Source organism: Ornithorhynchus anatinus, chromosome 7 (genome assembly GCF_004115215.2).
Source record: "Ornithorhynchus anatinus isolate Pmale09 chromosome 7, mOrnAna1.pri.v4, whole genome shotgun sequence".
NCBI classification, from domain to species: Eukaryota; Metazoa; Chordata; class Mammalia; order Monotremata; family Ornithorhynchidae; genus Ornithorhynchus; species Ornithorhynchus anatinus.
Genome location: NC_041734.1, coordinates 80,427,292 through 80,568,286, shown reverse-complemented (window position 1 = coordinate 80,568,286; position 140,995 = coordinate 80,427,292). Strand labels below are relative to the sequence as shown.

Here is a 140,995-nt window from a genome sequence, read left to right as displayed (position 1 = left end):
TGAGCGCTTACTATGTGCAGAGCACTGGACTAAGCGCTTGGAACGGACAGTTCGGCAACAGATAGAGACCATCCCTGCCCAATGAGAGGCTCACAGTCTAACGGGGGGAGATTAGACCAGCGCCAGGCACCGTACTAAGCGCTGGAGTGGAGACAAGGAAATCGGCTTGGGCCCAGTCCCTGTCCCACGTGGGGCTCCCAGGCTCCGGAAGCAGCGCGGCTCAGTGGCAAGAGCCCGGGCTTGGGAGTCGGAGGTCGTGGGTTCGAATCCCGGCTCTGCCATTTCTCAACCGTGTGACTGTGGGCAAGTCACTTCACTTCTCTGTGCCTCAGTTACCTCGTCTGTAAAATGGGGATTAACTGTGAGCCTCACGTGGGACGACCTGATGACCCCGGATCTCCCCCAGCGCTCGGAACAGTGGTCGGCACGTAGTAAGCGCTTAACAAATACCAACATTATTATTCTCTGTGCCTCAGTGACCTCATCTGTAAAAATGGGGATTAAAAAAATGTCAGCCCCACATGGGACGACCTGATGACCCTGCGTCTACCCCAGCGCTTAGAAGAGTGCTTAGCATATAGTAAGCGCTTAACAAATACCCAAATACCATGATTATTATTCCATGGTCCTCCCCCCAGTGCTCTGCACACAGTAAGCGCTCAATAAATAGGACGGGATGAGTGGATTCCTTCTGAGGCCCAGGTTGCCGGGACCAAAACAACAAGCCTTGCGACTCCAGGGCCCCACCCTGCCCTTTAAGACATTTAACGAGGCACCTCGCTCACCGTGGGAGACAATTAAACCTTCAACAACAATTTAGCGCGCAGAACGTCCATCCCCGACGCCCCAGATTTGCCACTTCCGCTCACGGATCCTTGCACCGAGGAACAGCAATAACAATAATAGAGCACTGTTCTAAGCGCTGGGGTAGATGCAGGGCCATGAGGTGGTCCCACGTGAGGCTCCCGGTCTTCATCCCCATTTTCCAGATGAGATAACTGAAGCCCAGAGAAGCAAAGTGACCGGCCCAAGGTCACGCAGCAGCCCGGTGGAGGAGCCGGGATTCGAACCCCCCGTCTCGGGGCTCCCAGGACCGGCCACCATATCACGTCGTTTCTGTAGGAACGTTCAATCCCTGCTCCTCAAGCCCACACACCTTCGCCTCAGACAGAAGCCGGTCGCCGGCGGCCTTAAAGCCGTCCGTCCCCCGGCCCCTTCCGACCTCACCTCGCCGGCCGTCTACTCCAGCCCGGCCCGTACGCTCCGTTCCTCTAATGCCAACCTGCTCCCCGTCCCTCCATCTCCCCTCTCTCGCCCCCGACCTCTCGCCCACGTCCCGCCTCCGGCCAGGAACGCCCTCCCTCTTCATGCCCAGCAAACGATGACTCTCCCCCCCACTTCAAAGTCTTCTCGGAAGGTACGCCTCTTCCAAGAGGCCTTCCCTGACTAAACTCCCATTTCCTCTTCTCCCACTCCTTCTGAGTCACCTCCGCGCCGGGATTTGCTCCCTTTATCCTCCCCTCCCTCGGCCCCACGACACTTCTGGCCTTAGCCACCATTTATTTATAAAAATGATAATGATGTTGGTATTTGTTAAGCGCTTACGATGTGCCGAGCACTGTTCTAAGTGCCGGGGTAGACACAGGGTGATAATAATAATTTTGGTATTTGTTAAGCGCTTACGATGTGCAGAGCACCGTTCTAAGCGCCGGGGGAGATACGGGGTCATCGGGTCGTCCCACGGGAGGCTCACAGTTAATCCCCATTTGACAGATGAGGTCACTGAGGCCCAGAGAAGTGACGTGACTCGCCCACGGTCACCCAGCTGACAAGTGGCAGAACCGGTCTCCGAACCCATGACCTCCGACTCCCAAGCCCGGGCTCTTTCCACTGAGCCGCGCTGCTTCAATCAAGTTGTCCCACGTGAGGCTCTCAGTTAATCCCCATTTTCCAGATGAGGATTGAAGTGACTTGCCCCCAGTCACCCAGCTGCCCAGGGGCAGAGCTGGGATTCGAACCCACGACCTCAGACTCCCGAGCCCGGCCTCTTTCCACCGAGCCGCGCTGCTTCCCCGGTTATAGTTCTGTCTGTAACCCCTTTCTAGATTGTAAATTCGCTGCGGGCAGAGAATGTGTCTCTGTTATACTGTCCTACTCCCAAGCGTTTAATACAGTGCTCTGCATACAGTAAGTGCTCTTCCATAAGCCCAACTGACTTTACCGATGAGGAAACGGAGACACGGGGAAGTGAAGTGACTCGTCCAAGGTCACCCAGCGGACAAGCGGCAAAGCTGGGGTTAGAACCCGGGTCCTTCTGATTCCCGGCTCTTCCCACTAGGCCTCGCACCTAGAACCCCGTAAATCCCACGGAAAGAAGTTTATGAGAAGGAGCAGAGCCCGGGCCTGGGAGTCAGAAGGTCATGGGTTCCAATCCCGGCTCCGCCACGCGTCTGCTGTGTGACCTTGGGCGAGTCACTTCGCTTCTCTGGGCCTCAGTTCCCTCATCTGGAAAATGGGGATTGAGACCGTGACCCCCCGACGGGGGACGGGGACCGTGTCCAACCTGATTTGCTTGTATCCACCCCAGTGCTTAGTACAGTGCCGGGCACATAGTAAGCGCTTAACAGTACCATCATTATTATTATTATTATTTAACTCCTTCCCTGGTTTCCAAGGAGGCCCGATCAAACATTTTCAACCATCCTCTGGCTCTTCTTCACCCTGAAGCACCCCCAGGAATGTCCGTCTCCCCCTCGAGAACGTAAACTCGTTGTGGGCAGGGAATGTGTCTGTTAACTGCTCTACTGTCCTCTCCCAAGCGCTTAGTACAGTGCTCTGCGCCCAGTAAGCGCTCAAGAAATACAATTAGCCGACTGACTGACGATGTAGAAGCATCTCAATCCCCCATGGGGGAAGGAGAGCAGCCCAGCGGGGCTCAGTGGAAAGAGCCCGGGCTTGGGAGTCAGAGGTCATGGGTTCGAATCCCGGTTTCCGCCACTTGTCAGCTGTGTGACCTCGGGCAAGTCGCTTCACTTCTCTGTGCCCCATTTCCCTCATCTGTAAAATGGGGATGAAGACTGTGAATCCTACGTGGGACAACCTGATGACCCTGTATCTACCCCGGTGCTTAGAACAGTGCTTGGCACATAGTAAGCGCTTAACAAATACCAACATTTATCCATCCCCCGGCCTCCTCCTGCCTCACCTCACTGCTCCCCTGCTCCAACCCGGCCCACGCGCTTTGCTCCTCTAATGCCAACCTCCTCCCTGGGCCTCCATCTCGTCTACCTCACCCCCGACCTCTCGCCCACATCCCGCCTCTGTCCTGGACGCCCTCCCTCCTCAAATCCCCCAGACGATGACTCTCCCCTCCTTCGAAGCCTTATCCAAGGCCCATCTCCTCCACGAGGCCTTCCCTGACTGCGCCCTCCTTTCCTCTTCTCCCGTTCCCTTAATCATCATAATAATAACAATGTTGGTATCTGTTAAGCGCTTACTCTGTGCAGAGCACCGTTCTAAGCGCTGGGGGAGATACGGGGTCATCGGGTTGTCCTACGTGAGGCTCCCGGTCTTAATCACAATTAATCAAGGTGATTAATCTTAACCCCAGAGAAGCAGCGCGGCCCAGTGGAAAGAGCCCGGGCTTGGGAGTCAGAAGTCATGGGTTCGAATCCCGGCTCTGCCACTCGTCAGCTGGGTGACTGGGGGGGAGTCACTTCACTTCTCTGGGCCTCAGTCACCTCATCTGTCAAATGGGGATTAACTTGTGAGCCTCACGTGGGACCACCCGATGACCCTGGATCTCCCCCGGCGCTTAGAACGGCGCCCTGCACATAGTAAGCGCTTAACAAATACCAACATTATTATTATCCCCATTTTCCAGATGAGCTCACTGAGGCCCAGAGAAGTAAAGTGACTTGCCCACAGTCACACAGCTGCCAAGTGGCAGAGCCGGGAATCATCGCCCACCCACTTGGATTTCCACCCTATAAGCACTCGGTCTTCACCTCACCCTCTCCCCTCCGCATCACTTATGTCCCTATCTGTCGATTATTTTATTTTTATTCACGTCTATCCCCCCCCCCCCCGACTCTGAGCTCACCGAGGATGGGAAACGCGGCTGTTTTATTGTTAAATTGTATTGCATTATTATATTAAACTCTATCAAGCCCCTCTCAGGGCGGCACCCGGAGAGTTTCCAGTCGTCTGCCCGTCTCGGCTGCGGGAGGGAGAGCCGAGGAAAGGCCCGTCCGTTCCGTTCCGAGGTTGCCCGGTGGCCAGCGAGCGGCGGGCCAGCGGCCACGGGCCGAAACTCCCCCGTGCCGTGTGGCAGCGGAGAGAGTCGAGGGTGGAGACTCCAGTTTACCAGTCACTGGTCAACCACTGCCGGATTTTTCCCAAGAAAACCCTCTGGATCCACTCCCGGAGCGATCGCAGATGGAGGTGGGCTATTCTGGGACAGCCCGCGTCCACCGCCACGGGTCGGGCACGACGGCACGAGACGACGACAGCTCCATCAAGCGCTCAGTACAGTGCTCGGCGCACAGTGAGCGCTCGGTAAGCGCGACTGACCGACTGACGTCTCCGCTGGACTCCCCAGAGTCCGTCCAGATTCTCCCCTCCGGCTCCGTAAGCCCCCCCGATCGACCCTTCCTTCGCCATCGAGAACCCCCCCCTCTTCGGTCCCATTTCAGCCACGTCTACTCACCTCAGAACCCGGATGGAGTCCGGGCGGCCACGGGCCTCAAAATGGAGTCCACCGGGGGCTCCGGCCTCTCCTTAAATACCCGCATAAACGTGTCAAGGCTGGCAATGGCGCGTCTGAAACCCCGTCAGTCGGTCCGACGACGTTAGAACGGCTCCGCCTTGCCGAGGACAGTCCCGGGGGGATTGGATCGGCCGCAATTCACCCGTCGACACGTCTGAACCCTGAGTCGGGCCTTCAAGATGGCACCGAGGAGTAGTGAGAGGATTAGTGTCCTTGTGGGGACCGATCCTGAGTTGCCTCACAGATCAACTCGGCGAGAGAAGCAGCGTGGCTCAGGGGAAAGAGGCCGGGCTTGGGAGTCAGAGGATGTGGGTTCTAATCCCGCCACTTGTCTGCCGGGTGATCTTGGGCAAGTCGCTTCACTTCTCCGGGCCTCGGTTCCCTCGTCTGGGGGACGAAGACGGTGAGCCCCACGTGGGCCAACCCGATGACCTTGTATCTCCCCCAGCGCTTAGAACGGTGTTTGGCACGTAGTAAGCGCTTAACAAATACCGTCCTCATCCGTCACCATCAAAAGAAGCAGCACGGCATCGTGGATCGAGCCCGGGCCTGGGAGTCGGAAGGATCCGGGTTCCATTCTCGGCTCCGCCACTTGTCTGCTGGGTGACCCTGAGCCAGTCACTTCACTTCATGAGAAGTAGCGTGGCTCAGTGTGGAGAAAGCCCAGGCTGGGGACTCCGAGGTTACGGGTTCTAATCCCCGCTCTGCCGCTTGTGTGACTTTGGGCAAGTCATTTCACTTCTCGGTGCCTCGGTTTCCTCATCTGTAGTATGGGGATGAAGTCTGTGAGCCTCATGTGGGACAACCTGACTACCTCGTGTCCCCCCCCATCGCTTAGAACAGTGTTCGTCACATAGTAAGCACTTGAGTGCTCGTCACATAGTAAGCACTTAACAGATGCCGTTATTATTATCATTATTGTTATTATTATTCTCTGGGCCTCAGTTCCCTCCTCTGGAAAATGGGGATGGAGACCGTGAGCCCCACGTGGGACAGGGACTGGGTCCAACCCGATTTGTTTGTATCCATCCCGGCGCTTAGTACGGGGCCTGGCACAGAGCAAGAACTTAACAAATACCACATTATTATTATTATTATTATTATTACTACTATTAAAAGAGGTAATAGCAGTAAGAGTATGGCATAGTCGAGAAGCAACATGGCCGAGTGGAGCCCGGGCCTGGGAGTCAGAAGATCATGGATTCTAATCCCTGCTCTGCCACTTGTCTGCTACGTGGCCTTAGGCAAGTCATTTGCCTTCTCTGGGCCTCAGCGACCTCATCTCTAAATGAGGACTTTGAGCCCCACACGGTACAGGGATCGTGTTTAACCTGATTTGCTTATATCCACCTCAGCGCCTAGAACAATACCTGGCACATAATAATAATAATAATAATAATAAGGATGGTGTTTGCTGAGCGTTTACTATGTGCCAGGAACTGTGCTAAGCGCTGGGGCGGGTACAAGCAAATCGAGTCGGACACAGTCCCTGTCCCACACGGGCTCCCGATCTCAATCCCCACTTTACAGATGAGGGAACAGAGGCCCAGAGAAGTGAAGCGACTTGCCTAAGGTCACACAGCAGCCATGGCGGCGGAGCCGGGATTAGAACCCAGGACCTTCTGACTTCCGGGCCCGGGCTCTACCCACTACTCCAAGCTGTTTCTCAAGGCCTTTTCCTCTTCTCCTCCTCCCCTCCCCGTCACCCCGACTCCCTCCCTCCGCTCTACGCCCTAACCCTCTCCACAACACTTGTGTCTATTTGTCTATATTATTTATTACTCTATTTTATTAACGATGTGTCTATATCTATGATTCTATCGATCTATCTTGATGGTGTCGATGCCCGTCTGTTTGGCTTTGCTGTCTGTCTCCCCCCTTTTAGACCGTGAGCCCGTCACTGGGCAGAGATTGTCTCTACCTGTTGCCCAATTATCCATTCCCAGCGCTTAGTCCAGTGCTCTGCACGCAGTAAGCGCTCAATAAATATGGTTGAATGAATGGATGAGTGAATGCACATAGTAAGAACTTAATACCATAATAATAATCATTATTATGTGTCTGTTTATTATGGTAGTGTGCTCTCCTTGGCACTTAGCACAGTGCTCTTGCACACAGTGAGCACTCAGTAAATACAGTTGACTGACTGACTAGTGGTAATACCAGCGGTAATAACGTTAGTATTTGTTAAGCGCTTACTATGTGCCGAGCACTGTTCTAAGGGCTGGGGGGAGAAAGAGGGTAATCAGGCTGTAATAATAATAGTGGTATTTGTTAAGTGCTTACTATGTGCAAAGCACTGTTCTAAGCACTGGGGGGGATACAAGGTGGTCAAGTTGTCCCATATTTCAAGCACTTAGTAAGGTGCTCTGCACATAGTAAGCGCTCAATAAATACTATTGAATGAATGAATCGGGCTCCCAGTCTTCATCCCCATTTTTCAGATGAGGGAACTGAGGCACAGAGAAGTGACTTGCTCAACGTCACACAGCTGGGATCAGAACCCATGACCTCTGACTCCCAAGCCCGGCCTCTTTACGTGCCTAACACTGTTCTAAGCTCTGGGGCAGAGAGAAGATATTCAGGCCGGACACAGTCCCTGTCCCATAGCGAAATACCTAGTCTGGGGCTGGCCGTCTAAGCAGAGGGAGCAGGATCGAATCCCCATTTGACAGATGAGGAAACTGAGGCCCAGGGCAGTGAAGTGACCCGGCCAAGGTCACACGGCAGACCAGCGGCAGAGCCGGGATTAGAACCCATGACCTTCCGACCCCTAGGCCCCTTTCCTCTGGGCCGTGGAATCTCCAACCTCCCCACCAGAGAATCCCGGCTCGACCTCAGGCGTCTCCCCCGCCTCCCCACAACAATTTCCTCCGTGACGCCGTGAGGGCCCGGGCGGACTGGACGGACGGACGGACGGACGGACGGACGGAAGGCAGCGGCAGCTGCTGGAAACCGCGCCGTGGAAATGACGGGGACCGCGGTCATCGTTACCACGGAAACACGGGATCTTCACAAAGCCTTTGAGAGTCATTCGCCAGTCATCCTTCCCCGCCAGTCAGCGGGGTTTATTGAGCGTCTACTGGGGGGCAGAGCGCTGTATTAGATGCTGGGGAGCGGCCAATAAAAGCAGAAGACACTGCGGGTGTCCTTAAGGAGAGGTCCAGCGAATGGAAGAACTGAAAATCATCAGCTGAGCCGTCCAGAAGCCTCCACTTTTCATCTGGAACAAGCGGGTGGTGGCCTGAGGAAGACACCCTCTGCTCTATAAAACGCCTGTTAGTCTTATAATAATAATAATGAAGGTACTTATTAAGCGCTTACTACATGCCAAGCACTGCTCGAAGCGCCGGAGCAGATGCGAGTTAATCGGGTCGGACACAGTCCCCGTGTGCCAAGCACTGTTCGAAGCGTCGGGGTAGATCCAGAGAAGCAGCGTAGCTCAGTGGCAAGAGCCCGGGCTTGAGAGTCAGAGGTCATGGGTTCGAATCCAGGCCCTGCCACTTGGCAGCTAGGTGACTGTGGGCGAGTCCCTTCACTTCACTGGGCCTCAGTTCCCTCATCTGGAAAATGGGGATGAAGACCGGGAGCCTCACGTGGGACAACCTGATGATCCTGGATCTCCCCCGGCGCTTAGAACGGTGCTCTGCACATAGGAAGCGCTTAATAATAATAATAATAATAATAATAATGTTGGTATCTGTTAAGCGCTTACTATGTGCCGAGCACTGTTCTAAGCGCTGGGGTAGACACAGGGGAATCAGGTTGTCCCACGTGGGGCTCACAGTCTTAATCCCCATTTTACAGATGAGGGAACTGAGGCACCGAGAAGTTAAGTGACTTGCCCAAAGTCACACAGCTGGTAAGTGGCAGAGCTGGGGTTCGAACCCATGACCTCTGACTCCAAAGCCCGGGCTCTTTCCGGTGAGCCACGCTGCTTCCGCTTAACAAATACCAACATTATTATTATTATTAGAGCCGAGGTCATCAGGTTGCCCCCCGTGGGCTGCCAGTCTTCATCCCCATTTGACAGATGAGGTCACTGAGGCCCGGAGAAGTGAAGTGGCTCGCCCAAGGTCACCCGGCAGACGAGCGGCGGAGCCGGGATTAGAACCCACGACTCCTGACTCCCAAGCTGCGCTGCTTCTCTACTTTCTCTAGAAGTAGAGAAAGAGGGGAAGGAAAGAGGCGAGAGAAGAAGGGAAAGAGAGAAGAAGAGAGAGCTTAAGGGTCAGAATAACGACGATAGTGATGGAATTTATTTATTCATTACATGCCGAACACTGTGCTGAGCACCGGGGCCTGATAATAATAATAATGACGGTATTTGTTAAACGCTTACTACGTGCCAAGGAGATAGAGGATCATAATAATAATAATAATAATGGTGGTATTTGTTAAGTGCTTACTATGTGCAAAGCACCGTTCTAAGCGCTGGGGGATACAGGTTGTCCCACATGGGGCTCACAGATTTTAATCCCCATTTTCCAGATGAGGTCACTGAGGCCCAGAGAAGTGAAGCGACTTGCCCAAAGTCACACAGCTGGCAAGCGGCGGAGCCGGGATGCGAACCCATGACCTCGGACTGCCGAGCCCGGCCTCTTTCCACTGAGCCGCGCTGCTTCTCCGATCATCATCGTCAGATGGGACACTGCCCCCGGGCCACGTGGGGCCCGGGAAAGACGGCGGCAGGGATCTCATCGCCGTTTCACTGGGGAGGAAACAGAGGCCCAGAGGGGTTAAGTGACTTGCCCAAGGTCACCCAGGAGGCAAGGAGAACCATTTCACCATCTCTGAGCCAAACGGCAGAGGGATCATGAGTTCGATAAGCTGCAAATAGCACAGATGACCACGGAACTGAAATATCCCGGTGATTCATGCTGAAGGAAATCAATCGACGGTATTTATGGAACGTTTACTGTGTACTAAGCGCTTGGGCAGAGTAAATTATAGCAGAATGAGTGGACACGTTCCCTGCCCACAACGAGCCTCCCCGCCTAGATTCCCCGATACCTCGGTTAGCGATAAACCTAAGAAATCTATTCTCCAAACTAGGGATAAGCGAGGCTCGGGCCGGCCGTGTCTTCTGTTGGTACGTTTTTGTTCATTTTGTTTTTCCAATGTCCGATCCAAGATGCCACGTGGCAAGGGAGACTGGTGATAATAATAATACTATCTGATAAGTGCTTACTATGTGCCAGGCACTGTAGAAGCAGCGTGGCGCAGTGGAAAGAGCACGGGCTTTGGAGTCAGGGCTCGTGAGTTCGAATCCCGGCTCTGCCACTTGTCAGCTGTGTGACTGTGGGCAAGTCACTTAACTTCTCTGTGCCTCGGTTCCCTCATCTGTAAAATGGGGATTAAGACTGTGAGCCCCACGTGGGACGACCTGATTCCCCTGTGTTTACCCCAGCGCTTAGAACGGTGCTCTGCACATAGTAAGCGCTTAACAGATACCAACATTATTATTATTATTATTATTACTGTACTAAGCACTGGAGTGGATACATGCAAATCGAGACGGACAGGGCCACCGTCCCCCGTGGGGCTCACAGCCTCAATCCCCATTTTCCAGATGAGGTCGCTGAGGCCCAGAGAAGCAAAGTGACTTGTCCGAGGTCACACACGACAGACACACGCGGCGGAGCCGGGATCAGAACCCACGACCTTCTGACTCCCAGGCCCCGGCTCTACCCGCTACGCCAGGCTGAGCCACTGAGGCTGCCCGCTTGAAAGAGAGAAGCCCATCTTTGTTTCTAGGAAAAGACTGGAAGCTTCCCTGAGGGCAAGGGTCGTGTCTACTCTATTGTCCTCTCCCAAATGCTCAGTACAGTGCTCTGCCCACAGAAAACTATACACTCTTTAATGGCAGGATTCACATCTACTCACTGCAACGTATTCTCCCACGCGCTCAGTACAGTCCATTCAGTAGATTGTCGGGAAGAGGAGGAGAAGGAAGAGGAGGAGAAAAAAGAGAAGGAAAAGGAGGAGGAAGAGGAGGAAGCATTTATGTACATAGTAATTTATTTGTATTGACGTCTGTCTCGCCCGCCTTAGAGTGAAAGCTCGTTGTGAGCGAGGAATGGGTCTGTTTATTGTTGTATTGTCCTCTCCCAAGAGCTTAGTACAGTGCCCTGCACACGGGAAGCCCTCAATAAATATGATTGGATGAACGAATGAATGAAAAGGAGGAGGAAGAGGAGGAGGAGGAGAAGGAGGAAGGGAGAAGGAAGAGGAGGAGGGAGAAGGGGAGGAGGAGGAAGGGAGGAGGAAGAGGAGAAGGAGGGGGGAGAGGAGGAAGAGGAGGAGAGAGAGAAGAAGAAGAGGAGGAAGAGGAGAAAGAGGAGGAGGAAGAAGAGGAGGAAGAGGAGGAAGAAGAGGAGGAGGAAAAGGGAGGAGGAAGAAGAGGAGAAGGAGGGGAGAGGAGGAAGAAGAGGAGGAGGTGGGGGAGAAGAGGAGGAGGTGAGGGAGAGGAGGAGGAGGAGGGGGAGAGGAGGAAAAGGAGGAAGAGGAGGAGAAAGAGGAGAAGAAGAGGAGGAAGAGGAGGAGGAGGAAGAATAGAAGGAGGAAAAAGGAGGAGGAAGAAGAGGAGAAGGAGAGGGAGAGGAGGAAAAAGAGGAGGAAGAGGAGGAGAAGAGGAAGAAGAGGAGGAAGGGGAGCAAGGGGAGGAAGAAGAGGCGAGCAGACAGAAGGTAGAAGGCAGGCCTAGTTGATGGCAGGGTGAGTCTTGGTGAAGTGAAGGCTCAGAAATCCAAACCCCGGCCCCTGCCAGGCAGGCGCGTGCGCACGCACACTCAAACACACACACACACACACACAGGCTCCTCATGGCTCCGGGTGCGGGTCGACCTTTGACCCAGGAAAGAGAAGGCCGGCGGAGGTCGGCGGGGCCCGGCCTCGACTTTGTACCCGGAACCTCGGCCGGCGGGAGACGGCGGCCCCGGGGGCCCGCCTCCCCATCGCCGCCACGGGACCCGGTCCGGGGAAAAGCCCGCGCCCGCCCTGACCCCCGGGACCCACCCCGGCGTCCGGCTGGAGGGAGCCCCGACCTTCGAACCCACCTCCACAGACGCACGCAAGGGCTGCACCGACACAACGGGCACGCCCCAAAAACACAAACACGGCGTGACACACGCGTGATGATCTCCTTGGCCTACTACAGGGCCCGGGACCTAGTAAACGCCGAACGGACAACGTTAAGAGGCCGACCCGAAGCAGATACAATCCCCCGAAGTCCTCTAGACCGTCAGCTCGCTGCCGGCAGTGAACGCGACGGCTGATTCCGTCGGACTGTTCTCACCCCGGTGCTCAGTACAGAGCGAACGCTCCGTTAAATACATCGACCGACTGATGAACGGGTGCTGCGAGCCCGTCAATGGGCAGGGACGGTCTCTATCTGTTGCCGAATTGTCCATTCCACGCGCTTAGTACAGTGCTCTGCACATAGTAAGCGCTCAATAAATACTATTGAACGAATGATTGCGCGGCGGCAGGGCTCGGTCGACCGGGAGTCGGAAGGAGCTGGGTTCTAATCCCCCTCCGGGCGATGTGTGCCGAGTGACCTTGGGCAAGTCACTTCACTTCTCTGAGCCTCAGCGACCTCATCTGTTAAATGGGGGTGAAGCGTTGAGGCCCCGCGGGGACAGGGACGGTGTCCGACCTGATCGACTTGCATCAACCCAGGGCTTAGAAGAAGGTTCGGCTCATAATAAGGACTTACCAAGTACCGTAATCATTATTTTTATTATTATTGATGCACAAGCAGATACACAAACACACACTCACACTCCCCTCTCTCTCTTCAGACACAGGCCCGAATGACGCATGCAGCCACGACCTTTTTTATGATATTTATTAAGCGCTTACTAAGTGCCAGGGACTATTCTGAGCACTGGGGTTAAAGACTGTGAGCCCGTCGTCGGGCGGGGACGGTCTCTATCTGTTGCCGAATTGTCCGTTCCAAGCGCTTAGTCCAGTGCTCTGTACACAGTAAGCGCTCAATAAATACGAGTGACTGAAGGAAGGAAGGAAGGAAGGAATAAAAGCTAATCAGGTTGGACACCGTCCCTGTCCCACATGGGGCTCACTGTCTTCATCCCCATTTTACAGAGGAGAGAACCGAGGCCCAGTGAAGCGACTCGCCCAAGGTCGCCCGACAGACAAGTGGCGGAGCCGGGATTAGAACCCAGGTCCTTCTGACTCCCGGGCGCGCGCTCTACCCACTAGGTCACACTGCTTCCTAAAGACTTTCCGCAAAGATCTTCGCTACTTTCCCCTGATAATAATGACGATGATGGTATTTGTTAAGCGCTTACTGTGTGCCAAGCACTGTTCTGAACGCCGGGGGAGGTACAAAGTCATCAGGTTGTCCCCCGTGGGGCTCACGGTCTTCATCCCCATTTGACAGATGAGGTCACTGAGGCCCAGAGAAGTGACTTGCCCGAAGTCACACAGCCGATAAGCGGCGGAGGCGGGATTAGAACCCACGACCTCTGACTCCCAAGCCCGGCCTCTTGCCGCTGAACCACGCCGCTTTTTGATCCTCCTGCTCTTCCTCCCCTACTGCAGCCGTCACCACCCCGGCTCCCCCTGCAATCCCGTCAGCCGCAGCGAGGTGCTTCATCCGTTCGATCGTATTTATTGAGCGCTTCCCTTGCGCCGAGCACTGGACTGAGCACTTGGGAACGAGCTTCCAGTCTAGGTTTCGCTGCCTGCAGGGGCAGGAAGCGGCGGGGTGGGGGAAAAGGAAGAGGAAAGAGGAAGGGGAAGAGAGGAAGCGGGAAAGCCACATTTATTTCTGTTTCACCCCTCCCCATCTAACGGGGGTCTCGGACGCATCTCCCCCCGACGCTCAAAAACGGCCAAGACATCCCTGAGGGGCAAACCGTAATAATCACACAATCGATCTTATTTACAGAGCACATTCGGCGTGCAGAGCACTGTACTGAAAGCTCGGGAGACCACAAAAGAACAGAGCCGGTAATAGTGACACTTGCGATATTTGTTAAGCGCTTACCATGTGCCAAGCACTGGACTAAGGTCTGGGGTGGCTGCAAGCAAACGGGGTCGGACACAGTCCCTGTGGGGCTCACGGTCTCTCTCCCCAATTTGCAGACGAGGGAACTGAGGCCCGGAGAAGTGAAGCGACTTGCCCCAGGTCACGCAGCAGGCAAGCGGCGGAGCCGGGATTAGAACCCACGACCTTCTGACTGCCAGGCCCCGGCTGCAGCCGCTAGGCCAAGGCATTTGTTTAGCGCTTTCGTGCCACTTACTGAACCATTTTCTCTGTCAGGCACCGGGCCAAGCACCAGAGACGTTCACCAGGCCTCCTCCTCCAGACTGTCAGCTCGTTGTGGGCAGGGAATGTTTCTGTTTATTGTTGTATCGTCCTCTCCCAAGCGCTTAGAACAGTGCTCTGCACACAGGAAGCGCTCAATAAATACGACGGAAGGAAGGAATGAATCATCAGACCCAACCCGAACCCCATCCCAGCCGGGGCTCGCGGCCTAAGCGGCGGGGAAAGGCCAGCGGTCTCCCCTCCATTTTGCAGAGGAGAAAAATGAGGAACAGAAAGGTTGGGTGACTTCCCCAAGGTCACACAGCAGAGGGGAGGGGTATTAAGCTCAGGCCTCCTGTCTCTCGGAGCCACGGTCTTCCCAGGCCACCCATCCCGGGGACCCGTCGGACGCCGGTGGCCGAATCTTATCCCACGGGATTGCGCTCAGATAAGAGAAGCAGCGTGGAAAGAGGCCGGGCTGGGGAGTCAGAGGTCATGGGTTCGAATCCCAACCCTGCCATTTGTCAGCAGTGTGACTGGGGGCAAGTCACTTCACTGTGCCTCAGTTCCCTCATCTGTCAAATGGGGATGAAGACTATGAGCCTCACGTGGGACAACCTGATGACCCTGCATCTCCCCCAGCTCTTAAAACAGTGCTCTGCACAGAGTAAGCGCTTAACATATACCAACATTATCATTATTATTATGATTATTATTGTCCCCCAGAGAGTGTGACCGCACCTGTTTGGAGAGGAATAGAAAAGGCAGCGTCCCGGAGAAGGCTTTTTGATTTTTTTAAAGATTTATTTTGGATGAAGTGACTTGGTGGCGCAACGTGGTTTTAAAGGAAAATAGAGATCAGTATGAAAATAAAACAGTCGTACACAGTAAAATCGCTCTCCCTCAAAGCATCCTGGGGATGGTAAAAATGACACCTCAAACCCCAGGCCTTCCGGTGGAGGTAATTAAACAGATTTCCAAGAAACCCAACGGTAAACATTCGAGCGTCAGACTCCACCGAACCCCGTCAGCCAACCGCTTCCAAGTCGGTTTTACGTAGGCGGCGTCGGCTTTGAAGAACGAGGCGGCGCGTTAGAGGAAATGAGAGATTGGGCGATTCTCTATGTCTGGGGCAAAGATCGCCTGTTGTTTTCCCTCGACGTAAGTTCCGCGGCCTGGGCGGACAGGGCTGGAAAAACACAACTCACCCAAAGGTAGAGAAACGTGGACGGTGCCTGGATTTTATACAGAATCGCCAGCCCCAGAAATAGAGGCATAAAAATACACCCCTCTGGGCCCTACCTACATCTTAGAAATTTTTTTTTCTCAAGTGCCTTATCTCTTTAAAAAATAGAGAAAGAAGCCTTATAAAGTGACACGGAGGAAGACTTTCTGAAAGACGGGAGTCGGGTGAAAGTTTCGTGGGAATATCGGATGCCCGCGTCCCTATCATAGCCTCGGGGATTCTCCCAGGCCTCTGACGGCCGTAGTTGGATCGGGGAGCGTCGACGAGGGAAAGGAATGATCCAAGGAATCCCCGATTCCTAAAAGCTGTTTTCTTTCCTGGGCTCCTCCTGCTTCCTCTTTCAGAATCTCTCGGTCTCCTCTGTTACTTCCTGCTCCTTCTGGTTCCCCGTGGCCAAAACTTCATGGGGGTGGCCCGCTAAACTTCATTCATTCGATCGATCCTATTTATCGAGTGCTGACGGTGTGCAAAGCGCCGTGCGAAGCGCTTGGGAGGGGACGGGATGACAAAGTTGGCAGACGTGTCCCCTGCCGACGAGGAGAGAAGAGTCTGGAGGGGGAGAAGGACATGGATATAAATAAAAAAAGTCACGATTATGGACCTAAGCGGTGTGGGGCTGGGGAGGGGGATGAATAAAGGGAGCGAGTCAGGGTCATAGAGAAGGGAGTGGGAGAGGAGGAAAGGAGGGGTTAGGCAGGGAAGGCTTCTTGGAGGAGGTGGGCCTCCAATAAGGATTTGAAGGAGGGGAGAGCGGTTGTCCGACGAATACGAGGAAGTGGGGGGCTTATATTTTTGGGATCTTTGTCTCTGAACAAGAAGAACCGGACGCCCTCCCTCCTCAAATCCGACAGACAATAATAATAATAATAATAATGTTGGTATTTGTTAAGCGCTTACTATGTGCAGAGCACCGTTCTAAGCGCTGGGGGAGATCCAGGGTCATCGGGTGGTCCCACGTAGGCTCACCGTTAATCCCCATTTGACAGATGAGGGAACTGAGGCACCGAGAAGCTAAGTGACTTGCCCACAGTCACACAGCTGACAAGTGACAATGACTCTCCCCGGCTTCACAGCCTTCCTGAAGGCCCACCTCCTCCCAGAGGCCTTCCCTGACTGCACCCTCCTTTCCTCTCCCTCTCCCTTCTGCCTCACCCTGACTCGCTCCCTTTCTTCCTCCCCTCTCCCAGCCCCACAGCACTTACAAATAAAATAAATAAATTGTAGTATTTCTTAAGCGCTTACTATGTGCAAAGCACTGTTCTAAGCACTGGGGGATACAAGGTGATCGGGTTGTCCCACGTGGGGCTCACAGTTTTAATCCCTCTTTGAGAGATGAGGTAACTGAGGCACAGAGAAGTGAAGTGACTTGCCCAAGGCCACACAGCTGACTAGCGGAAGAGCCGGAATTAGAACCCGTCACCTCTGACTCCCAAGCCCGCCGCTCTTTCCACTGAGCCACGTTGCCTCTCTAGGTCCACATCCCTCATTTATTTCTTTCCATTAATATCTCTCTCCCCCACTAGGCTGTCAGCTTATTATAATAATAATAATAATGTTGGTATTTGTTAAGCGCCTACCATGTGCCGAGCACTGTTCTGAGCGCTGGGGGAGATACAGGGTCATCAGGTGGTCCCACGTGGGGCTCCAGTCTTCATCCCCATTTTCCAGATGAGGGAACTGAGGCACCGAGAAGCAAAGTGACTTGCCCAAAGTCACCCAGCTGACAGGTGGCGGAGCCGGGATTCGAACCCACGACCCCTGACTCCTAAGCCCGGCCCCTTTCCACTGAGCCACGCTCGTGGGCGGGGAATGTGTCTGTTTATCGTTGTACCGTCCTCTCCCAAGCGGTTAGTACAGTGCTCTGCACACAGTAAGCGCTCAATGAACACGACGGAAAGAATGAATGAATCTGGAGAAGATGGCACAGGCAGGAAAGATGGGACTGGTTTAGAAAAAGACCTCTAGAACATCTAAAACTATCAGCGGAAAATGTCCGTTCAAACATCATTGCCACGATCAGGAAATCCCGGCGGACAATTTTGGACGGGCGGGATTCGGGTCTCGGCCCACGAGCCCGAGGGGGAGATCAAGAAGGGAGATTTGGAATATAAAATGAGGCGGTGGGCGACCCCGTGGACTGGAGAATCGAGAAAACCGGATTCATGTCTCCGCTCCGCCACTGGGCTGCTGGGTGACCCTGGCATAATAATAATAATCGGGGTATTTCAGTGTTGACTATGTGCCAGGCACTGTACTAAACCCTGGGACGGATACAAGCAAACTGGGTTGGACGCGGTCGCAGGGGGAAGGAGAGGAGGGATCTTACCCCCATTTAACCCATGAGGAAACTGAGGCCCACAGAGATTAAAACAGCGTGGCAGTCAAAAGGTCCTGGGTTCTCACCCCGGCTCCGCCACTGGTCCGCTGGGTGACCTTGGGCAAGGCGCTTCGCTTCTCTGGGCCTCAGTGACCTCACCTGGAAAATGGGGATGGAGACCGGGAGCCCCACGGGGGACGGGGACTGGCTCCGGCCCGATGATCTTCCCCCTCCCCCATCTCTCACCCCTAATGATCTGGCCACCTATTTCCTCACGAAAATCAACACGATCAGGTCTGAGCTCCCCAAAGTCACCCCTCCGCCTCTCCCCTCCCCCCCAACAACCCCCTCCCCTACTTTCCCTTCCTTCCCTGCAGTATCCTCAGAGGAGATCTCCTCCCTCCTCGCGAGTGCCACCCCCTCCACCTGCGCCTCGGACCCCATTCCCTCTCACCTTCTTAAAACCGTCGCCCCTGCCCTCCTCCCTTCCTTAACTTCTATCTTTAACCACTCGATCTCCAAGGGCTCCTTCCCCTCTGCCTTCAAACACGCCCACGTCTCCCCCATCCTAAAAAAACCCGCTCTTGACCCCACTTCCCCCTCCAGTTATCGTCCTATCTCCCTACTACCCTTCCTTTCCAAAATCTTAGAACGAGTCGTCTACGATCGATGCCTAGAATTCCTTAACTCCCATTCTCTCCTAGACCCCCTCCAATCTGGCTTCCGTCCCCTCCGCTCTACCGAGACTGCTCTCTCTAAGGTCACCCGTGACCTCCTTCTTGCCAGATCCAATGGCTCCTACTCCATTCTGATCCTCCTCGACCTCTCTGCCGCCTTTGACACCGTCGACCATCCCCTCCTCCTCCATACCTCATCTCACCTCGGCTTCACGGACTCTGTCCTCTCCCGGTTCTCCTCTCACCTCTCTGGCCGATCATTCTCGGTCTCCTACGCCGGAGCCTCCTCCCCCTCCCATCCTTTAACTGTCGGAGTTCCTCGAGGGTCAGTTCTTGGCCCTCTTCTGTTCTCCATCTACACTCACTCCCTCAGTGAACTCATCCGCTCTCACGGCTTCGACTACCATCTCTACGCAGATGACACGCAGATCTACATCTCCGCCCCTGTCCTCTCCCCCTCCCTTCAGGCTCGCATCTCCTCCTGCCTCCGGGACGTCTCCACCTGGATGTCGGCCCGCCACCTAAAACTCAACATGAGCGAGACTGAGCTCCTCATCTTCCCTCCCAAGCCCGGTCCGCTCCCAGACTTCTCCATCACCGTGGATGGCACGACCATCCTTCCCGTCCCGCAGGCCCGCAATCTCGGCGTCATCCTTGACTCGTCCCTCTCGTTCACCCCACGCATCCTATCCGTTACCAAGACCCGCCGGTTTCACCTCTACGATATTGCCAAGATCCGCCCTTTCCTCTCCACCCAAACGGCTACCTTATTGTTACGGGCTCTCGTTATATCCCGGCTAGACTACCGTGTCAGCCTTCTCTCTGACCTCCCTTCCTCCTCTCTCGCCCCGCTCCGGTCTATTCTTCACTCCGCTGCCCGGCTCATCTTCCCGCAGAAACGATCTGGGCCTGTCACTCCCCTTCTTAAACGACTCCAGTGGTTGCCTATCGACCTCCGCTCCAAACAAAAACTCCTCACTCTAGGCTTCAAGGCTCTCCATCACCTCGCCCCTTCCTACCTCTCCTCCCTTCTCTCTTTCTACCGCCCGCCCCGCACGCTCCGCTCCTCCGCCGCCCGCCTCCTCGCCGTCCCTCGGTCTCGCCCATCCCGCCGTCGACCCCCGGGTCGCGTCCTCCCGCGGTCCCGGAACGCCCTCCCTCCTCACCTCCGCCAAACTGATTCTCTTTCCCTCTTCAAAACCCTACTTAAAACTCACCTCCTCCAAGAGGCCTTCCCAGACTGAGCTCCTCTTCTCCCTCTACTCCCTCTGCCATCCCCCCTTCACCTCTCCGCAGCTAAACCCTCTTTTTCCCCCTTTCCCTCTGCTCCTCCACCTCTCCCTTCCCATCCCCACAGCACCGTACTCGTCCGCTCAACTGTATATATTTTCGTTACCCTGTTTATTTTGTTAATGAATTGTACATCGCCTCGATTCTATTTAGTTGCCATCGGTTTTTACGAGATGTTCTTCCCCTCGACGCTGTTTAGTGCCATCGTTCTCGTCTGTCCGTCTCCCCCGATCAGACCGTAAGCCCGTCAAACGGCAGGGACTGTCTCTATCTGTTGCCGACTTGTTCATCCCAAGCGCTTAGTACAGTGCTCTGCACATAGTAAGCGCTCAATAAATACTATTGAATGAATGAATGATGATCTTGCATCTAGCTCAGTGCTGAGAACACATAGTATCCTGACGCCCGTGGGGCTCACGGGCTCCATCCCCGTTTTCCAGATGAGGTCACTGAGGCCCCGAGAAGTGAAATGACTGGCCCAAGGTCACACAGCTGACATGATTAGATTAGAAGCCACGACCTCTGACTTTCGGGGGCCTTTCTTAGCCGACTTCCAGAAGCTGCCAGCACGGTCTTCTTGACCAAAGCCAAAGCCACCGGTTTAGTATTGATTCATTCCATCGTATTTATTGAGCGCCTACTGTGCGCAGAGCACCGTACTAAGGGCTTGGGAGGGCACGATAGAACAATAAACAGACACATTCCCTGCCCCCAGTAAACGCACAATCCATTCCCTTCCCACGACGAGCTTACGATCCATCAAATACCGCGGACGACTTCCACGTATCCGAACGGGAAAAAACATGGCACAGTGGACAGAGCACAGACCGGGGAGTCAGAAGGTCCTGGGTTCTAATCCCGGCTCCGTCACTTGTCTGCTGTGTGACCTTGGGCAAGTCACTTCTCTGTGCCCCCGTTCCCTCGTCGGCAAAATGGGGGTTCAAACCGACTCTTCCTCCCCGTTGGCCTGAGAACCCCTCACGGGATGGGGACCGTATCCAACCTGATTATCTCGTTTCTCCCCCGGCGCTTAGTACAGTACTCGGCACATAGTAAGTGCCTAACGATATCATTAAAAAAAAAAATTCAACCAGTGAATGGCATTTACGGAGGGCTTGCTGTGTGCAGGACGCTGTACTAAGCGCTTGTGGCGGAAGCCCGAAGGAGAGCCAGAGATCATCAAACTTCATTTTGTCCTCTCTTCCTGCATCTTCGGAAGAATTGAAGAAAGAATTCCTTACACTGGAAGCCCCTACTGGGACCCTGAGCTTCACGATGATGATGATGGCATTTGTTAAGCGCTTACTATGTGCCAAGCGCTGTTCTAAGCGCTGGGGGAGATCCAAGGTAATGAGCGTGTCCCCCGTGGGGCTCACGGTCTTCATCCCCATTTTCCAGATGAGGTCACTGAGGCCCAGAGAAGTGACCACGAGAGGCAGGGACCGTGTCCAACCTACTTGTATCTTCCCGTCCAGTGCTTGGCGCAGAGTGTAGCGCTTAACAAATACCACGATCATTAAACGATGGTTTCCCATTCTCTCCAATCCTCAGCTTGCCAATACGAAATCTAGGGGAAACTCGGGATTTTTTTTATAGTATCCATTAAGCCCTTATTACTTCCTAAGCGCTGGGGTGGGTACAGGCTAACCAGGTTGGACACCGTCCCTGTCCCACGCGGGGCTCACAGTCTTCATCCCCATTTTACAGAAGAGGGAACTGAGGCCCAGAGAAGCGAGGTGACTTGCCCAAGGTCACACAGCAAAGAAGTCAGAATTAGAACCCAGATCCTTTGACTCCCAGGCCCGGGCTCCTTCCCACCAGGCCGTTCCCTCCAACTCTTGGGAAATTGTGACTCCTCCCGCCTTGGCCATCTCTTCCGCTGAACGAATTCTACGATAAATTGGAATAAAACATCTGCAAAATGGGGATTGAGACTGTGAGCCCTGCACGGGACGGGGACTGTATCCGATCCGATTCGTTTATATCCACCCCAGCGCTTAGTACAGTGCCTGGCATATAGTAAGTGCTTAAAAAATACACTGATTATTATTATTATTATTATTATTAATAAAGCATCTCCTGCTTGCATCCCTTCCATGAGTGAGTCTGCACCGACCTATTGAGAAGTGATTTTTTACTTTTGACAGAAACCTCCTCCCGGCCAGGGAACATATTTACCGACTCTGCCGAATCGGACCGCTTAGTACAGTGCTCTGCGTAGTCAGTGCTCTTTAATGCCTTTGATCGAATGATGAGCTAGATAATAATAATGAATGTATTTATTATGCTCTTACTATGTGCCAAGAACTGTTCAAAGCGCTGGGGGAGATCCAGGGTCACCAGGTCGTCCCCCGTGGGGCTCCCAGTCTTCATCCCCATTTGGCAGATGAGGTCACTGAGGCACAGAGAAGTGGAGTGACTTGCCAGGGCAGAGAAGCGGCGGAGCCAGGATTAGAACTCACGACCTCTGACTCCCAAGCCCGGGTTCTTTCCAAGCTGCTAGATGCCCAGTCCTCTTTTGAAGTGGGGGTTATTTTTCTCCCCGTGTTAAGGAAAATTTAGGTTACGGTACTTTAAGGTTCCCGCGTCTCACGCAGACGCTCAATCATATCTTTAGAAGCAGCTTGACCTGGTGATTAGAGCCCGGGCCTGGAATAATAATAATAATAATAATAATAATAATAATAATAATAATGTTGGTATTTGTTAAGCACTTACTATGTGCTGAGCACTGTTCTAAGCGCTGGGGGAGATACAGGGTCATCAGATTGTCCCAGTTTTTTAATCCCCATTTTTCCAGATGAGGTCACTGAGGCCCAGAGAAGTGAAGTGACTTGCCCAAGATCACACAGCAGACGAGTGGCAGAGCCGGGATTAGAACCCACAACCTCTGACCCCCAAGCCCGGGCTCTTTCAGAGAGCCTGGGTTCTAATCCCACCTCTGGAACTTGCTGTGCATCATCCTGGGCAAGTCACTTCCCTTCTCGGGACCTCAGTTCCCTCATCTGTAAAATGGAGCTCCAATCCCTGTTAATAATAATAATAATAATGTTGGTATCTGTTAAGCGCTTACTACGTGCCGAGCACCGTTCTAAGCGCTGGGGTAGACACAGGGGAATCCGGTTGTCCCACGTGGGGCTCACGGTCTGAATCCCCATTTTACAGATGAGGTAACTTGAGGCACCGAGAAGTGAAGTGACTTGCCCAAAGTCACACGGCTGACAAGTGGCTGAGCTGGGATTCGAACCCATGACCTCTGACTCCAAAGCCCGTGCTCTTTCCACTGAGCCACGCTGCTTCTCAGCCACGCTGCTGTTCTCCCGCCTCCTTAGACTGGGAGCCCCGGGTGGGACCTGACGACCTTGTACGTACCCCAGTGCTTAGTACAGTGCATGACACATATTAAGCGCTTAACACCACAGATTTTTATCATTATCATCACTACTCCAACAGCCCACCATGTTGTATAATAATAATAATATTAATAATAACGATGATGGTATTTGTTAAATGCTTACTATGGGCCAAGCGCTGTTCTAAGCGCTGGCAGACACAGGGCAATCAGGTTGTCCCACGTGGGGCTCACAGTTTTCATCCCCATTTTCCAGACGAGGGAACTGAGGACCAGAGAAGCAAAGTGACTTGCCTGAGGTCACACAGCAGACAAGTGGCGGAGGCAGGATTAGAACCCAGGACCCTCTGCCTCCCAGCCCGGGCTCTTTCCACTAAGCTACGCCGGCACGTCCGTTTGGACAGGCAGGTCCTGGAGATAATCCCGGTCGGTCTCTTTCTCTGGCTCTAATTCAGTGTGGCCTGGTGGAGAGAGCCCGGGCCTGGGAATCAGAAGGACCTGGGTTCTAATGCTGGCTGTGCCCCGTGACCTCGGGCAAGTCACTTCGCTTCTCTGGGCCTCAGTCCCCTCCTCTGTAAAATGGGGATGAAGATCACCAGTCCCACGGGGGACAGGGACTGTGCCCAACCCGATCTTTTGTACCTACCCCAGCGCATAGGAAAGTGCCTGGCAGTGTGGCTCAGTGGAAAGAGCCTGGGTTTGGGCGTCAGAGGTCATGGATTCGAATCCCGGCTCTGCCACTCGTCAGCTGTGTGACTGTGGGCGAGTCACTTCACTTCTCTGGGCCTCAGTTCCCTCATCTGTAAAATGGGGATTAACTGTGAGCCTCACGTGGGACCACCCGATGAGCCCGTATCTCCCCCGGCGCTTAGAACGGTGCTCGGCACAGAGTCAGCGCGCTTAACAAATTCCAACATTATTATCCTGGAATAAAAACGAAATCTGCCTTCGCCCTCGTATCTGTGGCACTGGAGAAGCAGCGGGGCCCAATGGAGAGAGGCCGGGCTCGGGAGTCAGAGGTCGTGGGTGCTAATCCCGCCCCAACCCCTTGTCAGCTGTGTGACTGTGGGCGAGTCCCTTCACTTCTCTGGGCCTCAGTTCCCTCATCTGGAAAATGGGGATGAAGACTGGGAGCCTCACGTGGGGCAACCTGATGACCCTGTATCTCCCCCAGCGCTTAGAACGGTGCTCTGCACAGAGTAAGCGCTTAACAAATACCGACATTATCATTATTATTATTAAGAAATACCATTTTAAAAAAATCAGTCTAAGGAGTGGCTCAGCAGACTCTCTCTCTCTTTCTCCTTCTGAATTCCCCCTAACAGCCCAGCGTTCTGACCAGACGGATGCGTGTTGTCGGAAGAACATTTATTAGAGCAGCTGCCGTGCTCTAACCCGAAGGTGCTGTGAAAACCTGCCTTCTGGCAAGACCCAGAGTAAAATCCAGGTTCCAAATATCTGGATGGCGGAGATGTCCATCCAGACGGTTCAAACGTCCCGCCGAAACCATCTCCCCCTTGTCCCTACGAAGATCCTGGAATCAAAACGATATCTGCCTTCGCCCTCGCATCTCTGGCATCGGAGAAGCAGCGGGGCTCAGTGGAGAGAGGCCGGGCTCGGGAGTCAGAGGTCGTGGGTTCTAATCCCGCCCCAACCCCTTGTCAGCTGTGTGACTTTGGCCGAGTCCCTTCACTTCTCTGGGCCTCAGTTCCCTCATCTTCAAATGGGGATGAAGACCGGGAGCCCCACGGGGGCCGACCCGATGACCTCGTATCCCCCTCCCACCGCCCCAGAGCTTAGAATGGTGCTTGGCACTTAGTAAGCACTTAACAAATACCACCATCATCGTTTTCCAAGCCGTGATTTGCCCCGCGGGGATCGTGGAATTGAGAGTTTCCAAATGGGAATTTCTCTCTCTCATCGCTTTGTTTTCCCCCCCCGATCTGGGAGACCACAAGCAGCTCCTCCCTCTCGACTCCTTCCCCACCGACGGCTCTGGACCCCCCACCCCCTGGAACTCCCCTCCCGCTCCCCCGAGCCCCACTTTCCAATCCCCCGGAATATCCCGCTCTCAGAGCGGCCCCTCGGCCCACTCCCCAAGCCCGGAAGGCGCTACCCCGGGCCCTCGGTTCCACGGGGGTCACCCAGCTGCCCCCAATTCAACCTGGGGTCTCTTGGAAATTCCGCGGAGGGTCTCGGCGACCGCCAAAACCCAAAACGAAACGGCGCCTCGGCCCACGCGGGAGGGGGCAACCGGAGGATGGGAGCTACGTCCGGCGGGGATCGTCGGCCCGCGGGGTACGACGACGGAAGGGCATCCCCTCGGACGGGGACGTCGGGGAAAATGCCGGCGGAGAACCACGGGGTGGACGGTGTCCGTCTCCGTTCGGAGACGAGACGGAGGCGGAGGAGACGGTGAGACCTCGCCACGCGTCGTCTTCCGGGCAAGCTCTGCGTTGAGATGGGCCGTGGAGCGGAGCGGGATCTAAAAAGCCACCCCGGAAAGGATCCCCGCCCCCCCCCCAAGATGACCTCTCAGGTGCCCGACCTCGGGAGGGGTGAGAGTGGCAGGGGGAGGCCGAACGGGCACCATCGGCCCGGTCCTGGCCGTCCCCCCCGACCGAGTCCCGGCTACTTTGGTACATTCGGCGCAAAATATCTAGCGGCGGGGGATTCCTTATCCTTAGAAAAATAAGACGCTTTCCCCCCTCCCTCCCACCCCCTCGAAGGTGCCTGGAAGGAGAAACGCGAGCTCGGCGCGGGGAACGCGATAAAGGAACGGATGAGAGAGTTTGCGTGACTCTTATTTACAGTTTAAGGAACACGAACAGAGCGAACTTAGAAAAATAAACGGCACCCACTGTGTATTTTTTTTCCTCCTGATATGCTGTGATAAATTACTAGTGATCTTTAAAACAGTTCTCATGCATAATAAAGCATAAAATCTATCATTAGTAGTGGATCGTACAACGGCTTCGAGTTTCCCGAACCCGCACGCCGACGCGCACGTCTTCCCAGACCCCCGTATTCCCCGCCTTCCGACTCCCGGATCCTCTTCCCGGTGACGTCCGCCGCCGCTCCCCGGACGGCGTCCGGGGCGACGGTCCACCTCGGGGCCGGGCCGACGCCCCGGGCCCGCCGGCCGGGCTTCCGGGGCGCGGGGTTCTTCCCGACTGGGCCGTCGGACCTCCCCTCCGGCGTGGTCCCCGGCGCGGACGGACCCGGTGGGCGCAACTCGGTTTCCCCAAATCTCACTGGTTCCTCGGGGCGCCCCCGTGTTCCCGGGAAGCCGGGAAGAGGTGGGCCCGGTCGGGAGACCGCCGTGAGGTGACGGGGAGGGGCGGGGAGGGGGGTTTCACCCCGCCGGGCACCGGGCCTTCCGCCTCACTCCAGCCCGAAGGTGCTGGTCTCTTCCACGGCCGTCAGCAGCTTCTCGTAGAGCATGGCGTAGGACGGGTACGGGGGGAGGTCGAGGCGGTTGAAGCAGGTGTGCGCCCTGGAAGAGAAGGAGCGGCCGGGTGAGTCCTGCCCGGCCCGCCCCGCCCGCTCCCGCAGGCCTCCCGCGCGGGCATGGAAGCTGGCACGTTTCCAGGCCCGATTTCCAGGCCCGGCCCCGGTGAAGTACTGCGCGCCCGTCAATGGGCAGGGATCGTCTCTATCTGTTGCCCAATTGTCCATTCCACGCGCTCAGTACACTGCTCTGCCCATAGGAAGCGCTCAATAAATACTACTGAATGAATGAAGGACCAGTTCCCTTTCCCTCCACCAGTTATGAAGACTGGGAGCCCCGCGTGGGACTGGGGACAGAGAAGCAGCGTGGCTCAGTGCAAAGAGCACGGGCTTGGGAGTCAGAGGTGATGGGTTCAAATCCCACCTCTGCCACTCGTCAGCTGTGTGACTGCGGGCGAGTCACTTCACTTCTCTGGGCCTCAGTGACCTCATCTGGAAAATGGGGCTGAAGACTCTGAGCCCCATGTGGGACAACCTGCTTACCCTGCGTCTACCCCAGGGCTTAGAACAGTGTTCTGCACACAGTAAGCGCTTAACAAATACCAACATTATTATTATCACCCCGCCCCACTTGCTCACGTGATAATATTTCGGTATTTAAGCGCTTAATGGTAATAATAATCACGGTATTTGTTAAGCGCTTACTATGTGCCAAGCACCGTTCTAAGCGCCGGGGTGGATACGAGGTCATCAGATTGCTCCCCGCGGGGCTCACAGTCCCGCCCACAACGAGCTTACAGTCTAGAGGGCACCGAAAAGCCCCAACGGAACAAGGGCCTCGCAAACAAACCCAAGATGGCTCAGGCCCCACTGGATCTTTCAGCTTCGAACACAAATGCAAGAACGGCCCCGTGGCCGCCCGAGATCGCCTCGGGGAGGCCGAGTTGCAAAACGCCTTCAAAACGAGAAGACATTCGCGATGAGGAAACTGAGGAAGTGAGTGGTTCGCCCAAGTATGTGCCAACCACTTCTTCTGGGTATTAGGGAAAAGGGGGGGGTGGGGACAGAAAAACAAATACCCACCCTCTCAATGGCTTTCCACGGCCACTTCCCTGCCTGAGGAAAACTCTCCCAGAGCTCCGAGGATGCTGGAATTCTTACACTGCCTTCGGCAAGAGGGAGGTGGCCAACGGGCTATGGGACGGCTTGGGCTCGTCGACTTAATAATAATAATGTTGGTATTTGTTAAGCGCTTACTACGTGCAGCACACTGTTCTAAGCGCTGGGGGAGATACAGGGTCATCAGGTTGCCCCACATGAGGCTCCCGGTCTTCATCCCCATTTTACAGATGAGGTCACTGAGGCCCAGAGAAGTGAAGTGACTCGCCCACAGTCGCACAGCTGACGAGTGGCCGAGGCGGAATTCGAACCCATGACTTCTGACTCTGAAGCCCAGGTTCTTTCCCCTGAACCACGCTGCTTAATAATGATGGCATCTGTGAATTATGATTATTGTTATTATTATTGGCACTTGTTACGCGCTTCCTATGCGGCAGGCGCCGTTCTACTATTGTTGGTATCTGTTAAGCGCTCACTAGGTGCCGAGCACCGTTCTAAGCGCTGGGGTAGACACAGGGGAATCGGGTCGTCCCACGCGGGGCTCACGGTCTTCATCCCCATTTTCCAGATGAGGGAACTGAGGCACCGAGAAGTGAAGCGACTCGCCCACGGTCACACAGCCGACGAGCGGCAGAGCCGGGATTCGAACTCATGAGCCCTGACTCCAAAGCCCGTGCTCTTTCCACTGAGCCACGCTGCTTCGCCGAGGGCGATACAGAGTCATCGGGTTGTCCCCCGTGGGGCTCGCCGTCTCCATCCCCATTTCACAGATGAGGCCCAGAGAAGTGAAGGAGCTTGGGAATCGCGGGTCGTGGGTTCTAATCCCGCCTCCGCCGCCTGTCAGCTGGGTGACTGTGGCCAAGTCACTTCACTTCTCCGGGCTTCAGTCCCCTCATCTATAAACTGGAGACGAAGACTGTGAGCCCCATGTGGGACAACCTGATCACCTTGTGAGAAGCAGCGCGGCTCAGGGGCGAGAGGCCGGGCTTGGGAGCCAGGGGTCGTGGGTTCTGATTCCGCCTCCGCTACGTGTCTGCTGTGTGACCCCGGGCCAGCCACTTCACTTCTCTGGGCCTCAGTTCCCTCATCTGTCAAATGGGGATGACGACCGTGGGCCCCAGGTGGGACAACCCGATGACCTCGTATCCACCCCAGCGCTTAGTACAGTGCTCGGCACATAGCGCTTAACCAATACCGCCATCATCATCCGGGGGGGGGGGGGGGTTGGACGTCCTCTCCCACGGGATCTCCACCCCAGGGCCTTCAGCCAAACCCTAAAAAGCGGAACTGGGCGCCGACCGCACGGCTGAGGAAGTACGGGCAGTTCCTTCGGAACAAGAGTCCGGGGTCGGGGGCAGTCAGACAGTAATAGAAAGAAAGAATTGAGGGACGGGGCATGTAAGCGGAGAGGGGCTGGGAAGGGGGGGTGGACGAAGGAAGGGAGCGAGTCGGGGCGACGCGGGAGCGGGAGGAGAGGGGGGCGCAGTCGGGGAAGGCCTCCGGGAGGAGGTGGGCCTGAAGTACGGCTTCTGGGGACAGTCGTCGTCTAAAGTGAGGAGGGAGGGCGTGCCGGGCCAGAGGCGGGATGTGGGCGAGAGGTCGGCGGCCAGAGAGGCGAGACGCACCTCTCCGCCCGTGCCGTCCTCTCCCCGGCGTTCAGCACAGTGTTCTGCTGGCGGCAGGCGCTCCCTAAATAGCCCCGATCGACCCAGAGGCCGCAAATGACACAGCCGACCCACGGGAAAACCAATTCCTTCCTGTGGGTTCTCAACCCATCCATCCCCCTCAACCGGATGGATGAGATCTCTCTTCCCGTCGGTCCCCCCTCCCCGCTCCAGGGCGGCAGGGATCACTTGGACCAATTCCGCTGGAGCGTTCGCTCCCCAGAGCTCAGCTCGCTCCGCTCTGCACAGCGTTTAGCACAGGGCGAGCGCTCGGTAGATACGGCCGGAGGGCTGAATGAATGCTCCGCAACGCGGCAGGTGCTCAATGAATGCCACTGGCTGGTAGGAGACTCCGCAGCTCTCCTAGGCGCCCGGTACAGTTGAGAAGCCGCGTGGCTTAGCGGAAAGAGCCCGGGCTTGGGGGTCCGGGGTCGTGGGTTCTAATCCCGGCTCCGCCCCCTATCGGCTGTGTGATTTGGGGCAAGTCACTTCACTTCTCTGAGCTTCAGTTCCCTCATCTAGAAAAGGGGCATGAAGACCGTGTGAGCCCCACGTGGGACAACCCGATGACCTTGTATCTCCCCCCAGTGCTTAGGACAGTGCTTGGCACGTAGGAGGCGCTTCACAAATACCATCGTTATTATTACAATTATTCAGAAGTCAGGAGTAGAGCAAGGCCTAGGCCCAAAGGGGGCTGCTTCATCCTCCCTCTCCCCTGACCGCAGGAAAACCTTGGGGTTTCCTGTCCCTCAGACGGGAAGAGGGGAGACCCTCAAAGAACTGGACAAGGAGTGTCGCCTCGTGGATAATAATTAATACCAACGACGGTATTTGTTAAGCGCTTACTCTGTGCCAGACGCTGTACTGAGCGCTGGGGTGGAGACAAGCCAATCGGGTTGGACACAGTCCCCGTCCCACGTGGGGTTCACCGTCTCCACCCCGTTTCCAGATGAGGGAACTGAGGCCCAGGGAAGTGAAGTGATTGGCCCAAGATCCCACAGCAGACGAGTGGCAGAGCCGGGATTAGAACCCGTGACCTTCTGACTCTAACCACTGGGCCACGCTGCTTCTCGGACCCCGGACCTGGGAGTCGGAAGGAGCTGGGTTCTAATCCCGGCTCCCGCCCCTCGTCCGCTGGGTGACCTCGGGCGAGTCGCCTCACTTCTCCGGGCCTCGGTTTCCTCCTCTGTAAAATGGGGATGAAGACTGGGAGCCCCCCGTGGGACAGGGACTGTGTCTAATCTGATTGGCTTGTATCTACCCCAGAGCTTAGTACAGTGCCCAGCACAGAGTAAGCGCTTCACAAATACCAGAAAAAAACTAAACAAAAAACTGTGATTAATCTGATTATCCTGTATCTACCCCAGAGCTTAGTAGAGTGCCTAGCACAGAGTAAGCGCTTCACAAATACCAGAAAAAAACAAAACAAAAAACTGTGACTAATCTGATTACCCTGTATCTACCCCAGAGCTTGGTACAGTGGGAAGCAGCTTGGCTCAGTGGAAAGAGCACGGGCTTCGGAGTCAGGGCTCATGAGTTCGAATCCCGGCTCTGCCGCTCGTCGGCTGTGTGACTGTGGACGAGTCACTTCACTTCTCTGTGCCTCAGTTCCCTCATCTGTAAAATGGGGATTGAGACCGTGAGCCCCGCGTGGGACGACCCGATTCCCCTGTGTCTACCCCAGCGCTTAGAACGGTGCTCTGCACATAGTAAGCGCTTAACAAATACCAACATTATTATTATTATTATTATTACAGTGCCTAGCACAGAGTAAGCACTCAACAAATACCAGAAAAAAACAAAACAAAAAACTGTGACTAATCTGATTACCCTGTATCTACCCCAGAGCTTAGTACAGTGCCCAGCACAGAGTAAGCGCTTCACAAATACCAGAAATAAACAAAACAAAAAACTGTGACTTAACCTGATTACTCTGTATCTACCCCAGAGCTTAGTACAGTGCCCAGCACAGAGTAAGCGCCTCACAAATACCAGAAAAAAACAAAACAAAAAACTGTGATTAATCTGATTATCCTGTATCTACCCCAGAGCTTAGTAGAGTGCCCAGCACAGAGTAAGCGCTTCACAAATACCAGAAAAAAACAAAACAAAAAACTGTGACTAATCTGATTACCCTGAATCTACCCCAGAGCTTAGTACAGTGCCTAGCACAGAGTAAGCGCTTAACAAACACCAGAAAAAAACAATAGAAACAAAAAACAACTTCCCTCCACCAACCAGCGTCGCTTCTGTCTTCGCCACAATACACACCCTATTTCTCAACCACAGGTTGTGTACATACACACTTCTCCTTCTCTTAACAACGATGGTATTTGTTAAGAGCTTACTATGTGCCGAGCACTGTTGTAAGCGCTGGGGGAGATAGAAGATAATAATAATAACAATAATGTCGGTATTGGTTAAGGGCTTCCTATGTGCCAAGGACTGTCCTAAGCGCTGGGGGAGATCCAGGGTCATCGGGTCGTCCCCCGTGAGGCTCCCGGTTTTCATCCCCATTTTACAGACGAGGGAACTGAAGCCCAGAGAAGTGAAGTGACTCGCCCACAGCCACACAGCTGGCAAGGGGCGGAGGCGGCATTCAAACCCGTGACTCTGACTCCCAAGCCCGGGCTCGCTCCACTGAGCCACGCTGCTTCTCAGATAATCAGGTGGTTCCCCCGTGGAGCTCCCAGTCTTCACCCCCATCTTCCAGATGAGGGAACTGAGGCCCAGGGAAGCGACTTGCCCAAAGCCACCCAGCTGGCAAGGGGGCGGAGGCAGGATTCGAACCCACGACCTCTGACTCCCAAGCCCAGGCTCTCTCCGCTAAGCCACGCTCTTCTCCTTCTAAGTCGGCTCACTGTCCATCTCCCCCACTAGACTGGACGCTCTCTGAAGGCAGGACTTGTCTCTATTTTTACTTCCACTCCCCAGTGCTCAACCCACGTTAGACCGGAAACTGCTTGAGGGCAGCAACCCGGTCTACTAACTCTGCTGGACTCTCATTCGTTCATTCGGTCGTTACTTATTGAGCGCTTACTGCGTGCAGAGCCCTGGACTAAGCGCTTAAAAAGTAACGGTATTTGTCCAGCGCTTACTACGTGCCGAGCCCTCTTCTAAGCGCCGGTAGATACAAGGTGATCAGATGGTCCCACGTGGGGCTCACAGTCTTCAGCCCCATTTGACAGATGAGGCGACTGAGGCACAGAGAATAATAATAATGATGGTATTTGCTAAGCGCTTACTATGTGCCGAGCACCGATCTAAGCGCTGGGGGAGATACGAGGTCATCAGGTTGTCCCCCGTGGGGCTCCCGGACTTCGTCCCCATTTGATAGATGAGGTCACTGAGGCCCAGAGAAGTGAAGCGACTCGCCCAAAGTCACACAGCCGACGGGCGGCGGAGGCGGGATACGAACCCACGACCTCCGACTCCCAAGCCCGGCCTCTTCCCGCTGAGCCTCGCTGCTTCTCTAGAGAGGAAGCTCCTTGAGAGCCAGGACGGTACCCGCTGACTCTCCCAAGGGCTCGGCCCGGCGCCCCGCGTGCGGGAAGCGTTCAATAGACAGGCCAGGCCGATGGGCCGACGGGCCGCGCTGCCCGGCGCGCTTCCCGTTCCCCTCCGACCCCTCGCCGCGAAGGCCCGGCGGGATCTCCCTCTCTCTCCCGCCATCTGCTCCCCACCCAGGTGAGCCGGTCGAGGGGCGGCCGAGGAGGCCGGGCCGGGCCGGGCCGGACGAGGAAGGGGTTGAGGTCCCTTGCGCCATTCCCGGGCCTGGACGGGAAGTGAGGCCCCGAAGCGGCGACGCAGGCGAGGACGCCGGCGGTACCGGTCGTCCCCGGGTGGCCCGACGAGACTTTTCAATTCCCCTTTCTTCTTTCCGTAAACGTTTACGCCCTCCCGGGAAGCTCGGTGGGGCGTGGGTCCGGGGTGTGTGGGGAGGGGGCCCGCTGAGAAGAATAACGACAATAACAATTATAATAACGTCGGTATCTGTTAAGCGCTCACTGTGTGCAGAGCACCGTTCTAAGCGCCGGGGGAGATCCGGGGTCATCGGGTCGTCCCACGGGAGGCTCCCGGTCTTCATCCCCATTTGACAGATGAGGGAACTGAGGCCCGGAGAAGTGAAGTGGCTTGCCCACAGTCACCCAGCTGACAAGAGGCGGAGCCGGGATTCGAACCCACGACCTCTGACTCGCAAGCCCGGGCTCTTTCCACTGAGCCACGCTGCCGCTCAACGATAGCAATAATAATAATTCTGGTACTCGCTAAGCACTTACTACGTGCCAAGCACCGTTCCAAGCGTGGGGGTGGATACAAGGTGATCAGGTCGTCCCCCGTGGGGCTCGCAGTCTAAATCCCCATTTTACAGATGAGGCGACTGAGGCACCGAGAAGTGAAGTGACTTGCCCGAAGTCACACGGCTGACGAGCGGCGGAGCCGGGATTAATAATAATAATGATAATTACGGTATCCGCTAAGCGCTTACTCTGTGCCGAGCACCGTTCTGAGCGCTGGGTTAGATACGGGGTCATCAGATTGGCCCACGTGGGGCTCACATTTTTTAAGCCCCATTTTTACAGATGGGGGAACTGAGGCCCAGAGAAGCGAAGCGACTTGCCCAAAGTCACACAGCCGACAAGCGGCGGAGCCGGGATTAGAACCCACGACCTGCAAGCCCGGGCTCTTGCCGCTAAACCATCTCCAGCAGCTCCCCTCGGGAAAATCGTAACAATAATAATGCTGCTCTTTGTTAAACGCTTACTGTGTGCCAGGCACCGACCCGATGGCCCCCGTATCTCCCCCAGCGCTTAGAACGGCGCTCTGCACATAGTAAGCGCTTAACAGGTACCAACATTATTATTATTATTATCGTTATTCATCCGTACTGCTGTCTGTCTTCCCGCCTTTAGTGGGTGTGCGGGGAATGGGCCCGTTTATTCATTCGTTCCTACGATCGTATTCATTCATTCACTCCCTGGTGTTGAGCGAGCCCTCACCGTGTGCGGAGCACTGGGCTAAACGCTTGGAAAGTACAATCTGGCCACAGCTGGAGACCATCCCCGCTCAGCAATGGGCGCGGCGGGGCGCGGCAGAAAGAGCCCGGGCTCGGGAGTCGGAGGTCGTGGGTTCGAATCCCCGCTCCCCCGCCTGTCGGCTGGGTGACTCGGGGCAGGTCGCTTCGCTTCTCTGTGCCTCAGTTCCCTCTTCTGTCAAATGGGGATGAAGACCGGGAGCCCCACAGGGGGACAACCCGATGACCTTGTATCTCCCCCAGTGCTCAGAACAGTGCTTGGCACACAGTAAGCGCTTAACAGATACCATCATTATTATTAGAAGGGGGAGACTTATTGAACGCTCTTTCCCTCTCCTCCTCCCCCTCTTCCTTCCCACCCCCTCAGCACCGTACTCGTCCGCACAACTGTGTATATCTTCATCACCCTATTGATTTTATTTTATTTTAATGAGATGTACATCATCTCATTGAAGCAGCGCGGCTCAGTGGAAAGAGCCCGGGCTTGGGAGTCAGAGGTCGTGGGTTCGAATCCCGGCTCGGCCACTTGTCAGCTGTGGGACTTCGGGCGGGTCGCTTCACTTCTCGGTGCCTCAGTGACCTCATCAGTAAAATGGGGATGAAGACCGTGAGACCCACGCGGGACAACCCGATTCTCCTGTGTCTACCCCAGCGCTTAGAACAGTGCTCGGCACATAGTAAGCGCTTAACAGATACCAACATTATTACATTATTATTACATCACCCTGATTCTATTCAGTTGCCACTGTTTTTATGAGACGTTCTTCTCCTTGACTCTATTTACTGCCATGGTCCTCGTCCGCCCGTCTCCCCCGATCAGACCGTAAGCCCGTCGGACGGCGGGGACCGTCTCTATCTGTTGCCGACTTGTTCGTTCCAAGCGCTTAGTCCAGTGCTCTGCACAGAGTAAGCGCTCGATAAATACTATTGAATGAATGAATGAACTGTACTAAGCGCTTGGAAAGTACAATTGGGCACCAAAGAGAGACGATCCCCGCCCGACAACGGGCTCCCAGTCTAGAAGGGGGGAATTGTTGCCATCTTCCTCCCGCTCTCCGCACAGCCCCGCTCAGGGCTGGGCTGGCCCGGAGGGTCTCCCCCATCCCCCCGGCCCCCCGGCCCCCAGGTCCCGCGAGTGTGATAGCCCCCTCCCCGCCCCCCGGCTGACCTGGGCAGGGCGGCGATCTTCCCCCAGCGCTCCACGCAGAACCTGCGTGGGCCGGTGCTCCCCCGGAGGGCCGCGAAGCCTTCGTAGGGGACGCTGGACGTGCCGGTCACAAACTGCCGAGGGAAAAATCGCACACACAACCCCGGGGCCGTCAGCACCGCGCCCTCCCCCGGCCCCCCGAGACGACCGGCCCCGGCCCCCACACCGAGCCGGGCCCGGCGGGACCCCCGCCGACCCCGGGATCGGAGAACGATGACAGTGATATAACCGTGGTATCTGTTAAGCGCTCACTTCACTTCTCTGGGCCTCAGTCACCTCATCTGTCAAATGGGGATAATAATGTTGGTATTTGTTAAGCGCTTACTATGTGCCGAGCACCGTTCTAAGCGCTGGGGTAGACATAGGGGAATCAGGTCGTCCCACGTGGGGCTCACAGTCTTAATCCCCATTTTACAGATGAGGGAACTGAGGCCCAGAGAAGTTAAGTGACTCGCCCACAGTCACCCAGCCGACAAGTGGCAGAGCTGGGATTCGAACTCATGAGCGCTGACTCCAAAGCCCATGCTCTTTTCACTGAGCCACGCTGGATGAAGACCGGGAGCCTCACGGGGGACAGCGCTTAGAACAGTGCTTGGCACACAGTAAGCGCTTAACAAATGCCATCATTATTATCACGACCTTCTCTCTCCCCCAGCACTCTGAACAGTGCTCGGCACATAGTAAGCGCTTAACAATCATTATCATTATGCATCGAGCACTGTTCTAAGCGCTGGGGGAGATACAGGGTGATCAGGTTGTCCCCCGGGGGGCTCCCAGGCTTTATCCCCATTTGACAGATGAGGGAACTGAGGCAGAGAGAAGTCAAGTGACTTGCCCAAGGTCGCACAGCAGAGAAGGGGTGGAGCTGGAATTAGAACCCACGACCTCTGACTCCCAGGCCCGTGTTCTTGCCACTAGGCCATGCTGCTTCTCACAACGATGGCATTTGTTAAGCGCTTACTGTGTGCCGACTCCTCTTCTAAACATGAGGCTTAGTGGGTAGAGGCCGGGCTTGGGAGTCAGAGGTCACGGGTTCGAATCCCGGCTCTGCCACTTGTCAGCTGGGGGACTGTGGGCGAGTCGCTTCACTTCTCTGTGCCTCAGTTCCCTCGTCTGTCAAATGGGGAATAAAACTGTGAGCCCCACGTGGGACGACCTGATCGCCCTGTATCTCCCCCAGCGCTTAGAACAGTGCTTTGCACCTAGTAAGCGCTTAACAAATACCAACATTATTATCCCGCCTCCGCCACTTGTCAGCTGGGGGACTTTGGGGCAAGTCATTTCGCTTCTCTGGGCCTCAAGTTCCCTCATCCGGAACACGGGGATGAAGTGTGTGAGCCCCCCCGGGTGGGCCAACCTGATGACCTTGTATCTCCCCCAGCGCTTAGAACGGCGCTTGGCACATAGTAAGCGCTTAACAAATACCATCATCATCATCATCATCATCATTATTATTATTATTATTATTATTATTAAATGGACTGGCCCGGGCCCTCCCGGCGACCGGCCGACGTCCCACCCCCCGGCCTCCGCACCTGAAGGAGCCTCAGCCGCTGCTCGTTGTTGAAGCGTTCGACGGCGGCCCAGAACCACCGGATGACGATGTGATTGTCGTGGTAACCTGTCCACAGAAAACCCCCGTGAGACGGTCGGCGGTGCCCCGTCGACGCCCCATCGACGCCACCCAAAAATTCATCCGCTCCTTCGTTCAATCGACCAAAACGTTCCGGAGGGTTGGTCGGGGTCACCCGTCACCCCGAATTCCCCTTCTCCTCAGTTTCCCCTCCCCTCCGCGTTGTCCCGACGCCCTCCCTTTGCTCTACCTCCGTCTCCCCGCCTCCTAGCACTTCTGTATAGAATAATAATAGTGACGATGGCATTTGTTAAGCGCTCACGATGTGCCAAGCACTGTTGTAAGCGCGGGGGTGGATACAGGGTAATCAGGTTGTCCCACGTGGAGCTCACGGTCTCCATCCCCGTTTTACAGATGAGGTCACCGAGGCCCAGAGAAGTGAAGCGACTTGCCCAAGGTCACACAGCTGATAAGTGGGGGAGCCGGGATCAGAACCCACGACCTCTGACTCCCAAGCCCGGCCTCTTTCCACCGAGCCCCGCTGCTTCTATATTTGCAGATCCTTTAATATATGTACATATCTATAATTCTATTTATTTACACTGATGCCCGATTACTTGTTTGGATGCGTCTCTATCTGTAATTCTATTTATTCATTCACTCTTTCAGTCGTATTTATTGAGCGCTTTCCGTGTGCAGGGCCCTGTACTGAGCGCTTGGAACGGATAATTCGGCGACAGATAGAGACAATCCCTGCCCCGCAACGGACTCACAGTCTAAAAGGGGGGAATACGAAATATGAATATGAATTGATTTCTATTGCTGCCTGATTACCTGTTTCGATGCATCTCTATCTATATTCTTATTTAGTCGTTCAATCGTATTTATTGAGCGCTTACCGTGTGCAGAGCCCTGTACTGAGCACTTGGAACGGATAATTCGGCGACAGATAGAGACAACCCCTGCCCCGCAACGGACTCACAGTCTAAAAGGGGGGAATATGAAATATGAATATGAATTTATTTTTCTTGATGCTATTGCTGCCCGATTACCTGTTTTGATGCATCTCTACATTCTTCTTTATTCGTTCGATCGTATTTATTGAGCACTTACCGTGTGCAGAGCCCTGTACTAAGCGCTTGGAATGGATAATTCGGCAACAGATTGAGACAATCCCTGCCCCACAGTGGACTCACAGTCTAAAAGGGGGGGAATGTGAAATATGAATATGAATTTATTTCTATCGATGCTATTGATGCCTGTTTCCTTGTTTTGCTGTCTGTCCTCCCCCCTTCTAGACCGTGAGCCCGTCGTTGGGCAGGGATGGTCTCTATCTGTTGCCCAATTGTACTGTCCAAGCGTTTAGTACAGTGCCCGGCGCATAGTCGGCGCTCAATAAATACGACTGAAGGAATGAACTGAATGAACGCCTGAATTACGGAGGGAGGGCGCGGCGGCTTCTCGGCAACCATCACGGGGCGTGGTCAGAGGTGGTGATTAATCCGATTAGCTACTGCGTACACTCCCCCTGTAAACGGTCGTTCACGCTGAGAAACAGCGGAGCTCAGCGGCGAGAGGCCGGGCTGGGGGATCAGAGGTCGTGGGTTCTAATCCCGCCTCCGCCACCTGCCAGCTGCGTGATTTTAGGCCGGTCGCTTCACTTCTCTGGGCCTCAGTTCATTCATTCAATAGTATTTATCGAGCGCTTACTATGTGCAGAGCACTGTACTAAGCACTTGGAATGGACAATTCGGCAACAGATAGAGACCGTCCCTGCCCATCGACGGGTTTACGGTCTAATCGGGGGAGACGGACGGACGGGGATTCATTCTTTCACTCAGTCGTCTTTATTGAGCGCTCACTGTGTGCAGAACACTGTACTAAGCGCTTGGAAAGCCCAACTGGGCAACAGATAGAGAGGATCCCCGGCCACAACGGGCCCGCGGTCCAGAACCGGGGGAGACACGCAGCAAAACAAAGCAAGTAGACGGGCGGCAGTGGCATCGATATAAATCAATAGAATTATAGATCTATATACGTATCAGCGGAGCTCAGTGGAAAGAGCCCAGGCTTGGGGGTCAGAGGTCATGGGTCCGAATCCCGGCTCTGCCACTTGGCAGCTGTGGGACCGTGGGCGAGTCACTTCACTTCTCTGGGCCTCGGTTCCCTCATCTGGAAAATGGGGATGAAGACTGTGCGCCCCACATGGGACAACCCGATCACCTGGTATCCCCCGGCGCTTAGAACAGTGCTCCGCACATAGTAAGCGCTTAACAAATACCAGCATCATCATTAATCCCGGCTCCGCCACTTGTCCGCTGTGTGACCGCGGACAAGTCACTGCACTTCTCTGGGCCTCGGTGACCTCATCTGGAAAATGGGGATGAAGACCGGGAGCCCCACGCGGGACAACCTGAGTTCCTTGGGTCCCCTCCAGCGCTTAGAACAGTGCTTGGCACACAGTAAGCGCTCAACAAATGCCATTATCATCATCACACAGACGAAGACGGTGAGCCCCACGGGGGACAACCCGATGACCCTGCATCTACCTCGGCGCTTAGTACAGGGCTTGGCACGGAGTAAGCGCTAAACGAATAGCCTCGTTCGTTATCATTCTTCCTGTCCGCCGTGTGACCTCGGGCCAGTCACTTCACCTCTCCGGGTCTCGATTCCCTCCTCTGTAAAATGGGGATGGGGACGGCGTCCGACCCGATTAGCTCGGATCTTCCCCAGCGCTCAGTACAGCGCTCGGCACCTAGTGAGCGCCGATCGTATACCAGCATTACGATATGATAGAGAAGAAGCGTGGCTCAGTGGAAAGAGCCCGGGCTGGGGAGTCAGAGGTCGTGGGTTCGAATCCCAGCTCGTCAGCTATGTGACTGTGGGCAAGTCACTTCACTTCTCTGGGCCTCAGTTCCCTCATCTGTCAAATGGGGACGAAGCACGTGAGCCTCACGTGGGACAACCTGTATCTCCCCCAGCGCTCGGCACAAAGTGAGCGCTTAACCAATACCAACATTACTATTATTATATGATGGGAAGCAGCTTGGAGCAGTGGGCAGAGCCCGGGCCCGGGGGTCAGAAGGTCACGCGTTCCCATCTCGGCTCCGCCACCCGTCCGCCGGGTGACCCTGGGCAAGTCACGTCACATCTCGGGGCCTCGGACGCCTCGTCTGTGAAACGGGGCCGGAGGCGGCGAGCCCCGCGGGGGACGGGGACTGCGTCCGGCCCGATTTGCCCGGCATCCCCCCCCCAGCGCTTGGCGCGGTGCCTGGCGCAGGGTGAGCGCTGAACGCCATTAGGAGGCCGTCGCCGCGAGGGAGAATCCCGTCACCTCCTCTGTATTCCGTGTTGCTTCTCCAGTCGCTCAGGTCGATCTCGGCCGTCCCCGCGATGACCAGCTCCAGTTCCCTGGCGTCGAAGACGGACACCAGCCTCGCGTCCACCACCTGCGGGACGGGGCCGCAGGCGGTGAGCGACCACGGAGGCGGCGCTCGGGCGGGGGACCGGCCCACGGAATCGGCGGACCCGCCCCCCGCCCGGAACCAAGCCTCCGGGCTCGCCTATCTTCGATTCGGCCCGTCGGACGTCCTGAGCGCTCACTCTGTGCGGAGCGCCGGGAAAATACAGGTCAGCCACAAAGGGAGACAAGCCCCGCCCACTTGCGAGCGGGGAACGTGTCTAAGTGTCCTCCCCCCCAGCGCTTAGTACAGAGGAAGCGCTCCACACATACGACGGGCTGGCTCTGGAAAAGGGAAATCCTATTAATCGGATTAATCCTATTAATTTGGGCTCTAATCCTATTAATTTCTACTGACGCTATGGATGCCCATTTACTTGTTTTGATGTGTCTAGATCTCTAATTCTATTTATTTCTGTTGTTGCTATGGATGCCCGTTTCCTTGTTCTGATGCGTCTAGATCTCTAATTCTATTTATTTCTCTTGATGCCCGGTCCGTCCGTGGTGTGTCCCGAGCGCTTACTGGGTGCAGAGCACTGGACTAAACGCTTGGGAGAGGACGCTACGACAATAAACGGACACATCCCCTGCCCGTGACGACCCTAAGAGTCTAGAATCTCCCTCCAAGGTTCGCCTGCCCACGCTGCGTTCCTCAAAATAACATCAGTAATAATAAGAATAATAATAGCATTGGTTAAGCGCTTACTATGTGCTGTACTCTGTACTAAGCGCCGGGGTGGAGCCAAGCAAATCAGCTTGGACACGGTCCCTATCCCCATTTTCCAGATGAAGGAACTGAGGCCCAGAAAAGTAAAGTGACTTGTCCGCTGGGTGACCTTGGACAAGAGGCGGAGCCGGGATTAGAACCCATGGCCTTCTGACTGGCTCTGCCCACTCTGCCGAGCGATAATAAAACTGATAATAATATATAATGATAATATGATAATGACAGCAATGATATTCTTATATTTTGCTTAGCGGAAAGAGCCCGGGCTTGGGGGTCAGAGGTTGTGAGTTCTAATCCCGGCTCCGCCACTCGTCAGCTGGGTGACTTCGGGCCAGTCGTTTCACACTTTGGGCAAGTCACTTCACTTCTCTGTGCCTCAGCTCCCTCATCTGGAAAATGGGGATGAGGACCGCGAGCCCCACAGACACCATCATTATTATTACACCAGTGCTCAGAACAGAGCTGGGCACATAGTAAGCGCTTAACGAATACCCTTATTATCATCACTATTCCAGGACAATATTATAATATAACATTTAAGCACTCGCGATGCACTTATGTGTAGATGTATCTATCTATGGTTTCATTTATTCCTACCGATGCCCGTTTCCTCGTTTTGCTGTGTCTAGATCTCTGATTCTACTTATTTCTACTGATGCTGTGGATGCCCGTTTACTCGTTTTGATGTGGCTTATTTCTATTCATTTCTATCGATGCCCGTTTCCTTGTTTTGCTGTGTCCGGATCTCTAATTCTATGAATTTCTGTTGATGCCTGTTGATTTGCTGTGATGTGTCTCTATCTCTAATTTATTATTAATTTCTACTGATGCTATTGATGCCCGTCTCCTCGTTTTGCTGCGTCTAGATCTCTAATCCTATTAATTTCTATTGATGCCGCGGATGCCCGTTTCCTCGTTTTGCTGTGTCTAGATCTCCAATTCTATTTATTTCTACTGACGCTATGGATGCCCGTTTACTTGTTTCAATGTGTCCAGATCTCTAATTCTATTTATTTCTACTGATGCCTGTTTCCTTATGTGTCTAGATCTCTAATTCTATTTATTTCTATTGATGTCTGCTTCCTTGTTTTGATGCGTCTAGATCTCTAATTCTAATTTATTTCTATTGATACCTGTTTCCTCGTTTTGATGTGTCTAGATCTCTAATCCTATTAATTTCTGTTGACGCCTGTTTATCTGTGATGAGTCTCTATCTCTAATTCTATTATTAATTTCTATTGACGCTAGGGATGCCCATTTCCTGGTTTTGCTGGGTCTAGATCTCTAATCCTATTAATTTCTATTGATGCTGCTGCTGTCTGTTTGTTTGGACGTGTCTAGATCTCTATTATTAATTTCTACCGATGTCCATTTCCTTGTTTTGATGAGCCTAGATCTCTAATTCTATTAATGTCTACCGACGCTACGGATGCCGTTGCCTTGTTTCGATGAGTCTAGATCTCTAATTCTATTTCTATTGATGCCTGTTTCCTCGTTTTGATGTGTCTAGATCTCTAGCCCTATTAATTTCTGTTGATGCCTGTTTATCTGTGATGAGTCTCTATCTCTAATTCTATTATTAATTTCTACTGATGCTGTGGATGCCCGTCTCCTTGTTTTGCTGGGCCTAGATCGCTAATCCTATTAATTTCTATTGATGCCTGTTGATTTGTTGTGATGTGTCTATATCTCTAACTCTATTATTAATTTCTATTGACGCCACTGATGCCCGTTTCCTTGTTTTGCTGGGTCTAGATCTCTAATCCTATTAATTTCTATCGACGCTTCACCCTATTTATTTTGTTTAATGAGATGTACATCACCCTGATTCTCTTTATCTATCTATTCCACGAGAAGCAGCGTGGCTCAGTGGAAAGAGCCCGGGCTTGGGAGTCAGAGGTCATGAGTTCGAATCCCGGCTCTGCCACTTGTCGGCTGTGGGACTGTGGGCGAGTCACTTCACTTCTCTGTGCCTCAGTTACCGCATCTGTCAAATGGGGATTAACTGTGAGCCCCGCGTGGGACGACCCGATGACCCTGGATCTCCCCCAGCGCTTAGAACGGTGCTCTGCACATAGTAAGCGCTTAACAAATACCGATATTATTATTATTTATTTGCCATTGTTTCGATGAGGTGTTCTTCCCCTCGACTCTATTTATCGCCATCGTTCTCGTCCGTCCGTCTCCCCCGCTTAGACCGTAACCCCGTCAGTGGGCGGGGACCGCCTCTGTCTGTTGCCGATCTGTCCATTCCAAGCGCTTAGTACGGTGCTCTGCACAGAGTAAGCGCTCAATAAATACTGTTGAATGAATGAATGCCTGTTTGTTTTGCTGTGTCTAGCTCTCTAATTCTATTATTAATTTCCACTGATGCTACGGATGCCCGTTTCCTTGTTTCGCTGAGTCTAGACTCTCTAATCCTATTTATTGCTACTGACGCTACGGATGCCCGTTCACTTGTTTTGCCGCGTCTAGATCTCTAATTCTATGACCGTCTCCCGATGCCCGTCTCCCCGTTTCGATGAGCCCAGATCTCTAATTCTATCTATTTGGGTTGTCTACCGATGCCCGTTTAACTTGTCCGGACGTCCGTCTCTCCCCCGTTCTAGACCGTCGGCCCGTCGTGGGCTCGGACTGTCTCCCCTCACTGCCGTGTCGCGCGTCCCAGGCGCTCGGTCCAGCGTTCCGCCCACGGTAAGGGCTCGGCGACCGCGACTGGACGAAGCGCACGGAGCGAGCGGGGGGAGGGCGCCCGGCGGCCGCCGCCTCCTCCTCCGGGGAGCCCCCCTCACCTCGTAGAAGCCGCGGACGAGGCTCTCGGTCTGCTGGGCCACGCCTCTCTCGATCCGCCACCTGACCATGCGCTCGATGTATTCCTTCTTGTTCTTCTCCGTCACCGGGATGTTGGTCCCGCCGGGCTTCAGCTCCCGTTCCGTGATCTGCGGGACACGGGGAGCGGGAGGGGACGGACGGGCCGGTCGGCGCGCTCCTCCGGACCGGGAGCGGGCTCCGTCCGTCATCTCGATCGTACTTATTGAGCGCTCACGGCGGGCGGGGAGCTGGACTAAGCGCCCGGGAAATCCGGGGGTCTCCTGGACTCTCCCCAGGGCTTACTCCAGCGCTCCGCACGCAGCAGGCGCTCAGCGAGAAGCGGCCTGGCGCAGCCGGGAGGGCCCGGGCCGGGGCGTCGCAAGGTCGTGGGTTCTTGTCTGCTGGGAGACCTCGGGTGAGGCGCTTGACTACTCTGGGCCTCGGTTCCCTCATCTGGACAATGGGGATGGAGACTGGGTGCCCCATGTGGGATGGGGATCCAACCCGATGACCTCGTATCTCCCCCAGCGCTTAGAACGGTGCCTGGCACATAATAATGTCGGTATCTGTTAAGCGCTTACGATGTGCCGAGCACCGTTCTAAGCGCTGGGGGTGGGGGGGACGGGGGCAGGGTCATCAGGTCGTCCCCCGGGTGGTTCCCAGTCTTCATCCCCATTTTAAAGACGAGGGAACCGAGGCCCAGAGAGATGAAGTGACTCGCCCACGGTCCCACTAGCTGACAAGTGGCGGAGCAGGGATTCGAACCCACGACCTCTGACTCCCAAGCCCGGGCTCTGGCCACTGAGCCGCGCTGCTTCTCCTAACCACTCGGTAAACTTACTATGTGTCAGGAGACCTGGTCCTAGGCCTGGCTCCACCCTGGCCAGTTGCGAGACCTTGGGTGAGGCTCCTCACCAAATCGGGGCCTCAGTTTCCTCGTCTGGGAAATGGGGATAATCTTTCTTTTTCTTTCTTCCTTCCTCTCTTTTTCTCTCTTTCTCTTTTTCTTTCTTTCCCTCTCTCTCTCTCTCGCCCCCCGACTCCGCACCCCCCGACCCTTTCAGACCGTGAGCCCCCAGGGGAACGGGGACCGGGTCCAGGGTGATATCACCTTACCCTCGTCCACCTGAGTGTTTAGCACAGCGTTTGGCCCCGATCAGTGGCTAACCAGTGGCCGGGGGAGATCCGGGAGGGGCGGCTGAGCCTCTAAGGCCTCGCTCGCCTTGACGACGGGGAAGCGGCGGGGCCTAGCGGAACCAGCCCGGGCCAGGGAGTCAGCGGACCTGGGTCCTAATCCCGCCCCCCGCCGCTTGTCTGCTGTGTGACCTGGGGCCAGCCCCTTCGCTTCTCTGTGCTCAGTTCCCTCATCCGGAAAACGGGGGGTGGGGGGAACAACCTGATGACTCTGTAATCATAATGATGCCATTGGTTAAGCGCTTACTATGTGCAAAGCACTGTTCTACGCGCTCGGGGGATACGAGGTGACCAGGATGTCCTGATCTCTGTCCCTGCCCCAGCGCTCAGCACAGAGTAAGCGCTTCCAAAGCAGTGTGGCTCAGTGGAAAGAGCACGGGCTTGGGAATCAGAGGTCATGAGTTCGAATCCCGGCGCGGCCACTCGTCAGCTGTGGGACTGTGGGCGAGTCACTTCACTTCTCTGGGCCTCGGTGACCTCATCTGGAAAACGGGGATGAACTGCGAGGCTCACGTGGGACCACCTGACGACCCCGTATCTCCCCCCCGGCGCTTAGAACGGTGCTCGGCACATAGCGAGCGCTTAACAGATACCAACATTATTATCCCAAAGGCCATCCTCATCATTATGACGGCCCAACCCCCTGGGCTCTCCCGCTCCGCTCCGGCCCCGGGTACCCAGGCGAACCTCGCTGGCCGGGCCCGGGGTCCCGCGCGAAGCCCGCCGCGTACCGGCCCCGCGTGTACCGGCCCCGCGTGTACCTGCCCGAAGACCTCCTCGTTGACGGTGAACGTGAGGTCGAGGAGGTCGTGGACGTCGTTGTCCTTCATCCACTGCAGGCTCTGGTGGAACTCCTCGTCCAGATACTCCAGGTCGCTCAGGTCACACAGGCTGGACGCCCCCGAGGACGTCGGGGCGGGGGATCAGGGACCACCCCCCCCAACCGCCCCGACCCAGGGCTCCCCTCCTCGGGCCCCCGGGATCGACGCCGCGAGCCCGTCGCGGGCGGCGACCGTCTCTCCTGCCGCGCCGGGCTCGCCCGAGCGTTCGGTACAGTGCTCCGCGCCCAGGAAGCGCTCAGTAAGGACCGAACGGAGGAGCCTCCCCCTTCGTCGCCGCCCAGTGCGTCCGCGGCCTCGACCGAGGCGATCGATCCATCGGTGATGACGGCGTTGGTATCGGTTAAGCGCTTACTAGGTGCAGAGCGCTGTTCTAAGCGCTGGGGGAGATGCCGGTGGCCTCGACACCCCCGGTGCTCCCCACGCAGTAAGTGCTCTATCGGTTGCCGATCTGTCCATTCCAAGCGCTCAGTACAGTGCTCTGCACATAGTAAGCGCTCAATAAATACTACTGAATGAATGAAAGCGCTCAAAAAATACCATTGCTTGGCGTCGACCCCCTACATTGCTCTAATGCTCTATTTATTGCTCTCTTGCTCTTACTGGGACAGCAGTAAGACCTAAGGCTCTGGTCTTCTGGCCGTATGGTCCTCTCCCAAGCGCTCAGTACGGTCCTCTGCGCGCAGCAAGCGCTCAATAAATACCATCGAATGAATAGACTGTGAGCCCGTTAGGGGCAGGAAGCGCTCAGTGCTCTGCACGCAGCAAGCGCTTAATAGACTCCATCGAATGAACAGACTGTGAGCTCGTTGTGGGCAGGAGGAGCTCGGTACAGTGCTCTGCACGCAGCAAGCGCTCAATAAATACCATCGAATGAACAGACTGTGAGCTCGTTGTGGGCAGGAGGAGCTCGGTACAGTCCTCTGTACGCAGCAAGCGCTCGATAAATACCATCGAATGAATAGACTGTGAGCTCGTTGCGGGCAGGAAGCGCTCAGTGCTCTGCACGCAGCAAGCGCTCAATAAATACCATCGAATGAATAGACTGTGAGCTCGTTGCGGGCAGGAAGAGCTCGGTACAGTGCTCTGCACGCAGCAAGCGCTCAATAAATACCATCGAATGAATAGACTGTGAGCTCGTTGCGGGCAGGAAGAGCTCGGTACAGTGCTCTGCACGCAGCAAGCGCTCAATAAATACCCTCGAATGAAGAGACTGTGAGGTCGTTGTGGATAGGAATGTGTATGTTGTTCTACTGCCCTCACCCAACCGCTTAGTACAGCGCTCTGCACGCGGTAAGCGCTCAGTAAATACGACCGAACTGAAGGATGGAAGGAATCGCTCCGTGCCCACTCCTGAGAGCCGGGCTCTGTACTGAGCGGTGGGGAGAGTACGGGGTTCTGATCCCGGCTCCGCCCCTTGTCCGCCGTGAGAGCTCGGGCAGGCCATTTCACTTCCCTGGGCCTCAGTTCCCTCGTCTGGAAAATGGGGATGAAGCCTGGGAGCCCCTCGGGGGGGACGACCTCATGACCTTCTATTCGTCCCAGCGCTTAGAACAGTGCTCGGCACAGTAAGCGCTTAATAAATACCATTATTATTATTATTATTATTATCATCAAAGTAGCCAAACATACACGTCCCTGTCGTCAAGGAGACCGTGCGCCCGTCAAAGGGCAGGGACCGTCTCTATCTGTTGCCGATCTGTCCATTCCAAGCGCTTAGTACGGTGCTCTGCACATAGTAAGCGCTCAATAGATACCATTGAATGACCGTCTTGCCGACCCCACAGGGAGATTCCCAATCGGCTTGACGTTGCCTCAGTTTCCTCCAGGACTTTATTCTCTTTTCGGAGAGACCTGGATCTTTCTCCTTCCGCCGGGGCTCGGGAAAGGGGAAAACCCCGGCCAGGCCCGGCGGGGGCCGGGGCTAGTCGGACCACCCGGCCCGGCGCGTGGGCTCAGCGGAAAGAGCCCGGGCTTGGGAGTCGGAGGTCGTGGGTTCGCATCCCGGCTCCGCCACTTGTCAGTGTGACCGTGGGCAAATCACTTCTCTGGGCCTCAGTGACCTCATCTGGAAAATGGGGATGAAGACCGGGAGCCTCACGTGGGACAACTTGATGACCCGTATCTACCCCAGCGCTTAGAACAGTGCTCTGCACATAGTAAGCGCTTAAATACCAATATTTTTAGTTCCAAGGAAGCGCTTGCTTGAGGATGGCGTCGTGAGCGGCAGCGAGGCCAAGTGGACCGAGTCGGCGGGACCTGGGTTCTAATCCCACCTCCGCCGCTTCTCTGCTCCTGGCGGGACGGGGACCGGGTCCAACCCCATTTGCCCGGATCCATCCCAGCGCCTAGTACAGCGTCGGGCTCATAGTAAGTGCTCAGCAAAGGCCACTAATCATAATTATCATCATCCCCTTGGCGCCTCTGCCCGGCGGGGAGGGCTGCCGGCCTGCCCAGAGGGAGTCAGGGAATTATGTGCACGTTTTCGGGGAGATCTGACCCTCTGGCATCCTTGTCCCAAGCGCCGGGGTAGATTTGGGAAGCAGCGCGGCTCAGTGGCAAGAGCCCGGGCTTGGGAGTCGGAGGTCATGGGTTCGAATCCCAGCTCCGCCACTTGTCAGCTGGGTGACCGTGGGGGAGTGGCTTCACTTCTCTGGGCCTCAGTTCCTTCATCTGGAAAATGGGGACGAAGACCAGGAGCCCCACGGGGGACCACCTGATGACCCTGTATCTCCCCCGGCGCTTAGAACCGTGCTCTGCACAGAGTAAGCGCTTAACGAATACCAACATTATTATTTGAGATAATTCCGGTGGAGCCAGGCCCCGTCCCACATGGGGCTCCCGGTCTGAGGGTAAGACGGAGCAGGGTCTTGAATCCCCATTTTACAGATGAGAGGAAGCAGCGTGGCGCAGTGGAAAGAGCAGGGGCTTTGGAGTCAGGGCTCATGAGTTCGAATCCCAGCTCTGCCACTTGTCGGCTGGGTGACTGTGGGCGAGTCACTTAACTTCTCTGGGCCTCGGTTCCCTCATCTGTAAAATGGGGATGAAGACTGTGAGCCCCACGTGGGACAACCTGATTCCCCTGTGTCTACCCCAGCGCTTAGAACGGTGCTCTGCACATAGTAAGCGCTTAACAGATACCAACATTATTATTATTATTAGGAAACCGAGGCACGGAGAATAATAACAGTCATAGTGATAATAACGGGATTGGTTAAGCGCTTACTATGTGCAGAGCAACCGTTCTAAGCGCTACGGTTGATACGAAGTCATCAGGTTGTCCCCCGTGGGGCTCACAGACCTCAGCCCCATTTCTCAGGTGAGGGAATCGAGACCCGGGGAACTGAGGTGGCTTGCACAATGTGAGCCCGTCACCGGGCAGGGACGGTCTCTATCTGTTGCCAGATTGTCCATTCCAAGCGCTTAGTACAGTGCTCTGCACATAGTAAGCGCTCAATAAGTACTACTGAACAACTGATTGTATTTATGGCCATCGTCCTCGTCCGTCCGTCTCCCCCGATCAGACCGTGCGCCCGCCAGAGGGCAGGGACCGTCTCTATCTGTTACCGATTTGTCCATTCCAAGCGCTCAGTACAGTGTTCTGCCTATAGCAAGCGCTCGATAAATACTATTGAATGAAAGTGGCGGAGGCGGGATTAGAACCCACGACCTCTGACTCCCAAGCCCGGCCTCTTGCCACCGAGCCCCGCTGTTTCTCAGCTGAAGCCTAGAGGAGGGAAGTGACTTTTCCGAGGTCACGCAGCGGCCCTGAGGCGGAGCCGGGATTAGAACCCGTGACCTTCCGGCCCCCGGGCCCGGGCTCTACCCACTACTACTACTACTAACGATGACGGTATTTGTTAAGCGCTTCCTATGTGCCAAGCACCGTTCTAAGCGCTGTGGGGGACAGAAGATAGGTGTTACAGAGCGTTGTTTGGGGGATCGTCCCACCCCGGCTCCTGCCCCCGTCCCCCGCCCCGTCCCCCCGTCCCCCGGCTCACATTCGGAGCAGGGCCTTGTAAAAGGGCCGGGTGAAGAAGGCGTCCAGCAGGTACTGGTGGATCAGCGCCAGGCCCAAGATGCGGCCGCTGAATCGGAACCTGGAACGGCAAGGGCGCGGCGCTTGATACGTAGCCGCGACGCTCAGTACGCAGCCCCGGCGCTCACTACACCGGAGACTGAGCTCCCCCGGACCCCCCCACCTCGCCCCGACTCGCTCCCTTTGCCCTCCCCCGTCCCACGGGTCAGTCATTCATTCCGTCATCTGTACTGAGCGCTTACTCTGTGCACAGCACTGTTCTAAGCGCTTGGGCAACAGAAAGAGACGATCCCTACCCGACGACGGGCTCACGGCCTAGAAAGACCGGGGAGAGCGACAGCAAAACAAGTGGGCGGGCATCAACGGTGTTGAAAATCAGCATCAAAACGACCTATCTCTAATTCTATTTATTTCTACTATTGCCTGTTTTACTTGTTCCGACGTTTCTATATCATCTCTCCGATAATATTTATTTCCGCTAATGCCTGTTTTACTTGTTCTGATGCGTATCTAGATCGCTAATTCTATTTAGTTCTACTATTGCCTGCTTCACTTGGTCTGATGTTTCTGTATAGATCTGTAATTCTATTTATTTCCACTAATGCCTGTTTTACTTGTACTGATGTGTTATAGATCTCTAATTCTATTTATTTCTACTATTGCCTGCTTTATTTGTTCTGATGTTTCTATATAGATCTCTAATTCTATTTCTCCTAATGCCTGTTTCACTTGTTCTGATGTTTCTATACAGATCTCTCATTCTATTTATTTCTACTCTTCCCCGTTCTATTTGTTCTGATGTTTCTATGTAGATCTCTAATTCTATTTATTTCCACTCATGTCTGTTTCACTTGTTCTGATGTGTATCTAGATCTCTAATTCTATTTATTTCTACCATTCCCTGTTTTCCTTGTTCTGATGTTTCTACACAGATCTTCTAATTCTATTTCTATTTCTACTAATGCCTGTTTTACTTGTTCTGATTTTTCTACCTAGATCTCTCGTTCTATTTATTTCTACTATTGCCTGCTTTTTTTGTTCTGATGTTTCTATATAGATCTCTAATTCTATTTATTTCCACTAATGTCTGCTTCACTTGTTCTGATGTTTCTATATAGATCTCTAATTCTATTTCTCCTAATGCCTGTTTTACTTGTTCTGATGTTTCTATACAGATCTCTCATTCTATTTATTTCTACTCTTCCCCGTTCTAATAATAATGTTGGTATTTGTTAAGCGCTTACTATGTGCCAAGCACTGTTCTAAGCGCTGGGGTAGACACAGGGGAATCAGGTTGTCCCACGTGGGGCTCACAGTCTTTAATCCCCATTTTACAGATGAGGTAACTGAGGCACCGAGAAGTTAAGTGACTTGCCCAAAGTCACACAGCTGACAAGTGGTAGAGCCGGGGTTCGAACCCACGACCTCTGACTCCAAAGCCCGTGCTCTTTCCAGTGAGCCACGCTGCTTCTCTATTTGTTCTTCTATTTGTTCTGATGTTTCTATGTAGATCTCTAATTCTATTTATTTCCACTCATGTCTGTTTCACTTGTTCTGATGTGTATCTAGATCTCTAATTCTATTTATTTCTACTTTTGCCTGCTTTCCTTGTTCTGATGCTTCTATACAGATCTTCTAATTCTATTTCTATTTCTACTAATGCCTGTTTTACTTGTTCTGATGTTTCTACCTAGATCTCTCGTTCTATTTATTTCTACTAGTGCCTGTTTCACTTGTTCTGATGTTTCTATACAGATCTCTAATTCTATTTATTTCTACTATTCCCCATTTTATTTGTTCTGATGTTTCTATATAGATCTCTAATTCTAATTTTTCCACTAATGCCTCTTTTACTTGTTCTGATGTGTATCTAGATCTCTAATTCTATTTATTTCTACTTTTGCCTGCTTTCCTTGTTCTGATGCTTCTATACAGATCTTCTAATTCTATTTCTATTTATGCCTGTTTTACTTGTTCTGATGTTTCTATATAGATCTCTCGTTCTATTTATTTCTACTAGTGCCTGTTTCACTTGTTCTGACGTTTCTATACAGATCTCTAATTCTATTTATTTCTACTATTCCCCATTTTATTTGTTCTGATGTTTCTATATAGATCTCTAATTCTAATTATTTCCACCAATGCCTGTTTCACTTGTTCTGATGTGTATATAAATCTCTCATTCTATTTATTTCTACTAATGCCTGTTTTACTTGTTCTGATGTTTCTATATAGATCTCTAATTCCATTTATTTCCACCAATGCCTGTTTCACTTGTTCTGATGTGTATATAAATCTCTCATTCTATTTATTTCTACTAATGCCTGTTTTACTTGTTCTGACGTTTCTATACAGATCTCTAATTCTATTTATTTCTACTATTCCCCATTTATTTGTTCTGATGTTTCTATATAGATCTCTAATTCTAATTATTTAACCAATGCCTGTTTCACTTGTTCTGATGTGTATATAAATCTCTCATTCTATTTATTTCTACTAATGCCTGTTTTACTTGTTCTGATGTTTCTATATAGATCTCTAATTCCATTTATTTCCACCAATGCCTGTTTCACTTGTTCTGATGTGTATATAAATCTCTCATTCTATTTATTTCTACTAATGCCTGTTTTACTTGTTCTGACGTTTCTATACAGATCTCTAATTCTATTTATTTCTACTATTCCCCATTTTATTTGTTCTGATGTTTCTATATAGATCTCTAATTCTAATTTTTCCACTAATGCCTCTTTTACTTGTTCTGATGTGTATCTAGATCTCTAATTCTATTTATTTCTACTTTTGCCTGCTTTCCTTGTTCTGATGCTTCTATACAGATCTTCTAATTCTATTTCTATTTATGCCTGTTTTACTTGTTCTGATGTTTCTATATAGATCTCTCGTTCTATTTATTTCTACTAGTGCCTGTTTCACTTGTTCTGACGTTTCTATACAGATCTCTAATTCTATTTATTTCTACTATTCCCCATTTTATTTGTTCTGATGTTTCTATATAGATCTCTAATTCTAATTATTTCCACCAATGCCTGTTTCACTTGTTCTGATGTGTATATAAATCTCTCATTCTATTTATTTCTACTAATGCCTGTTTTACTTGTTCTGATGTTTCTATATAGATCTCTAATTCCATTTATTTCCACCAATGCCTGTTTCACTTGTTCTGATGTGTATATAAATCTCTCATTCTATTTATTTCTACTAATGCCTGTTTTACTTGTTCTGACGTTTCTATACAGATCTCTAATTCTATTTATTTCTACTATTCCCCATTTTATTTGTTCTGATGTTTCTATATAGATCTCTAATTCTAATTATTTCCACCAATGCCTGTTTCACTTGTTCTGATGTGTATATAAATCTCTCATTCTATTTATTTCTACTAATGCCTGTTTTACTTGTTCTGATGTTTCTATATAGATCTCTAATTCCATTTATTTCCACCAATGCCTGTTTCACTTGTTCTGATGTGTATATAAATCTCTCATTCTATTTATTTCTACTAATGCCTGTTTTACTTGTTCTGACGTTTCTATACAGATCTCTAATTCTATTTATTTCTACTATTCCCTGTTTTACTTGTTCTGATGTTTCTATATAGATCCCTAATTCTATTTATTTCCACTAATGCCTCTTTAACTTGTTCTGATGTGTATATTGATCTCTAATTGCATTTATTTCTTCTAATGCCTGTTTTACTTGTACTGATGTGTAGATCTCTAATTCTATTTATTTCTCCTATGGCCCGTTTTACTTGTTCTGATGTTTATATAATATCTCTCTGATTCTATTTATTTCTACTAATGCCTCTTTTCCTTGCTCTGATGTGTACATAGATCTCTAAGCAGCGGGACTCAGTGGCAGGAGGCCGGGCTTGGGAGTCACAGGTTGTGGGTTCTAATCCCGGCTCCGCCGCTTGTCTGCTGGATGACCAACGGGCCAGTCGCTTCTCCGGGCCTCAGTTCCCTCATCTGCAAAATGGGGATTAAAAACTGTGAGCCCCACGTGGGACCACCTGATGACCCTGTTTCTCCCCCCGCGCTTAGAACGGTGCTCGGCACATAGTAAGCGCTTAACAAATGCCAACATTATTAATATTATCATTATCTCTAACTGTATTTATTTCTATCGATGCTACTGACGGCCGCTTCCTTGTTTTGCTGCCTGTTTCCCTCCTTCTAGACTGTGAGCCCGCCGTGGGCGGGGATGGTGTCTCTTTATCGGACTTTCCAACGGCTTAGTAGTGTTCGGCACACAGTAAGCGCTCGAGAACAGTGAGCTTTGAGAGCTCCCCTCCTCCAGGAGGCCTTCCCAGACCGAGCCCCCCTTTCCCTCTGTTCCTTCTCCCCTCCTCTTTCCCCCTTCCCCTCCCCTCAGCACTGTGCTCATTTCTATATATTATTTATTACCCTATTTATTTTGTTAATGAGGTGTACATCCCCTTCATTCTATTTATCTCGATGATGTCGTCTTGTTTTTGTTTTGTTCGGTTTTGCTTTGCCGTCCGTCTCCCCCGTCTAGACCGAGAGCCCGTCACTGGGCAGGGATGGTCTCTATCTGTTGCCCAATGGTCCATTCCAAGCGCTTAGTCCAGTGCTCTGCACATAGTAAGCGCTCGATAAAAACTAATGAATGAACGAATGAATATTTATCTTGATGATGTCGTCCTCTTTTTGTCTTGTTCTCTTTAGCTCTGCCGTCCGTCTCCCCGGTTTGGACCGTCAGTCCGTCTTGGGGCAGGGACGGTCTCTCTCTGTTACCCAGTTGTCCACTCCGAGCGCTTAGTCCAGTGCTCCGCACGGAGTAAGCGCTCAGTACATACTAATGAATGCATAAATGAATATTTATCTTGATGATGTCGTCTTCCTTTTGTCGTTCTCTTTTGCTCTGCCGTCCGTCTCCCCCGTTCGGACCGTCAGCCCGTCGTGGGGCAGGGACGGTCTCTCTCTGTCGCCCAGTTGTCCACTCCGGGCGCTTAGTCCAGTGCTCCGCACAGAGTAGGGTAAGCGCTCAATACATACTAATGAATGAATATTTATCTCGATGACGTCGTCTTGTTTTTGTCGTTCTCTTTTGCTCTGCCGTCCGTCCCTCCCCGTTTGGCCCCTCAGTCCGTCGTGGGGCAGGGACGGTCTCTTCCGTTGCCCAACTGCCCACTCCGAGCGCTCAGTCCAGTGCTCCGCACAGAGTAAGCGCTCGATAAATACTAACGAATGTATGAATGTTTATCTCGATGACGTCGTCTTCTTTTCGTCTTATTCTCTTTGGCTCTGCCGCCCGTCTCCCCGGTTTGGACCCTCAGCCCGTCGTGGGGCGGGGCCGGTCTCTCTCTGTCGCCCGACTGTCCACTCCGATCGCTTAGTCCAGTGCTCCGCACGGAGTAAGCGCTCGATAAATACTAACGAATGCACGAATGAATATCTATCTCGAGGACGTCGTCTTCTTTTCGCCTTGTTCTCTTTTGCTCTGCCGTCCGTCTCCCCCGTTCGGACGCCCGGCCCGTCGTGGGGCAGGGACGGTCTCTCTCTGTTGCCCAGCTCTCCCGCACGGAGTAAGCGCTCAATACGTACTAGTGAATGAACGAGCGAGAAATCCGACCGAGCGGAGGAAGGAACGGACAGCCGGCGCGGCCGGGGGGCGGGCGGACCCCGGGGCCTCCCCTTACCACTCGTGGTGATTGTCCACGAAGGCGGACATGGGGCTGATCTGAACGGTGTACGTGTCGTTGGCGGAATACTCGAAGAGGCCGTAGTAGGGGTTGAACAGCTCTCGGGACACCAGGAAGAAAAACTCCCGGGACGGGCCGCTGTAATCCAGGCTTTCGGAAACAAAAACAGAAAGGAAAGCGGGTCGGGGAGCTCCCCGGTGCGGCGGGCCCCCACTTCTACCTCTAATAATAATAACGTTGGTATCCGTGAAGCGCTTACTAGGGGCCGGGCACCGTTCTAAGCGCTGGGGGAGATACGGGGTCATCGGGTCGGCCCACGTGGGGCTCACAGTTTGAAATCCCCATTTTTCCAGATGAGGTCACTGAGGCCCAGAGAAGTGAAGTGACTTGCCCTAGGTCACACAGCAGACAAGGGGCGGAGCCGGGATGAGAACCCGCGACCTCTGACTCCCAAGCCCGGCCTCTTGCCGCTGAGCCACGCTGCTTCTCCGAAGTCACTTCACTTCTCTGGGCCTCGGTTTCCTCAGCTGGAAAATGGGGGTGAAGCCTGGGAGCCCCACCCAGGTGAGCCTCATTCCCCTGGATCTCCCCCAGCGCTTAGAACGGTGCTCGGCACATAGGAAGCGCTCAACAAATGCCATTATCATCTCCCTTTCCTCCATGGGCAAGGTCGACCATCTCTACCCTGTTTTCCGGCGGGGGGTTGCGGGGATGGGAGAAGCAGCGGGGTTCAACGGAAAGAGGCCGGGCTTGGGAGTCGGAGGTCATGGGTTCAAATTCCCACTCTGCCACTTGTCAGCCGTGCGACTGTGGGCGAGTCACTTCACTTCTCTGTGCCTCAGTGACCTCATCTGTCGAATGGGGATGAAGACCGTGAGCCTCACGAGGGACGACCCGATGACCCTGTATCTCCCCCGGCGCTTAGAACGACGCTCGGCACATAGTAAGCGCTTAACGAATACCAACATCATTATTATTATTATTATTGTTCGTCATCATCATGGTCGTCGTTAAGCGCCACAGACTGCTCTAAACATTGGCAATTCACTCATTCATTCAATCGTCTTTATTGCGCGCTTACTATGTGCAGAGCACTGTACTAAACGCTTGGAAAGAACATCTGGGCAACAGATAGAGACCATCCCCGCCCAATGACGGGCTCACGGTCTAGAAGGGCAAGGTCTTGGCCTTCCTCCCTGTTTTCTTTCTTCTCTCCCTCTCTCTTTCCATTCATCTTAATAACAAACGAGGGGGTATCGGTTAAGCACTTACTACGTGCCGGGCACCGTGCTGAGCGCTGGGCTGGATACAAGCATTCGAGTTGGACACAGCCCCCGTCCCACCCGGGGCTCGCCGTCTACAACCCCATTTGACAGATGAGGGAACTGAGGCCCAGAGAAGTGACTCGCCCAAGGTCACACAGCAGGCGGGAGGTGGAGGCGGAATTAGAACCCGTGACCTTCTGACCCGCGGGTCCGGGCCCCAGCCCCGAGGCCATACTGATGCCTCTCCGCCTCTAGACTGGAAGCTCATTACGGGCAGGGGACGTGTCTGCCAGTTCCCTCCTACTGTACTCTCCCGAGCGCTCAGTACAGCGCTCTGCCCAGAGTAAGTGCCCAATAAATACCACTGATCGGTCGATCGATCGATTTCTCCCTCGGCGTGGCCCAGTGGGTGGAGCCTGGGCCCGGGAGTCAGCTGTGCCTCCGCCACCTGTCAGCTGGGAGAGTTTGGGCAAGTCATTTCACTTCTCTGAGCCTCGGTTTCCTCCTCTGGCGAACGGAGATGAAGACGGCCAGCCCCACGTGGGGCCGGGACGGCGTCCAACCCGATCAGCGTGGCTCGACCCCAGCGTTTAGCATAGTGCCTGGCACAGAGTAAAGTGCTTAACCGACACCACAATTATTATTATATCCATGTCCCTCTCCCCCTCCGGCCCCTAAGCTCAATCCGGGCGGGGAACGCGTCTATTTCCCCCGAACCGTCCTCCCCCAAGCGCTTAGAACAGTGCTCTGCACATAAGCACTCAGGAAATACCTTTGATCGGTCGACCGATTGATCGACTGCTCTCTCCCTCTCCTCCTCCTCTTCATCCACCGATTTCTCCCTGCTCCCCTCCTCTCTCTCTCTACCCCCCGCTTTGCCCCTCTTTTTCCGTATTCGTGAAGCGCTTACTATGTGCCGAGCACTTTTCTAAGCGCTGCGGTGGGAACCCTGTCCCCCGTGGGGCTCCCGGTCCTCATCCCCATTTGACAGATGAGGGAACCGAGGCCCAGAGAAGTGAAGGGCCTGGCCCGAGGTCACCCGGCAGACAAGGGGACGGAGCCGGGATTAGAACCCGGGACCCGCTGACTACCGGGCCCAGGCTCTACCCACTGGGCCACGCTGCTTCTCTTCCCTTCCCCCAACCCTGTGAAGACGACGACTTTTCTCCGCTTCTTGACAAACAGGAAGATGTGGTTTTCGCTCTTAACCAAGAGCAAGAGAGACGAGCTGCTGCCCTGGGGGAAGGGACGGGGAGGGCAACCCCCGAATAATCATCGTAACGTTGGTATTTTTTAAGCGCTTACTCCGTGCCGAGCACTGTTCTGAGCGCTGAGGTGGAAACAGGGTCATCGGGTCGTCCCCCGTGAGGCTCACGGTCTCCATCCCCATTCGACAGATGAGGTCACCGAGGCCCACGGAGTAATAATCGTAATGTTTGCATCGGTTAAGCGCTTACTACGTGCCAAGTACCGTTCTAAGCGCTGGGGGGAGGTACGGGGTCATCCGGTTGTCCCCCCGTGGGGCTCACGGCCTCCATCCCCATTTTCCAGATGAGGTCACCGAGGCCCACGGAGTGATAATACTAACGTTTGCATTGGTTAAGCGCTTACTACGTGCCAAGCCCCGTTCTAAGCAGTGGGGTAGATACAGGGTCATCAGGTTGTTCCACGAGGGGCTCACAGTCTCCATCCCCATTCGACAGATGAGGTCACTGAGGCCCTGAGAATAATAATAATGATAATGATGGTGGTATTTGTTAAGCGCCTAATATTTTTCAGATGGGGTCACTGAGGCCCAGATAATAAAACTAATAATGATGGTATTTGTTAGGGGCTGACTATGTGTCAAGCACTGTTCTAAGCACTGGGGGGGGGGGGTGGATACGGGGTAATCAGGTCGTCCCCGTGGGGCTCACAGTCTCCATCCCCATTTTCCAGATGAGGTCACCGAGGCCCTCAGAGTAACAACAGTAATAACGATGATATCCGTTAAGCGCCTACTATGTGCCGAGCACCGTTCTAAGCACCGGGGTAGATACGGGGCCGTCAGGTTGTCCCCCGTGGGGTTCACAGCCTTCATCCCCATCTTCCAGATGAGGTCACTGAGGCCCAGAGAAGTGAAGCGACTGGCCCAAGGGCACACAGCGGACAAGTGGCAGGGGCGGGATTAGAACCCACGGCCTCCGACGGCCAAGGCCGCGCTCTTGCCATTAGGCCATCCCGCTTCTCCAGTCCGAACCTCCGCTCCCGGAGGGGGCAACTCCGGCAGAGCCGGGCATCGGCGGAGGAAAGGAGCGCGGCCTCGGGGGTGGAGCCCGGGGCCTGGGAGTCGCTCATTCCTTCGTTCATTCATTCAATAGTATTCATTGAGCGCTTCCTATGTGCAGAGCACTGGACTAAGCGCTCGGAATGGACAAGACGGCAACAGAGAGAGAACAGATAGTCGGATGCCCCTGGCTTCTCATGATGTTGATGGTCATAATAATAATAATGTTGGTATCTGTTAAGCGCTCACTATGTGCCGAGCACCGTTCTAGGCGCCGGGGGAGATGCGGGGTCATCGGGTCGTTCCACGTGAGGCTCACAGTTAATCCCCATTTGACAGATGGGGTATTTGTTAAGTACTTACTATGTGCCAAGGACTGTACTGAGCGCTGGAGGGATACAAGGTGATCAGGTTGTCCCCCGTGGGGTTCCCGGTCTTCATCCCCATTTTCCAGATGAGGGAACTGAGGCCCAGAGAAGTGAAGCGACTGGCCCAAAGTGCCACGGCTGACGAGTGGCGGAGCCGGGATTCGAACCCACGACCTCTGACGCCCAAGCCCGGGCTCTTTCCCCTGAGCCGCGCTGCTTCTCATCCCGCTCAACCGCTGTGTGACCTCGGGCAAGTCCCTTCACTTCTCTGGGCCTCGGTTCCCTCATCTGGAGAATGGGGATGAAGCCTGGGAGCCCCACGGGAGACAACCTGATCCCCTTGCATCCCCCAGCGCTTAAAACAGTGCTCGGCACATAGTGGGCGCTTAACAAATACCAACATTATTAGTATTATCGTTTTAAATCCACGTGAAAATGACTGACTGTGGGGGAGGAGTGGATTGGGGAAGATGCTGATGATCGTGTATCTCCCCAGCGCTTAGAACAGCGCTTGGCACATAGTAAGCGCTTAAGAGATACCATTCTTATTTTGCTATTTCCAGCTGTGGTGTAATAGACCGTGAGCCCGTCACTGGGCGGGGACGGTCTCTATCTGTTGCCCGACTGTCCGTTCCGAGCGCTTAGTACAGTGCTCTGCGCATAGTAAGCGCTCAATAAATACTACTGAATGAATGAACCCCACCCCTGGAGGGAGGAGACCGTCCCACTTTCAGTGATAATTACCGGACGTAATCACGGTAATTCCAGTAATTATTGTACTTGTTAAGCGCTTACTATGTGCCGAGCACCGTTCTAAGCGCTGGGTAGATAGAAGTTGGACACGGTCCCCGTGCCGCCTGGGGCTCTCACTCTTCATCCCCATTTTACAGTCGAGGGAACCGAGGCCCAGAGAAGCGAAGTGACTTACCCAAGGTCCCACGGGTATTTGGTAATTACTGTACTCGTTAATAACAATGTTGGTATCTGATAAGCGCCTACTGCGTGCAGAGCACCGTTCTAAGCGCCGGGGGAGATACGGGGTCATCGGGTGGTCCCACGGGAGGCTCACGGTTCATCCCCATTTTCCAGATGAGATAACTGAGGCCCAGAGAAGTGAAGCGACTCGCCCACGGTCACACAGCCGACGAGTGGCCGAGCCGGGAATCGAACCCATGACCTCCGACTCCGAAGCCCGGGTTCTTTCCACTGAGCCACGCTGCTTCTCTAAGCGCTCCCTATGTAACCAAGCGCTGTTCTAAGCGCTGGGGCAGATACGAGGTCATCAGGTTGGACCCAGTCCCTGTCCCACGTGGGGCTCGCACTCTTCAATCCCATTTTCCAGATGAGGGAAACTGAGGCCCAGAGAAGTCAGGTGACTTACGAAGGTCACACGGCGGACACGTGGCAGAGCCGGGATTAGAACCCAGGTCCTTCTGGCTCCCAGGAAGCAGCGGAGCTCAGTGGAAAGAGGCCGGGCTTGGGAGTCAGAAGTCATGGGTTCGAATCCCGGCTCGGCCACTCGGCAGCCGGGTGACCGTGGGCGAGTCGCTTCACTTCTCTGGGCCTCAGTGGCCTCATCTGGAAAATGGGAATGAAGACCGTTAGCCTCACGTGGGACGGACCCGACGACCCCGTATCTCCCCCAGCGCTTAGAACGGTGCTTGGCACGTAGTAAGCGCTTAACAGATACCAACATTATTATTACAGTAAGCGCTTAACAAATACCACCGCTATCAGTATTAATCCCCCTTTTCCAGATGAGGGAACCGAGGCCCGGAGACGGGAAGCGACCAGAGTCCCCCAGCGGACAAGCGGCGGAGCGGGGATTCGAACCCACGGCCTCCGCCGCTTGGGAGGCGGGGGGGGGGGGGGCGGCGAGGGGACCGGGGGGGCCCCAGTGGAGAAGCGAATGGGGGAGGCCCTCCTGGAGGAGGGGAGGCGGCGAGGCCCGGGACGGGGAGGGACCCCCCCCCGGGGCAGGAAGCCGCACCCGAGGAGCCCCAAAGAGACGCCCAGGGAAACCAGATGCCCCGAAAGATTAAACCCCCTCGGGATCCGGTCCCCCGGTCCCTCGGCCCCGGGAGACGGGGGGTTTCCACGGCGACGGCCCCTCCGCGACAACGCTTAGCGGAGGGCCACTTCCCGTCACGGCTCCTTTCCCTCTGGACGCCCCCGGCCGCTAAACGGAGAAGCGGCGCGGCTCAGCGGCGAGAGCCCGGGCTCGGCAGTCGGAGGTCACGGGTTCGAATCCCGGCTCGGCCACTCGGCAGCCGCGTGACCGTGGGCGAGTCGCTTCCCTTCTCTGGGCCTCGGTTACCTCCTCCGGAAAATGGGGATTAACCGTGAGCCTCACGTGGGACGACCCGATGACCCCGTATCTACCCCGGCGCTTAGAACGGTGCTCGCCACGTAGTGAGCGCTTAACGGACACCGACATCATTAAACGCTCCGCGCCGCCCCGGACCCGCTCCCTCTCTTCGTGCTCTGCCGTCCGTCTCCCCCGTTGAGACCGGGAGCCCGTCGCCGGGCAGGGACGGTCTCTATCTGTTGCCCAGTTGTCCATTCCAAGCGCTTAGTACAGTGCTCTGCACATGGGAAGCGCTCGATAAATACCACTGAATGAATGGGAAGCAGCGGGGCTCGGTGGAAAGAGCCCGGGCTTCGGAGTCAGAGGTCACGAGTTCGACTCCCGGCCCTGCCACTTGGCGGCTGGGTGACCGTGGGCGAGTCGCTTCATTTCTCTGGGCCTCAGTTCCCTCCTCTGGAAAATGGGGATTAACTGTGAGCCTCACGTGGGACGACCCGATCCCCCCGTATCTCCCCCGGCGCTCAGAACGCTGCTCTGCACATAGCAGGCGCTTAACAGATACCACCATTATTATGATTATGTCCGCCCACACGGCCCCCCACCGCTCACGTCCACATCCCTCATTTAGAATTAAAATCACGGTGGTTATCCGTTAAGGGCTACGTGCGGGCCGGACACCGTACTGAGCGCTGGAACGGCTCCCAGTCACTCAGGTTGGACCCGGTCCCCGTCCCCCGTCGGGGCTCGCATCCCCATTTTGCCGATGAGGGCACTGAGGCCCAGAGAGGTGAAGCGACCTGGCCGAGGTCACGCGGCGGACGAGCGGCGGAGCCGGCACTTGAACCCGTGACCTCTGACGCCCGGGCCCGGGCTCTAGCCACTGCGCCAGGCTGCTTAGGACAGCGCTCGGCACGTAGTAAGCGCTTAACAAATACGCCTGAATGAATGAATGAATGCTTCTCGTGTTTTATCTACCTGACGACCTTGTATCTACCCCAGCACTTAGCACATAGTAAGCGCCGAACAGATACCAAACATTATTATTATTATTATTGCGAAGCAGCGTGGCTCGGCGGAAAGAGGCCGGGCTCGGGAGTCAGAGGTGATGGGTTCGAATCCCGGCTCCGCCACTCGTCAGCTGGGTGACCGTGGGCGGGTCGCTTCGCTTCTCTGGGCCTCGGTGACCTCGTCTGGAAAATGGGGATGAAAACTGTGAGCCTCACGTGGGAAAACCCGATGACCCCGTATCTCCCCCGGCGCTTAGAACGGTGCTCCGCACAGAGTAAGCGCTTAACAGATACCAACGTTATTATGTCAGCCGGGTGACTTTGGGCAAGTCACTTCCATTCTCTGTGCCTCAGTTCCCTCATCTGTCAAACGGGGATGAAGACTGTGAGCCCCACAGGGGACAACCTGATGATCCTGTACCTTCCCCAGTGCTTAGAACAGTGCTTGGTGCATAGTAAGCGCTTAACAAATACCAACATTATTCTTCTTATTATCGAGGAGCAGCGGGGCTCAGTGGAACGAGCCCGGGCTTGGGAGTCGGAGGTCGTGAGTTCCGATCCCGGCTCCGCCGCTGGTCAGCTGGGTGACTTTGGGCGAGTCGCTTCACTTCTCTGGGCCTCAGTTCCCTCATCTGTCGAAAGGGGATGAAGCCCACGAGCCCCACGGGGGACCACCTGATGACCCCGTATCTCCCCAGCGCTTAGAACAGTGCCCGGCACCCAGTAAGCGCTTCACAAATACCAACACGATTATTATCATGACATTCGTGTCCGTCTCCCCGCTCCAGACCGGGAGCTCGTGGTGGGCAGGGGACGGGTCTGTCTGTGGTTCCGCTGTCCTCCCGCCCCGAGCGCTGAGCGCGGTCGTCCGGGCTCAAGACACGGGCGTGACTCGACTTACCCTTCTTCCCCGACGAACGTGACGTAGAGCTTGCTCCTCTGCAGATCCCTCCGGGAGTAGGCCATGATCTGATTGAAGCCGTCCTCCAGCAGCCGATCCCGCCGGATCATTAACCTGCGCCGGGGGGGATGGAAGGGGGACGCGATCGGGGCTCGGCCGGGCTCCCCGGGGCCCCCGCCCGGCGCTCCGCGCACCGGGGGCGCTCAGCAAGTACCGGCGTCGGACGGGATTTCGCCACAGAATGATCTCCTGGCCAGGCGGTTAGAGTTTACCCGGTGTGTGCACACAATGTTTTGTCTTGCTTTTGTCCGTCCGGCTCCCCCGATTAGACCGGGAGCCCGTCGTCGGGCGGGGACGGTCTCTATCTGTTGCCGAATTGTGCATTCCAAGCGCTCAGTACAGTGCTCTGCACATAGTAAGCGCTCAATAAATACGATTGAATGGATGTGAGTACACACGCAGGCGCGCAGAGCGGATACGATTTTATTTCTTTCCGTTCCTGTCCGTCTCCCCTCCGCCCCCGAGACTGTCAGCTCACCGTGGGCAGGGGATGTCCCTGTCTGTTGCTAATAATATTATTATTAATATTAATAATAATGATGACATTTGTTAAGCACTTACTATGGGCCAAGCACCGATCTAAGCGCTGGGGGAGATACGTGGTTATAATAATACTAACGTTGGTATTTGTTAAGCGCTTCCTATAGGCCAAACACCGTTCTAGGCGCTGGGGGAGATACGAGCTTATAATAATAATAATAATAATAATGATGGTATTTGTTAAGCGCTTCTTATGGGCTAAGCGCCGTTCTAAGCGCTGGGGGAGACACAAGGTTATAATAATAATAACATTGGTATTTGTTAAGCGCTTCCTATGGGCCAAGCGCCGTTCTAAGCGCTGGGGGAGATACAAGGTTAAAATAATAATAACGTTGGTATTTGTTAAGCGTTTACTACGGCCAAGCACCGTTCTAAGCGCTGGGATAGATCCAAGCTTATAATAATAATTATGGTATTTGTTAAGCGCTTAATAATAATAATAATAATAATGTCGGTATCTGTTAAGCGCTCACTATGTGCAGAGCACTGTTCTAAGCACCGGGGGAGATACAGGGTCATCGGGTCGTCCCACGGGAGGCTCACAGTCTTAATCCCCATTTTCCAGATGAGGTCACCGAGGCCCAGAGAAGCGAAGCGACTCGCCCACAGTCACCCAGCTGACGAGTGGCCGAGCCGGGATTCGAACCCATGACCTCTGACTCCCAAGCCCGGCCTCTTTCCACCGAGCCACGCCGCTGACTATGGGCCAGCACCGATCTAAGCGCTGGGGGAGATACAAGGGTATAATAATACTAACGTTGGTATTTGTTAAGCGCTTCCTATGGGCCAAACACGGTTCTAGGCGCTGGGGGAGATATAAGCTTATAATCATAATAATAATGATGGTATTTGTTAATAATAATAATAATAACGTTGGTATTTGTTAAGCGCTTACTAGGTGCCGAGCACTGTTCTAAGCGCTGGGGTAGACACAGGGGAATCCGGTCGTCCCCCGTGGGGCTCACGGTCTTCATCCCCATTTGACAGATGAGGGAACTGAGGCCCAGAGAAGTGAAGCGACTCGCCCACGGTCCCACGGCCGACGAGTGGCAGAGCTGGGATTCGAACTCACGAGCCCTGACTCCGAAGCCCGTGCTCTTTCCACTGAGCCACGCTGCTTCTCATGTTAAGCGCTTCTTATGGGCCAAGCGCTGTTCTAAGCACTGGGGGAGATACAAGTTTATAATAATACTAAAGTTGGGATTTGCTAAGCGCTTACTATGGCCAAGCGCTGTTTTAAGCGCTGGGGGAGACACAAGGTCACCGGGTCGTCCCCCGTGGGGCTCCCGGTCTTCATCCCCATTTTCCAGATGAGCTCACTGAGGCCCAGAGAAGCGAAGCGACCGGCCCGAGGCCACCCAGCCGACAGGCGGCGGAGCGGGGATGAGCCCCTCGCGGGTCCGACCTGATAGGCGTGCGGCGACCCCGGCGCGTAGACGGCGTTTAAGACAGAGGAAGCGCTCAACAGATACCACGACGACGACACGAGGAGAGGCCCAACGGAACCCGCAGAGGTCCCGAGCCAGTCGCGTGCCCGCCGTCGCCCGCACCGGCGCGGCCCCCCGCCACCCGCCGGCTCCTCCGCTCACTTGAGTTTTCCGGGGCCCTGCCCGCACCCCTTGGTCTCCAGCTTCCTGTAGAAGTTCCTCAGTTTGGCTTCGAAGTCCCGCTTGTACGGGGCCGGGGCTCGGATGTTGGCACGTTGCGTCCCTGGGCGGAAGACGACGGTAATAATAATGACGTTGGCATCCGTCAAGCGCTCACTATGTGCCGAGCACCGTTCTAAGCGCCGGGGGAGATACGGGGTCATCGGGTCGTCCCCCGTGGGGCTCCCGGTCTTCGTCCCCATTTGACAGATGAGGTAGCTGAAGCCCAGAGAAGTGAAGCGATAACTGAGGCATAGAGAAGTTAAGTGACTCGCCCAAGGTCACACAGCTGCCGAGTGGTGGAGCCGAGATTCGAACCCACGGCTTCTGACTCCCAAGCCCGGGCTCTTTCCACTGAGCCCCGCTGCTCCTCTAAGAAGGACAACCATCGTCGTCATCATCGGTCCTGCCTTGGGCCCTAGAGCAGCGTGGCTCCGGGGAAAGAGGCCGGGCTTGGGAGTCAGAAGTCACGGGTTCGAATCCCGGCTCTGCCACATGTCAGCCGGGTGACGGTGGGCAAGTCACGGGCAAGTCACTTCTCTGGGCCTCAGTTCCCTCATCTGGAAAATGGGGATGAAGACCGTGAGCCCCGCGTGGGACGACCCGATTCCCCTGTGTCTACCCCAGCGCTTAGCACAGTGCTTGGCATGTAGTAAGCGCTCAACCAATACCAACATCATTATTATTATTATTTACGGAGGGCTTACCGCAGGCACAGCGCTGGATGAAGCGCTTAGAAAGTGCAGATTGGTGACAAATGATCATTGGTTCCTTCATTTGTAATTATTCATTCATTCAATAGTATTTACTGAGCGCTTCCTATGTGCAGAGCACCGGACTAAGCGCTTGGAATGGACAACTGGGCGACAGATCGAGACCGTCCCTGCCCACTGACGGGCCCTCGGTCTAATCGGGGGGGTCTATCAAGCGCGTACGGCATGCAGAGCACTGCAGTAAGTGCTTGGGAGAGGATGATTCAGCCATAAAGAGAGACGATCCCGACCCGCACTGGGCTCACGGCCTAGAAGGGGGCGATTAAAATGGACTGTGTCCGGCATGATTATTTTATATCCACTACAGTGCCTGGAACATAGTAAGCACTTGCCAAATAATAATAACGCTGGTAGCCGTTAGGCGCTTACTATGTGCCGAGCACTGTCTTAAGTGCTGGGGGAGATACAAGGTCATCAGGTCGTCCCACGTGAGGCTCCCGGTCTTCATCCCCATTCTCCAGATGGGGGAACGGAGGCCCAGAGCAGTGAAGCGACTCGCCCACAGTCCCCCAGCTGCCAAGTGGCAGAGCCGGGGTTTGAACCCATGACCTCTGACTCCCAGGCCCGGGCTCTTGCCACTGAGCCACGCTGATTATTCGATAGTATCCATTGAGCGCTTACTATGTGCACAGCACTGTACTAAGTGCTTGGAATGGACATGATTATTACGATCATTATTATTATTATTATTAATAAGAAATACCGTTATTTCTAGACTCTGAGCCCGTCGTCGGGCAGGGATTGGCTCTATCTGTTGCCGACTTGTACTTTCCCAGCGCTTAGTACAGTGCTCTGCACCCAGTAAGCGCTCGATAAATACAGCTGAGTGAATGACCGTGCGCCCGTCGAAGGGCGGGGACCCTCTCTATCTGTTGCCGACTTGTTCGTTCCAAGCGCTCAGTCCAGTGCTCTGCACAAAGTAAGCGCTCAACGAATAGTATTGAATGAATGAATGACGAGAAGGGGGGAGAGAGACCCCAACGGCCTCTCATTCATTCATTCATTCATTCAATCGTATTTATCGGGCGCTTACTACGTGCGGAGCCCTGTGCTTGGAAGGGACAATTCGGCAACAGATAGAGTCGATCCCCGCCCTGTGAGGGGCTCCTAGTCTAAACCGGGGAGACAGACAGCAGATAATAATAATAATAATAATAATAACGGTGGCATCTGTTAAGCGCTTACTAGGTGCCGAGCACCGTTCTAAGCGCTGGGGGAGATACAAGTCGATCAGGTCGTCCCACGTGGGGCTCGCGGTCTTCATCCCCATTTTACAGACGAGGTGACTGAGGCACAGAGAGGTCAAGTGACTAAGCCAAACAGTGCTTAGTACAGTGCTCTGCACACAGTGAGCGCTCAATGAAGACGACTGAATGGATGAAGCCCCAGGAGCGCCCGCTTTCCGGCGTGGTGTTTTCCCTCCTGACGGGAGAGAAGGAGCGCGACCCGGTAGCAAGAGCCCGGACCTGGGCGTCGGGAGGCCCTGGGTTCTAATTCTGGCTCTGCCACCTGTCTGCTGGGTGACCTTGGGCGAGTCACTTCACTTCTCTGGGCCTCCGTTCCCTGACCTGTCAAATGGGGGTGAAGCCCGTGAGCCCCACGGGGGACAGGGCCCGGGTCCAACGAGATTATCTCGTGTTAATAACGACGGCGGTTGTTAAGCGCTTACTACGCGCCAGGCACCGTTCTGAGCGCCGGGGGAGATACAAGGTCATCAGGTTGGCCCACGGGGGGCTCACAGGTTTCATCCCCATTGGACAGATGGGGGAACTGAGGCCCAGGGAAGCGAGGTGACTTGCCCAAAGTCACACAGCTGACAAGCGGCAGAGCCGGGGTTAATAATAATGATGACGATGACGATGGCATCTGGTAAGCGCTTACTATGTGCCAAGCACTGTTCTAAGCGCTGGGGGAGATACAGGGTCATGGGCAAGTCGCTTCACTTCTCTGTGCCTCAGTTCCCTCATCTGTCAAATGGGGATGAAGACCGGGAGCCCCCCGTGGGACAACCTGATTCCCCTGTGCCTCCCCCAGCGCTTAGAACGGTGCTCGGCGCATAGTGAGCGCCTAACAGATACCATCGTTGTTATTATTATTATGATCAGGTCGTCCCACGGGGGGCTCCCCGTCTTCATCCTCATTTGACAGATGAGGTCACCGAGGCCCAGAGGAAGCGAAGTGACTCGCCCAAAGTCACACAACAGAGACGTGGCGGAGGCGGGATTAGAACCCACGACCTCGGACTCCCAAGCCCGGCCTCTTGCCACTGAGCCCCGCTGCTTCTCGGGGACGTCTCCGGGGAAATTCGTCCGGGCAGAATTCCGGGATCTCGGAGTGGATCTCCCCCCTCGCCGGACCCTCGGTCCCGCCGGACCCCAGCCCCCCCCCCCCCCCGGCCCGGAGTTACCTGGGGAGCTCTGAGGAGAAGAGGCCGGAGACCCCCGGGGAGAAGGACAGTAGTTGGGGTGGAGTAAGGCGTGTGGGGGGACGAAGGACATGACCTCTTCCTCAAACAAGCTGCGGAAAGAAGAAGAATAGTATTTGTTAAGCGCTTCCGATGGGCCGAGCACCGTTCTAAGCGCTGCGGGGGGATACGGGGTCATCGGGTCGTCCCCCGTGGGGGCTCCCAGGCTTCGTCCCCATTTGACAGATGGGGTCACTGAGGCCCAGAGAAGTGAAGCGACTGGCCCGAGGTCACCCAGCTGACAGGCGGAGGAGTCGGGATAGACTTGGATCTCCCTCAGCGCTCACTATAGGGCCTGGCACAAAGCGAGCGCTTAGCAAATACCACAACGATTATTATTAGTAGCAGAATTGATAATAACGTCGGCATCCGTTAGGCGCTCACGATGTGCCGAGCACCGTTTCTAAGCGCCGGGGGAGATACGGGGTCATCGGGTCGTCCCACGGGAGGCTCACGGTCTTCATCTCCATTTTCCAGATGAGGGAACTGAGGCCCGGAGAAGGGAAGCGACTCGCCCGCGGTCACCCAACTGACGGGTGGCGGATCTGGGATTCGAACTCATGACCTCTGACTCCCAAGCCCGGCCTCTTTCCACCGAGCCACGCTGCTTCTCGCCGGCGCCGTCACCACGAGCACTTCTCCTCCTCCTCCTCCTCCTCCCCTTCCTCCTCGTAGCCCCGTAGTAATAAAATTAAATAAACGGTGGTGTTCGTTGAGCGCTTACTACGTGCCAAGCACCGTTCTAAGCGCCGGGGGCTCGGTGGGGCTCCCAGTCTTCATCCCCATCTGACAGCTGAGGTCACCGAGGCCCGGAGAAGTGAAGCGACCGGCCCAAGGGCTCACAGCACGGGATTCGAACCCGGAGTAGTAGCCCACCTACGGGAAGCAGCGCGGCTCAGTGGAAAGAGCCCGGGCTTCGGAGTCGGAGGTCACGGGTTCGACTCCCGGCTCTGCCTCTTGTCAGCTGGGTGACCGCGGGCCGGTCGCTTCACTTCTCTGGGCCTCAGTCATCTCCTCTGGAAAACGGGGATTAACCGGGAGCCTCCCGTGGGACGACCCGCTGACCCCGTATCTCCCCCGGCGCTTAGAACGGTGCTCGGCACCTAGTGAGCGCTTAAGAAATACCCGCGCTTATTATTTTATTTTACCTCAAGAGCATGACGAGGTCCGCGTCGCTGGACAGCCGGACCAAGCCAGGAGTCCCTTCCGTCCGGATATACTGGATCTTCTCCCTGCGGGAGCGGAGAGAGAAGCTTCCCAAGTCGGGCCCGCGCGCCCCCGGCCCCGCTGTGGGCGGGCAACGTGTCCGTCTAGGGTGGTCCCGTCCCCTCCCGGGTGTCGGGCGCTCGCCAAACCCGGCCGGACCAACGGAGCAGCGACGGAAGGCGGCCGGCGCTCTCACCCGGGTCGGGGGGGGGGGGTGGGGAGAACGGGCGACCGTGGGCTTTAGAGCCGTCCATCACGTCGCCCCCTCCCGCCTCCCCCGGCCGCTCTCCTCCTCCCGCCCGGCCCGCGGGCCCCGCTCCTCTCGGGCCGACCTGCTCCCGGGGCCTCCGGCCCGTCCATCTCACCGCCGACCTCTCGCCCGCGGCCCGCCTCCGGTCTGGACGCCCTCCCTCTTCTAATCCCACAGACGCTGACTCTCTCCCCCTTGTCAAAGCCCGACCGCAGGCCCACCTCCTCCGGGAAGCCTTCGCCGACCGCGCCCTCCTCCTCTCCCCTTCTCCCGCTCCCTTCCCCGTCGCCCCGACTCGCTCCCTTTCTTCCTCCCCTCCCCGCTCCCGTCCACATCCCTCCTTTCATTCCTTTCTCTTCCCGTCCGTCTCCCCCTCTAGACCGTCAGCTCCTTGTGGGCGGGGAACGTGCCCGCTTATCGCTCTGTTGTCCTCTTCCAAGTAATAATGATAACGTCGACGGTATTTATTAACCGCTTGCTCGGTGCCAGGCACCGTACTAAGCGCCGGCGCGGATCCAAGCAAATGGGGCCGGACGCCGTCCCCGTCCCCATTTTCCGGACGAGGGAACCGAGGCCCGGAGAAGCGCCGTGACTGGCCCCAGGTCACCCGGCGGACGGGTGGCGGGGCCGGGATTAGAACCCAGGACCCCCTGGCTCCCGGGGCCCGGGCCCTATCCACCACGCCGTGCTGTTTCGGCACGGGCAGGCGCTCAATAAATACGCCCGGCTGACTGACTTCACCCCGCTGTGGACGGTAAGCTCGCCGTGGGCAGGGACGTCCCGCTCAGTGTTATACGGTGCTCCCCCGAGCGCTGAGTACAGCGCTCCGCACACGGCGAGCGCTCAATACGTCAACTATCTGACTACCTTTACCGTCCTCCAGACCGTAAGCTCGCGCGGGCAGGGAACCCGCCCGTCTCCCGCTATATCGTGCTCTCCCGGGCGCCGAGCACGGCGCCCGGCGCGCGGTAAACGCTCAGTAGATACGGTCGGATGGATGAGCGGGGCGTTCCCAAAATCTCCCGGCCCCGACCGGGTCCCACGGGTCCCCGCCGGGGGTCCCGGGCCCGCGGCCCGACCGGCCGAGGGGATTTTGGGCGGTGGACCGGCCCCCCGGACTCCCCGCCCCGGGGGGGGCCGCCCCCCGCCCCCCGAGGGTCCCTCCTGGGGCGGGCACCTGAGCGAGGGGTGGCGGGGCAGGCCGGGCTGTCGCTCCTGAAGGATCTCCAGGATGTTGGGCTGGCGCAGGAAGGCCACGATCTTGTCGTTGTAGGCTACCGGGACGGGGCGGGGGGCGGGCGGAGAGGAGGGGGCCGTGAGGGGCGGGGATCGCACCCACCGCCCGCCCCCCGGGATCGGAATTCCGGCCGCCGGCCCACGCGGCCCAGGGCCGTGACGCCCAGCCCGGCGACGGCGGGCTTCGACGAGGCCCAGCGGATCGACCCCGGGCCCGGGGGCGGGAGGTCCGGGGTTCCGATCCCGGCCCCGCCGGGCGACCTCGGCCGAGTCCCTTCTCCGGGCCTCGGTGACCCCATCTGGAAAATAAGGCCGTGAGCCCCGCGGGGGACGGGGACTGTGCCCGACCTGACTGATCCGTCTCTCCCCCGGGGCTCAGAACGGTGTTTGGCACATAGTCGGCGCTCAGAGAAGCGGCGGGGCTCAGCGGAAAGAGGCCGGGCTTGGGAGCCAGAGGTCACGGGTTCGAATCCCGACTCGGCCGCCTGTCAGCTGCCCAGGGGCAGAGGCGGCATTCCTGTGCCAGGCGCTGTACTAAGCGCCGGGGTGGGGATCCAGGCAGATCGGGTAGGATCCAGTCCCCGTCCCAGGTGGGGCTCTCGGTCTCCATCCCCCTTTTCCAGATGAGGGCACCGAGGCCCGGGGGAGCCAAGCGACTTCTCCAAGGTCACCCGGAAGACGGGTGGCGGAGCCGGAATGATAATAATAATGACGGCATCTGTTGAGCGCTTCCTATGTGCCAAGCACCGTCCTAAGCGCTGGGGGAGAGACGGGGTCATCGGGTTGTCCCCCCCGGGGCTCACGGTCTTCAGCCCCGTTTTACAGATGAGGGAACCGAGGCCCAGAGAAGTGAAGTGACTCGCCCGAAGTCGCCCAGCTGCCGAGTGGCAGAGGCGGGATTAGAACCCACGACCTCCGCCTCCCGAGCCCAGGCTCTTTCCACCGAGCCGCGCCGCTTCCCACTCCGGGGAGGCGAAGCGACCGGATGATAATAACGATGATAATGACGACGCCGGTACGTGTTGAGCTCTTGCTGTGCGCCAGGCACTGTACCAAGCGCCGGGGTGGACACGACCAGATCGGGTTGGACGCGGCCCCCGTCCCCCGTGGGACTCCCGGTCTTCGTCCCCCTTTTCCGGATGAGGGAACCGAGGCCCGGAGGAGCGAAGCGACTTGCCCGAGGTCAGCCGGCAGACAGGCGGCGGAGCCGGGATTAGAACCCAGGACCTCTGACTCCCAAGCCCGGCCTCTCGCCGCTGAGCCACGCTGCTGTGTGACTCCGGGCGAGTCACCTCGCTTCTCTGTGTTCCCTCGTCTGGACAATGGGGACGAAGACCGGGAGCCCCACGGGGGACACCCCGATGACCTGGCATCTCTCCCAGCGTTTAGAACGGTGCTTGGAACGTAGTAAGCGCTTCACAAATACCACCGTCATTATTATTACGAGAACCCAAGTCCTTGCGACCGCCGGGCCCGGGGTCCTCCCGCTCGGCCGCCGCGGCCGGGCTCGGGCCGAGGGCCCCGTGCTGAGCGCCCCCCGGGCCCGCTGCCCCGGCGCCCCCGCCCGCCGCGGCCCCCCCGCCCGCCGCACCGGGGGGTCCGGGGGGGCCCCCGAGTCTCGGGGGACGGGACCGAGCTCCCCCGGCCGGCCCGGGGCTCCGTCGCCACCCACGCGCCGCTTCTCTGGGCCTCGGTCTCCTCAGCCCGGGCTCCACCCCGGGGCTCAGCACGGAGTAGGCGCCTGCCGGATGGCAGAGATGACCGCGCGGGCCGCCCCCCCCCCCCCCGCCCCGGGCAGACGAGGGTAGGTGGGCACCGAGGGCCGGGGGGTCCGTACCTATGGGCACCGTGTCCTGGCAGTGGGCCCTGCTGACCGTGTTGAAGGTGCTGGACGGGCGAGGGAGCACGGGCGGGGCCGAATGCCGGGCCTCTTCTCCCACCTGCCGGGGTCGCCGCCGTCACGGGGGGCGCGGGGGGCACCGGGGGTCCGCACCAGCCCACCCTGGCCGCCGGAACCCTCCCCCGACCGAGGGCAACTGGACTGGAATTAGGCGATTAGACCGTGAGCCCGTCGATGGGCGGGGACGGTCTCCACCGGCTGCCGATCTGTCCATTCCGAGCGCTTAGTCCGGTGCTCTGCACCTAGTGGACGCTCAATAAATGCTATTGAATGAACGAATGAACTAGGACGGAGGTCTGGGCACGCGTGCATACGCCCACCTCCCTTCCCCGGCAGGGACCGGGCTGGACAACGTGCCTTTGTGCTCCCAAGCACCTGGCCCGGCGCTCCCTACGCCTTCCCACCCCCCCCCCCCCGCCCTTCCCCGGCGGCGACCGGGCTTGACAATCCGCCCGGGTGCTCCCGAGGACCTCAAACAGTGCTCTGCACCTCTGAACCCCTCCCAACACACACCCAGACGCCTTTCCCGGCAGGGACCGGGCTTGAGAATCCGCCCGTGCGCTCCCAGGCACCTGACCCGGTGCTCCCTACGCCTTCACACCCACTCCTTTCCCCGGCAGCGACCGGGCTTGACAATAACAGTGATGATAATAACGTCGGTATTCGTTAAGCGCTCACTATGTGCCGAGCACCGTTCTAAGCGCTGCGGGAGACACGGGGGAATCAGGCCGCCCCCCGTGGGGCTCCCGGTCTTCATCCCCATCTGACGGATGAGGTCGCTGAGGCCCAGAGAAGTGTAGGGACTCGCCCACCGTCGCGCAGCTGACGAGTGGCGGAGCTGGGATTCGAACTCATGACCTCTGCCCGTGCGCTCCCAAGGACCTCAAACAGTGCTCTGCACCTCTGAACACCTCCCCACACACCCCCAGCCGCCTTTCCCGGCAGGGACCGGGCTTGAGAATCCGCCCGTGGGCTCCCAAGGGACTGGGCCAGTGCTCCCTACGCCTTCCCACCCACCCCCTTCCCCGGCGGCGACTGGGCCTGCCAAGCCGCCCGTGTGCTCCCAACCACCCGACGCGGTGCTCTGCGCCTCCGACCGCCCCCGTACACACGCCCGGCCGCCTTCCCCGGCGGCGCCGGGGCCGGAGAACGGGCCGGCCTGCTCCCGGGCACCTCCCGGACTGCTCCGCGCCCCCAGGCCGCCCCGCCTCCCAGCCGGGACGGGGCCCGCGTGCCGTACTGAGCGCTCCGGGGGCCGTCCCGCCCCTCCCTGACCTCTCCGGCGCTGTGACTCCGCTGCCTGGCCAGGTGGTGCCGGTGGACGAGGGCGCTGGCCGGACGGTCGCTCTGCAGCGGCAGCCGGGGGTCGATGAAGGTCGTCGTCCGGGAATTGTGGTCCACGAAGAAGGCCTGGCGCGAGCGGGCCCGGGGGGGGGGGGGGGCCGGACACCCACGGAGACGCACGCGGAGACGCGGAGAGAGGCACGGAGAGAGACACAGACGGGAGCGGGGCCGCCTCACTCACCTCGTCCGCCCGCCGGGCGTCGGGACGCCTCCGGGGCCCTCACCCACGCCGTCGGACCTGGCGGGCGCTTACCGAGCGCCCTCCCGATAATAGTAAACGACGGGATCGGGTAAAGCGCTCACTACGCGCCGGGCACTCTTCTGAGCGCTGGGGGGAGGGATACGGGGTCGGCAGGTCGATCGCCCGTGGGGCTCAGGCTTTTCATTTTCCTGATGAGGAAACCGAGGCCCGGGGAGGGGAGGTGGCGGGCCCCGGGCGGCGCGGCGGACAGGTGGCGGAGGCGGGATTAATGAAAACGGTGGTTTTTCTTAAGCGCTCACTACGTGACGGTTGCCGGGCTAATCATGATAACTGCGGTTTCTGCTAAGCGCTCGCCACGTGCCGGGCGCCGCGCTAAGAATCATAATAATTGCGGCTTTTGCCAAGCGCTCACTATGTGCCGGGCGCCGCGCTAAGAATCATAATAATTGCGGCTTCTGCTAAGCGCTTATTACGTGCCCGGCACAGCACTAACGATAATAAATGTCATTTTTCCTAAGCGCTCACTACGCGCCAGGCCCTGTACAACTAATAATAATAATAATAATAATAATAATTGTGGGCTTTGTTAAGCACTCACTGTGTGCCAGACACTGTACTGGTAATAATAATAATTGTGGGTTTTGTCAAAGCGCTTAATAATCATAATAATGATGGTATCTGTTAAGGGCTTACTCCGCGCAAAGCACGTTCCAAGCACTGGAGTGATGACATCGACGTCGGTATTTAAGCGCTTACCGTGTACAAAGCACCGTTCTAAGCGCTGCAGTAATAATATTAACGATGGCATTCGTTAAGCGCCGAGCACCGTCCTAAGCGCCGAGGGGATACGAGGCGATCGGGTCGTCCCCCGGGGGGCTCCCGGTCTCCGTCCCCATTCGACGGATGAGGCGACCGAGGCCCGGAGAAGCGAAGCGACTCGCCCGCGGTCACCCGGCCGACGAGCGGCGGAGCCGGGATCCGAACCCGCGTCCCCGGACTCCCCGGCCCGGCCCCCTGCCGCCGAGCCACGCCGCTTCTCCACGACAGTGTCGGAACCCGTGAAGCGCCGGCTACGTGCCGAGCCCCGTTCCACGCGCCGGGGGGGGGGGGGGATACGGGGGGGTCGTGGGGCTGTCCCACGTGGGGCTCCCGGTTTTTAATCCCCGTTTCCCGGGCGAGGCCCGGGGAAGCGAGGCGACCGGGGGGGGGGGGCGGGATTCGAACCGGGGCCCCCGCCGCCGCGCCGCTCCTCCGAGTCCCCGGCGCCGGGCCCACCTTGCCCTGGTGGTCGTGCTTCATCTCCCAGCCGCGGGGCAGCTCCACCCGCTTGTCGGCGAACATGTTGAGGAAGCCCACCAGGTCGCGGTTGTGCTGGTAGCGGTCGAAGTGGTGGGTGTCGCGTCGCACCTTGGCGATCATGTGCTTCAGGCACGTGTTGTTGGTGAACACGCGGTAGGCACTCTGCAATCACAGTCGGGGCGGGCCGACGCTGAGCGGCGGGGCCCGGCTCCGGACCGAGCGCCGGCCCCGCCGCCCCCCGGCCCCGTTCGACGGACGGGGCGGCCGAGGGCCGGCGAGACGCGCGGCGGGGGCGACGGCGACCGGGGCGTCGGTGTCTGTCGGGCGCTCGCTCCGTGCCCGGGCGGCGCGCCGGGGGAGATCCCGGGCGGTGGGGCCGTCCCACGGGAGGCTCCCGGTCTTCGTCCCCGTTCTCCGGACGAGGGGACTGAGCCTCGCGGAAGGGAAGCGACTTGCCCGCGGTCGCCCAGCCGACGGGGGGAGGAGCCGGGATTCGAACCCCCGACCCCGGACTGCCGAGCCCGGGCTGTCGCCGCCGCGCCGCGCCGCTTCTCCGTCGGAACCCGCCGCCCTCGGACGGCCGGGGTTCGGGCGGGGGGCCCGGGCGAGGGGCCGAGCCCCGGGGGCGCCGCCGGGGGACGCCGAGGCACCGCTCTGTCACGGCCCCACCGGTGGGCGCCGCTGCATCTCGGGGACGCCCGCGGGCACCCCCGCACCGTGGGGACGCCGGGGGGCGCCACCTCATCGTGGGGTCGCCGGGGGGGCATCGCCGTGTCACGGGGGGTGCCGGGGGGCACCGCCGCATCACAGGGGACGGCAGCGGGCACCGCCGCATCACGGGGGACGCCGGTGGGCACCGCCGCATCACGGGGCATGCCGGGGGCACCGCCGCCTCACGGGAGATGCCGGGGGGCGTCACCGCATCGCAGGGTACGCCAAGGGGCACCACCGGGGACGCCGGGGGGCACCGCCGCCTCACGGGTGTGCCGGGGGCGCCACCACTGCCTCATGAGTATGCCGGGGGCGCCACCGCCTCACAGGGTATGCCAGGGGGCACCACTGGAGACGCCGGGGGCACCGCTGCATCATGGGGGTGCCAGGGGCACCGCCGCGTCACGGGTATGCCAGAGGGCAGCACTGGGGACGCCAGGGGGCACCGCTGCATCATGCGGGTGCCAGTGGGCGCCACGGCATCACAGGGGATGCCGGGGGGCGCCACCGCATGGTGGGGACGCCGGGGGACCCCACCGCACCACAGGGCCGTGACCGACCCCGCCCCGCTTCCCACAGCAGCTCTCCCCACCCTCTCCCGCGAGAAGCAGCGCGGCCTACCGGGCGGGGCCCGGGCCCGGCAGCCGGGAGGTCATGGGTTCTAATCCCGCCGCCGCCGCCGCCCGTCTGCCGCGTCACCTCGGGCCAGTCGCTCCCCTTCTCCGGGCCTCGGTCCCCTCATCCGGAAAACGGGGGTCAAGACCGGGAGCCCCACCTCGGACAACCCGATGACCTCGTATCTCCCTCCGGCGCTTAGGAACGGCGCCCGGCACACAGCGAGCGCTCAACAAACGCCACCGTGATCGGCGGCGGCGGCGGGGCCGAGCGGACGCGGCTCGGGTCTGGAGGTCAGAGGGTCGCGGGCTCCCATCCCGGCTCCGCCACTCGTCCGCCGCGGGGCCCGGGGGGAGTCGCTTCGCTTCCCCTTGCCTCGGTTCCCTCCTCTGGGAAATGGGGACGAAGACCGTGAGGGGGACGGGGGACCGGGTCCGACCCCACTTGTCTGCATCTCCCCCGGCGCTTAGAACGGTGCCCGGCACGGAGTAAGCGCTCAACGGATAGCATTATTATCCTAATGACGATTATTACTGTCATCGTGCCCAGCCCGCCCCGCCTGCGGGGTCCTCCGCGATTCCTTCCCTCCTGGATTCACGGCGGGCGCGGGCACCTGGGGGGCGAGAGGCGGGCGCGGGCGGCAACGGGGGAGACGGGGGTACTCACGGGGTTCGAATGGAGCACGGTGAAGAACTCCGGGCTGATGAGAAACTTCACGGGAGGAGACTGTAAGAGTAGCGTCAGCCTGGATCGGGAGGTAGACTGAGGCAGCACGTTCTCCCGCCGGAAGTCTGGTGACGAGAAGGAGGATCCCGATGACCCCCGGGGTGCGCGTCGAGCGCTTCCTGCGGGTCGAGCCCTCCGCCGAGCGCCGGGCGGATGGGGTCGGACCCGCTCCCCGTCCCCCTCCGACGGGGGAGGGGACCGAGGCCCGGAGAGGCGAGGGCGCTCGCCCAAGTCACCCGGCGGAGCGGGATGAGAACCCGGGCCCGGGCTCTACCCACCGGGCCGCGGCGCTTCCCCTTCGAAGATCCACCTCCTCTCGGGGAAGCCCAGATCCGTTCGATCGTCTTTCCCGGGCGCTTACGGAGTGCAGAGCGCTGTACTGAGCGTTTGGGGGGGGGTGGGATGGGATCGGGGGGAGCGGGCGCGATGGGGTGGCGACCCTGGGACTTGGGATCTCGGGCGAGGCTCCGAAAGGGGAGAGAGGCTCTACTCTCCAAGCGCTCAGTCCAGTGCTCTGCACACAGTGAGCGCTCCATAAATTCAGTCATTTCTTCGATCGCACGTACCGAGCCCTCACTGCGTGCGGGGCACTGGACTAACGGCTTGGAAAGGGCCGAGATACGACCGAACGCATCAATGACTAGTAACGATCACGATGATGGCACGAGAAGCAGCGTGGGTCGGCGGGAAGAGCCCGGGCTCGGACGTCAGAGGTCATGAGTTCGAATCCCGGCTCTGCCACTCGTCAGCTGTGGGACCGTGGGCGAGTCGCTTCGCTTCGCTGGGCCTCGGTGACCTCCTCTGTAAAACGGGGATTAACTGGGAGCCCCACGTGGGACGACCCGACGACCCCGTATCTCCCCCGGCGCTTAGAACCGTGCTCGGCACCTAGCGAGCGCTTAACAGATACCGACGTTATCTGTTAAGCGCTTACTAGGTGCCGAGCCCGAAAAGCGGCACGGCGTAGGGGATAGAGCGCGGGCCTGGGAGTCTGGAGGTCACGGGTTCTAATCCCGGCTGGGCCACCTGTCCGCTGGGTGACCTCGGGCAAGTCGCTTCCCTTCTCTGGGCCTCAGTGGCCTCATCTGGAAAATGGGGGTGGAGACCGGGAGCCCCACGGGGGGACGGGGACTGGGTCCAACCCGATTTGCTTCTATCCACCCCAGCGCTTAGTAATGACACGAATAATAATGTTGGTATTTGTTAAGCGCTGACTAGGTGCAAAGCACTGTTCTAAGCGCTGGGGGGGGGACACAAGACGATCAGGTTGCCCCACGAGGGGCTCCCAGTTTTCATCCCCATTTTCCAGAGGAGGTCACTGAGGCCCAGAAAAGTGAAGCGACTCGCCCAGAGTCACCCGGCTGGCAGGCGGCGGAGCCGGGATTAGAACCCGCGACCTCTGACTCCCGAGCCCGGCCTCTTTTGACTGAGCCACGCTGCTTCTCAGCGCCTGGCGCTGCGCAGGGTGCCTGGCGCGTAGGAAGCGCTTGACAAATACCCCAAACGCCACCACCACCAAAAGAGGGGCTGAAAATGGAGGGAAAGGCTCAAAACGGCAGCCTCGAAGGGCGGCCCATCGGCTCTTCAAATCCCTTAGGCCCGGCCCCGTCCGCACGGGCCACCCGGGCCCGGTGCCCGTGAGCCCGGCTCCCTCGGGGGGGGGGTGGGATGACCCCGATCCGGCCCGCCCCCCTAAATCCAAGGGCTCCCCCCCCCCGGGGCTGACTCATTCATTCGTTCAATAGTATTTATCGAGCGCTTACTACGCGCGGAGCACCGTACCGAGCGCTTGGAATGGACAATTCGGTGAGGGCGACGATCTCTGCCCACTGACGGGCCCACGGTCTAATCGGGGGACCCGCCGGGGCCTCCGCCGCGCCATTCCCGCCTCCCCCTTTCCCGCAGGAAGCCTTGGGAAAGAGCCAGATTTTTCCCAAGCCCCCTAAGGGACCCCTCCTTCTCCCCAGGCCGGGGACGCGGCGGGCCCGGGGGTCCGGGGAAGGCCGGCCGCCCTCACCTGCGCCCGAAGGGTGGAAGTCCGGGTCGTCGGCGGAGCCGTCGAGGGCCGCGGCGGGTTCCTCGGCCGCCCGGTCGCCGGTCATCGTCCTGTGGATGCTCTGGTACCTGCGGGGGCGGCGGACGGTCACCCCTCGCACGTGGCGCCGGCCCCCGGCCCCGACGCCCACCGGACCCCCGGAGTCCGGGCCGCGTCCGGGTCCGCCTCGGCCGGGAGACCGATGACGACGGTGCCGTTTATGAAGCGGGCGGGGATCGTCCCTGTCTGTTGCCCAGTTGTACCTCCCCGGCGCTGAGCACCGTGCTCCGCACCCAGTAAGCGCTCCGTCGATAGAATCGAACGACTGATAATAATAATGCTGGCATTCGCGAAACGCTTCCCGTGTGCCAGGGGCTGTACTGAGCGCCGGGGTGGATCCGAGCAAATAGGGTTGGGTGCAGTCCCCGTCCCACGTGGGGCTCCCGGTCCCCATTTGCCGGGCGAGGGAACTGAGGGATAGAGAAGTGAAGCGACTGGCCCGAGGTCAAACGGAAGCCGGGCGGTGGGATTAGAACCCAGGACCTCTGACTCCCAGGCCCGGGCTCGACCCGCTACTCCGGCACTTAAGTCCATATCTGTCATCGATTTCTTGCTGATCACGTCTGTCTCCCCTGTTCAGACTGTCGGCTCGTTGTGGGCGGGGAATCTGTCTGTTCATCGTCCTGTCCCGACCGTTTAGTACGCTGCTCTGCAGCCAGAAAGCGCCCAGTAAATACAGCTGAATGAATGAATGGATTCAAAACGGGGATGAAGACGGGACAGGGACTGGGTCCAACGTGATGATCGCTGCGGGCGGGGAACGTGTCTGGTTATCGTCCTGTGGTCCTCTCCCAACCGCTCAGTACATTGTTCTGCACACAGAAGGCGCTCAATAAATACAGCTGAATGAATGAATGAATGAATTCAAAATGGGGATGAAGACGGGACAGGGACTGGGTCCAACGTGATGATCGCGGCGGGCGGGGAACGTGTCTGGTTATCGTCCTGTCGTCCCCTCCCAACCGCTCAGTACACTGTTCTGCACACACAAGGCGTTCAATAAATACGGCTGAATGAATGAATGAATCAATGAATGAATTCAAACTGGGGATTAAGACGGGACGGGGACTGGGTCCAACATCATGATCGTGGCGGGTGGGGAATGTGTCTGGTTATCGTCCTGCCGTCCTCTCCCAACCGCTTAGTACACTGTTCTGCACACAGAGGCGCTCAATAAATACGGCTGAATGAATGAATGAATGAATGAATTCAAAATGGGGATGAAGACGGGACGGGGACTGGGTCCAACGTGATGATCGTGGTGGGCGGGGAATGTGTCTGTCTATCGTCCTGTCGTCCTCTCCCAACCGCTCAGTACACTGTCCTGCACACAGAAGGCGCTCAATAAATACGGCTGAATGAACGGATGCGAAATCTCCCCAGGGCTCAGCCCAGTGCTCCGCACAGGGTCAGTGCTCACTAGCCTTGACTGAATGAATGAGGCCGGGCGTTGGCGAGGGAAGGGCCTAGACAAGCAGCGGGGCTCGGGGGAGAGAGCCCGGGCTGGGGAGTCCGACGTCATGGGTTCTAATAATAATAATAAAAATAATAATAATAATAATGTTGGCATTTGGTAAGCGCTTACTATGTGCCGGGCACTGTTCTAAGCGCTGGGGGAGATACGAGAAGCAGCGTGGCTCAGTGGAAAGAGCCCGGGTTTGGGAGTCAGAGGTCAGGGGTTTGAATCCCCCCTCTGCCATCTGTCAGCTGTGCGACTGTGGGCGAGTCACTTCACTTCTCTGGGCCTCAGTTCCCTCATCTGTCAAATGGGGACGAAGTCCGTGAGCCCCACAAGGGACAACCCGATGACCCTGTATCTCCCCCGGCGCTTAGAACGGTGCTCTGCACACGGTAAGCGCTTAACAGATACCAACGTTATTATTTTGGGGAAGCTGTATGGCTCGGTGGAAAGAGCCCCGGCTTTGGGAGTCAGAGATCATGGTTCGAATCCCGGCTCTGCCACTTGTCAGCTGTGTGACGGTGGGCGAGTCACTTCACTTCTCTGGGCCTCAGTTCCCTCATCTGTAAAACGGGCATGAAGACCGGGAGCCTCACGTGGGACGACCCGAGGACCCTGTATCTCCCCCAGCGCTCAGAACAGTGCTCTGCACGTAGTCAGCGCTTAACAAATACCAACATTATCGTTATTATTATTATTATTATTACAGGATAATCTGTTTGTCCCACGTGTCACAGTAGCGTGGCTCAGTGGAAAGAGCCCGGGCTTGGGAGTCAGAGGCGATGGGTTCGAATTCCGACTCTACCCCTTGTCAGCTGTGGGACTGTGGGCGAGTCACTTCACTTCTCGGTGCCTCAGTTCCCTCATCCGCAGAATGGGGATTAACTGTGAGCAGCACGTGGTACAACCTGATCACCCTGTAAATCTCCCCCAGCGCTTAGAACAGTGCTCTGCACATAGTAAGCGCTTAACAAATACCAACATTATTATTATTAATCCCCATTTTCCAGATGAGGGAACTGAGGCCCAGAGAAGTGAAGTGACTGGCCCAAAGTCACACAGCTAACAGGCGGCGGAGGTGGGATTAGAACCCATAACCCCCGACTCCCAAGCCCGGGCTCTTTCCACTGAAATCCTGGCTCCGCCGCTCGTCAGCTGGGTGACTTTGGGCAAGAAAAGCAGTGTGACTCAGTGGCAAGAGCCCAGGCTCGGGAGTTTGAGGTCATGGGTTCGAATCCAGACTCCACCCCTTGTCAGCTGTGTGACTGTGGACAAGTCACTTCACTTCTCTGGGCCTCAGTGACCTCATCTGGAAAATGCGAATTAACTGTGAGCCTCATGTGATTACCCCTGCGCTTAGAACAGTGCTCCGCACACAGTAAGCGCTTAACGAATACCAACATTATTATTATTAAGTCACTTCACTTCAACAGTATTTATTGAGCGCTTACTACGTGCACAGCACTGTACTAAGCCCTTGGAATGGGCAATTCGGCAACAGATAGAGACACTTCTCTGGATCCCCTCATCTGTCAAAAAGGGATGAAGACCGGGAGCCCCACGGGGGCCAACCTGATGACCTTGGATCCCCCCCCCCCCCCCCCGGCGCTTAGAACAGTGCTGGGCACATAGTGAGCGCTTAACAAGCACCATCATCATCATCATTATTATTATTAAGTGCCGCAAATGGAGGATCCGGTGATGAGGCCGTGCCAGTCGGGGGCGGCGGGGGCGGCGCGACGCTGACCGGCGGTTGAGCTGTTCCATCTGCTGGACGGAGTCGGAGCGCCGCAGCATCTGGGGGGCCGGGGGGGCCGTCGGCCGCTGCCACGTGGTCGTCCGGTTGACGTGGTCCACGTAGAACACCCGTCCGTGGCTGTCGATCCGCGCTTCCCAATCTGGGGCCGGACGGAAGGCCGGACGGTCACCGCCTCCCCCTCCGCCGACCGCCCCCAACCCTCCCCGGGTTCTCGTCCCCGCCCCGCCCGCCCCTCGGCCGGGCGCCCTCGGCCAGGTCGCTTCGCTTCCCCGGGCCCCGGCGCCCTCGCCTGGAAAATTCATTCGATCGCATTTAGCCAGCGCTTATTAGGGGCAGGGCACTGTACTAAGCGCTTGGAACGGACAATTGGGCAACAGAGCCGTTGGCGACAACGGTAAAACGGGGGTGGAGGCCGGGAGCCCCACGCGGGACGGGGACCGGGTCCAACCCGATCTGCTTTGCATCTACCCCAGTGCTTCGTACAGTTCGTACAGCTCGAATCCCGGCTCTGCCACTTGTCAGCTGTGGGACTGTGGGCAAGTCATTTAACTTCTCTGTGCCTCAGTGACCTCATCTGGAAAATGGGGATTAAGACCGTGAGCCCCACGTGGGACAACCCGATTCCCCTGTGTCTACCCCAGCGCTTAGAACAGCGCCCTGCACATAGTAAGTGCTTAACAAATACCAACATCATCATTATTATTATTATTCCTGGCACATAGTTAAGCGCTTAACGAATATCATTATTATTGTTTTCTGAAAAATGGGACTGGAGACCGTGAGCCCCACGCGGGACAGGGACTGGGTCCAACCCGATCTGCTTGTATCGGTCCCAGTGCTTAGGACAGTGCCTGGCACAGAGTTAAGCACTTAAATACCGTTATTATTATTATCTGGAAAATGGGGATGAAGACTGTGAATCTCACGTGGGACAACCTGATGACCTCTTCTCTACCCCGGTGCTTAGAACAGTGCTTGGCACAGACCAAGCGCTTAACAAACACCATCGTTATCATCATTATTACTATTATTATTATCGCCCCCGCCCTTCACCCGTCCCTTCTCCCCTTCCCTGATCCTCCTTTCCCTTCCCTCCCACATTCATCCATTTGTATTTATCGATAATAACGGTAAAATGTCCTATTTCTCTTTTCCGTCCCTCCCTGACCTCCCTCCCCCTCCCCACCTCGTCTACCCCCATTAATAATAATACTGATGGCATTTGTTAAGCGCTTACTCTGTGCCGAGCACCGTTCTAAGCGCTGGGGGAGATACGAGGTCATCGGGTCGTCCCCCGTGGGGCTCCCGGTCTTCAACCCCATTTGACGGATGAGGTCACTGAGGCCCAGAGAAGCGAAGCGGCTTGCCCGAGGTCACGCGGCACAGTGACTAGATATATACCCATCGTTTTATTATTTTATTGCCGTTGATTATCATGTTAATTATTAATTATATCATTAATTATAATACGATTGTGACCATTATTTTATCGATGACGTGTACATATCTGCAATTCTACCGATTCATATCGACGTCCGTCCACTTGTTTTGTCGTCCGTCTCCCCCCTTCTAGACCGTGAGCCCGTCGCCGGGCAGGGACGGTCTCTCTCTGTAGCCCAATGGTACTTTCCAAGCGCTCGGCACAGGGCTCCGCACCCGGCAAGCGCTCGGCGACTACGACGGAATGAACGAACCAAGTGGCGGGGCCGAATTAGAACCCGGGACCCTCTGCCTCCCCAGCCCGGGCTCTGCCCACTAGGCCACGCATTTACAACCAAACCCCCGTTTTCAAACCGGGGCAGAGGCCCCGGCACCGCGGTCCCTTCCCTGAGACGCCCTTTTTCCCTTTCCCCCGCCGGAGCCGGCCCTTCCTTTCCCTTTCTGCCCGCGCCTCCAGGGCCGCCTTGCGCGGGAAAAACGCCCGGCCTTTCCCCCGGCGTGTCACGCCACGGCGCCGCGCTTGGCGGCTCGGGGCCACAGCGTCACCACCTCCGAGAGAGCCGGTCCAAATGGCCGTCTGCCCGTCGGGGGGCTCCCGGCCCGCCCCGGACGCCCCCCTCCCACCCCTGCAGGGGGGCATCTGGGCTCCTGGCCGTGGAGTCCAGCGCTCTGCACGCGGTGAGCGCTCGATAAATAGGCCCGAAGGAATGGCCCGCGTGAAGATGGGCCTGCTTCGGGAAGGAGCGGCCTCGGGCAGTCGCTTTCCTGGCTTGGCCCCCCGCTCCGGCCCCACGACTCCCAGGGGTGCCCGCACCAAACGCCCTCCGGCCCGAGGCCTCGGCCACCCACGCGATCGCGGGCCCACCTCCTCCCGGAGGCCTTCCCTGCCTGCGCCCTCCTCTCCTCCCGCTCCCTTCCGCGTCGCCCCGTCTCGCTCCCTTTCTTCATCCCCCCTTTCCCGGCCCGCACCGCTCACGTCCACATCCCTCCTTTATTTCTTTCTATTCACGTCCGTCTCCCCCGCTCTAGACTGGCAGCTCGCTGTGGGCAGGGAATGTGTCTGTTTTTCTTTTTCATTCAGTGGTTCCATCGTACTTATTGAGCGCTGACCGTGTGCAGAGCACTGGACTAAGCCGTTGGAAAGTCCAACAGAGCAATAAAGAGAGACAATCCCCACACACAACGGGCTCGCAGCCCGGGCCGGGGGGAGACGGACGTGAATAGAAAGAAATAAAGGAGGGATGTGGCCGGCGGCGGAGGGGGGATGGAGAAAGGGAGGGAGTCGGGGCGACGCGGAAGGGAGCGGGAGGAGAGGAGGATGCAGTCAGGGAAGGCCTCCGGGAGGAGGTGGGACTTCGATAAGGCTTTGAAGGGGGGAGAGTCGTCGTCTGTGGGATGAGAGGAGGGAGGGCGTCCTTGGACAGAGGCGGGATGGGGGCCGGGGGTCAGCGACGAGACGGGCAAGAGAGTCCCGAGCGCTTAAAACAGTGCTCCGCACACGGTAAGCGCTCGCTAAATCCAACCGAATGAATGAAGGAGAAAATCAGGGTGGCTCCGGCTCTCCCCCGCCCTCCCCCGTCCCCGGCCGGGACCCCGGGGGCCGACGGCCCGTCGGCCGAGCGCCGCGTCCGCCTCCCGCGCCCGTCTCCGGTCCGCCGGCGCCCGGGGGGGTCCTCACCTGGGGGCAGGGCCTCGTCCACCCTCTGGTAGCGGGTCACGTCCTGGCGCACCGAGGGGAGCGACCGCAGTGGCTGGTGGCCGTTGGCTGGAGAACCTAGGGTGGGAGGGGAGAGGTCAGCGGGGCTCGTTTGGCGTCGCGGCCGCTGACCCGTGGCTCGGGGGAAAGACCCGGGTCCGCCGGTCCCGCCGCGGCACGTTCTTCCCAGGCGTTCGTGCATTCGATCGTATTTACTGAGCGCTCACTGCGTGCTAACCGCTTAATCCTCCCGCGGCCGGAAGACCAACCCCTCAATCTGCCCTTAAGTCCCGGCCAGAAAGCGCCGCGGAAACCCGTCTTCGGTCGATCGTATCGACTGAGCCCTCCCCGCGTGCGGGGAGCCGTACTGAGCGCTGGGGAGAGCCTAATACAACAGACCGGCCTCCGGGCAGAACCCTCCGGCCGTCTGTTCCTTAAAACGGCGTCCAGCTGGCGGAAAGAAGGGCAGGGCGGCCGACTACCGCTCGACGCCCGGCTCGGCCTCCGGCCCGGAGTCGACGCCCCGGGCCTCCGCGGGCCTCGGTTGCCCCCTCGGCGCGGCCCGCCCGCCCGCCCGCCCCCGTCCCCGCCTCTCGGGGCCGAGCCCAAGGGGCCGGCCGGCCCGCCGCCCGCTCACCCACCTCGGCCGAGGCCTCCGGTGGCGCCTTCGGCCGCCTCGGCCGCGCCGGGCCCGGCTTCGGCCGCGAGAGCCGGCTCCTCGCCCGAGGGCCGGTGGTCGGCGGGGGCGGCCCGTGGGCTCTCCCCGGGCCTCTGCCAGATTTCCTCTTCCTCCTCGTCCTCCTCCTCCTCCCGGGCGCCCGGCCCGACGGCCCCTTCCTCCGAATGGTCGGGCAGCCTCACGGCCGGCAGGGAGCCCGGGGTCCGCGGCGCCTCCGCCCCCCCGGGCTCCCCCTCGGCGGGGTCCCGGGCGGGGGGCGGACCGGCGTCCCCGTCCTCGCGGCCGGGGGTGGGCGGGCGAGGGCCGGGCGCGGGGGTCTCCCGGCCGTGGCTCGGGGCCTCGGCGGCCGGGCCGGCCTCCCCGCCTTCGCCCGGGCCACGTGCCGGGGAGCCGGCCTCCGGCTCCGGCCGGGAGGGCCCGGCCTCCGGGGACCCCTCCCGCCCGGGGGCCGGGGCCGACCCTTCCTCCTCCGGCTCGGGGGGACCCAGGGGGCCGGCGGCCCCCTCCGGGCCGGGGTCCGCGGCCTCCGACGGGGCGGCCCCGGCCCGGCTCCGCCCGCCGTCGAGCATGAGCAGGCCCTTGTCCTCGTCCGAGGAGGCCGGCGAGGCCGGGCCCGGCCCCGAGTCGTGGTCCTCCTCGTCCGAATCGATGTGCAGCATGGCGCTCAGCCGGGTGTCCGTGGGGAAGCTGCTCCTCAGCTTGGGGGACGCCCCCGGGGGCCGGGCCGGGCCGCCCGGGCCATCCCGGCGCCCCGAACGCGGGGACGCCGCCTCGCCCGGCCCGGGGGCGTCGAGGTTGGCATCGCGGGCGCGGCCGGGACTCTCTGCCGGGGCGGCCTCCTCCTCCGCGCCCGCACCGTTGGGGCAGCTGGGACCCTCCGGGGGTTGCCGGTGGTGCCGGCGATGCTCTTCTTCCTCCTCCTCCTCCTCCTCCTCCTCTTCTTCGTCAGAGGGGCTCCCCAGGTCCCCGTTCACGGCGCCCGCACCCAGCAGGGCCCCCACGGCCTCCGCCGACGTCTCTGCACCGGGATGAGACAAGGAGGCGTCCGCCGGTCGTTCGACCCTACGTACTGAACGCTCACCGCGTGCAGAGCACTGTACCGAGCGCCTGGGAGGGGACGACAGAAGGAGAAACAGACGCGCCCTGCCCACCGCGAGCTCACAGTCGAGAGGGGGAGACGGACGTGGCCAGTCCCAAGCGGGACGGGGACACTATCCAACCCATTTCGCTTGTAATAATAATAATGGTGGTATTTGTTCAGCGCTTACTATGTGCCAAGCACTGTTCTAAGCAGTGGGGGAGATACAGGTTAGTCAGTGCTGAAGAAATACCAAAGGAAAATAAAACACAGTAAACGCTGAAGAAAAACCAATGGAAAAGAAAACATAGTAAGTGCTGAAGAAATACCAAAGGAAAATAAAACACAGTAAACGCTGAAGAAAAACCAATGGAAAAGAAAACATAGTAAGCGCTGAAGAAATACCAATGGAATAGAAAATATAGTAAGCGCAGAAGAAATAGCAGTGGAATAGAAAATATAGTAAGCGCTGAAGAAATACCAATGGAATAGAAATATAATAAGTGCTGAAGAAATACCAATGGAATAGGAAATATAGTAAGCGCTGAAGAAATACCCAGTGGAAAAGAAAATATAGTAAGCGCAGAAGAAATAGCAATGGAATAGAAAATATAGTCAACGCTCAAGAAATACCAATGGAATAGAAAATATAGTAAGCGCTCAAGAAACACCAATGGGAAAAAAAACAGTAAGCGTTGAAGAAATACCAATTAAAAAAAAACATAGTAAGCACTGAAGAAATACCAATTTAAAAAAAAACTATAGTAAGCACTGAAGGAATACCAATGGAATAGAAAACACGGTAAGTGCTGAAGAAATACCAATGGAATAGAAAATATAGTCAGCACTGAAGAAATACCAATGGAATAGAAAATATAGTCAGCGCTGAAGAAATAGCAATGGAATAGAAAATATAGTCAGCGCTCGAGAAATACCAATGGAATAGAAAATATAGTAAGCGCTCAAGAAACACCAATGGGAAAAAAAACAGTAAGCGTTGAAGAAATATCAATTAAAAAAAACCCATAGTAAACACTGAAGAAATACCAATTAAAAAAAAAACTATAGTAAGCACTGAAGAAATACCAATGGAATAGAAAACACAGTAAGTGCTGAAGAAATACCTGTGGAATAGAAAACATAGTAAGCGCTGAAGAAATACCAATGGAATAGAAAATATAGTAAGCGCAGAAGAAATACCAATGGGAAAAAAAAAGATTAAGCGCTGAATACCAATTAAATAAAAAACCATAGTAAGTGCTGAAGAAATACCAATTAAAAAAACTATAGTAAGCACTGAAGAAATAACAATGGAATAGAAAACATGGTAAGCGCTGAAGAAATACCAATGGAATAGAAAACATGGTAAGCGCTGAAGAAATACCAATGGAACAGAAAATATAGTAAGCGCTCGAGAAATACCAATGGAAAATACAAACATAGTAAGCGCTGAAGAAATACCTGTGGAATAGACAACATAGTAAGCGCTGAAGAAATACCAATGAGAAAAACAAACACAGTAAGCGCTGAAGAAATATCAATGGAACAGAAAATATAGTAAGCGCTGAAGAAATACCAATGGAATAGAAAACATAGTAAGCACTGAAGAAATACCAACTGAAAAGAAAACTTGGTCAGCGCTGGAGAAATACCAATGGAAGAGAAAACATAGTAAGCGCTGAAGAAATACCAATGCCTCCCGCCTCAAGGACGTCTCCACCCGGACGTCGGCCCGCCACCTAAAACTCGACGCGAGCGAGACCGAGCTCCTCGTCTTCCCTCCCGAGCCCGGTCCTCTCCCGGACTTCCCTATCGCCGTGGACGGCGCGACCGTCCTTCCCGTCTCTCGGGCCCGCGATCTCGGTGTCGTCCTCGACTCGTCTCTCTCGTTGGCCCCACGCGTCCCGTCCGTCGCCGAGACCCGCCGGTCTCACCTCTACGATATAAAAGCGCCCCCTCCTCTCCACCCGGACGGCCACCTCACCGCTACGGGCTCTCGTCATATCCCGGCTAGACTACCGTGTCGGCCTCCTCTCCGACCTCCCTTCCTCCTCTCTCGCCCCGCTCCGGTCTATCCTTCGCTCCGCCGCCCGGCTCATCTTCCCGCAGAGACGCCCTGGGCCCGTCACTCCCCTTCTTAAACGACTCCGGCGGTCGCCCGTCGACCTCCGCTCCGAACAGAAACTCCTCACTCTGGGCTTCGAGGCCGTCCGTCACCTCGCCCCTTCCTACCTCTCCTCCCTTCCCTCTTCCCACCGGCCGCCCCGCACGCCGCGCTCCTCCGCCGCCCGCCTCCTCGCCGTCCCCCGGTCTCGCCCGTCCGGCCGTCGACCCCCGGGCCGCGTCCTCCCGCGGTCCCGGAAGGCCCTCCCTCCTCGCCTCCGCCGGACCGATTCTCTTCCCCTCTTCGAAACCCTACTGAAAACTCACGTCCTCCGAGAGGCCTTCCCGGACCGAGCTCCCCTTCTCCCTCTACTCCCTCTACCGCCCCCCCTTCGCCTCTCCGCGGCTTAATCCTCTTTTCCCCCCATCTCCCTCCGCTCCTCCCCCTCTCCCTTCCCATCCCCTCGGCACCGTACTCGTCCGCTCGACCGTATATATTTCCGTCACCCTATTTATTTTGTTAATGAAACGTGCATCGCCTCGATTCTATTCGGTCGCCATCGTTTTTACGAGACGTCCTTCCCCTCGACTCTATCTATCGCCATCGTTCTCGTCCGTCCGTCTCCCCCGATCGGACCGTCTCTATCTGTTGCCGACTCGTTCGTTCCGAGCGCTCGGTCCGGTGCTCTGCACATAGTAAGCGCTCAATAAATACTATTGAATGAATACCAATGGAATAGAAAACATAGTAAGCGCTGAAGAAATACCGATGGAAAAGAAAATATAGTAAGCGCTGAAGAAATAGCGATGGAATAGAAAACATAGTAAGCGCTGAATACCAATGGAAAAAACATAGTAAGGGGTGAAGAAATACCAACGGGAAAGAGAAAGAGAGAACGAGATTTCCGGCGGAGGGTCCGCGGCGGCGGCTCACCTTCGTGGGCGGAGGAGGAGACGTCCACCTTGAACTGCAGGTAGCCGCTGACGTGGTCCGCCGGGAGCCTCCGGCCGAGGCTGTAGCTCAGCATCTGGTCGCTGCGGGGACCGAAACGCCCGGTTCCAGGAGCTTCCGGAATCTCCCCCCCTTCCCCTCCTTCCCCTCCTCTCGGAGACCACGTGCCCTCCGATTTTCGGGATCGTCCAAATCCCAGAATGCGGCGCTTTGGGTTTTGGTTTTTTTTGGTTATTTTATGATATCTGTTAAGCGCTCACAAGGTGCCGGGCGCCGTGCTGAGCGCCGGGGTGGAGCCGAGGTAATGGGGTTGGGCACGTCCCCCGTCCCGCACGGGGCTCACGGTCTTCACCTCCACTTGCGTAGGTGAGGGAGCGGGAGCTAAGGGAAGGGAAGTGACTCGCCCAGGGTCACACAGCAGACAGGTGGGGGGAGGCGGGATTAGAACCCAGGTCCTGCTGACCCCCAGGCCCGGGCTCTACCCGCTGGGCCGCGCTGCCTCTCGGGGTTGGACCTTGCCAATTAGCAGCCTCTCCTTTCTGCGTCGCCTGGACTCGGTCCCTTCACTCGTCCCCCGCCCCGGAGCCCTGGCCAGGGCCTCAGAAGGCCCTGGGTTCTAATCCCGGCTCCGCCACGTGTCGGCCGGGTGACCTTGGGCCAGTCACTTCACTTCTCTGGGCCTCGGTTCCCTCATCTGCCAAATGGGGATGGAGGCCGCGAGCCCCACGGGGGACGGGGACTGGGTCCCACCTATCTTGGGGAAGCAGCGTGGCTCAGTGGAAAGAGCCCGGGCTTCGGAGTCGGAGGTCGTGGGTTCGACTCCCGGCTCTGCCACTCGTCGGCTGGGTGACCGTGGGCGGGTCGCTTCACTTCTCTGTGCCTCAGTGACCTCATCTGTAAAATGGGGATGTACTGTGAGCCCCACGTGGGACGACCCGATGACCCCGTATCTCCCCCAGCGCTTAGAACGGTGCCCTGCACATAGTAAGCGCTTAACAAATACCAACATCATTATTATTATTATGATCTTGTATCTACACCAGCGTTTAGTACAGTGCCTGGCACGTAGGAAGAGCTTAGCAAATACCACAGATCCCACCATGCTCGAACCACTGACTTCGTGCCAAAGAGAAGCCGTCTGTGAATGATTCCAGGGCAATGTGGCCTAGTAGAAAGAACTTGGGATGAGGAGAGAGGGGGCCCGAAATTCCACTCCGAGCTCAGCCACTGGCCAGTCATGGGATTGCTCACTTAATAATAATAATAATAATAATAATGATAATAATGATGATATCTGTTAAGTCCTTACTCCGTGTCAAGCATGGTTCTAAAACCTGGGGTAGATACGAGTTAATCAAGTTGGACACAGTCCCCGTCTCGCAGTCAGCGGGGCTCAGCGGCAAGAGGCCGGGCTTGGGAGTCCGAGGTCGTGGGTTCTAATCCCGGCTCCGCCGCTCGTCAGCTGTGGGACTCGGCCAAGTCGCTTCTCTGGGCCTCAGTTCCCTCATCCGCAAAATGGGGATGAAAACTGGGAGCCTCACGGGGGACGACCTGATGACCCCCGTATCTCCCCCGGTGCTTAGAACAGTGCTCTGCACATAGTAAGCGCTTAACAAATACCATCATCATCATCATCATCATCATTATTATTATTAGAGTCTTAATCCCCATTTTACAGATGAGGGAACTGAAGCATGAAGAAGTGAAGTGACTTCCCTCAGGTCAGCCAGCAGACCAGTGGTAGAGCCGGCATTAGAACCCGGGTCCTGCTGAGTCCCAAGGCCTGGGCTCTAGGTTCAAGCTACTTCCTTGGGCCAAAAATCTCTAGCGGCTGCCCAGCATCCTCCGTATCGAGCAAAAACTCCTCACTCTTGGCTTTATAAAGGCGTCCATCCCCCGGCCCGCTCCGACCCCCCCCCCCCCGTCCTCCACCACGGCAGCGCGCACGCTCCGCTCCTCCGCCGCCGCTCGCCTCCTCCCCGGGCCGCCTCCTCGCCCGTCCCGCCGTCGGCCCCCGGCCCGCGTCCTCCCGTTGACCCGGAACGCCCTCCTCACGTCCACCACCCTCACTCTCTTCCCCCTTTCTGAGCGCTCACCTCCTCCGGGAGGCCTTCCCGGACCGAGCCCTCCCTTTCCCTCCGCCTCTTCCCCTCCCCGTCGCCCCGACTCCCTCCCTCCGCTCTTCCCCCCTTCCCCGCCCCACACCACTTGTTTATATTTGTGTACATTATTTATTACTCTACTTTATTAATGATGTGCAGCTAAGTCATGGGTTCTAATCCCGATCCGTCAGCTGTGTGACCTTGGGCAAGTCACTTCACTTCTCTGGGCCTCAGTTCCCTCATCTGGAAAATGGGGATTAAGACCGTTCGTCACGCTTGGGACAGTCGGGTCATCTTTAGACCGTGCGCCCGTCAAACGGCAGGGCCCGTCTCTATCTGTTGCCGACTTGTTCATTCCAAGCGTTTAGTACAGTGCTCTGCACATAGTAAGCGCTCAATAAATCCTATTGAATCTTGCAGCCCCCCACCCCAGTGCTTAGAACAGTGTTTCGCACAGAGTAAGCGCTAAACAAATATCACCACCGTCATCATCATCTACGGTTCTATTTATCTATTCTGATGGTTTTGATGCCCGTCTACTTGTTCTGTTTCGTTGTCTGTCTCCCCTCTTCTAGACCGTGAGCCCGTCACCGGGCAGGGATCGTCCCTATCTGTTGCCGAAGCGTCCTTTCCGAGCGTTCAGCACAGTGCTCTGCGCACAGTAAGCGCTCGATAAAGACGATCGAATGAATGACTGGGCCTCGGTGTCTTCACCTGCAAAATGGGCCTAAGACACCGGCTCTCTCTCCCTCTTAGACCGTGAGCCCTACGAAGGACGGGGAACAAGTCCAAGCTGATTATCTTGCAGCTGCCCCAGCATTTAGCACAGTGCTTTTGCCCCTCCAAAGTGCTTAATGAACCCCATCATTATGAGGCCAATTACGTGATTTATGCACCTGCTCCAACACTGCCCCCTGGTGGCAGTCGATAGGTAAAAGCCCCCCCAGCTTGGCCAAGGTCAAAGCTGCTGGATAATAATGATAATAATAATAATAATAATAGTATCAGTACATATAATTATATGTTATATTATCTATAAAATTATTATTTAATGATGGCGTTTGTTAAGCGCCTACTATGAGCCGAGCACTGTTCTACGACGGCGTTTGTTAAGCGTTTACTATGTGCCAAGCACTGTTCTAAGCACTGGGGTAGGCACAAAGTCATCAGGTTGTCCCCCGTGGGGCTCAGTCTTCATCCCCATTTGACAGATGAGGGAACTGAGGCCCAGAGAAGTGAAGTGACTTGTCCAAGGTCACCCAGCTGACAAGTGGCGGAGGCGGGATTAGAACCCACCACCTCTGACTCCCAAGCCCGGCCTCTTTCCACTAGGCCACGCTGCTTCTCTAAACGGTTTTAAGGGCTTATTTAATAATGTCGGTATTTGTTAAGCGCTTACTATGTGCCGAGCACTGTTCTAAGCACTGGGGAAGCAGCGTGGCTCAATGGAAAGAGCACGGGCTTTGGAGTCAGGGCTCATGAGTTCGAATCCCAGCTCTGCCACTTGTCGGCTGTGTGACCGTGGGCGAGTCGCTTCACTTCTCTGTGCCTCAGTTCCCTCATCTGTAAAATGAGGATTGAGACTGTGAGCCCCACGTGGGACGACCTGATTCCCCTGTGTCTCCCCCAGTGCTTAGAACAGTGCTCGGCACATAGTAAGCGCTTAACAAATACCAACATTATTTATTATTATTATACAAGGTAATTAGGTTGAACCACATGAGGCTCAGTCTTCATCCCCATTTGACAGATGAGGGAACTGAGGCACCGAGAAGTGAAGTGACTCGCCCACGGTCCCACAGCTGACAGGGGGCAGAGCCGGGATTCGAACCCACGACCTCTCACTCCTAAGCCTGTGCTCTTTCCACTGAGCCGCGCTGCTTCTTTAAGCACTCACTGTGTGCCAGGCACTGTACTGAGCGCTGGGGTGGATACAAGCAGATCGGGTCGGACACAGTCCCCGTCCCTTGTGGGGCTCACGGCCTCAATCCCCATTTTACAGAGGAGGGAACTGAGGCTCAGAGAAGCGAAGCGACTTGCCCGAGGTCACGCAGCAGACGAGTGGCGGGGCCGGGATGAGAACCCATGACCTTGGGACGTAGGACGGGGAATGTGTCAGACCAGATCGCCTCGTATTGTCCCCAGCGCTTAGAGCAATGCTTGACACGTGAGAAGCTGAGAAGCCCAAGCCCGGGAATCAGGAGGCCCCGGGTTCTAATCCCGACTCCTCCACTTGTCTGCTGGGTGACCTTGGGCGAGTCACCTCACCTCTGTGGTTTTCGGTTCTCTCATCTGCAGAAATGAGGATTCAGTCCCCGTTCTCCCTCCTATTTAATGATAATAATAACGTCGGTATCTGTTAAGCGCTTACTATGTGCCGAGCACCGTTCTAAGCGCTGGGGGAGACACGGGGGCATCGGGCTGTCCCTCGGGGGGCTCACGGTCTTCATCCCCATTTGACAGATGAGGTCACCGAGGGACCGAGAAGTGAAGTGACTCTCCCAAAGTCACACAGATGACGGGTGGCGGAGCCGGGATTCGAACCCATGACCCTTGACTCCTAAGACCGTGCCCTTTCCACTGAGCCCCGCTGCTTCTCATGCTTCTCACTGCGTTTAGACCGTGAGCCCTACCTAGTAATAATAATAAAGGTGGTGGTTTTTGTCGAGCACTTACGAGGTGCCAGACTCTGTACCGAGCGCTGCTAGGGAGGATGCGAGCGAAGCGGGTGGGACACGGTCCCCCCGTGGGGCTCCCGGTCTCCCTCCCCATTTTCCAGATGAGGTCACTGAGGCCCAGAGAAGTGAAGCGACTGGCCCAGGGTCCCCCAGCGGCCGAGCGGCCAAGCCGGGGTTAGAACCCAGGACCTTCGGACTCCCAAGCCCGGGCCCTACCCACTGTACCGTCCTGCGAAGCGGCGAGGCTCAGTGGAAAGAGCCCGGGCTTTGGAGTCAGAGGTCATGAGTTCGAATCCCGGCTCGGCCACTCGTCAGCTGGGGGACCGTGGGCGAGTCACTTCACTTCTCTGGGCCTCAGTGACCTCATCTGGAAAATGGGGATTAGCTGTGAGCCTCACCTGGGACAACCTGATTCCCCTGTGTCTACTACCCCAGTGCTTAGAACAGTGCTCTGCACCTAGTAAGCGCTTAACAAATACCAACATTATTATTTTATTATTATGATTACCCCAGCGCTTAGAACAGTGCTCTGCACCTGGTAAGCGCTTACCAAATCCCAACATTATTATTAGCTCGTCCCCATCACTCAGTAGTATTTATTGAGCGCTTACTAGGTGCAGAGCACTTTACTACCGGTAACAGATAAGAGACGGTCCCTGCCCTCCGACGGGCGCACGGTCTGATCGATCCCGGCGCTCACTACGGTGCTCGACACCCAGTAAGCGCCTTCCAGGCAAAGGCAGCGAGGGCTTCGACAAACCTTCCGGGGCGAAGGGGATTCTGGCGAAGGAAGCGACGGGGTTCGGCGCGGGACGGGGAGGGGTGGGGGGGGGGGGGGTCCAGCAAACGCGCGCCACTCGAACTCAAAGCTCCGCCGGTAATAACTTAACTGTTTACCCAATGACTTGGAGTTCCAGGAGCCTCTGGATGGGCAGGGTCAGCTTTCCCAGGAAGCGCTTGATGATGGGACGGCTTTTGGCGAATTTGTCTTTGATCTCAATCTCCAAGACGTCGGTGACGAGCGCCACGAAGGAGTATTTCTGGGAAGGAGAGGGCGGGTCCGTCAGGCCGGCTCTTCAACGCCCCCGGGGACGGCGTACTGAGCGCTCAACGGCTTCGTTCGGGTCCCCGGCACACGGTGAGCGCTCAGCGAATGCCATCGTTATTAACATCGATTAGACCGTGAGCCCGTCGTCGGGCAGGGATCGTCTCTGTCGCCGAATTGTGATAATAATAATAACAAATGTCGGTATCTGGTAAGCGCTCACTATGTGCCGAGCACTGTTCTAAGCGCTGGAGATATAGGGTCATCGGGTCGTCCCACGTGAGGCTCCCGGTCTTCATCCCCATTTTCCAGATGAGGTCAGTGAAGCGACTCGCCCACAGTCACCCAGCTGACGAGTGGCAGAGCCGGGATTCGAACCCGTGACCTCCGCCTCCCAAGCCGGGGCTCTTTCCAAGCGCTTAGTACGGTGCTCTGCACCAAGTAAGCGCCCAATAGATACTACTGAACGAATGTCCGTCTCCCGCTCTAGCCCGGAAGCTCGTCCGGCCGTTCCTTCGCCCGTTCTTTCCATCGCGTTTTTAATGATAATTATTATTAACGGCATCGGTTAAGCGCTTCCCATGTGCCAAGCCCTGTTCTAAGCGCTGAGGGACATGCGAGGTCGTCGGGTCGTCCCTCGTGGGGCTCACGGGCTTCGTCCCCATTGTACAGATGGGGTCACTGAGGCACGGGGAAGTTAAAGTGGCTCGCCCCAAGTCACACAGCCGACGAGCGGCGGAGCCGGGATGAGAACCCACGACCTCCGACTCCCAAGCCAGACGTTAAGACAGACGTTATTATTAAGAATGATGATGATGATGATGATAGAGCAGCAGCGTGGCTCAGTGGAAAGAGCCCGGGCTTGGGAGTAAGAGGTCACGGGTTCGAATCCCAGCTCTGCCGCTCGTCAGCTGCGGGACCGTGGGCGAGTCACTTCACTTCTCGGTGCCTCAGTTCCCTCATCTGTCAAATGGGGACGAAGACCGGGAGCCCCACGGGGGACGACCCGATGACCCTGTATCTCCCCCAGTGCTTAGAACGGTGCTCGGCGCAAAATGAGCGCTTAACAAATACCAACATTATTATTATTATTATTACTATAATGAGGATAATAATAATTATGGCATTTGTTAAGCGCTTACTATGTTGATTATATACAATTATCATTACGACGACGTATCTGTTTAGTGTTGCGCCGTCCTCTCCCGAGCCTTCAGTACAGTGCTCTGCACACGGGAAGCGCTCAATAAATAGGACGGGATGGATGGACGGGGCCAGATGGAGCCAGGGGGGGAAGGGGCCGGCCGGAGTCAGCTGGAACCGGAGGGAGTCAGACGATAATAATAACGATGACGATAATAATAATATCGGCATCTGTCAGGCGCTTCCTCCGTGCCAAGCACCGTCCTAAGCACCGGGGCGGATACGAGGTAATCGGACCGGGCACCGTCCCCGTCCCACCGGGAGGCAGGGCGCTCGCCGTCCCCGTCCCCATTTTCCAGATGAGGGAACCGAGGCCCGGGGAAGGGAAGCGGCCTCCCCCGGTCACACGGCGGCCGGGCGGCGGGATCGGAACCCGCGACCTCGGACTCCCGGGGCCGGCGGGAGGCGCGAGGGGAAGGGGCCGGGGGGAGGCGTCACCTCTCGGTGCCAGATGGGGTTGGTGGTGTTGCTGATGATGGTGGAGCGGCGCTCCTGGCCGTGGTGAGCGCAGGTGGGGAAGCTGCTCTTCTTCCCCGGCCGGATGGACATCTTGAGGTAGGGGTCCGGGTTGAAGAACATCCCCTTCTTCAGCCCGACGGCCCTGAGGTCTTCGACGCAGCGGACGCGGGCGGGGGCCGGAGGACGGGGACGGGCGGGAGCGGGAGGGAGAGGAGAAGGAAGAGGAGGAAGGCGAGGACGAGGAGGAGGAGGAGGATGACGGGCACGAGGAGGAGGAGGACGACGAGGAGGACGAGGAGGAGGAAGAGGAAGAAGACAAGGACGAAGAGGAGATGGAGGAGGAGGAGGACAAGGTGGATGACGAGGGGACGAGGACGAGGAGGAAGAGGAAGAGGAGGACGGGGGGGGACAAGGACAACGAGGAGGAAGACGAGGACGAGGAGGACGAGGACGATGAGGGGGACGAGGACAACGAGGAGGAGGAGGACGAGGACAACGAGGAGGAGGAGGACGAGGAGGACGAGGATGAGGACCAGGAGAAGCAAGAGGAAGAAGACAAGGACGAGGAGGAGGGCGAAGGGGACGAGGAGGAGGTGGAGGGGGAGGACAAGGAGGGCGACGAAGGGAAAAGGACGAGGAGGAAGAGGAGGAGGAGGACGAGGAGGAGGAGGAGCGGGACAAGGACAACGAGGAGGAGGAGGACGAGGACGAGGAGGACGAGGAGGACGAGGAGGAGGATGAGGACGAGGAGAAGGAAGAGGAAGAAGACAAGGACGAGGAGGAGGGCGAGGGGGACGAGGACGAGGAGGAGGGCGAGGGGGACGAGGACGAGGAGGAGGTGGAGGGGGAGGACAAGGAGGGCGACGAAGGGAAAAGGATGAGGAGGAAGAGGAGGAGGAGGACAAGGAGGAGGAGGAGGAGGAGGGGGATGAGGGGGACAGGACAATGAGGAGGAGGAGGACGAGGAGGAGGAGAAGGAGGATGAGGGGGACAAGGACAACAAGGAGGAGGAGGAGGAGGAGGAGGAGGAGGATGAGAAGGAGGAGGAGGACGAGGAGGAGGAGGACGACGAGAAGGAGGAGGAGAGCAAGGAAGAAGACGAGGAGGAGGACGACGAGAAGGAGGACGAGGAGGAGGACGAGGAGGGTGAGAAGGAGGAGGACAAGGAGGAGGAGAACGAGGACGGCGAGGAGGAGGGCAAGGAGGAGGCGGAAGAGGAGGACGAGGACGAGGGGGAGGAGGGGGAGGGAAGGGAAGAAGGCAAGAAGGGCGAGGAGGAGGAGGACGAAGAGAAGGGCAAAGAGGAGGAGGATGAGGAGGACAATGAGGAGGACAATGAGGAGGATAAGGACGAGGAGGAGGACGAGGAGGACGAGGAGGAAGAGGAGGAGGACAGGGAGGGGGACAGTGACAGGGAGGAGGATGAAGACAGGGAGGAGGACGGGGAGAAGGGGATGGGGAGGAGGGAGATGGAGGCGGGGGAGGATGAGACCGGGGGAGGAGGAAGGGGCGGAGAGGAGGCCAAGTGACTGTCGGTGCTTTTTGGACCCTAAACCCGTGGTCCAGCTGCCCAGTGCTTAGTACAGTGTCTGCCACCTAGTAAGCGCTAAACAAATACCATCATTATTATCGTTATTATTATCTCCGACACCCGTGGAGGCCACGTTGGCCTAGGCCCGTCCCAGGACACGTGAGGCCTGGGTACACTCGATACTAGCAATAACGATTTAAAATTACGGTATTTGTTAAGCACTTACTACGTGCCAGGCACCGTCCTAAGCGCTGGGGTGGATACAAGGAAATCCGGTTGGACCCGGTCCCCGTCCCACGTGGGGCTCACCCCCCCCCACCCCCGTTTTCCAGATGAGGGAACCGAGGCCCAGGGAAGTGAAGTGACTTGCCCGAGGTCACACGGCAGACAAGTTGGCAGAGCTGGGACCGGAACCCGGGTCCTTCCGACTCCCGGGCCCGGGCTCTGCTTCTTTACTGAGCACTTACACTGAGCACTGTACTAGACGCTTTATTTCATCGTATCTGTTAAGGGCTTACTACGTGCCAGGCACTGTATATTAAGCGCTGGGGTGGATCCGAGCCAATCGGGTCGGCCGCGGTCCCCGTCCCCCGTGGGGCTCACGGTCTTCAACCCCATTGTACAGAGGAGGGAACTGAGGCACAGAGATCACTTGGAGGAGTCCAGTTCAACGGATTTGGTAGACCCGCTCCCTGCCCACAGTGAGCTTACAGTCTAGAGGGGGAGACGGATGAAAATATAAATAAGTAGTTTAATATAATCTAATCTATCACTAATATACTATATATAAGTGCTGTGGGATGATGCTGTTAATAATAACGATGATAATCGTGGCATTTATTAAGCACTTATTGCGTGCCCGGCACGGTACTAAACGCTGGGGTGGATCCAAGCAAATCGGGCCGGACGCGGTCCCCGTCCCCCACGGGGCTCACCGTCTCCATCCCCATCTTCCAGATGAGGGAACCGAGGCCCAGAGAAGCGAAGTGACTCGCCCAAGGTCACCCTGCAGGCAAGCGGCGGAGCCGGGATCAGAACCCACCACCTTCTGACTCCCGGGCCCGGGCTCTAGCCACGAGGCAGCCTCGCTACATCGTCACCAGAGAAGCGGCGGGGCTCGGCGGCAAGAGGCCGGGCTTGGGACTCAGAGGTCGTGGGTTCTAATCCCGCCTCCGCCACCCGTCGGCTGGGGTGACCTCGGGCCAGTGGCTTCGCTTCTCTGCGCCTCGGCGACCTCATCTGTCAAATGGGAACGAGACCCGCGAGACGAACCCGACGACCCCGCGTCTACCCCCGGCGCTCAGACCAGTGCCCGGCACACGGCGAGCGCTTAACCGATACCATCCCCGTCACGATTTTCCGTCGCCGTCGCGTCGGCGCGGGCGACGTCCGGGGGCACGAAGGGCCCCGGCACCGCCACTTACCCGTCAACGTAAAACTGACCAATTTCCGGGAGGGCTGCAGGCCTGACGCTCCTCCTTCCGGCCCGTCGGCCCCCAGCTGAAAGAAACCCGGCAGCGTGCTAAGCGACGGGGCGGAGACGACATCATCGGGCCCCGCGCGGGGCCGGCGGTCGACGGCGGTGAGAATTCCTAATTATGACATTGGCTAAGCCCTCACTCTGCGCCGAGCACTCTTCCAAGCACAGCGGTGTTCATTCATCCGATCTGTCCATTCCAAGCGCTCGGTGCAGTGCTCTGCACATAGCAAGCGCTCAATAAATACCACCGAATGAACGAATTCATTCCACCGTATTTATTGAGCGCCTCCCGTGTGCCGAGCGCCGGACCTCAGCGCTGGGAAAAGTGCGATACGACGATAAACGGACACATTCCCCGCCCACGAGGAGGTGACCGGCCAGAGGGGGAGACGGACACGAAGGGAAAGAAATAAATGAGGGATGTGGCCGGCGGCGGAGGGGGGAAGGAGAAAGGGAGCGAGTCGGGGGCCACGCGGAAGGGAGCGGGAGAAGGGGACGGGAGGGCGCGGTCCGGGAAGGCTTCCCGGAGGAGGTGGGCCTGCGATAGGCTTCGGAGGCGGGGAGGGTGGTCGGCGTCCGGGGGATTCGAGGAGGGCGTCGCGCGACGCGGGCGGGACGGCGGCGGCGAGACGGGCGAGACGGAGAAGTGAAGCGACTTGCCCGACGTCCCCCGGCAGAGCCGGGATTAGAACCCACGACCTCCCGACTCCCGGGCTCTACCCACTAGGCCATTCTCATCCCGGCTCCGCCGCTCGTCTGCCGGGTGCCGCGGTCGAGTCGCTTCACGTCTCTGGGCCGCTGTGACCTCATGCGGAAAACGGGGGGGAAAAGCAGGAACCCCACTTTTTTCGAAATGGTATCCGTTAGGCGCTTACTACGGACCGACCGCGTCCTAAGCGCTGGGGTGGATCCGGGCTCGTCGGGGCGGACACGGTCCCTGCCCCCCGTGGGGCTCCCGGTCTTCATCCCCATTTGACAGATGAGGGAACCGAGGCCCAGAGAAGGGAAGCGACTCGCCCGAGGTCACCCGGCGGACAGGCGGCGGAGCCGGGATTAGAACCCAGGTCCTTCCGACGCCCGGGCCCGGGCTCTACCCACTAGGCCACGCTGCTTCTCATGTGTTCCAAGCACTGGGGTGGATAAAAGTTAATCCATTCAGACACAGTCCCCGTCCCACTTGGGGCTCACCATCTAAGTAGGAGGGTGAACAGATCGCTTTATTATTATTAATATTATTATTATGGTATTTGTTAAGCGCTTACTAGGTGCCGAGCACTGTTCTAAGCGCTGGGGGAGATACAGGGTCATCAGGTGGTCCCACGGGAGGCTCACGGTCTTAATCGGGGCTTAAGCACGGCTCAGCGGAAAGGGCGCGGGTTTGGGAGTCGGAGGCCGTGGGTTCTAAATCCGCCTCCGCCGCTTGCCTTGGGCAAGTCACTTCAACTTCTCTGGGCCTCAGTTCCCTCATCTGGAAAATGGGGATTAAAAGGGTGAGCCCCACGGGGGACAACCTGATGACGCTGTATCTCCCCCAGAGTTTAGAACAGTGCTTGGCACGTAGTAAGCGCTTTAACAAAGACCATCATCATTATAACGGTTATTATTAATCCCCATTTTACAGGTGACGACACTGAGGCGGAGGGAAACGAAGTGACCTGGCCAAGGTCCCACAGGAAAGGAGCGCGGCGCGGCTTAGCGGAGAGAGGCCGGGCTTGGGAGTCGGAGGACGCGGGTTCTAATCTCGGCTCCGCCGCTCGCCTGCTGCGTGACCGTGGGCGGGTCGCTTCACTTCCCTGGGCCTCGGTTCCCTCATCTGGAAAAGGGGGATTCAATGTGCGAGCCCCACGGGACGGGGGGGGGGGGGGGGGGCAACCTGATGACCCTGTACCCACCGCAGCGCTTAGAACAGTGCTTGGCCCCCAGCGAGCGCTTTAAAAGAGGCCGAGCCGGGATTAGAACCCAGATCCTCGGCCTTCCAAGCCCGGGCTCCACCCGCTAGGCCTCGCTGCTTCAACTCCTGACGGCGTAAAAACCGAAGCCAATCCCAGCACTTTGTCAGCGTGAACTGCAGCCGCCGAAGGATTCCCTCGGGCCTTATAAAAATACTAATAATAACGACTATGGGATCTGCCGAGTGCTTATTAGGTAATAATAATAATAATAATAATGTTGGTATCTGTTAAGCGCTTACTGTGTGCAAAGCACCGTTCTAAGCGCTGGGGGGATACGAGGTGATCAGGTTGTCCCACGTGGGGCTCACCGTTTTAATCCCCATTTTCCAGAGGAGGGAACTGAGGCCCAGAGAAGTGAAGCGACTCGCCCACGGTCCCCCAGCTGGCAAGCGGCAGAGCCGGGATTCGAACCCGTGACCTCTGACTCCCAAGCCCGGCCTCTTTCCATTGAGCCGCGCTGCTTCTCAGGTGCCAGGCCCCGTACTAGGCGCCGGGGTGGGTCCAGGCAAATCGGGTTGGACCCGGTCCCCGCCCCATGGGGTGGTCGCCGTCTCCATCCCCATTTTCCAGATGAGGCAACTGAGGCCCAGAAGTGATGGAACCCGCCCAAGGTCACACAGCAGACAAGGGGCGGAGCCGGGATCAGAACCCACGACCTCTGACTCCCCAGGCCCCGGGTCTCCCCGCTACGCCGTGCTGGGAAGCAGCGTGATTCAGCGGAAAGAGCCCGGGCTTGGGAGTCAGGGGTCATGGGTTCGAATCCCTTCTCTGCCGCTCGTCAGCTGTGCGACTGTGGGCGAGTCACTTCATTTCTCTGGGCCTCAGTCACCCCATCTGGAAAATGGGGATGAAGCACGTGAGCCCCACGTGGGACAACCCGATGACCCCGGATCTCCCCCCGGCGCTTAGAACGGTGCTCGGCACAGAGTAAGCGCTTAACAGATACCAACATGATTATGCTGGGCCCCTGACCCCAGGGATGCCACATCCAGCGGCCCTAACCTTTGCCTCCACGTCGTTACGTCGCCCTCTCCCAAGTGCTTAGTCCAGTGCTCTGCACACAGTAGGCGCTCAATACATAAGGCCTGAATGAATGACTGAATCTCTCCCCTCTGCCTCTAGTACTTCAAAATGGCTCCGTCATCCAGCGTGACTCAGTGACAGGAGGCCGGGCTCGGGAGTCGGAGGTCGCGGGTTCTAATCCCGGCCCCGCCGCTCGTCTGCTGTGTGACCTCGGGCAAGTCACTTCCCTACTCTGGCCCTCACTGTCCTCACCTAGAAAACGGGATGAAGACCGGGAGCCCCACGGGGGACGACCCGATGACCCCGTATCTCCCCCGGCGCTTAGAACGGCGCTGGGCACCTAGTAAGCGCTTAACAGATACCGACACCATTATTATTATCATCCAGGAATGAATCCCAAATCCCATTGAATTTATTTTGAGGCCGCAGAGCTTCCTGTGGGGAACGGGAACAAATTCCAGCGGGAGCCGCCCGACTTCCCGTGGCAACCAATTCCGCAAACTTGGTCCCACACGCAAACATCTAACACATACACACACCCTCTGTCCCTGTCTCTCTGCCTCTGTCTCTCTCTCTCTCTGTCTCCATGTAAAAAAATATCTCTGCAGAGTCGGGGAGACGTTCACAGATGTACTCTGTGAAGAAGCAGCCCGGCCTAATGGGCAGAGCCCGGGCCCGGGCTGGGTTCTAATCCCGGCTCCGCCGCTCGTCCGCTGCCAGACCTTGGCCGAGCCGCTTCCCTTCTCTGGGCCTCAGTCCCCTCATCTGTCAAATGGGGATGGAGACCGTGAGCCCCACGGCGGACGGGGGCTGGGTCCAGCCCGATTTGGTCGTGTCCGCCCCGGCGCTTAGTACAGTGCCCGGCGCATAGCGAGAGCTTAGCGCATTAGACCGTGAGCCCGTCACTGGGCAGGGACGGTCTCTGTCTGTCGCCGAATTGTCCATTCCAAGCGCTCAGTACAGTGCTCTGCACATAGGAAGCGCTCAATACATACTACTGATTAATGAATGAACGGACATACCGACATTATTATCATTATCATTATTATCATCCCGTCAATTCACTTCCCTGAAGTGAGAAGCGGCTCACTGGCAAGTGGCCGGGCTTGGGAGTCAGGGGTCGTGGGTTCTAATCCCGACTCCGCCGCTTGGCAGCTGGGCGACTGTGGGCGAGTCACTTCACTTCTCTGGGCCTCAGTTCCCTCATCTGTCAAATGGGGACGAAGCCTGTGAGCCCCACGGGGGGCCAACCCGATGACCTTGTATCCCCCCAGCGCTCAGAACGGTGCTTGGCACATAGTAAGCGCTTAACGTAGCGATCGTTATTATTATTTTTATTATTCTCCCTGCCTCAGTGACCTCATCTGTAAAACGGGGGTGAAGCCCGGGAGCCCCACGTGGGACAACCCGATGCCCTTGCATCTCCCCCAGCGCTCAGAACGGTGCTGGGCACATAGTAAGCGCTTCCCAAATACCATCGTCATTTATTGATTATTCCCCTCATCGAATCCCGGCTCCGCCGCTCGTCAGCGGCGTGACCGTGGGCCTCGGTTGCCTCATCCGTCAAACGGGGACGGAGATCGGGAGCTGGGGACCAGGATCGCGGCCGCCTCCACTCAGCCCAGCGTCTGGCACATAGTAAGCGCCTAACTCCCACCTCCATCATCATCATGACCTCCAAAATGGGGGCGAAGACCGCGAGCCCCACGGGGGGACGAGGGCCGCGTCCGACCCGACGGGCTCGGATCCGCCCCGGGGCCCGGTAGGGTGTCCGGCACGTAGTAAGCGCTTAATAAATCCCACTTATCTTCTTCTCATTACGATTATTACCCCGATGGTGCCTCGCCCGCGTCTCGGGGCGCGACGGGGCGGGAGGGTCCGGGGGCGTCGGCGGGGGGCGGGACGGGGTTTCGGGGGGGGCACCCACCTGGGCCGCGGGGTTCTTCACCGTGATGCAGGGGGTCGTGGCGCGGAGCGCCCCGCTGACGCCGTGATAGTACTTGAAGCAGATCTTGATTTCCGCTGCAAGACAGGGCGGGGGACGGGGGGAAACGGGCGGGTTGAACCGAGCTCCCGCAGTCCGTCCATCGGTGGCATGTACTGAGCGCTTACTATGGGCGGAGGACCGTGCCAGGCCCTCGGGAGAGGATTCGCCCTCCCCTCTGCCCCCGTCCCAAAGCGTTTACAGCTGTATCTTCCATATAGACGTAAGGAGGCGGCGCGGCTCAGCGGAAAGAGGCCGGGTTCGGGAGTCAGAGGTGGCGGGTTCCAATCCCGCCTCCGCCGCGTGTCAGCTGGGTGACCTTGGGCCAGTCACTTGACTTCTCTGGGCCTCAGTTCCCTCCTCTGTCAAATGGGGATGAAGCCCGGGAGCCCCGCGCGGGACAATCTGATGACCCGGTATCCCCCCCGCGCTTAGGACGGTGCTTGGCACGTAGTAGGCGCTTAACAAATGCCATCATTAATTAACTGGGAGTCAGAGGCCGCGGGTTCTAATCCCGGCTCCGCCACTTGTCAGCTGGGTGACTCTGGGAGAGTCACTTCACTTCTCTGGGCCTCAGTGACCTCATCTGCAAAACGGGGAGTAAAAGTGTGAGCCCCAAGTGGGGCAATCCGATGACCTTGTATCTATCCCAGCGCTTAGAACGGTGCTCGGCACGTACTAAGTGCTCAACAAGAACCGTCATTATTATTATTTCAATTTTTTTGTACACGTATTGATGTCTTGATTTACTTGTATTGATGTCCGTCTCCCCTCCTCTAGACCGCGAGCCCGTCGTCGGGCAGGGGTCGTCTCTATCTGTTGCCCATTTGTTCTTTCCAAGAGCTCAGTACAGGGTTCTGCACATAGTAAGCGCTCATATGTCATGGCGGAATGTCAGATCTCTTATTATCAATCAGTGGCACTAAAGGGGGATGAATAATAATAATTATTATGGTATCTGTTAAGCGCCTACTACGTGCCAAGCACCGTTCTAAGCGCTGGGGAGGATGCAAGGCCAACAGGTTGTCGCCCGTGGGGCTCACGGTCTCGATCCCCATTTTCCAGACGAGGCCCAGAGAAGTGAAGTGACTCCCCCAAAGTCACCCAGCTGACAGGTGGCGGAGGCGGGATCAGAACCCACGACCTCTGACTCCCAAGCCCGGCCTCTTTCCCCTAAGCCACGCTGCTTCCCAAGCGCTTAGAACAGTGCTCTGCACAGAGTAAGCCCTCAGCGGGGCTCAGCGGAAAGAGGCCGGGCCACGTGGGCTCCTCCTCCTGGTAATAATGTCGGTATCTGTTAAGCGCTCACTATGTGCAGAGCACCGTTCTAAGCGCCGGGGGAGATACGGGGTCATCGGGTCGGCCCACGTGAGGCTCACAGTTAATCCCCATTTTACAGATGAGGCGACTGAGGCCCAGAGAAGTGAAGTGACTCGCCCAAAGTCACACAGCTGACGAGTGGCAGAGCAGGAAGTCGAACCCACGACCTCCGACTCCGAAGCCCGGGCCCTTTCCACTGAGCCGCGCCGCTTCCCGAGGTCATGGCTTCTAATCCCGGCTCCGCCACCCGTCACCTGGGTGACTCCGGGCAAGTCACTTCTCGGTGCCTCAGTTACTTCAGCTGTAAAATGGGGATAGAAGAATGTGAGCCCCACATGGGACAACCTGATGACCCCGTATCTCCCCCAACGCTTAGAACGGTGCTGGGCACATAGTAAGCGCTTAACAGATACAACATTATTATTATTATTATTATTATTAATCGGGGGGAAATCCAGCTCCCGTTCTCCTGGGATGCGACTGAAAGGGAACTTGTGGGATTCATTCATTCAGTAGTATTTATTGAGCGCTTACTATGTGCAGAGCCCTGGACTAAGCGCTTGGAACGGACAGATCGGTAACAGAGACAGACGGTCCCTGCCCTTCGACGGGCGCGCGGTCTGATCGGGGGAGACGGACGGACGAGAACGGTGGCGATAGATAGAATCGAGGGGATCCCACGGGGAGAAGGGAATCCTGCAGGACGGGCGGGGGGGGAAGGGTCTCCCGGCCCGACCCCCGACCCCCGACCCCCGACCGCTTACGTTCCATGAAGTAAGGTCCCGCCTCGATGCGCCAGACCACCTGTCCCTTCTGCGTCCCGCTCACGCCCCGGTTCTTCGAGTCCCAGAAGTTGGCCGGCGAGTTCTCGTCTGCAAAGGAGGACGGGAGCAACGTTAGAGGAATCCTCGCCTCCGGTCCCGCCCCCCCCGCCGCCCCGATAATAATAATAACGGTGTCTGTTAAGCGCTTACGGCGCGCCAAGCACCGTTCTAAGCGCTGGGGGGAGAGACGGGCCGAGGGGCAGCGTGGCTCGGCGGAAAGAGGCCGGGCCTGGGACTCAGAAGGTCGTGGGTTCTAATCCCGGCGCCGCCGCCTGTCAGCTGGGTGACTCGGGCCAGTCGCTCCGCTTCTCTGAGCCTCGGTTTCCTCATCTGTCAAATGGGGATGAAGACCGGGGGCCCCACGTGGGACCACCCGATGACCCCGGATCTCCCCCAGAGCTTGGAACGGTGCTCGGCACATACTAAGTGCTTAACGGATGCCAACATTATTATCCCCAACATTATTATAGGGAGGCAGCGTGGCTCAGTGGAAAGAGCATGGGCTTCGGAGTCGGAGGTCATGAGTTCGAATCCCTGCTCTGCCACTTGTCAGCTGTGTGACTGTGGGCGAGTCGCTTCGCTTCTCGGTGCCTCAGTGACCTCATCTGTCAAATGGGGGTGAAGACCGCGAGCCTCACGAGGGGCAATCTGATTACCTTGTATCTACCCCAGCGCTTAGAACAGTGCTCTGCACACAGTAAGCGCTTAACAAATACCAATATTATTATCCCCCGATTAGACCGTGCGCCCGTCAAAGGGCAGGGACTGTCTTTATCTGTTACCCATCTGTCCATTCCAAGCGCTTAGTACAGCGCTCCGCACGTAGTAAGCGCTCCATAAATACTATCGAATGAATAATTATTTTTATACAATTATGCTACTGACGCCTGTCCACTTGTTTCGTTTTGTTGTCTGTCTAGACCGTGAGCCCGTTGTTAATAATAATAATGTTGGTATCTGTTAAGCGCTTACTACGTGCCGAGCACCGTTCTAAGCGCCGGGGGAGATCCGGGGTCACCGGGTCGTCCCCCGTGAGGCTCCCGGTCTTCATCCCCACCTGACAGATGAGGTCACTGGGGCCCAGAGAAGTGAAGCGACTCGCCCCAAGTCCCACAGCTGGCAAGCGGCGGAGCCTGGATTAGAACCCGTGACCTCTGACTCCCAAGCCCGGCCTCTTGCCACCGAGCCGCGCTGCTTCTCTCAGGGATCGTCTCTCTCTGTTGCCGAATCGTACTTTCCAAGGACAGTGCCCTGCACACAGTAAGCGCTCGATATACACGATTGAATGAATGAACGAATACAAGGTCATCAGGCTGTCCCACGTGGGGCTCACAGTCTTCATCCTTCATGAAGCAGCGCGGCTCAGTGGAAAGAGCCCGGGCTTGGGAGTCAGAGGTCATGGGTTCGACTCCCGGCTCTGTCGCTTGTCAGCTGTGCGACTGTGGACAAGTCACTTCTCTGGGCCTCAGTTCCCTCCTCTGGAAAATGGGGATTAAAACCGCGAGCCCCGTGGGGGACAACCTGATGATCCTGTATCTCCCCCAGCGCTTAGAACAGTGCTCTGCACATAGTAAGCGCTTAACAAATACCAACATTATTACTAGTATTCATCCCCATTTGACAGAGGAGGGAACTGAGGCCCGGAGAAGCGAAGCTGCCTGCTCCCGGTCACACAGCAGATGAGTGGCGGAGGCGGGATCAGAACCCGCGTCCTCTGACTCCCAAGCCCGGGCTCTACCCACTGAGCCGCGCTGCTTCGCTAGCGTCCGCCTGCCGACCCCCGGTTCGTGGAGTCCCAGAACCCAGCGCTTAGGTCGCTGCCCGAAACACGATAAGGCGCTTTACAAATAGCACGACTATTATTAGTCTTGGCCAGGGAGCTCTCAGCTGCCACGGACGGTTTCGGGAATCTCCCAGGTCAGACCAGGGAAGTCGCATGGCTCAGTGGAAAGAGGCCGGGCTTGGGAGTCATGGGTTCGAATCCCAGATCCGCCACTTGTCAGCTGGGTGACTGCGGGCCAGTCACTTCACTTCTCTGGGCCTCAGTTACCTCGTCTGGAAAATGAGCCTCACGTGAGAGGACCCGATGACCCTGTCTCTCCCCCTGCGCTTAGAACGGTGCTCTGCACGTAGTAAGCGCTTAACAAATACCAACATCACTATTATTATTATCCCGCCCCTCAAAACGCAGCGCCAACCCCCCGGGATCCTTGGAGTCCCGGACGTTGGCTGCATAGTACATACACGAAGATCTGCATTTGTAGTGGCTACAGCCCGGGCTTGGCTCTCTCTGTTGCCCAATTGTCCTTTCCAAGCGCTTAGTACAGTGCTCTGCACATAGTAAGCGCTCAATAAATACGATTGGATGAAGAAGGTCATGGGTCCTAATCCCGCCTCCTCCACTTGCCCGCTGTGTGACTCGGGGCAAGTCGCTTCGCTTCTCCGGGCCTCGGTTCCCTCATCTGGAAAATGGGGATGGAGACGGACCTGCTTGTATCCCCCCCAGCGCTTAGCACAGTTTCTGCCCCTTAGTAGGCGCTTAACAAATACCAACTTTATCATTATTATTGTTATTATATATTCATTCGTTAATATTTGTTCTGTTGTCTGCCTCCCCCCTTCAAGACTGTGAGCCCGTCGTCGAGCAGGCGTCGTCTCTATCTGTTGCCGAATTGGACTTCCAAGCGCTTAGTACAGTCCTCTGCACACAGTAAGCGCTCAATAATACGATCGAAGTGAACGCTTACTGTGGACAGAGCACCGGACTAAGGATTTGGGAAACTCCACACAGCAATAGAGAGAGACAATCCCTGCCCTCAGCGAGCTCACAATGTAGATGTGCGCATATATGTGTATAAAATAATATATTCATACATATTCAATTTTGTTAATGAGGTACACAGACCCTTCATTCTATTTATCGTGATTACGTTACCAACTTTACCAACTTTATCATTATTATTGTTATTATATAGTCATTCGTTAATATTTGTTTCGTTGTCTGCCTGCTCTGCACATAGTAAGCGCTCAATAAATACTATTGAATGAACGAATATCTTGTCGGTTCAACCTTCACAACCTTGCTAAAATCCGCCTTTTCCTCTCCGTCCCAACTGTGACCACGTTCATCCAAGCGCTCCTCCTCTCCTGCCCCGGTGACCGTCTCAGCCTCCTCGCCGCCCTCCCCGCTCCGGTCCGTACTTCACTCCGCCGCCCGCGTCACTGTCCTACGAAAACGTTCAGGCCGGGTCTCCCCCGTCCTCAAGACCCTGCAGGGGTGGCCCGTCCACCTCCGCGTCGAAGAGAAACTCGTCGCCGGTGGCTTCCGAGCCGTCCGTCCCCCGGCCCCCTCCGACCTCCCCTCCCTCATCTCCTTCTCCGTCGCAGCCCGTACGCTCCGCTCCTCCGCCGCCGCTCGCCTCCTCCCTGGGCCTCCTTCTCGCCCGTCCCGCCGTCGACGCCCGGCCCCCGTCCTACCGCTGTCCCTCCTCTCCTCCGCCAAACTACCTCCTTCTCCCCCTTCATAGCCTTATCGCAGGCCCCCCTCCTCCCGGAGGCCTTCCCTGACCGCGCCCTCCTCTCCCCTTCTCCCGCTCCCTTCCGCGTCGCCCCGACTCCCTCCCTTTCTTCATCCCCCCGTCCCAGCCTCCCACCGCTTACGTCCACATCCCTCATTTATTTCTTCCTATTCACGCCCGTCTCCCCCTCTGGACTGCCGGCTCATTGTGGGCAGGGAATAATAACAATAATAATGTTGGTATTTGTTAAGGACTTACTCTGGGCACAGCACTGTTCTAAGCGCTGGGGGAGGTACAGGGTCATCAGGTCGTCCCACTTTGAAGCTCACAATTAATCCCCATTTTACAGATGAGGGAACTGAGGCATCGAGAAGTGACCTGCCCACAGTCACACAGCTAACAAGTGGCAGAGCTGGGATGTATCTGTTATACTGCCGCGCCGTCCTCTCCCAAGCGCTTAAATACAATGCCCTGCACGCGGTCAGCGCTCAGTAAATACGACGGATTATTAATGGTCACTTGTCCATTTTCTTCCCCGGGAAACACAGTGTTCGGCTGGGTAAGGAGCTTAAATCTCTAGGCCACGCAGAAGGAAACGGATTTTTTTTTCAAATGGTATTTATTAAGCATTATCGGGCAAGTCGCCTCCCTTCTCTGGGCTCAGTTACCTCATCGGTAAAATGGGGAACGAAGACCGAGAGCCCCGTGTGGGACGAAGGCGGCGTCCAACCCGATTAGCCCGTGTTGGCCCCAGTGCTCAGTAAAGCGATTGGCACATAGTAAGCGCTTAACAAATACCGTCAAAACAAAACCCCATGGCAAGTGCTTTCCTATCTCCTATCCATCCTTTCCTTTCCTATCTATCTGGAGTCATTACAGGGTCCGGAACAATAAAAGATGGCGTTTCTCAGGCTCTCACAATGCACAAGCTGTGCAGAGCTCTGCGGAGGTTCACGATTATCAGATGGGACACAGTCCCCGTCCCGAATGGAACTCGAGGTTTAATTGAGGGGAAGGAGAAGCAAAGGATTCCCGTTTTACCGGTGAGAGGGAACTGAGGCAGAGAGATGATGAGGGACAGTGGGGATAGGAGAGATGGGGGAGGAGAGAAGAGAGGGGAGAGGAGAGATAGTGGAGTAAAGAGACGAGGAGAGACGGGGAGATAGAGGAAAAGAGAGATGGGGAAAGGAGAGACAGGAGAGATGACAGAGTAGAGACAGGGGAGGAGAGTCAGGAGAGAAGAGAGAGGAGAGATACAATAGAGGAGAGATAGGGGAGAGGAGAGACAGAGGAGAGGAGATATGGGGAGAGGAAAGATAGAGGAGAGGAGATATGGGGAGAGGAGATATGGGGAGAGGAGAGACAGGAGAGAAGAGACAGGAGAGATGGGGAGAGGAGAGATAGAGTGGAGAGATGGGGAGATAGAGAAGAAGAGAGACCGGGGAGGAGAGTCAGGAGAGAAGAGAGAGGAGAGATACAACAGAGGAGAGATAGGGGAGAGGAGATATGGGGAGAGGAGAGATAGAGGAGAGGAGATATGGGGAGAGGAGAGACAGGAGAGAAGAGAGAGGAGAGATGGGGAGAGGAGAGATAGAGGAGTGGAGAGACGGGGAGATGGAGGAGAGGAGAGACAGGGGAGGAGAGTCAGGAGAGAAGAGAGAGGAGAGATACAATAGAGGAGAGATGGGGAGAGGAGAGAGAGGAGAGATAGAGGAGAGGAGACATGGAGTGAGGAGAGGAGAGATGGGGAGAGGAGAGAGAGAGGAGAGGAGAGACAAGGAGAGGGGAGATAGAGGAGAGGTGGGATGGGGAGAGGAGAGAAAGAGGAGAGGAGAAATAGAGGAGAGGAGAGATATGGGAGAGAAAAGATGGGGAAGAGGAGAGATGGAGAGAGAAGATACCGGGAGAGGGGATAAAGGAGAGACAGGAGAGGAGAGATGGAGATGAGGAGAGATAGAGGAGAGGAGAAACAGGGAAGGGGAGAGAGGAGAGGTGAGATGGGGAGAGGAGAGAGAGAGGAGAGAAGAGACAGGGAGAGGAGAGATAGAGGAGAGGAGACACGGGGCGGGCAATGGGACTCCCGGCCTGAGGGGGAGGGCGAGAAGGGATGTGAATCCCCATTTTATAGATGAAGAAACTGAGGCAGAGAGAAGCGACGGGACTTGCCCGAGCTCCCAGAGCAGACAGGCGGCGGGGCCGGAATTAGAACCCGGGGCCTCCGACTCTTGGCCCTGCGCTCCTTCCGCTAGACCCCGCTGCCTCTCCCAGACAGGAAAGAGGCGGGGGGGAGAACGGGAAAAACGTTGAACTTTGATCCTAAATGATCCATCTTCTCTGGGCGGTGGCTGGCGGGCCCGGAAGGGGAAGACGACAGGAATACGAATGGAAAAAAAAAAAAAACCATCCACGGCGCTATCATCTGGTATTCAGGCCCTGCTTGAACCCAAACAATTTTCTCTCGGTCACAAGCCCTGTCGCTCATCCTATTTCAAGCCCCGTTTCCTGCCTTCACTAGAAAAACGGATACCGAGTGATATTTTCAGGGTACGGGGAGGCACCTGGCCGAGGAACGTATATCCCGCATCAAAAACGTCATCGAAAGACCCGGAGAGCTGGCAGAAAGAAAATAATAATAAAAATAATTAGGTTTTTGTAATTAAGCATTTACTTGAGCGCTGGGATGGATAAAAACGAATCGGGTTGGATACAGTCCCCGTCCCGCATAGGGTTCACAGCCTTATTCCCCATTTTCCAGTTGAGGTCACTGAGGCCCAGAAAAGTAAAGTGACTTGCCTAAGGTCACACAGCAGACGAGCGGCGGAGCTGGGATTAGAACTCATGACCCTCTGACTCTCAGGCCCGGGCTCTACCCACTACGACGTGCCGAAAAGCGCTTCGTAGCGGAAGCTCCTATCTGATGAAATTTGGGTGGCGGGAGAGAGGGGGGAGAATGAGGGGAGAATCAAGTCTTAAAAGTGCTTGGTACAGTGCTAATTGATTGATTAATGCGGGGGGGAGAGGAGAGATGGCGGGGAGGAGAGATGGGGGAGAAGCAGGGGGGAGAGGAGAGATGGGGAGAGAAGAGAGACGGGGAGAAGAAATACGAGGAGAAGAAAGATGGGGAGAAAAGAGTTGGGAAAAAGAGAGAGAGGAGAGGAGAGGAGAGGAGAGATAGAGGAGAGGAGAAATGGGGGAGAGGAGAGACAGGGAGAGGAGAGATGAAGAGAGGAGAATTGGGGGAGAAGAGACGGGGAGAAATGAGAAGGGGAGAGGAGAGACGGGGAGAGGAGAGATAAGAGAAGAGAGTCGGGGAGAGATGGAGGAGGAGAGATGGGGAGAAGACAAATGTGGAGGGGAGAGATGGGGGAGAAGAGAGACGGGGAGAGGAGAGATGAAGAGAGGAGAGTTGGGGGAGAAGAGAAGGAGAGGCGAGAAGGGGAGAGGAGAGACGGGGAGAAGAGAGATGGGGAGAGGAGAGATAAGAGAAGAGAGTCGGGGAGAGATGGAGGAGGAGAGATGGGGAGAAGACAAATGGGGAGAGGAGAGATGGAGTGAGGAGAGATGGGGGAGAAGAGAGATGGGGAGAGGAGAGCTGAAGAGAAGAGAGTCGGGGGAGAGGACAGCTGGGGGAGAAGAGACGGGGAGAGAAGAGGAGGGGAGAGGAGAGATGGGGAGAGGAGAGATAGAGGAGAGAGATGGGGAGAGGAGAGATGGGGGAGAGAGGGATGGGGGAGAGAGGGATGGGGGAGAGAGGGATGGGGGAGAGAGGGATGGGGAAGAGAGATGGGGAGAGGAGAGATGGGGAGAGGAGAGATGGGGAGAGGAGAGATGGGGAGAGGAGAGATGGGGAGAAGAGAGGTGGGGAGAAGAGAGGTGGGGGAGAGGGGAAGAGAAGGAGCAGGGAAATGCCCAGAGGCCAAGGAGAAGGAGTCTCTGCTCCCACCGTGATCCCCCCAGGCCTCCATCCGGTCGGGGAAGGCTGCCGGGAAGGCCGCCGGAAGGCTGCCGGGAAGGCCGGCGGGAAGGCCACGGGAAGGCCGGAATCCCCGCTGGACGTCTTTCCCGGAGAGACCCAGAGTGAGCCCCGGCTGACCTCGGCCACATCTTTCCGCTGACCGCCCCGCCACGCCCCAACCCACCGGCCTGCCTCGGCCAGGAAGCGCGGAGCTCCTTGTTTCCGTCACGCTCTCCCAAGTGCTTAGCGCAGTGCTCTCTGTTCTGTTTGTGGCCCCGCATCCATCCGGCTGATGGATTCATTCAATCGTATTCTTCGAGCGCTTACTGTGTGCGGAGCACTGTACCACGCGTTTGGAAAGTCCAATTCGGCAATAGAGAGAGACAACCCCTGCCCACGCCGGGCTCACGGCCTAGAAGGATGTGTGGGTGGACGGAACGGCCGCCGGACAAGAGGTCACTCGATCGATCGATCGCATTTCTTGAGCGTTTACTCTGTGCAGAGCACTGGCCTAAGGACTCGGGAGAGTACGACAGAACAACACAGCAGACCCGTTCCCTGTCCACGACGAGCTGGCAGTCTAAAGGGGGAGACGGACGTTATTATAAATAAATTCATTCGATCTTATTTACTGAGCGCTCACTGTGCACAGAGCACTGTGCACAGAGCACTGTACTAAGCACTTGGGAGAGGACAATACAGCAAGCAGACGCATTCCCTGCCCACGACGAGCCTCCGCTCTAGAGACGGACACGAATAGAAAGAAATAAATGACGGACGTGCACGGAAGCGGTGTGGGGCTGCGACGGGACGATTATAATGTAATAATGTTGGTATTTGTTAAGCGCTTACTATGTGCGGAGCACCGTTCTAAGCGCTGGGGTAGATACAGGGTCATCGGGTTGTCCCACGTGAGGCTCACGGTCCCCATTTTACAGATGAGGTAACTGAGGCCCGGAGCAGTGAAGCGACTTGCCCACAGTCACACGGCTGACGAGTGGCCGAGCCGGGATTCGAACCCATGACCTCTGACTCCCAAGCCCGGCCTCTTTCCATTGAGCCACGCTGAAAGGGAGCGAGTCGGGGCGACGCGGAAGGGAGAGGGAGGAGGGGAGAGGAGGGCGCAGTCAGGGAAGGCCTCTGGGAGGAGGTGGGTCCGCGATCAGGCTTTGAAGAGGGGTAGAGTCGTCGTCTGCGGGATTTGAGGAGGGAGGGCGTTCCGGGCCGGAGGCGGGACGTGGGCCAGGGGTCGGCAGGGAGATGGAGGAGACGGAGGCCCCGGGGGGACGGTCGGCAAGAGGAGCGGAGCGCGCGGGCCGGGTCGGAGGAGGAGAGCGGCCGGGTGAGGTAGGAGGGGGCCGGGGCGATGGACGGCTCTGAAGCCGACGGCCAACGGTCTCTGTCCGACGCGGAGACGGACGGGCGACCGCCGGAGGGTCTTGAGGACGGGGGAGACAGGGCCGGAAAGCCCACCGGCGGGCGACTCTCGGGTTGTGGTATCGTGATGACCACCGTGGTGTCCGTACCGAGCACCAGGGAACTGCGGTGTAAGAAAATGAGACACGAGCCCAGTCCCACATGGGGCTCCCAATCTACGGGGCCGGGGGCGTCGGGGGGAGAAGAGGTCTTTTCGCCTCGTTTTTCAGAGGGGGCAACCGAGGCCCAGAGAACTGACGTGAAACGCCCGAAGTCCCACAGCAGACCGCTGTACTTTCCAAGCCCTGCGCACAGTAAGCGCTCAATAGACACGACTGAACGAATGGACGAATGAGTGGCGGAGGCAAGATCAGAACCCAGGTCATCCGCCTCCCAGCCCCGGGCTCTTTCCGCTTGACGAGTACATCCCCTCCCGCTCCCCACCCGCCCCAAACACACACACACACACTCACACCCACGTGTACGTTTCACTTGTATCCACATTTGTAACCGCTTGTGTCCACGATAGGAATCTTCCTGTCAGGAAATAGTCCTTTTTGGGGGCCGTCGCCCGGGAGACGAGAGGCCTCGGAGCCGTCTCCCCGTCCGTCCGTCCGGCTCCACCTCCGCGCCGCTGCTGCGGAGAGGCCTCTGAGGCGGGCAGGGCGGGGTGGACAGAGGCAGGCAGGGGAGGGACGGGGGGAGGACAGAGGCAGGCAGGGGTCGTCGGGGGGCGGCCGGGACAGGCGGGGGTGGACAGAGGTGGACGGGGATGGGCAGGGGCTATCGGGGGCGGGCAGGGGAGGGCAAGGGTGGACAGGAGGGGGCGAGGCCTGTCAGGGGTCGTCGGGGTGGGCAAGGAAGGGCAGGGGTGGACAGAGGCGGGCAGGGTTTGTCAGGGGTTATCCAGAGTGGGCAGGGGAGAACAGAGGAGGACAGAGGCGGGCAGCAGTCGCCGGGGGTTGTCAGGGGCGGGCAAGGAAAGGCGGGGGGGGGGGGGGACGGAGGTGGGCAGGGCTCGTCAGGGGTTATCGGGGGGTGGAGGGGAGGACAGAGGCAGGCAGGAGTCGCCGGGGGTCGTCAGGGGCGGCCAAGGAAAGGCAGGGGTGGACGGAGGTGGGCGAAGCTCGGCAGGGGTCATCAGGGGCGGGCAGAGGAGGAGAGAGAAGCAGCGGGGCTCGGTGGAAAGAGCCCGGGCTTCGGAGTCAGAGGTCACGGGTTCGAATCCCGGCTCGGCCACTCGTCAGCTGGGTGACTCTGGGCGAGTCACTTCACTTCTCGGTGCTTCGGTTCCCTCATCTGGAAAATGGGGGTGAAGACCGTGAGCCCCTCGTGGGACAACCTGATCCTCCCGTGTCTACCCCGGCGCTTAGAACAGTGCTCGGCACACAGTGAGCGCTTAACAGATACCAACGTTATTATTATTAGAGAGACGGGCAGGAGCGGTCGGGGGTCGTCGGGGGCGGACAGAGGTGGGCAGGGCTCGTCGGGGGTTGTCGGGGGCGGGCAGGGGAGGACAGAGGAGGAGAGAGGCGGGCAGGCGTCGCCGGGGGTTGTCGTGGGCGGGCAAGGAAAGGCAAGGGTGGACAGAGGGGGGCAAAGCTTGTCAGGGGTGGGAAGGGGAGAAAAGAGGCAGGCAGGAGTTTCCGGAGGTTGTCAGGGGTGGGCGAGGAAAGGCAGGGGTGGACAGAGGTGGGCAGGGCTTGTCAGGGCTCGGGAGGGGTGGGCAGACGGGGACAGAGGCAGGCAGGGGTTTCCAGGGATTGTCGGGGGCGGGCAGAGAAAGGCAGGGGTGGATAGAGGTGGGCAAGGCTTGTCAGGGCTCGGCAGGGGTTGTCAGGGGCGGGCAGGGGAGGACAGAGGAGGAGAGAGGCGGGCAGGCGTCGCCGGGGGTTGTCGTGGGCGGGCAAGGAAAGACGGGGTGGACAGATGGGGGCAAGGCTCGTCAGGGGTTATCAGGGGTGGGGAGGGGAGGACTGAGGCAGGCAGGAGTTTCCAGGGGTTGTCAGGGGCGGGCAAGGAAAGGCGGGGGCGGAGCGTGTTGGGCAGAGCTCGTCAGGGGTTGTCCGGGGCAGGCAGGGGAGAACAGAGGAAGAGAGAGGCAGGCAGGGGTCGCCGGGGGTTGTCGGGGGCGGGCGGGGACGGGCGGGGGCGGACAGAGACGGAGAAGCCGCGTGGCTCAGTGGAAAGAGCCCGAGGTCATGAGTTCGACTCCCGGCTCTGCCACTTGGCGGCTGCGTGACTGTGGGCGAGTCACTTCTCCGTGCCTCAGTTCCCTCATCCGTAAAGTGGGGATTCAAAGTGCGCGAGCCCCTCGTGGGACAACCTGATGACCCTGTATCTCCAACCGGGGCTTAGAACAGTGCTCGACACCTAGTAAGCGCTTAACGAATACCAACGTTTTTTTATTTTTTGTCAGGGGCTATCAGGGGTGGGCAGGGGAGGACAGAGGCAGGCAGGAGTCGCCAGAGGTCGTCAGGGGTGGGCAAGGAAAGGCGGGGGGGGGGGGGACAGAGGCAGGTTGCCAGGGGCGGGCAGAGGCTGTGGAGGCAGGGCGGGAGCAGGTCGGGCGGAGAAGACCGGGACGAGTTTGCAAAACACTATGGGAATCTGCTGGGGATGATAACAATAATAATAATAATAATAATGTTGGTATCCGTTAAGCACTTACCATGTGCAGAGCACCGTTCTAAGCGCCGGGGGAGATACGGGGTCATCGGGTCGTCCCGCGGGAGGCTCACGGTCTCCATCCCCATTTTCCAGATGAGATCACTGAGGCCCCAGAGAAGCGAAGCGACTGGCCCACGGTCACCCAGCTGACAGGCGGTGGAGCCGGGATTCGAACCCACGACCCCTGACTCCCAAGCCCGGGCTCTCTCCACTGAGCCGCGCCGCTTCTCTGCAGGGGACGGAGGCCGCGAGGCCGAGGTCCGGCTCGGGCTCGGCCGCGGGGGCCGACCGGGTCGGCGGCCCCAGGACACTGGCTCCGGCGGTCAGTCAGTCGGATTTATTGGGCGCTTACTGTGGGCAGAGCACTGGACTAAGCGGTTGGGAGAGGGCAATACCGCACTACGTGAGACGCGTTCCCTCAGACGCATTAGAGAAGCAGCAGCACAGGGTGGTGGATAGAGTGCGGGCCTGGAGTCAGAGGGTTGTGGGTTCTAATTCCGGCTCCACCACTCATCCGCCGCGTGGCCTCGGGCGAGTCACTTTGCTTCTCGGGGCCTCATCTGGAAAATGGGGATGGAGAGTGTGAGCCCCGGGGGGGACGGGGATCGGGTCCAACCCCATTTGCTCGGATCCACCCCAGCGTTCAGTACAGCGTCCGTACTCGGGCCAGTGCTCTGCCCCCAGGAGACGGTCAGCTCCTTGAGGGTCAGGGTTCGACTCGACTGACTACTGTCCTCGCCCCGTGCTCTGATTCCCGCCCCGCCACTTGTCTGCTGCGTGACCTTGGGCCAGTCACTTCACTTCTCCGGGCCTCAGTTTCCTCATCTGGAAAATAGGAATTGACACCGGGAGCCCCACGTGGGACAGGGGTTTGCTCGGATCCACCCCGGTGTGCCTGGATCATAGTAAGCGCCTAACGAAAACCACAATTATTATTATTATTATTATTATTATTATGAAGTGATTTGCCCACAGCAGCCTGGAAGCTTGAGGACAGAGATCGTATCTACTAACTCGACCGTCCTCTCCCAAGCGCTCAGCCCAGCGCCCTGCCCGCGGCAGACCGGAAGCTTCCGGAGGGCAGAGATCACGTCTACGAACTCCATCGACCTCTCCAAAGCGCTCAGCACAGCGCTCTGCCCGCGGCAGACCGGACGCTTTTGAGGACAGGGATCACGTCTACTAACTCGACCGTCCTCTCCCGAACTCAGTACGGCGCTCTGCCCGCGGCAGACCGAAGCTTCCGCAGGGCAGAGATCACGTCTACTAACTCGATCGTCCCCTCCCAAGCGTTCGGCACAGCCTTCTGCCCGCAGCAGATGGAGGTTTTTGAGGACAGAGATGGCGTCTACTAACTCGACCGTCCTCTCCCGAGCGCTCGGCACAGCGCTCCGCCCGCGGCGGACCGGAGCTTCCGGAAGACAGAGATCGCGTCTACTAACTCGACCGTCCTCTCCCGAGCGCTCGGCACAGCGCTCCGCCCGCGGCGGACCGGAAGCTTCCGGAGGGCAGAGATGGCGTCTACTAACTCGACCGTCCTCTCCCGAGCGCTCGGCACAGCGCTCCGCCCGCGGCGGACCGGAGCTTCCGGAAGACAGAGATCGCGTCTACTAACTCGACCGTCCTCTCCCGAGCGCTCGGCACAGCGCTCCGCCCGCGGCGGACCGGAAGCTTCCGGAGGGCAGAGATGGCGTCTACTAACTCGACCGTCCTCTCCCGAGCGCTCGGCACAGCGCTCCGCCCGCGGCGGACCGGAAGCTTCCGGAGGGCAGAGATGGCGTCTACTAACTCGACCGTCCTCTCCCGAGCGCTCGGCACAGCGCTAGGCCCGCGGCGGACCGGAAGCTTCCGGAGGGCAGAGATCGCGTCTACTAACTCCGTCGTCCGGAGGACAGGGATCGCGTCTACTAACTCGCTCGTCCTCTCTTCCGGAGGGCAGGGATGGTATCCGCCGACTCTCCCTCGACGCTCAGCCCCCCGGAGACGGGGGGGGGGGGTGGCGCCTCCTAGGTCCGGCCCGTCCGGCCCACGTTCCCCGGCGTCCCCCTCGGGCCGCGGGACGGACTCACCGATGTGGTAGAGGCCGATCCAGTCGCTGGGGTCCACCTCCTCCTTGATGTCCCAGAAGATGATGAGCTTCTCGGGCTGGCCCAGGGTGTACTCGGACCTGCTGGCCGTCAGGCTGGACCGGCTGTCGGACGTGACCAGGTCGGTGTCGCTGTTGGCCCGGGGCAGGGCGGGCGGGCCGGGCAGGGCGGCGGGGCCCGGCCGCGGGGACCCCAGGCTGGCCAGGTTGTCGGGGCTCAGCGTGTGGCGCAGCCGGGGGTTGCGCGGCCGGCGGCCGGGGGGCCCGTGGTCCCGGGCGGGGCTGGCCATGGCGGCCGCCGCCGGACCTGGGGGGAGACAGAGATGAGGAGTCAGAGGGGACGCGGGCGGGAGGCCGCAGAAACTCCCCGACGACGCCACGCTCCGGCCAGGGCTCGATAAATAATGACAATGTTGGTATCTGCTAAGCGCTTACTAGGTTTCGAGCACCGTTCTGAGCGCTGGGGGAGATACGGGGTCATCGGGCCGTCCCACGGGGGGGCTCACGGTCTTCATCCCCATTTTCCAGATGAGGCAACCGAGGCACAGAGAAGTGACGTGCTCACAGTCCCACAGCTGACAGGTGGCGGAGCCGGGATTCGAACCCATGACCTCTGACTCCCACGCCCGGGCTCTTTCCGCCGAGCCGCGCTGCTTCTACACCGCCGACGGATGCCCGTCGCCCTTCGGCCCGGCGAAGAGTAACGTCGGCATTTGTCGAGCGCCTACTAGGTGCCGAGCGCCGTTCTAAGCGCTGGGGGAGATACGGGGTCATCGGGTCGTCCCGCGGGAGGCGCACGGTCTTAATCCCCATTTTACAGATGAGGGAACTGAGGCACAGAGAAGTGACTCGCCCACAGTCACCCAACTGACAGGTGGCGGAGGCGGCATTCGAGCCCATGACCTCTGACTCCCAAGCCCGGCCTCTAATAATAATAATAATGTTGGTATCTGTTAAGCGCTCACTAGGTGCCGAGCACCGTTCTAAGCGCTGGGGTAGACACGGGGGAATCGGGTCGTCCCACGTGGGGCTCCCGGTCTCAATCCCCATTTTACAGATGAGGGAACCGAGGCACAGAGAAGTGAAGCGACTCGCCCACGGTCACACAGCCGACGAGCGGCAGAGCCGGGATTCGAACTCATGAGCCCTGACTCCAAAGCCCGTGCTCTTTCCACTGAGCCACGCTGCCTCTCATCCCTCTATCCACTGAGCCCCGCTGCTTCTCTTGCAGAACACTGTACTAAGCGCTGAGGAGGAGCATAACACAATATACTATAATATTATACCGCACTATAATATTATTATATAGTAGAATAATAAAATAAAGAGTCGGTAGACACGATTCCTGCCCGCAAAGAGCATGACTTCTGTTCCCGGCACGACGAGAAGAAAAACATCCTCCCCAGGTGGCCGCCGCGCCGGTCGACGTCGCCCGTGCTCCCCATCCGGCCCGGGGCCCTTCTCCGTGTGTAAATTTTATTTTTAGGAATTTCCTTTTGAAGGGTAGCCTGATGAGTTTTCATTCCTGGAACGATTTCCCCCTCTCTCTTGGCAAAAGGCTCGTTTTGGAATCGAACGAAATCGACCGCGGGCTTCCAAAAAGAGCTCGCCGTTGACAAGCAGACTCGGTGGCTGACGACGGGGAAAAGCGCATCCTGATTACTCTTGTGTCGGCGCGGATAATCATGATGGCGTTTCTTAAGCGCTTACCAATAATCGTGTTGGTATTTGTGAAGCGCTCACTAGGTGCCGAGCACTATTCTAAGCGCCGGGGGAGATGCAGAGTAATCAGGTCGTCCCACGTGAGGCTCACAGCTAATCCCCGTTTGACAGATGAGGGAACTGAGGCACAGAGAATTACAATGCTGGTATTTGTTAAGCGCTCACTAGGTGCCGAGCACCGTTCGAAGCGCTGGGGGAGATACGGGGTCATCGGCTTGTCCCACGTGAGGCTCGCAGTCTTCATCCCCGTTTTACAGATGAGGTCACTGAGGCACAGAGAAGTAAAGTGACTTGCCCAAGGTCACCCAGCTGACAGGTGGCGGAACCGGGATTCGAAACCATGACCTCTGACTCCCAAGCCCGGTCTCCTTCCACTGAGCCACGCTGCTTCTTCAGCGCTTACTATGTGTCAAGCGCTCTCCTGAGCGCTGACGGGCCCCCGGGGCGAGCGAGCTCGTGCAAAGGGAAGGCGGAGGTCGCTAGTTTGGGATCCTCGATCTCGCCGCCGACCTCTCGCCCACGTCCCGCCTCCGGCCCGGGAGGTCCTCCCTCCTCAAATCCCACAGACGATCCCTCTCCCGTCCTCCGAAGCCTTACGGAAGGGCCGCCTCCTCCAGGAAGCCCTCCCGGACCGCGCCCTCCTCTCCCCTTCTCCCGCTCCCTTCCGCGTCGCCCCGACTCCCTCCCTTTCTTCATCGCCCCCCCCGTCCCGACCCCGCACCGCTCCCGTCCCCACCCCTCATTTATTTCTTCCGATTCTCCCCCTCGAGACGGGCAGCTCCCTGTGGGCGGGGAGCGCGTCTGCTTATCGTCGTACTGTCCTCCCCCAACCGCTTCTGCCCGGTGCTCTGCTCACCGTTGGCGCTCAATAAATACGACCGAATGACCGGTGACTACCGCGTGCGGAGAACTGAACCGAGCGCCACGAGGGATTTGGAATTCTATCCTATTTCGGAGACCATTTCTAGAACTAAATCCAGCTCCGGTTCCTTCATTCGACCGGACCGATTGAGCGCTGACTGCGATCAGACCGTTCGTTCGTTCACGCAACAGTATCTATTGAGCGCCTACTATGTGCAGAGCACTGCACTAAGCGCCTGGAATGGACAATTGGGCAACAGATAGGGACCGTCCCGGCCCAACGACGGGCTCGCGGTCAGGAAAGGGGGGAGAGAGACGACATAACAAATGGAGCAGACGGGCAGCGACAGCATCGAGATAAAGAGAGAGGATTATAGATCCAGACACGTCTCCAGTCGATCGTTCATTTCTGCTCCGGTCCCACCGGGGCAAGGAAAGTCCCAGGATAGTGAGCAATTTTTCCCGAGGAGGAGGAGGAGGCTCCCAGGCGGGGAGACCTGCCTCCACGTTCATTCATTCAATAGTACTTATTGAGCGCTTACTATGTGCAGAGCACCGGACTAAGCGCTTGGAATGGACAATTCGGCAACAGATAGAGACCGTCCCTGCCCATCGACGGGCTCACGGTCTAATCGGGGGAGACGGACGGACGAAAACCAGACAGTTTAATCACGATAAATAGAATCGAGGGGATGGACACCTCATTAACAGAATAAATAGGGTAATAAATAATATATACACATGAGCAGAGTGTTGAGGGGAGGGGGAGGGGGAGGAGCAGAGGGAAAGGGGGAAGAAGAGGGTTTAGCTGCGGAGAGGCGAAGGGGCGGGGAGGGGGAGCGGAGGGAGAAAGGGGGAGCTCGGTCCGGGAAGGCCTCTCGGAGGAGGTGGGCTGCGAGTAGGGATTCGAAGAGGGGAAGAGAGCGAGTCCGGCGGAGGCGAGGGGGGAGGGCCTTCCGGGACCGCGGGAGGACGCGGGCCGGGGGTCGACGGCGGCACGGGCGAGAACGGGGGCCGGCGAGGAGGCGGGCGGCGGAGGAGCGGAGCGCGCGGGGTGGCCGGTGGGAAGAGAGGAGGGAGGAGGGGTAGGAGGGGACAAAGTGATGGAGAACCTTGAAGCCTACAGTGTGAAGTTTTTGTTTCGCGCGGAGGTCGATGGGCGACCACCGGAGGTCTTTAAGGAGGGGAGTGACGGGCCCAGAGCCCTTCTGCGGGAAGATGAGCCGGGCGGCGGAGTGAAGAAGAGACCGGAGCGGGGAGAGGCGGGAGGAAGGGATGTCGGAGAGGAGGCCGACACGATGATCCAGGCGGGATATTACCAGAGCCCGTACCGGTAAGGTAGCCGTCTGGGTGGAGAGGAAAGGGCGGATCTTGGTGATATTATAACAATGTTGGTATTTATTAAGCGCTTACTAGGTGCCGAGCACCGTTCTAAGCGCTGGGGGAGATACGGGGTCAACGGGTCGTCCCACGAGAGGCTCACGGTCTTAATCCCCGTTTTCCAGATGAGGTCACTGAGGCCCAGAGAAGTGAAGTGACTCGCCCACAGTCACCCAGCTGACAGGTGGCGGAGGCGGCATTCGAACCCATGACCTCTGACTCCCAAGCCCGGGTTCTTTCCACCGAGCCGCGCCGCTTCTCTATTATAAAGGTGAGACCAGCAGGCCTCGGTGACGGAGCGGATGTGTGGGGTGAATGAGAGAACATATTGGGCGACAGACAGAGACGATCCCTGCCCGACGCCGGGCTCACGGTCTGAACGGGGGCGACGGACTACAGAACAAGGAGATGGGCATCGATGAAGATAAAGATAGATAGATAATAGATAGATAATAATAATAATAATGGCATCTGTTAAGCGCTCACCGTGTGCGAAGCACCGTTCTAAGCCCTGGGGAGGATGCAAGGTGATTAGGTGTCCCTCGTGGGGCTCACGGTCTTCATCCCCATGTTCCAGACGAGGGAACCGAGGCCCAGGGAATGAAGTGACTGGCCCAAAGTCACACAGCTGCCGAGCGGCTGAGCGGGGATTCGAACCCATGACCTCTGACTCCCAAGCCCGGCCTCTATCCACTGAGCCGGCCTCAGAGATCCCAGCTCCGTCGCCGTTCTGCTGCGAGACCTTGGACCCGTCTTGTGCCGTCAAGTCGTGTCCGCCCCAGAGCGACGCCACGGAACCGTCGCTCAGTGGAAAGAGGCCGGGCACGGGAGTCAGAGGTCATGGGTTCGAATCCCACCTCCGCCATTTGTCAGCTGTGTGACGGTGGGCGAGTCGCTTCACTTCTCTGGGCCTCAGTTCCCTCATCTGTAAAATGGGGATGAAGACCGTGAGCCTCACGCGGGACGACCCGATGACCCTGGATCTCCCCCAGCGCTTAGAACGGTGCTCTGCACCTAGTAAGCGCTTAACAAATACCAACATTATTATTATTACTAGGAGGCCCCGCTCTCCATCTGCCATCGTTCCCGGCGTGGATCCACAGAGTTTCCTTGGGAAAAATCGGGAAGCGGTTGACCATTCATTCATTCATTCATTCAATAGTATTTATTGAGCGCTTACTATGTGCAGAGCACTGGACTAAGCGTTTGGAATGGACAATTCGAGTCTCCGCCCTTCACACTCTTCCGGGCCTCCGCGGCCCGGACGGGGGAGTTTTGGCTCGTGGCCGACGGCCTGCCGCTCGCTAGCCACCGGCCGAGCTAGGAATTCATTCATTCATTCATTCCATCGTCTTTATTGAGCGCTTACTGCGTGCAGAGCACCGTACTGAGCGCTTGGAAAGTCCAACTGGGCAACAGAGAGAGACCATCCCTGCCCAACGACGGGCTAATTGTCGCCGGAGGTTGAGGGCTGGGAGCTCACACCCAGGAGAGAGACAATCCCTGTGGCTTGCCCAAGGTCCCGCAGCAGACAAGCTTGGGAGTTGGAGGTCATGGGTTCAAATCCTGGCTCCGCCGCTTGTCAGCTGGGTGACTTTGGGCGAGCCATTTCACTTCTCTGGGCCTCAGTTCCCCCATCTCTAAAATGGGGATGAAGACTGTGAGCCCCACGTGGGACAACCTGATCGCCTTGTATTATGATGCCATCCGTGAAGCGCTTAGTACGGGCCAAGCACTGTTCTAAGCGCTGGGATAGATACTAGGTAACGAGGTTGTCCCCCGTGGGGCTCCCGGTCTTCATCCCCATTTTCCAGATGAGGTCACTGAGGCCCAGAGAAGGGAAGCCACTTGCCCAAAGTCACCCAGCTGACAAGCGGCGGAGGCGGGATTAGAACCCGCGACCTCTGACTCCCAAGCCCGGCCCCTTGCCACTGAGCCCCGCTGCTTCTCTTGTATCCTCTCCAGCGCTTAGAACAGTGCTTGGCACATAGTCAGTGCTTAACAAACGCCATCATTATCATCAGGAGAACCCACGCCCTCTGATTCCGAAGCCCGGGCTTTCCTGAGCGCTTACCGTGTGTAAATAATGATGATAATGTTGGTATTTGTTAAGCGCTCACTATGTGCCGAGCACTGTTCTAAGCGCTGGGGGAGACCCAGGGTCATCGGGTCGTCCCACGTGAGGCTCACCGTCTTCATCCCCATTTGACAGATGAGGGAACTGAGGCCCGGAGAAGGGAAGCGACTCGCCCAAAGTCACCCAGCTGACAAGCGGCGGAGGTGGGATTAGAACCCGCGACCTCTGACTCCCAAGCCCGACCTCTTTCCACTGAGCCCCGCTGCTTCTCTTGCACCCTCTCCGGTGCTTAGAACAGTGCTTGGCACGTAGCCACAGCTTAAGAAATGCCATTCGTTCATTCATTCGTTCGTTCATTCAATAGTATTTATTGAGCGCTTACTACGTGCAGAGCACTGAACTAAGCGCTTGGAATGGACAATTCGGTAACAGATAGAGACGGGCCCTGCCCTTTGACGGGCGCCCGGTCTCATCGGGGGAGACGGACAGACGAGAACAGTAGCAATAAATAGAATCGAGGGGATGAACATCTCATTAAAAAATTAAGAAATGCCATCATTATTATTATGAGAACCCACATCCTCTGACTCCAAAGGACGGGCTTTACTGAGCGCTTACTGTGTGTAATTAGTCATAATAATGTTGGTATTTGTTAATAATAATAATAATAATAACGTGGGTATCTGTGAAGCGCTTACTACGTGCAGAGCACCGTTCTGAGCGCCGGGGGAGACACGGGGTCATCGGGTCGTCCCCCGTGGGGCTCCCGGTCTTCATCCCCATTTCCCAGATGAGGTCACCGAGGCCCAGAGAAGTGAAGCGCTTACTCTGTGCCGAGCCCCGTTCTAAGCGCTGGGGTAGATACAGGGCAATCGGGTCGTCCCACGTGAGGCTCCCGGTCTTCATCCCCCTTTTCCAGATGAGGTCACTGAGGCCCCGGCAAAGTCTCCCAGCTGACAGGTGGCGGGATTCGAATCCGTGACCTCCGGCTTCCAAGCCCGGCTTCTTTCCGCCGGGCCGCGCTGCTTCTCTAAAGGCCCCGCTGCATGGCCAGGTCCCCGGATCGGGGCCGAGACCGGGGCCGGGGCCGGGAGACCCCCGCCCTCGTGTCCGTCCTCTGTCTCTCCGTCTCCGTCTCTCTCCCCGTCTCTGACCCCCGAAGGGCCAGCCGGCGGCCGACCGGACCTCGGAGGCCGCGGCCGCCCCTGCTCGTGCCGCACGCCGGACGCGCCTCAGCCGCCCCTGCGGGACGCGAGGCGCGGCCTAGCGAAGGGACGGAGAGGCGGAGAGGCCGCAGCTGGGAGGCAGGAGGCCCCGGGTTCTAATCCCGGCTCCGCCGCCCGTCTGCCGGGTGACCTGGGGCGAGTCGCTTCACTTCGTGGAAGCAGCGGGGCTCGGCGGAAAGAGCCCGGGCTTCGGAGTCAGAGGTCATGGGTTCGACTCCCGGCTCTGCCACTTGGCAGCTGGGTGACTGTGGGCGAGTCACTCTATTTACCCTATTTATTTTGTCCTTACCCTAGTTATTTTGTTAATGAGGTACATCACCTCGATTCTATTTATTTGCTACTGTTTTAACGAGACGTCCTTCCCCTCGACTCTATCTATCGCCATCGTTCTCGTCCGTCCGTCTCCCCCGATCGGACCGTGCGCCCGTCAGAGGTCGGGGACCGTCTCTATCTGTTACCGATCTGTCCACTGCAAGCGCTTAGTACGGTGCCCCGCACATAGTAGGCGCTCAATAAATACTATTGAAGGAATGAATGAAGTCACTTAACTTCTCTGTGCCTCAGTTCCCTCATCTGTAAAATGGGGATTAACTCTGAGCCTCACGTGGGACCACCCGATGACCCCGTATCTCCCCCAGCGCTTAGAACAGTGCTCCGCACAGAGTAAGCGCTTAACAGATACCAACACTGTTATTATTCTCTGGGCCTCGGTTTCCGCAGCTGGAAAATGGGGATGGAGACGGTCTCTTGGATTCACCCCAGCGCTCGGTGATAATCGTTCCGCCGTCCGTCTCCCCCACGGTGGACCGCCAGCCCGCCGTCGAGTAGAGATTGTCTCTATTTCTATTCATGTCTATCTCCCCCCCAGCCCATAATAATAATGATAATGATCACGATATTTATTAAGCGCTTACTATGTGCCAAGCACTGTTCTGAGCGCTGGGAGGGAGACAAGGTCATGAGGTGGTCCCCCGTGGGGCTCACAGTCTTAAGCCTCATTTTACAGACGAAGTCCCGTCGCTGGGTACGGATGGTCTCCCTCTGCTGCCGAAATGTACTTTCCAAGCGCTTAGTACAGTGCTCTGCACACAGTAAGCGCTCGATAAATACGATTGAAGGAGTGAATGAATGAATGATGGCATTTGTTAAGCGCTTACTATGTGTCGAGCACTGTTCTAAGCGCTGGAGTAGATATGAGGTAACGAGGTTGTCCCCCGTGGGGCCCCCCGGCCTCATCCCCGTTTTCCAGATGAGGAAACTGAGGCCCAGAGAATAATAATAACGATAACGGTGGTATTTGTTAAGCGCTTACTATGTGCAAAGCACCGTTCTAAGCGCTGGGGGGATACAGGGTGATCAGGTTGTCCCACGTGGGGCTCCCAGTTTTCATCCCCATTTTACAGATGAGGGAACTGAGGCCCAGAGAAGTGAACTGACTTGCCCCAGGTCACCCAGCAGACAAGTGGGGGAGCCGGGATCAGAACCCACGTCCTCTGACTCCAGGCCCGGCCTCCTTCCGCTAGGCCGAGCTGTTGTGTTCGTTCGATCGTGTTTATTAAGCGTTCACCGTGTGCACAGCACCGTACTAAGCCCAACAACATTTCGTGCGCTGCGGTCGGGCTTATTTCCTGGTAAAGGGCCCCTCTTTCGTCCGGCCGGTCCGCGACTGTACTAGGCGCCGGGGTGGATCCAAGCTAATCGGGCCGGATCCCGCCCCTGTCCCAGGTGGGGCTCACCGTCTTCGTCCCCATTTTACAGAGGGGGAAACTGAGGCCCGGAGCGTGGGCCTCAGCTAGCCTTCTTGCCCCACGGGAGGTCCTCCTCCTTCCTATCCAACAGACGATCCCTCTCCCTGACTTTAAAGCCTTATTGAAGGCACACCTCCTCCAAGAAGCCTTCCCCTAAGCCCTCACATCATAATAATGATGATGATGATGGTACCTGTTAAGCGCTTACTATGTGCCGAGCACTGTTTTAAGCACAGAGGTAGATACGGATTCATTCAATAGTATTTATGGAGCGCTTACTATGTGCAGAGCACTGGACTAAGCGCTTGGAGTGAACAAGTCGGCAACAGATAGGGGCGCACGGTCTAATCGATAACGGTGGCATTTGTTAAGCGCTTACTATGTGATGACGTCGGTATTTGTTAAGCGCTTACTAAGTGCCGAGCACCGTTCTAAGCACTGGGGGGGGGGGGATACAAAGTGATGAGGTTGTCCCACATGAGGCTCCCAGTCTTCATCCCCATTTTCCAGATGAGGGAACTGAGGCGCAGAGAAGTGAAGTGACTCGCCCACGGTCACGCAGCTGCCAAGTGGCAGAGCTGGGATTCGCACCCATGACCTCTGACTCCCAAGCCCGGCCTCTTGCCACTGAGCCACGCTAGGTCATCAGGTTGTCCCCCGTGGGGCTCCCGGGCTTCATCCCCATTTTACCGATGAGGGAACTGAGGGCCGGAGAAGTGAAGCGACTTGCCCGAGGTCACCCGGCTGACGAGCGGATTAGAACCCACGACCTCTGACTCCCGAGCCCGGCCTCTTTCCGCCAAGGCACGCTGCTTCATAGTGATAGGGGAGAGAGCCCGGGTCCGGGAGTCAAAAGGTCACGGGTTCTAACCCCGGCTCCGCCACTCGTCTGCTGGGCGACCTCGGGCGAGCCCCTTGGCTTCTCTGGGCCTCGGCTCCCTCATCTGTCAAATGGGGATGGGGACTGTGAGCCCCACGTGGGACAGGGGACTGCGTCCAACCTGATTAACCTGCATCCCCTCCAGCGCTTAGTACAAAGCCTAGCGTATAATGGTGGTATTTGTTAAGCGCTTACTATGTGCCCAGCACCGTTCTAAGCGCTGGGGTAGACACGGGGTCATCGGGTCGTCCCACGTGGGGCTCACGGTCTTAATCCCCATTTCACAGATGAGGTCACTGAGGCACCGAGAAGTCAAGTGACTTGCCCAAAGTCACACAGCTGACGAGTGGCCGAGCCGGGATTCGAACCCATGACCTCGGACTCTCAAGCCCATGCTCTTTCCACTGAGCCACGCTGCTTCTCTATATAGTAAGCATAGAAAGCGGTCAACAAATGCCATTATTATTATTATTATTGTTGTTGTTATTATTAGACCGTGCTGGAGTAGGCGCGGGAAACTGTTTTCCTACTTGAGACGTTAATTACTAGGCGCTTAATTTGTCTTCTCCAGAGATCACAGCCTCCCCGCTTCGAATGGGCACTTTCGTACCCACCGCTTCCCGTAATACGTTCGGGCAAATTAATTTTCCAGATTCCTGTGGGCAGGGAATAGTCTTCGCTTCCTCCGCTGTCCTCTCCCAACCTCACGGTAATAATGACGACGATAACGGTATCTATTAAGCGCCGACTAGGCGCCGAGCACCGTTCTAAGCGCTGGGGGGAGATACGGGGTGATCAGGTGGTCCCACGGGGGGCTCACGGTCTCCATCCCCATTTCACAGATGAGGGCGCTGAGGCCCAGGGAGGTGAAATGACTCGCCCGAGGTCACCCAGCAGACAAGTGGCGGAGCCGGGATCAGAACCCGGGTCCTCCGACCGGTGCCCAAGGCAGGTGCTCGATAAATCGTAACTGAGGCATTCGGCCAATACCCCCGATCGACCGAAATTCGATCGGTTGATGGACCTCTAGACCGTGAGCTCGTTGTGGGCGGGAAGTGTGTCTACCGACTCTGCCGTATTGGACTTCGCCAAGCGTTTAGTACAGTGCTCTGCACACACCAAACAGGTCCCAGACCGGAGGACCATCAGACAGGCCCCCCAGACCGGCAGACCACCACGCGGGCCCCACACCAGGCCGACCCCGGACAGGCCCCAGACCAGGTGGACGCCGGACAGGCCGCGGTCCAGGTGGACACCACAGAGACCCCAGACCAGGTGGACGCCAGACAGTCCTCAGACTAGGTGAACACGATAGACCCCCCCCCCCCCAGCCCGGCAGACCACCAAACAGACCTCAGACCAGGCGGACCCCAAACTAGGCCCCAGACCAGGTGGACACTAGACAGTCCCCACACCAGGTGAAAACCGGACAGGCCCCGGACCAGATGGACACCAGAGAGACCCCGGACCGGGTGGACACCGGACAGGCCCCAGACCAGGTGGACACCACACAGACCCCCAGACCAGGTGGACACGATAAAGCCCCAGCCCGGCAGACCACCAAACTAGGCCCCAGACCAGGTGGACACCAGACAGCCCCAGCCTGGCAGGCCACCCCCTAGGCCCCGGACCACGTGGACACCACATAGCCCCAGCCCAGCAGATCAACACATAGGCCCCAGAAAGGTGGACCCCGCAGAGGCCCCGGACCAGGTGGACACCGGACAAGGCCCCGGACCAGGTGGACACCGGACAGGCCCCGGACCAGGTGGACACCGGACAGGCCCCGGACCAGGTGGACACCACGCGGGCCCCAGACTAGGTGGACACGATAAAGCCCCAGCCCGGCAGACCACCAAACAGGCTCCAGACCAGTTCGACACCGGACGGACCCCAGACCAGGTGGACACCGGACAGGCCCCAGACCAGGTGGACACCGGACAGACCCCAGACCAGGTGGACACCGGACAGACCCCAGACCAGGTGGACACCGGACAGGCCCCGGACCAGGTGGACACCGGACAGGCCCCGGACCAGGTGGACACCACTCGGGCCCCAGACCAGGTGGACGCGATAAAGCCCCAGTCACCAGACAGGCCCCAGACCAGTTCGACACCGGACGGACCCCAGACCAGGCGGGACACCCCACAGGCCCCGGACCGGGCGGACACCGGACAGACCTCGGCCCAGGCGGGCACCAAACCAGGCCTCAGCCTGGCGGAGCGAGAGACGCCCCTGGCGGGTCCGGCAGCCCCGTGAAATGCCCAAACGCCCAAGTGACCGAAGCGAGACCCAGCCCGCTTCGCGCAGGGAAGGCGTCTGCTTATTGTTCTGTCGTCCTCTCCCAGGCGTTCAGCCCAGTGCTCTGCACGCAGAAAGCGCTCAATAAATAATAATCATCATCACGGTACTTCCCGTTGCGGGCAGGGATCGTCTCTCTTTATTGCTGTACTGTACTTTCCAAGAGCTTAGTAGAGTGCTCTGCACATAGTAAGCGCTCAATAGATACGACCGAATGAATGAATGAATTATTAAGCGCTCGGTAGGTGCCAAGCACTCGGCTAAGCACTGGGGGAGACAGAGGTTAATCGGTCCGGACGCGATCCCCTTCCCACGTGGGGCTCACAGTCTTCCTCCCCATTTCACAGATGAGGGAACTGAGGCCCAGAGAAAGGAAGTGACTCACCCAAAGGTCACCGCAGACAGGGGACGGACTCGGGATTAGGACCCAGATCCTACAAGCAAAGCGGGTTGGACGCGGTCCCTGTCCCGCGTGGGGCTCGCGGTCTCCATCCCCATTTGACAGATGAGGTCACTGAGGCCCAGAGAAGGGAAGCGACTGGCCCAAGGTCACACAGCGGAGGAGTGGCAGAGCCGGGAGGAGAATGATAATGATAAAAACTGCGGTATTTGTTAAGCGCTTACTCTGTGCCGAGCACCGTTCTAAGCGCCGGGGGAGATACAGGGGAATCGGGTCGTCCCACGTGGGGCTCCCGGTCTTCATCCCCATTTTCCAGATGAGGTCACTGAGGCACAGAGAAGTGAAACCACTCGCCCAAGGTCACACAGCAGACGAGTGGCGGAGCCGGGAGGAGAATGATAATAATAATAGTAACGTTGGCATTTGTCGAGCGCTAACTATGTGCGGACCACTGTTCTAAGCGCTGGGGGAGATCCGGGGTCATCAGGTTGTCCCCCGTGGGGCTCACGGTCTTTATCCCCATTTGCCAGATGAGGTCACCGAGGCCCAGGGAAGCGAGGCGACCGGCCCAAAGTCACGCAGCAGATAGGCGGCGGAGCCGGCATTAGAACCCGGGTCCTTCCGACTCCCAGGCCCGGGCTCTACCCGCTGGGCCGCGCTGCCTCTCCGCAATCCCGAGACGGCGCCGGGCCGGGGTTGGCACGGCGGGTATTTACTGGGCACGACGCCCGGGGCCGCAGGACAAGCGCGTGAGGTTCTCCTCCCGGCTCCGCCGCCTCGGGGCCGCGGGACCTTGGGGGGGTCGCTTCACTTCTCCGGGCCCGCCTCCTCTCCCCCGGAAAACGGGGATTCGATCCCAGGACCCTCGGGCTCTCCGACGGGGACCCCGGCGACCCCAGCCCTCGGCTCGGGGCTTGGCACCCAGGAAGCGCTTGACGGCTACGCCCATCGTTCTTCCTCTCGTGGAAGACTTCAATCCCCACCGAGACGAATCGACCGGTCGGACTGACGGGAAACACACCGTGCGCGCGGCACCGGGCTAAGCCCCGGGGAGAGGACACCGCAGCGCAGCGGAGTTGGGAGGTGCCTTCCCCGCCCACGGGGAGTTTTCGGCCTAGAGGGTTAATAGAAGCCGTTAGCAGAGATGAATAAATTGGGATTAAGTAATCAATCGATCCCATTTACGGGGCGCTTACCAGGTGCAGAACACTGTACTAAGCGCTTGGGAGAGTCCAACAGAGCAATAAACGGACACATTCCCGGCCCCCGACGAGCTGCCGGTCTAGAGGGGGAGACGGACCTTGATAGAAATGAATAAATTACGAATACGTACCCGATCAATGGTATTTCGTTCATTCCATCGCATTTATCGAGCGCTGACCGTGTGAGGAGCACTGTGCTCACCTCTTAGGGGAGGACGATATTTAAAGTCACGTTCCCTGCCCACCACGAGCTGACAGTGTAGAGTGAGGGAGACAGACACGAATATAAATAAGTTATATTATATTTAATTAATTTAAATATATTGCATTTATGTGATATTAGTATAAATACATTAAATGTATAATATATGATGTATAATAAATATAAATATATTAAATATAGGTAGGTGTGAATAAATTAATATTAATAAATTAAAATAAATTACATACATGTACCCGAGCGCTGAGGGGTTTATCGAGCACTCATGGGGTGCAGAGCACCGTACTGAGCGTTTTTTAGAGGACAACAGAGCGGCATCGGTAAAGACGTCCCCGGCCCACCGCGAGTTTCCCGTTCGGAGCTGGGAGGCGGACATTCGTACAAATCAATGAATTCCTAATGTGCCATCGATCCCTGGTATTTCTCGAGCACTTACTACGTACAGAGGACCGTACTGAGCGCCTGGGAGAGGAAACTACAACGGGGTCGGTCGACACGTCCCCTGCCCACGACGAAGCTTCCGGTCTAGAGGGGCAGCCGCATCCATCCGTCCGTCCGTCGGGTCGTATTTGTTGAGCGCTCGCCGGGCGCAGAGCACTGTACTGAGCGATCGGGGGAGGACGGTAGAACACCGGACACATTCCTGCCCACAGCGAGCTCACGGTCTAGAGGTGCTCCGGGAAATAATAAATAAAGGAATTCCGGCTCCGGAACTAAGGGCCGTGGGGGACGAAAGGACGCAGCTCCTGTCGGTCGATCGTATTTACTGAGCGCTCACTGGGTGCAGGGCGCTGTGCTAAACGCTTGGGAGAGGACAGAACAGACACATTCCCTGCCCCCAACCCAAGACGAAGCGGTCTTCGGGGGGAACGATCCGCCCGACCTCCCTGTCTCCATCCCGGCGCCCGATACGGTTCCCGGCGCGTAGTGAGCGTTTCTCAAACACCATAATGATTATGATCATTAGCGTCGTTAGCGTGGTTATGCGGAGGCCGCCCCCGGCAGAGGGTGTCGGGCGAGGCTGGCCGAGCGTCGGGAAGAGCGGGCTGGGACGGCACCTCCCGGGGACGGGAGCGCGCCCGGGTAAACAAGGAGAACTGACGGCCCCTTTGTGTGGGCCGCAGAAGCGAGAGCCGCGGTCGGCCGGCGGGCTCGCGGGGGGACCGGACGGACGGACGGACCCTCGGCCGAGCCCAACGCGGCCGAGGGAAGGACGCCGGGGTGCCGGGGGACGGGGCCGAGGGTCACGGGGGTCCCAGGAGGTGGGGCTGAGGGTGACGGGGGGCGCCGGGGGATAGGGCCGAGGGTCACGGGGGTCCCGGGGATGGGGCTGAGGGTCACGGGGGTGCCAGAGATGGGGCCGAGGGTCACGGAGGTCCCAGGAGGTGGGGCTGAGGGTCACGGGGGTGACGGGGGATAGGGCCGAGGGTCACGGGGGTCCCACGGATGGGGCTGAGGGTCACGGGGGTGCCAGAGATGGGGCTGAGGGTCACAGGGTTCCCACAGATGGGGCTGAGGGTGACGGGGGTGCCAGAGATGGGGCCGAGGGTCACGGGGGTGCCGGGAGACGAGGCCGAGGGTGACGGGGGTCCCACAGATGGGGCCGAGGGTCACGGGGGTGCCAGGAGATGGGATTGAGGGTGACGGGGGTCCCACAGATGGGGCCGAGGGTCACTGGGGTGCCAGAGATGGGGATGAGAGTCACGGGGGTGCCAGGAGACGGGGCCGAGGGTGCCAGGGGTGCCAGGAGACGGGGCCGAGGGTCACGGGGTTCCCACAGATGGGGCCGAGGGTCACGGGGGTGCCGGGAGACGAGGCCGAGGGGGACGGGGGTCCCACAGATGGGGCCGAGGGTCCCGGGGGTCCCGGGAGACGAGGTTGAGGGTGACGGGGGTCCCACAGATGGGGCCGAGGGTCGCGGGGGTCCCAGAGATGGGGCCGAGGGGGACGGGGGTGCCAGGAGATGGGGCCGAGGGGGCGGGGGTGCCAAGAGAGCGGGCCGAGGGAGGGGCGGGTGTGAGGAGATGGGGCCGAGGGAGATGAGGATGGGAGGAGGGCAGGCCGAGGGAGACGGGAGCGCCAGGAGAGCGGGCCGAGGGAGAGGCGGGGGTGGAGACGGGGCCGAGGGAGACGGGAGTGCGAGGCGAGCGGGCCGAGGGAGACGGGAGCGCGAAGAGAGGGGGCCGAGGGAGAGGCGGGTGTGAGGTGACGGGGCCGAGGGAGACGGGGGTGTGAGGCGATCGGGCCGAGGGAGGCAGGGGTGCCAGGAGAGCGGGCCGAGGGAGACGGGAGCGCGAGGAGAGAGGGCCGAGGGAGAGGCGGGGGTGAGGAGATGGGGCCGAGGGAGAAGGGAGCGCGAGGAGAGCGGGCCGAAGGAGACGGGGGCGCCGAGACGGCGAGCCGAGGGAGAGGCCGGGGTGAGGAGATGGGGCCGAGGGAGACGGGAGCGCCGGGAGATCGGGTCGAGGGAGAGGCGGGTGTGAGAAGATGGGGCCGAGGGAGACGGGGGCGCCAAGACGGCGAGTCGAGGGAGAGGCGGGGGTGAGGAGAGGGGGCCGAGGGAGACGGGGGTTGAGGAGATCAGGCCGAGGGAGACGGGGGTGCCAGGGGAGCGGGCCGAGGGAGACGGGAGCACCGGGAGATGGGACCCAGGGAGACGGGGGGGGGGGGGGGGGGGGGGATAGGGCCGAGGCAGATGGGAGACCCAGGAGACGGGGCCCGGGGAGACGAGGGTGTGAGGAGAGCGGACCGAGGGAGACGGGGGTGCGAGAAAACCGGGCCGAGGGAGACGGGGTGCGAGAAAATCAGGCCGAGGGAGACGGGGTGCGAGGAAACCGGGCCGAGGGAGACGGGGGTGGTGAGGAGATCGGGCCGAGAGAGACGGGAGCGCCAGGAGAGCGGGCCGAGGCAGATGGGAGACCCGGGAGACGGGGCCCGGGGAGACGAGGGTGTGAGGGGAGCGGGCCGAGGGAGACGGGGGTGCGAGAAAATCGGGCCGAGGGAGACGGGGTGCGAGGGAACCGGGCCGAGGGAGACGGGGATGCGAGAAGACGGGCCGAGGGACGCGGGGGAGAGCGACACGAAGGGGCCGGGGGCCGGGGCCGAGGGGGGCCGCGGCCGAGGGGAGGAGACGGGGCTGGCGGGGCCCCCGGGGGACCGGCCAAACCATCCGACCCAAGAAGCGCCGTGTGGGCGGGGAGCGGGCCCGCTGATTCTGCTCTGTTGTCCTCTCCCAGCCGCTCGCTACAGTCGATCGTATTTATTGAGCGCTTACTACGTGGGGAGCACCGTACTGAGCGCTTGGGAGAGGACAAGAGAAAAACCGGACGGACGTATTCCCCGCCCACAACGAGCTTACAGTCGATGACGGTCACCGGACCGCTCGGCGGAGGGAAGACGGGAAGCGTGCCTATTTCTACTTTGACAAATCTCCTTTCCCCAGGCCCTTGTGGGTGAAAGCTGATAATAATGATAATAATAATGATAATAACTGTATCATTTGTTAATAATGATGGTACTTGTCAAGCGCTTACTATGTGCAAAGCTCTATTCTATGCGCTGGGGGGGGGGGCGGATACAAGGCGATCAGGTCGTCCCACGTGGGGCTCACGGTCTTCATCCCCATTTTCCAGATGAGGGAACTGAGGCCCAGAGAAGGT

At 57.5% G+C, this 140,995-nt stretch overlaps 1 protein-coding gene across 1 annotated transcript; it reads right to left on the bottom strand.

Moving 5' to 3' along the window:
* Nucleotides 1-25,710: 25,710 nt before the first annotated feature.
* Nucleotides 25,711-123,615, bottom strand: HECW2 (HECT, C2 and WW domain containing E3 ubiquitin protein ligase 2). Its single transcript, XM_029069687.1, has 28 exons — nucleotides 123,303-123,615; nucleotides 109,615-109,722; nucleotides 107,474-107,568; nucleotides 102,516-102,591; nucleotides 99,540-99,709; nucleotides 97,751-97,893; nucleotides 92,056-92,156; nucleotides 87,903-88,958; nucleotides 87,244-87,339; nucleotides 84,114-84,264; nucleotides 80,830-80,936; nucleotides 78,753-78,877; nucleotides 76,737-76,922; nucleotides 75,191-75,325; nucleotides 73,853-73,955; nucleotides 71,957-72,053; nucleotides 70,472-70,555; nucleotides 69,267-69,376; nucleotides 66,030-66,150; nucleotides 63,841-63,954; nucleotides 55,723-55,875; nucleotides 50,005-50,103; nucleotides 45,926-46,055; nucleotides 43,952-44,098; nucleotides 40,307-40,421; nucleotides 36,935-37,020; nucleotides 35,361-35,473; nucleotides 25,711-26,420 (listed from the first exon to the last, which is right to left on the bottom strand). Exons 1-28 carry the CDS (start codon nucleotides 123,607-123,609, stop codon nucleotides 26,309-26,311), a joined length of 4,440 nt encoding a protein of 1,479 aa, XP_028925520.1. The 5' UTR covers nucleotides 123,610-123,615; the 3' UTR covers nucleotides 25,711-26,308.
* Between the last annotated feature and the right edge of the window lie 17,380 nt (nucleotides 123,616-140,995).

Coding starts and splice junctions, on each gene's coding strand:
- HECW2 (XM_029069687.1), bottom strand. CDS start 123,609: ATGGCCAGCCCCGCCCGGGACCACGGGCCCCCCGGCCGCCGGCCGCGC. Junction 75,326..76,736: donor AGCACGACCACCAGGGCAAG/GTGGGCCCGGCG, acceptor CGCTCGCGCCAG/GCCTTCTTCGTGGACCACAA. Junction 44,099..45,925: donor ACGAGGAGGTCTTCGGGCAG/GTACACGCGGGG, acceptor CGTGTCCCGCAG/ATCACGGAACGGGAGCTGAA.